General features: G+C 42.6%; 1 protein-coding gene across 4 annotated transcripts; it reads left to right on the forward strand.

Moving 5' to 3' along the window:
• Positions 1-45,507: 45,507 nt before the first annotated feature.
• Positions 45,508-97,655, forward strand: CDH17 (cadherin 17; the record flags this gene model as incomplete). Of its 4 annotated transcripts, XM_080802856.1 has the most annotated exons (17): positions 45,508-45,555; positions 50,430-50,528; positions 57,006-57,140; positions 58,289-58,427; positions 60,313-60,471; positions 60,575-60,774; positions 63,398-63,529; positions 63,835-63,985; positions 68,114-68,329; positions 72,193-72,269; positions 74,177-74,368; positions 82,835-83,079; positions 86,080-86,210; positions 90,214-90,453; positions 94,940-95,056; positions 95,160-95,273; positions 97,539-97,655. In XM_080802856.1, the coding sequence occupies 17 exons, from the start codon at positions 45,508-45,510 to the stop codon at positions 97,637-97,639; spliced, it is 2,496 nt and encodes an 831-aa protein (XP_080658982.1). In that variant the 3' UTR covers positions 97,640-97,655. The 4 variants fall into 4 exon arrangements, with proteins under 4 accessions (XP_080658982.1, XP_080658985.1, XP_080658983.1 ...); XM_080802859.1 differs by lacking the exons at positions 45,508-45,555; positions 90,214-90,453 and having other exon boundaries at positions 50,463-50,528; XM_080802857.1 differs by lacking the exons at positions 45,508-45,555; positions 63,398-63,529 and having other exon boundaries at positions 50,463-50,528.
• Positions 97,656-144,179: the final 46,524 nt, after the last annotated feature.

Raw genomic sequence — 144,179 nt, forward strand, 5'->3', positions numbered from 1 at the left:
GGTTAATTGTCTGTCTCAAAGTTTTAATGGGTAATTGCTGAGATAGCTTTCAAAGTCTTTGGTAATCTGAAAGTTTAAAGTTTTGCTTGAATGACAAATGGAATTAAATTTGTTGGACATCAAGGTCCTTTCCAAAGAGGATAAAATGCTAAGTCATTGATTACCGAACACAGGTTTGTGCTTTTGACTTCTTACAGCAAAGAAATTAAGAATATTTAAATCTGTTGGTAAACAAGTTTTGTGCTTAACTGATTCATAAATTGGCATCTAAAGAATTCTGTTATAACCATTCACAATTGGTTAATAACTGACTAGAGGTTAAGGTGTTTCTAAAAGTACAAAATTCTGCTAACTGTAAGACTGATGGAAATAAAGGAAGCAACTCTGTATGTAGGAAATTAAGAGATACGTAAAAAGATTTAAGGAATGGAAATGCATTTTGTTGAAGGTTTAAAAAAAAAAGAAAGAAAAAAAGAAAAGCAGCCCCGGGGCCACTGTCTGAGCCAGACCCATTCATAAAGAATGGAAGGGGAGACTGATCACCTCCCATTAGCCAGGGATACCCAGAGCGGGGGTGTCCAACCTGTTTGAATCTGAAGAGTGCCTGACTGTGTGAATGTGTCTGTATGGCTCCACCGCTTCGGCCACGGAGTCTGAGTGGGCTGCACCCTGAGTCTCGCAGGGCGTCATATGGCATAACGGTCATCTACTCCACAGAGTAGCCTGGTCCGTCCGGGGCTTATATGGACAGACCTTAGCTAAGATGCTCCTAAGTTCCCACGAGGGATGTGAGCAGGACGGCATCTGAAAGATCCCCCTCCCTTTGTCTGCGACATCATTCACGATGGGAGAGAAACACAGTAAACCCACTATCTAAGACTGCATGCTTAAGAATAAAAAGGAAAGACACTGGTATTAAAAAAAAAAAAAAAAAAAAGAAGCTGGTTTTCTCTCTGTTTAAAAGGGCGAAGTTTTCTTAGGTTAATTGATCTGTAAATGGTTTTCTCTTTGCCTGCCCAGAGTTGTAAATGAGGTCTCTTTGACTCATAAGGCTTTTCCTTGATATGCTAAGTAACTCAGGGAGTACTGCTAAACCAACGATAAACCTTGGGTTACATTTGGGTAAATGCTGTAACTACTCTAGAGGTTCTATACATTTCCTAAAGTTTTAATGTTTTGATAGGGTCATCACCTGGTAATTTAGCCATATCTATTCTGAGTTTTTGTCATTTGTAATTGTTTTAAAGCTGCATTCGGACTAAACCAGAATTAGTAACATGGAACTAGATGAACTGAAAGATTGTAATGTTGTGTTTCTTAATGTTTTGTCTTATTTTAAGCATTACTAGTTCTGTAATGTTTACTCCTCTGGACTAGGGAAACTTTTTCTTAAGTTATCTGTAACTTACAGATATGTAAAAGTATTCATTTGTAAACGAATCAAGGCATTCAACTTTTCTCTCTATCTGAACCCTCTGAAACCAAAGGGTCTCAGCAAGTATTCTTTCTTCCTTGGCAATCAGTCATTTGCGTAAGTTCAGTAAGAATCTGTTCTCCTCGTAACAGGACACCATTGGAAACACTGGTTATTTTACCAAGGCTTTGACTGGAATGTCATATTTGAAAAGACTCAGATATGACCAGACAGCTTAAAGGAACTAAGGTTGACTTTTTGAAACCTGGAGCTGTAAAGCCCCTTGGAACTGTTGGCCCGATACCTTGTTTACAGAGTTCCCAGCTGCCTCACCAGGTGAGTAAAGGATGTCACTCCTTGGTAGGTGCAGAGCCTCAGGATACTTTGGGTACCTCAGGGAGAGGAATTCGCCCAAATCCGACAGGTGTTGCAGGCATGTCTGATGGCAAGTATGTGGCTTGGCTTTTGGCTTGGAGAGGCTACTCAAAGTTCAACCTAGGGATTCCTTATAAGAAGTTCCAGCAAAGCAGATTCTAAAAGATCTATATGATCACACTCATTGTTCTTGCTGAGCTTATGGAAATAATTAGGCTAAGTTTGTTAAAACTGGACTTGTTTTTCAAATAAATTAGTCCTGATTTGGCTATCTCTGGAAATGAGGGTTATTTTAGAGAGGAAAATTATGTTTTAATAATACACCTTTATGGGTGTTAAATTCTAAATTTGAGTGTTTTTAAATGTTTGTTTACCTAAGCTAGACAACTTGAGGTAAACTTCAGAGAAGTTGCATGATAACTCATTTAGACAATCTTACTTTTGCCAGTCAGTCAGCCCCAGATATAATGAGCATTTCAGGAATTACAAACAGCCTTACTGAGTGCCCCAGCATTGGCCATCCCAGATGTTACCAAGCCCTTCCACTTGTATGTGGATGAAGAGGCAGGGGTGGCCAAAGGAGTTTTGACTCAGACTCTGGGGCCTTGGCAAAGGCCAGTAGCCTATCTTAGCAAGAAACTAGATCCAGTAGTGGCTGGGTTCCCCCCTTGCCTCCGCATAATTGCTGCCACAGCCTTCCTGGTCAAGGATGCAAGTAAATTGACTTTGGGTCAAAATCTCATCTTGACCACCACTCACGTTATTGAGGGCCTTCTCTGGACTCCACCAGACCGGTGGATGACAGACACCCGAGTGACGGGGTATCAGGCCCTCCTCCTTAATGATGACTGGTCAGTCTGTACTCCAGTCACTGCAGGCATTACAGTCTGTCTAGCCCACGCAGGGATCCCAACTGCCCACAATGAGAAGGAGAAGGAGCTGGAACCACATCCTTACCAACCCAGGAACTTGATTTGGATGCACTGCCACCAAGTGCAAGACTTAGAGCCTCGCTGGAAGGGACCCTACATCGTGATCCTGGTCACTCCCACCGCTCTCAAGGTCGACGGGATTACTCCCTGGGTCCATTGCACCCACGTCCGGCCAGCTGATTATCATGCTGTTCTCAAGGACTTTGTTCCAGAATGGAAGAGCCAGCTGGACAAGGACAATCCCCTAAAGCTGAGACTGTGCCGCTCTCACGTACCCCGCTAATGTTACTTATGCTATGCCCTCTTCTTACATCAGTGCGGGGAGTGAAAAGTAACCCTCATTATCCCCCTTCTCCTCCTTACCTTTGGGCCCTGCATTATCAATAGATTAGTTACTTTTGTCAAAGACAAAGTCAATACAGGTCAGCTCATGATACTCATTGCTGACAGCAATACCAACCGCTGGACCTTATTACTGAGGCCAACTAGGACCCATGATTGGGTCCTTCCTTAGGTTCCTCTGAGAGGGGGAAATGTGGAGGCCAAGAAAAACAGGCTGTACCCACCCCAAGTCTAGCTTTGACATAACTACAGCCATCTTGGCCCCAGCAGCCATCTTGGGTCTCCGGGACTGGTAAATGACCCCTCGCTCCAGGAAGAGTGACTGGAGCAAACACAATGATCAATCAGGAATAGGATGGCTTATCGTTGTAATGACTCATGTCAGGAATAACATGGATTGGCATTATAATAGATCATGTCAGAAAGAAAAAAAGAAAAAACAGGAACATAGGACTAGTAGTCGTGGCCCGATCACCTACTGACACCCCTGCTCTGCCTTTAAAAACTGACTATAATCTGGTTCGGGGTCCAAGTCCCTCCTCCGCTGTGTCGGGTATACTTGGGCCCAAGCTTAAGCTTGCTGAATAAACCCTCTTGTGTTTACAACGGTGTTGGCTCCTTGGTGGTCTCTCAGATGTGAAAACTCGGGCATAACACCCCCTTTCTCCCCGTCTGTGGGCTGCCTTCTCACCTTATAGTGTCATCTGCTGCACAAACATTTTTAATTTTGATGAAGTCCAATTTTTCTTTTCATTGCTTATGCTTTTGGTTTTGTAGCTAAGCAGTCATTGCTGAAGCCAATGCTCTGGAAGGCTTTCCTTCTAGAGTTTCTTTGATCTATTCTTCTAGAGGTCTTTGATCTATTTTGACTTAATTTTTGTATATGGTGTAAGGTAAGTTTCCAACTTCATGTTTTTGTGTGTGGAAAATAGGTCCCTGGCATCATCTAGAGTTCATTGGTGGCAAGCAACAGAAACTGAGATAGGCTAATAATGGGAGTAGTTCTAGATCATTCATAGAAATTAAGGGAAGGGGCGCCTGGGTGGCCCAGTGGGTTAAAGCCTCTGCCTTTGGCTCAGGTCATGATCTCAGGGTCCTGGGATCGAGCCCCACATCGGGCTCTCTGCTCAGTAGGGAGCCTGCTACCCTTCCTCTCTCTCTGCCTGCCTCTCCGCCTCCTTGTGATCTCTGTTAAATAAATAAATAAAATCTTAAAAAAAAAAAAGAAATTAAGGGAAAATTGGGAGCGCAAAATCTCTGGAAGTAAAGAATATGTCTCTGCTCCAACAATCTTGTGTGTGTGTATGTGTGTGAGTGTTGAAGATGAGGCAGCATGGTCACTGAATGGTTGCAATAAATAAGACCGCATGAAATGTAGGCTTGGGGTGGGGCCAGTGGGAGGGAAGGAGTGTTTCGCCAAAGGTAAACTAGAATGCTGTTATGAGATTGGGGGAGGGGTACTGGGCAGGCCAAACAGTAAATGCCCACTACTTTTCTCACTGAAAACTTTCTCAGAGCTGTTGATACTGCACTGTGAATCTCACTCAGGTCTGGGGGACCAGAGTGTGTGATGTTTCTCACACCATTTGCCCAAGACCACTCTGGTGCATTTTACAGAATTCATGTTCCACAGAGTGACTTGGGAGATGCTCTCATCAGCTAATAAAAATAACTCTCTACTTGTATTAAGAGTAAGTTCAGTCCTAGTTGAGTCTTTTCTTCAGTGTGTAAATTAGACCCACCTTATGCCAAAGGCACGAAGACACGTACATGCCAGTGCTGAGCTGCGGTGGATTTGAACTTCCCAAGTTCATGCCGGGAGGATAGGAATCAGACCTGAGTAATTCTTTCATAAACTCACAGGTTGAGGGATGACCTCACAGAAGCAAGCGGAAATACAGCTTATGAATTTTGGTGGACAGACTATCTGTGTGATGGGTACACATTTCTCTGTGATGCTGAGATATGAGGAATGACACATTTCTTTATTTTTTAAAGGAAAATTAAATCTTAGCCCAGGCCCTCCTCAGCAGGGCTGGTCTTTTTGGGGAGACCTCCACTCCTTTGGACTATTCATGACCCCACAGGATTTCAGGCCAAAAGAGCTGGCTTTAAGGGAATGGCTACTTTTATCACTATTGTTCTTTTTTTTTAATTTTTAAAAAGTTTTAAACATTTTTTTTTGGAGATTTTGTTCGTTTATTTGAGAGAAAAAGAGAGCAAGTGAGCATGAGCAGGTGGGAGGGGCAGAGGGAAAGGGAGAAACAGACTCCCCACCGAGCAGGGAGCCCACTGCAGGACTCGATCCTAGGACCCTGGAATCATGACCTGAGCCAAAGGCAGATGCTTAACCGACTGAGCCACCCAGGCCCCCACCGTGTATTGGGCACTGACACTCTGGGTGGGTTCCTGAGATGCCCTCTTCTCCATTTTTCTCCCCTGACTTCAGGCTTAGACAGGGGTCTTCATACGGCTCCCCAAATCTCTGAGCATCCTGCCTCTGCGGATACCCATGAAACCAAACCCACAGGGAAGTGTGCCAGCCTGCGGGGTCACGTGGCGGAAGGCTCGGATCGCCCTGCAGGAAGGAGCCCCATGTCCTCTACAAGCTCTGGAACTCCAATTCCATTGTACAGCGAGTCATTTCTGCTTCTTACCTCCACACATCAATGCCTCTCTGCCCTCCTGTGGAACATAGCGATCCAGCATGACCCTTGGGGTAAGGGCAGGGCAGACCTTGAGTTGGACTTCAGTCCCCCAGGGGGTTTTAGACATCCTGGGCCCTGACCTCGGAGGATCTGGCTCGGTGTCAGAATGGGGCCCAGCCCCAGCTCCCCAGGAGAGGCTGATACAGCATGTCGTCTGACCACACTTTGAGCAGTGTTGGCCTAGACCTGGGGACAAAGGCCTGACACATCTCCTGGGGGTAGAAAGAACTCAGTCTTTAAAACTCCACAGCTGGTCTCCCAGCTTCCGAAAATGGAGCACTCCTTTCTTCTAAAGGAGCAACAGCATACAAACAATACGGTTCAGTTTTCATCTTCTGATTTAGTTTGCCATGCCTCACCCCTGTGGAGCTGTGTTTTGGAAGTCCCTGTAAACTTAGAGGGGAGAGTCTGGCTACTGTGGCCTGGCAGGTGTCGGCATGACCTTGGCGAGGCTCCTGGCTTGCTAACTCTTGGTGTCTGACAGGCTTATGGCTGAAGTGATCAGGGGCAGACAGATGTGGGGGCTGGCAGGGGCTCATCTTCTCCAGGGCATAGCTGGGAATCCCGTCACCAAACTGGGACTCTTTTGTGACTTTCAGAACCAGTCCCTTTTATTTTCTGGTGCTTCTCCAAATTCCACGCAGGCATCCTTGTTTCAGTCTGTCACAGATTCTGGTGTTCCAGAAATAAGGGGCTGTTCACCAGGACCGCAGCAACCTCATCAGCTCTGGGTACGGTGGGAATGGTTGGTTTTTCAGTCCAAAACTTAGGGCCAATTGGCCTGGTGATTTGGGGCCCTCTGTAGACAGGTTTCAGGAGGGAGCAATTGGGGCTTTGGTAGGAACCTCTCAAGGCTCTCTCTCACCAGCCTCTCTTTCAAAGGGTTAGGTTTAGGGATGAAGGACCTGCATACTGAGGGCAATAAGCTAGGGCCAGTGGGAATTGGCAGTGGGAATGTTCCTGGTGCTGAGAATGGAGGTCTCTAGAATGTGAACCAGGAGGCAGGAAGGTGGAGACAAGGAACCTGCTGCCTCAGTTCTTCCACGAGTGTCGGGTCACCTCCTCTGAGCATCAGGGTTCTTTCTTTGGTCAAGTGAAGAGTGTTGGGCTTAATCTATTAATTCAAAAATATACATTTACTGAGCTTTGATTGGGCACCAGGCCCTGTGCTAGACAGATGTGACATTAAATAAAACAAGATTCATGTCCCTGTGAAGATGATTTCCAAGGTCTCTCATGTGAGTCTAATAATACCCGGCCCCCGGCTGCCGCCGCACACCGTGCTTTCACGTGTGTTACCATGATCGCACTGTGCGACTGTCCTCCTTCCCACCGCGTGGGCGTCGAGTGACCGGTCTAAGGTTGCATGGCTACGAAGCCACAGAACCAAATATGACTAGATCTTCTGGTTCTCAGTCAGGGGCTCTCTGTTCTGTGACCTGCTGTCTCTGACCTTCCTTACTGTTCGTGATGCTTTCGTCTCCCAGATTTTTCTACCCAGTGGACAAATAGCTTGCATTTGCCAAGCACTTACTTTAGGTCCTGCCACCTGCATGCTCAGGGAAATCTCACAGCAACCTCATCAGGTTCTGTTTTTGTCGTCTTACAGAAGCTGGCCAGAGAGGCTGAGGGCCTCGTGAGGGAGTCGGGCGGCATGTCCGTGGAATTTGGTTTCGGGCCTGTTCTGGGGGTGCTGGGCTGCGCTGCCTTCTGGGACGATGGAGAGAGAGCCCTGGGAGTACCGCGGGTTCAGTTCTCTCCTGCAGAGCTGAAGGCTGGATGGGTCCTTCCTGGACTCGCACTGGAGGATGGGGAGAGAGCCAGAAGGCTCCAGGGAGCGGGTTGTGATGAGGCCTTGTCCAGGGCCTGCTTTTGGTGACAGACTTCAAGGGCCTCAGGGACCTCCCAGGTCCCATAGATCCAGATGTCCTAGTGGGAATCAGCGGAAAGGCAGGAGCGCCCTGCCGTTTCCCGGAAGAGATGGTGTGCACTGGCTGGGGAAGGAGACTCCCCACCCCCACTGTGCCCGCCACCCCAGGCTCCCTGCTCCCACCCTCAGGCCAACTGCAAGGACTTTCCTCTTTTCAAGCCTGCGGGTGGTGCTCCCTGTCCCCAGCCCTTGGAAGTCTGAAGACTGGGCAGTGCCATCGGCTTGGGCTCCCGCCTTGCCTGGTGCCATTTGGGAAGGCTGAACAATAGAGGGGTGCACCCCTAATACACAGTTGGGGAGTGTAGGTTTAAAGGGGTTAGAACTTGGTCCCCTCATGAATCACTGACAGGGGGAGCTGGGCCTGAAGCCTTGACCTTATGGTTTCCAAGGGCAGGGTGCTGAGCTGGCCCAGCAATGGTGGTAAGCGTCCCTCACACCTGTGTTTGCCTTTAGGCACTTTATCTTAAATACAACCACCCTGGGAGGTAGGCGGGTCTCCATACGCCAAAGGCGGAGCGTCAAGCTCAGAATGGTTAAGTAATTTGCCCAAGGCCAGTTGGCCAGAGGGCAGGACTCAAAGTCAAGACCTTCTCACTTTCTCCCCCTTTCCCCACCTGTGATTTTCCCCACGTGTAGGGTTCAAAGGAAGGCTGAGTTTCCCCAGGGAAGTGAGTGAAGCACAGATTGTTCTTTATGGTGGGTGGCTGGTAATTGGGGTCCTATTTGCCCATCAATAGCTGACCCTCCAGGCGCCGGATTTTAATTATCTTGCAAGCTGCTCTGATAAGCTCAGACTCGTTTGTTAGCAACAGGAAGTGTGTGGGATGTGCAGAGGCTCCAAGGGACCTTTTAAGGTCGCCAGCAGCTTGGAAACAGTTCTGGGTTGACTAAGCAGAGAGCAGCCCGGAGATGAATACACAAGCGGTGGGGGGCTTGGAAAAGGGGGCTCAGAAGGCTGGTGAAGTCACCCTCCGGTGACAGATGCTAATGGACCACAGTCACAGCCTCTGCAGAGATGGGTGTGAGGCAAGCATGTATGAGTCACCGTGGAGAGGCTCCCAGGCACACTCGGCAACCGGGGGACCCTAACCTAGCTCTTGCCACAGCTGCCCTCCCATGAAATACGTGATTAACGATGACGAAACCTTCTTACAAATGTGAGGCTTGAAACTGGTTTTGCATTAGCGTGAGGAGGAGGTGCTGCTTCACATTCAATTAATTTTTATCTGACCTGTCTGCTCTCCTATGGCAAGGCTCTGCTCCTGCTTGAAGGATTACATTCTCTGCCAGAACCTGAGGGGATAGTTGCTCCGGATCCTTCCAGACTGGAGAGTGAGTGTATTTGTGAGATGGGCGAGCAGAGCTGATGGGGGTCTAATGAGCTTAACTCTCCTCTTTCCCACCCCCTGTCCTTTTGGACTTTGAAAGAGAAATCAGGTGGCACAGTTTTTTCTCAAGAAACACAATTCTTAGAGGGGGAAAATTCAAGTGTACATGGATGGTTTTGACTCTGCACTGGCAGAGAGAGAGAGAGACGAGACAAGCCATCGATGGGACTTTTTCTGGATGCCTGATATTCCCTGTGCCACCTGGCTTTAGTGTGCCCACGTTTTGGTTTTTCCACCTGGACAATGCGGAGGGTCAGTGAACACATCGGGTGGGTGCTTGAGGCTTGGTCCCAGCATCGCAACCCTGCACCAGCTCTGGGGAAGCAGTGCCACGCCTTGGGACAGGATTAGATCACTGGAGGGAGCGGGGATATCGATGTGAGCTCAGGCTGGTCCCAGCTCCCCATCTGAGCGCCTGGTTCCCCCAGGTGGTCACAGGGACCCCGAAGCACTGGCTCTGGCTCTAAATGGGGGGGACTGGAGCCATTTACTGGAGGGAAAAATCCCAGGGGACTGCTTGGGGTGGCATCTGAGTGGGACGGGAGGATTTAAATCTGGGGTTTGTTGTCACTTTACCCCATCTTCAAGTAAGGCCAGCGGGCCACGAACAGCCACGTCCCTGGCAGCCTGGAGGCTTGGAGTTTTAGGAATAAGAGCTCAGAGTTCTCACCACCTAATTACCCAGAGGGCTCTCAAGTCAGCAAGACCAGGTTCCTCCTCTTCCCTGCTGAGTCATCTTGGGGAGGTTATTTCACCTTGTAACCCTTACCCTTACAATATGAAGGTCACAACCATCTCCTGGTTAGGGTGATGGGATGGAACGATAGCGACAGACCCCTGGGTCTGCTGCAGGTGTGCCCCTGAGCCTGCCAGCCTGCTGTTTCCTCTGATAGCCCCACCAGGTCCCTCGAGGTCCTTCCACATCGTTCCATCTTTCTCCTTCATAGCCGTGAGTTCTTGGTGGGGAGGAGGGGGGTTTCTCCTAATGGCTCCCCACTCTGATTTCCTGCTTCTGCAGGATTCCCGAGCCCCTCTGTCCCTCCCCTGCTGTGACTGTCCTCCTGTTACTCACCACCCCCGCCCCTTTATTCACTAGGAAAAGTGTTATTAAGCAAGGTGCCTGTGTCACTGCAGATGTGGGCCTCGCTGGGGCTGGTGAAAGACGGTTTACAGCACAGACCAGACAACAACCTAGAACTGAGGGTTTGGTATCAATCCTCTAAAAGGCTTCCCTTGTGCTGAGGGCCAGCCCTAGCCATCTGCATTAGTTAGCTGTTGCTACGTAACAAATCATCCCGAAACGTTGTGGTCACAGTTCTGTGCCTTAACAGGCGAAGATCAAGGACGTGGTTCTTCTGGTTTCAGTTGCATTCTCACTTGGATCTTGAGTTAGCTGTGGGTTGTTTTGGTGATCTCCGGTGAGCTCTCAACACATCTGGTGGCTGAGCGGGGACACGTAGGCTCTCTTTCATGTGGTCTCTCGGCTTGCAGCAGATCACACTAGGCTCATGCACACGGTGGTGAGTGGAAGCAGGCAAGGTCTCTGCCATCTGGGCTCACAACAGGCACTGTGTCACTCCTGCTGCCTTCTTCAGGTCAACACAAGCCACAGGACTGGTCCAGATTCAAGAGCAGGGTAAAAGGACTCTCCTTTTGGAGGAAGGGAGTTGCAAAGTCGTATTGCAAAGGGTGTGCATCTGGGCAAGTGTGTTGTATCCACATGTTGTAACCCAGAACACCATCCTTCCCCTCAGGGTCTCGACCGCTATCTTGTGGGTGGGTCTCTGGTCTTTTCTTCTGGACTGTCTAGATCTCCTTCCAAATATTCCCTTCTCTCAGTTCTAGTGTTCCCAACTCTTCTTCCTACCTGAAGAGGACTCCAAAGTCTCCTGCCTTTCTTATGCAGAATGTTTTTTTTCTTTGTTGACATCTTTTCCCTCCCAGTCACGTTCACACCAAAAATGGTCCCAAATGTGCTGATTAAAGTAAACCAGTGGTTCTCAACCTGCCTGGTGTCAGACTCACTGGCAAAGCTCTTAAAAATGACTGATGCCTGGATGTGAGGGGGACATCTGTCACTCCATTGATCGTCGTGGTTGATTTGGCTGGGCAGGTGGATGTCCCCTTCTTCCCTCATGCATCCTTGTGCATCCCTCCAGAAGATGCATGCTTGGTCCAAGAGGATGACCTTCCCCAGTAGACGAGGATTGTTTTTTGGCCAAGGGTATATGAGTAACTGGTGCTCCCCAGATAGAAACTCCAAACAAGCTCTCAGGGTCCATTTGTAGGAAAATGTAGAGTAGTCAAGCTTCCAAGACTCCAGGTGCCTCCAAATAAGTTGTTTCATGTACTTCAAGTACTGTTCATCATGAAATGATCTCTCCCCCAATTGATCTCCCCCTTATTGACTTTCTGTGTCTCTCTACTTCTTGATCCTACCAAATCAATTCAACAAGGGAACCAGTAGGCATAAGCAAACCAGAATCTAGGGACAACCAGTCACAAATAGCCAACTAGATTATCCCAAAGCCTAAAAAAAAAAAAGAGTGATTTAAAAAAATTTTTTTTCTTTCTTTAAAAAAAAATAATGAGTGATGCCTGAGTCCCACTCCCAGGACTGAAGGTAGGTTTTGGATACTGAGAGTCTTTTTTCTTTTTAAATTTAAAATAGGCTCCATGACCATTGTGGAACTTGAACTCACAACCCTGAGGTCAAGAGTCATGTGCTTTACTGATGACCCAGCCAGGTGCCCCTGGATATTGGTATTTTTAAAAAGCTTCCAGGTGCCTCTAATATATAACGAGGATAGAAAACCTCTGGAATAAACAAAAATACCATGTATCTCTGAGATAAATTTTGTTCCTTCCCTAAAATGTGGACATTTTAGAAGTTGTTTCTTTTTTATTTATTTGTCAGAGAGAGAGAGAGAGAGAAAGAGCAAGTGCACAAGCAGGGGAAGGGGCAGTGGCAGAAGGAGAAGCAAGCTCCCTTCTGAGCAAGGAGCCCAGTGTGGGACTCGATCCCAGGAGCCTGGGATCATGACCTGAGCCGAAGGCAGATGCTTAACCAACTGAGCCATCCAGGCATCCCAAGAAGCTCTTTGTTTGTTTTAATGAGCAAATTCCCCCTTTGTATTACATTTGTAAAGTGCCTAGTGCATTGCACACACTCACTAAATATAAACTATCATCAGTGTGACTGTTGCCATCATGGGCACCCTAGTGTGCTGGTAAGGAGAGTGGGGTCTAAGTCAGAGCACTTCACTTCTCTGCCTCAGTTTTCCTATCTGTAAAATAAGGATAATTAAAATTCCTACTTCATAAATACTATGTATTTTACAGTATGATCATAGGTATTGCTTGATATGTCTTAATGATTGTACTTAGACACAACATAAGTGTTCAATAAATGGCAGATATTATGTAATTATCGTTGGATTTATTCAGCACCCCATAGTTTACTCACCCCCGGTTTACTTTCTCTTTGATCCAGTGTCCAAATCAAATGAGATGACAATCGGTAGTGAGAGGTGGTGGTGCAGTAACACTAGAGCATACTCATGCTGGACGAAGGCAAAGACAGACATTTCCATTGCTTGGAAGAGTGCTCAGCTCTGCCAACTCCAGATTATTAAAAGCATTAAGAAAATTCTCTGGCACGCTTGGGTATCTTTTTTCTTTTCCAAGCAGAGTTTTCTTCAGCCCAAACATTCATTTTAACAGAGGCAGCCTCAAATTTGTGCAATTACTTGAGTAGAGCATAATTGGCACATTTAGCTCAATTTGGATGTCCTGGAGATAACGGATGCGAGCAGGGATGCCAAAATCTGGCAGCAGTCTGGGTGTGGTGGGGGGTGGGTAGAGAGCACAATGAGGGGCACGGGTGGGACAGAGGACATCTTGGAATCACAGAGTCAGAGTCAGGGGACCCTTTGATATCTAGACCAACATACAAGGAAATAGAATTCTAGAAGAAGCAAGAATATCCAAAGTCATATGACTGGTGATTGGTAGAACTCAGACCGTGGAGAACCATGGGGATTTTAACTTTCATTGTGTCCCTCCTTGTACTGGACTTGTGTTGGGTCTTTATCTTTATTATTTAGGTATATCTTCTAACTCCAAGAAGTAGGGATTATGGGCTCCTTTTTGCAGTTGAGAGAATGGAGTCTTCAAGAAGTTATACTGTCACGGCAACTAAGAAGTTAGATCACAGCACAACCTATGACACCATGAGAGCAGTTTAAGGCATTGGAATGGCATTAAAAAAGACTCCTATAAAATTCTTATTCACTTTGAAACAGATTGTTCACTTGTTGCCAGATGTCAAAGGAGATTATTTCCGTGGTATGGTTTTAGGAAGACCCTAAGTAAAAAAACAAAAACAACAGCAGCAACAACAAAAAACCACCCACAAACTTTCTAAAAAATGAAATGAGAAAACCCACTTACTTCTGTTTCCTGTCATCTTACTCACAGATATGTGAAAAAGAAATTAGAGCTCAATGAAACAACGTAGTATGGTGGAAGGATCTCATATTCTACATAAACAATTTAGGTTAAAATTTGACCCACCACATATATGGAAAATGCTAGAGGAATAGCACAGACAAGAGCTTATTTGGTGGAAAAAAAGTCCAAATTATGAAATAGTTAGAAAATACACAATTTTATTATAGTTTCTATAAGAAACCAATACATGTGATATTATAATGCAAAAAAAGTGAGAATTAAAAAATGATAAATCCCAAGAGTCCGGATAACTGTCTCATAATCACAAAACAATTACAAAGCGAGAATGTGGTGTAGCAGAGTGGTGGGTTATGGTTTTCAACTTGGGAGTCAAACTTCCTGGTTTTGAATCCTGGTGGGACCAACTTTACTAGTTTTGTTACTGTGTGCAAGTTTACTTAACTACTCTGGACCTATCTCCTTACCTAGAAAAATAATCATAAAGACTATGGAAGTACCTCCTGGTGTCATTTTGAGATCTGAATGTGTTAAAGTATTATTTTCTTCTCTTTGTAGGAATCCAGGTATTACCTTATTGCTAGTAACATGTTTTTTTGAATGAAGGCAACCACTTTCCTGGTTTCTGGTCATTATCGTTGCATTGGACAGTCTGTTGTTACCTCTCATCTCCTCTAATTTACTACTTGCACGTGGCTTCCCTGGTGTGGACTAACAGATCTCGCATTGTTTTTCACATTAGCCATGATTTTCAGAGCTTTGGCAAATGTGCACGGACTGCCTCACTGTTTGCTGTAAAAGGCACCACAGAAGGAAAGGAGTTTCTCCTGTCCGGTTCTCACTCTCACTAGAAGTCGGCCATGATGGATGTGCCTTGCCCCGGATGCACCTGTTGGGTGATACTCTATGGATTGGCGTGTTATTTTTATGTCTGCATCTGGAGGGCATGACTGTGGCTCTGCCTAGCACTCAGCCTCTTGTGCAGTCCCCAGGCTCCCAGTCTTACTTGAGATCAGGCACTGAACAAAAGCAGGAGTAGGGTTGTCTGGGGGGCATAGGAAGAAGAAACAGATTTCTTTTTCTAGCCCCAATACTAACACACACTTTAAAAAGCAAACAGTGCAAAAACAATGAATACTGTTACGCTGAAAATAAATAAAAAATAAAAAAAAAAAAAAAAGCAAACAGTGCAAGGATTCTATTCCAATCTTCTTCTTACGATTCTCTGGCTTAGTGTGTCCACTCTTGGAACACCCAGCCATAAACTAGGGTGGATCTGAGCGTGAGCCCAAGATGTGTTTCCCCAAGGGGAGCCCTGGAGTGGGTCACCATGGGTGATAGCAGGGGCCAGCCAGTAATCAAAGAACGGCCTTGCCACTGGCTGCCTGCCTCTCAGCAGCTCTTTGGAATAGCTCTGCCCAAACTATGAGCCGTCATTAGTCTAAGTTTGGGGTTGGAGGGGATAAGAGACCCAGCAAATGGCTGGTGAGGGCCTTTCCAGGGCCTCAGTGAGAACCTGCAACAGGTGATGATCATCAAGTGGCTGTGACAGATTGGGAAATATGGGTGTGTCTTGCTACCAAAAGCATCTCTTTAGATGATGAGGTATAGGGGTCCACCTGGGTGGCTCAGTCATTAAGCGTCTGCCTTCAACTCAGCTCATGATCCCAGGATCCTGGGATTGAGCCCCTCATTGGGCTCCCTGCTCAGCAGGAAGCCTGCTTCTCTCTCACCCTCTCTCCCTGCATCCCTCTCTGCCAAATAAATAAATAAAAGTTTTTTTAAAAAGAAGAGGAGGTATGGTTTTCAGTCTATTGGCTTGGATGTACATGTGCTTGAGCATTCCTCCCCACAACTCCCCTAATCCCACATGAAACCATGGAACCACATATAGTGTGACAGACTCTCACAGGTTTCTTCTGTTATAGGCATTTTGTCTGCACTTCATGCTTTCCTTACTTCTGGCACAGGCATAAAGAGAAGTCACAAGTCATATGGAATTTGCAGCTCTGCATTCAGACTTAGATTCTTCTATTAGCTGATAGATGCTAAGGCAAATCACTTAACTGAAAAGAGGTTCTCCGTCTATAAATGGGAACATAATATTTAGCTCATGGGTTTGAAAAATAGCATCTTAGATAAATCATGCCTATTTTCTCAATCAATGGATTGTTTTTCTCATTAGAGAAGAAGAGATAAAATCATACCTTGGAATTGATGCAGTGATGTTCTCATTGGGCACGTGGTTTCTTTGGAGGTTTCTATAAGAACCCTGGTGCTTGACATCACAACCTAGATGCTTCCTTCCTCACTTTGGGATGAATCTTGCTCAAGATGTAAGAGAAATGTATGTGTGAGAGAGAGAGAGAGAGAGAGAGAGAGATTGTGAGGGTTAATTTTATGTGTCAACTTGGCTGGGCATGATGCTCAGATACGTGGTCAAACAATATGCTGATATTTCTGTTAGGGGGTTTTGGGTGAAATGAGCATTTAGATCAGTGAACTTGAATAAAGCAGATTGCTCTCCCTAATGTGGGTGGGCCTCGCTCAATCAGTTGAAGGCCTGCATAGAACAGAAGACTGATTCTCCGCCCCCCCCCCCGACCCCCAAGCAAGAGTGAATTCTGTCAGCAGATGATCTTTGGACTTGAACTGTAGCATTGGCTCTTTCTGGTTCTAAGCCTTTTGGCTTATCTTGCAGATTTTGGATATGCTAGCCTCCATCATCGCCTGAGTCAATTCTTTAAAAAGAGATCTCTTTCTGTATAGATATGCATCATATTCTCTGCTGCTTTACATCAGTTGAGGGACTCCACTGGACAACCCAGCTCACAGCATGTTCCCAGGAAGATTTTGCATTTTAGGAACGGTCTTTTTGTTCTTGTGCCTGCTTTATGTGTATTTGCTTATTTGGGATAAAATAAAAGCAGTAAATGAGGAATAGCATGGTGGTTATTAGATTGCACTGTGTTCAAGTGAATCTGAGCTCAAGCTAAGACCAAAAACATACACCCACTCCTCTTCTGAGGGCACAGCCCAATTTGCATCCATGTAGTTCTATTTTAAGGACCTACAGGAGGTGTAGTAAGATATTAATAATTCTAACATGACAATAATAACCATAGGTGTCACCTAGGAGCCTTACTGATTATGCACATACATAGGACTTTACGTATATTATTTCCTTACACACGATAGATTTGGGAGCCTCCCCTTACGTACTGGGCAATCATTTTCTACCATATTCTTTCCAATTCAGTTTTAAGTCTGTTTTCTCCAAAATCTTCATGTGATGGAGTAAATATTTTGGCGGAAGTCATACCTGTCTAGATCCAAAGTCAGGAAAGCCCGTGTAGCTTGGACAGAGAACATGTTCTTCTGGGGAGGCGAGGATTCTGGTTATGTAGATTTCACATTGCCGTATGCAGCTGAACATTTATCAGATACATTTAATCTAATATGAGATATATAAAGCTCTGCCTCTCTGGAATATAATTGCATTTTGATGAGTCACAAACCTCTTCAGGACATTTTGCTGCCTCTGGGTCATCTTTACGGTGATCAATACTCATTGTATCATACCCCTCCTTTCTAATCAATAGGATGCTGAATAAATGAGCTCTCACTGCGTTACTTGCCACAGGGGAAAAGGGACTGCATCTGTCTTTAAAAATATCATTCATGATCTATTTAAAAGTAATATAAGGTGATGGGGGAATGGAGATGTGAGATACAATTCCTTTTTACTCACTGCTTGCCAGCACCCACCAGGCTTTCAGAATGCTTTCGTCCTGGATTTGCCGCCTAGATAAATGACCGAGGCCGTGAGTTGTCTTCTGAACTCATTTGCCTTCTGTAACAAGATATTCATTCTGTCCCAGGCAGTGCTGTTACCTTTATTTCAAGGGTTAGGGTTTTTGCCCAGGAAATGCTCTGTGAATGACCCCCGGGTGGACACCTGCCATCAGAATCCACCAAGTGTTGCCCTGGGGCCTGCCAGACCCAGACAGTGGAGAAAGCGTTTTGCAGGCAGACTTCCCTGGGTTGGAGGACAAACTAGGTCACTTACCAGCTGTGTGACTCTAAGAAAATTATTTGACCTCTCTGAACCTCCCTATAATCAGCTCTGATTTCCCTGACCACTGGAGATAGAGAACCCTGAAGTATGCTGTGAAAGGCTAAAGACTTTCCCATGGTGGCTGCAAATTCCTGGGGCTTAGTCTCCAGTGGACAATCTAGCCCCTGCCCCCCCTTCATTCCCCTCACTCCCAGGTCATGGGCTCCTGTGTCTGTACACGCTCTGTTTCACTCTACACCCATCTGGCCACAAATCCTAGTTTCCACAAGAGGCTTTGCATTTAGATGCTAACAAAAGAGAATGGTTTTTATGTTTCAATACTAGTATTTTAGGACCTTGACCTCCAGATTTACCTTCTAATTCAGGAGCCTTCATTTAAAGTTTCCAAAAGGACAGATCCAGAATGTGAAGCAAGAGGATTCAGCTCATGGTCTTAGCGTAGAATAGTCTCTTCTCAGGCAGCTTTCCAATTAGACTGTGCTCATGACTGTCTTTAAAAAAGGAAGTGTCTTGATTATTTAAACTAACAAACAAACAAACAAAACGCTACTACTCACCCATTATTGACCCAGATCCTTTGCTCAAGAATAAGAAGTTAAGGAAGGTCAGGATGTGTGTGTGTGTGTGTGTGTGTGTGTGTGTGTGTGTGTGTGTGACTTGAATTTTCTTATCTTTTCTTTTTTAAAAAATATATTTTATTTATTTATTAGAGAGAGAGAGTACATGTGCATGTGAGAGCTGGAGCAGGGGGAGAGGGACAGGGAGAAGTAGACTCCCCACTGAGCAGGGAGGCAGATGTGGGGCTCGAACCCAGGACCCTGGGATCATGACCTGAGCTAAAGGCAGACGCTTAACTGACTCAGCCACCCAGGTGCTCCTCATCTTACCATTTCCTAGTAGAAAATTAGAAATGCAAATAAAAGTAGAGAGAACCGTGTAATGAAATCCCATGTGCCATCACCCAGCTCCAGCTGTGACTAGCTCACGTCTGACCGGGTTTCACTTCTATCCCCATCACTCCCCATCCTCGCAACCTGAATAGATTCTTTTGCTGCAAGCCCCAGACAGTAAACCACTTAACCTGTAACTCTTTCCATGTGTATCTCTACATGATAAGGACTCTTTAAGAACTGAAACCACATAACTGTTATCACACCTAAAAATGGACAACATTAGAATGTTCCTGTTTTATTCCCCCACCCCCACTCTTTAGAAAGAACCAGTTGTTTCAATCAGGTCCAAAAATTCTCTTAACTTTGTTTCAATCTATAGGCTTCTTCTCCCTCTTTCCCTTCCCCTTTTCAATTTCGACACAGAAGAACAAGAGTCATTTGTCCTATAGACTCTCACATTTCGTATTTTGCAACCTGAGATGTCATTTCATCCATAACCTGTTCTCTGACCAGCATTTCCCGCAAACAAGTTGTTAGACTTACATTCTAGAATTGGAGATCTGATCTGAGGTGTGTACAAATTTTCCTTGAGAAGTCTTCATAGGTGGTATCGTAGAACTTCTCTCAGAAGGCACATAGAGACCAGCTGTCTGTTTGTTCTCGGTCATCATTATGTGGAGATCCAGTATTTCAGTAGGGGTTGCAAAATGATAATATTCCTTCATTTCTTAGCTCAGAACATTTCTCTAAAGAGAAGCTTTTCCTTGAAAAATATTTGGTTACCCTGAGACTCAGTTGTATAGGAAGGGCAGGTTAAATCCTTGATTCTTGTCCTGTATTTACATGTTTTCAGAATAATACATTGGTTCTTTACATCTTCTGAAGGCGATGAATACATTTTTGTTGGGATCTCATGGATCTTACATAGTTCGTGTGATTCATATTGCGGTCATTATTCTTACTGGTTCTCAAAATTTTCCATCTTTTGCTTGTGAGAGACTCTCGCTGTTGGCTTCTGAATCTTTGATACAACCACAGTAGTTTTTGATAACTTCCTTGCTGTCTGCTATGACAAATGTTCTAGGCACATTTTGTAGATTTCTTGCTGCAAACCTAGAATCAGCAATTTCTCCAAGGAGGCTTAATTCCTTTTGTGAAAAATGATTTTTAAAGATCACGAACTGGTGGTAGGGCTGGCTGTTGCTTACAAGTTGGTCATTGTTTCCAGGCTGTTTCAGTGGACAGAATGATAAAAAATATTTAGCGTAAAATACATCATGAGTTCCAGCTAATGTTTTGAATTTGGATTTAGTGAGCAAGGTTTTTTATTTAGCTTGATTTTGTATTTGCATATTTTCTCTCTTCTGCCTAAAATCCTGGTTCCAAACAATATTAACATAATTACTTTCTGCTTTACTATGTTTCAGAATAACAATAATAATATCATTACTAACAGTATGATGTCTGAAACAGTTTAAGATTCTTTAAAGTTATTTTTGTCCTTAAGATCTATCCCACTAGGGATACATAGTCAAATTAGTGTTTTAAAATTACCTGGATTAATTCCTTTCAGTGTTTATGTTGTCAGCTCAATATAAAAGTGAAGTTCATTTGTTTTATTTGCTTTCAATTTTTAGGAATTGCTTTCTTTTCATTTTGATTTAAGATTTTTTTAAACTGTGTAAAGAATTGATGTGGTTCTGATGTCAAATCTATACACTGAGTCATACCGAGAGAATTTCTAGCTCTAATTCTTGTCCTCTGCACTTTGATCCCTCTCTTTCCTGATGGTAACTATTTTTGTAAGTTTTTAAAAACATTTTTATAAGTTATCTCTACACCCCATGTAGGACTCAAACTCATGACCCTGAGATCAAGAGTCCCGTCCTCTTCCGACTGAGCCAGCCAGGTGTACCGCCAGCCAGGTGTACCCCCATGCCATGGTAACCACTAAACAAATGTGGTTTATTCTTCTATTTTCTAAAGTACAGATGGTTCCAGACTTATGCTTGTTCAATTTAATGATTTCTCAACTTTACGATGCTGCAAAAGTGATACACATCAGTAGACACGGTACTTCAAGTTTTGAATTTGGACTTTTTTCCTGATATGCAGTTCGATCCTCTCATGATGCTGGGCAGGGGATGTCACAGCTCCTAGTCATCCAGGAAATCATGGGGGTAAACAACCAATGTGCTCACAACCATTCTGTAACCACTCAACCCTTCTGTTTTTCATTTTCACTACAACAGTCAATAAATTACATAAGATATTAACACTTGATTATAAAATAGTTTTTTTTAACTTTTTTTTTAAAGATTTTATTTATTTATTTGACAGACGGAGATCACAAGTAGGTAGAGAGGCAGGCAGAGAGATAGGAGGAAGCAGGCTCCCTGCTGAGCAGAGAGCCCGACGTGGGGCTTGATCCCAGGACCCCGGGACCACGACCCAAGCCGAAAGCAGAGGCCTCAACCCACTGAGCCACCCAGGTGTCCTTTTTTTAAAAAAACTTTATGAGTGATATTTATTGACATGAAAAGGAGGTTCACAACATATTGGTGAATGAAAACAGATTACAGAACAGCATTTTTGTAAAATTAAACACCCAAGAAGGTCAGCAAAATGTTCATGGTCTTCTCTGGGTGGTGACATTTCAGATGTTCAGTTGACTTTTAAATTTTCTTCATTTTTTTTTTTTGTTTCAAGTTTTTATATAAATTCCAGTTAGTTAACATATCCAGTAATACTAGTTTCAGGTGTAGGACTTAGTGATTCATCAGTGACACACAACACCCAGTGCTCATCATGGGTGTCCTCCTTAATACCCATCACCCAGTTAGCCCATTCCCTGCCTACCTCCCCTCCAGCAACCATCAGTTTGTTCTCTGTAATTAAGAGTCTGTTTTATGGTTTGCCTCTCTCTCTTCCCCCTTCCATGTTTGTCCATTTTGTTTCTTAAATACCACACATGAGTAAAATCATATGGTATTTGTTTTTCTCTCATTGACTTATTTCATGTAGCATAATACACTTTAGTTCCATCCATGTTGTTGGAAATGGCAAGATTTCATTTTGTTTTATGGCAAAGTAGTATTCCATTGTATATGTATGCTACAACTTTTTTTTTTTTTTTAAGATTTTATTTATTTACTTCAGAGAATGAGAGAGTGAGAACACCAGCTGGGAGAGGGGCACAGGGAGAGGGAAAGAAATCTTCAAGCACAATCCCCGCTGAGCAGGGAGCACGATGCTGGGCTCAATCCCAGGACCCCAAGATCATGACCCAAGTGGAAATCAAGAGTCAGACACTGAACTGACTGAACCATCCAGGCACCCCTGTATACCACAACTTCTTTATCCATTCACAGTCAATGGACATTTCGGCTCTTTCCATAATTTGGCTATTGTTGATAATGCTGCTATAAACATTGGAGTACATGTATCCCTTTGAATCGGTATTTTTGTATTCTTTGGGTAAATACCTAGTAGTGCAATTACTGGGTCAGAAGGTAGTTCTATTTTTAGCTTTTTGAGGAAACTCCATACTGTTTTCCAGAGTGGCTGCCCCAGTTTGCATTCCTGCCAACAGTGTTAAGAGGGTTCCCCTTTCTCCATATCCTTGCCAACACCTGTTGTTTCCCGTGTTGTTAATTTTAGCCATTCTGACTAGTATGAGGTGGCATCTCATTGTAGTTTTGATTTGTATTTCCCTGATGATGAGTGATGTTGGGCATCTTTTCACATGTCTGTTGACCAGCTGGGTGTCTTCTTTGGAAAAATGTCTATTTGTGTCTTCTGCCCATTTCTTAACTGGATTATTTGTTTTTTGGGTGTTGAGTTTGATTGGTTCTTTATAGATTTTGGATATTAACCCTTTAACAGATATGTTATTTGCAAATATCTTCTCCCATTCTGAAGGTTGCCTTTTATAAAATAGCTTCTGTGTGAGATGATTTTTGCCTGACTGTAAGCTAATGTCAGTGTTGTGAGTGTGTTTAAGGTTGGGTGGGCTAAGCTATAAAGTTCAGTGGGTTACATGTATTAAATATATTTTCCACTTACAAAATTTCCATTTATGTTGGGTTTATCAGGACATAACCACATCATAAAACAAGGAAGATCTGTATAAGCAAATGCCCGCATGTATGTTTTCATATATGTACATAGTTTTACACACAGATATATATATTTGTATCTTCTTAGACAGTAGATGAATAGTAGCATACTATATACACTTTTTAAAAATGTGGCTTCTTTCACTTACTATATCCTAGAGCTTGCTCCATATGGTTTCTGTAGAAATCTTCCCCATTCCTTTTAACAACTGTAACTGTCCATTCATTGAATGGATGTATCACAACCTTATTGGTTGACATTTTGGTTGCTTTCAGTTTTTAGTAATAACTAGTGCTGCAATGAATAACCTTGTATATCTATCTTTGGAAGATTTTTTCAGTGTCTCGATGGGATAATTCCTACAAATGAGATTTCTAAGACAAAGGGTAAGTGTAATTTTGCTAACATTGCCAAATTCCCATCCATGGGGTTGTATCATTTTGCATTTCCTCTAGCAATGTATGAGAGTAATGTTTCCCCATAACCTCTCCAACAGGGCTTGTATTTGGGTATTTGTTAATCAGATAAGTAATAGTTTTTAATTTACAATTTTCTCATTTTTAATGAGGTATGGTGTTTTTTTCTTCATATGTCTTAGGGCCATTTGCATTCCTTTTATTATGAACTGTTGTTCATATGGCTTGCCCATTCATCCACTTTTTTGGGGTCCTTTTTGTTTCTATTTTTAGCAGGTCCTATACATTAAATATATCAACCCTCTCTCCATTATTGTTGCATATGTTTTTTCCCTAATTTATCATTTCTTTTTAATTTGCTCTAGGTGTTCATGTCCATGCAAAATTTTTAAATAAATTAATATTAAGTTTCTCAATGTTTTCATTGTTGTTTCTTGTTTTGAGTTAGGAAAGTTTTTCCATTTCCTGGTTGTAGAGGAATTCACTTTCTAGTACTTGTATAGTTCTTAAAGTTTTTTAAAAAGAAAGTTCTGATCTATTTGAAATGTATTTTGGTGTGTGGTATGAGGAATGGGTCTTTGCCATATTCATGCAGGTTTTTGATCAGAAGTGGGTAGCAGCCACCAGGCAAAGACTCAGCTATTTGATTTGGACCTGGAAGGTTGTTATTCTGAGTTGTTAATACAGTCTTTTCTACTCAGGAAATTCTGTGGTTCAGAGGTAGAACTCACAAACTTCTGTGGTTAAGAGCTAAACTCACCAGTGTCTGCAGTTAAGAGACGAAAGTTCCTCAATATTGTCTACCACAAACTAGAGATGTTAAAAGTAATTTGTGTGGTGTTGAGCACAAACAGAGGTGGAAAAAGGCTCCAAGAATCCAACTGGTCCATAAGCAAAGGAGCTTCTATACTTCAAACACCAGTAGTCAGGCAGAGGGCAAAGCTGACAGGATTTTACGAGTTGACAAGCCTGGCCTGTATTCCAGGTAAGGGAGGACCTTCCTACCTTCAGCAGAGTTGACCAGAGGGCTGCTTCCAGACAAGATCACCATTTTCTTTTTTCTAAGAAGCTGGTTTGGATACTCTGGGGTGGAGGATCACGTGGTTCAAAGGAGGCAGAGAAGAAACAAGGTCGGACATGAGCTGATCATTGCTGAAGCCGGGTGGTGGTCCACGGGGTTCATGACATTATTCTCTCCACTACTGTCTTTGTTTGAAATTTTCTATTACAAAATGTTAAAACGAGAAAATTCAAGTCACACACAATGGCCAGGATGAAGCCTTTGGTATCTGACTATAGACTACAGATACTCCTGTGGGCCTTCTGCAACCTTATTTAAGTCAAATTAATCACTAGGTGGGATTTCATTAGTTTAAACCCCTGCAGAAAAGCCTTTATTAAATTACATTTTAATGCTGTATCTTTTGCTTTTGTCAATGGTGTTTGTAAAAGTTGTCTTCATAGAGAATGTTACTGCATCTTCTATACAATCAATGCCAAGAGATCTTACATTGTTGGGTCTACACTCTAAAGCAGGAGGTTTGGTCTGATTCAGGTACATTTTTTTTCAACATGAATCCTCCGTAGACAGTATTGTGTACTTCTCCCAGGAGACATATGGTGACCAGTTTATCTCTTTGTGATTTGCCTATACTATTCCAGTAGGGTTGGCAAAATGGTAAGATCTGAATTCTATCATTCACTTCATTTATTTATTAAAAGATGTCTATAAGAGAAACTTTTCCCTGTGACGCTGGCGTTCTTCCCTGCCCAGCACAGGAGATGTGACGTGAGTCTGGAAAATGCTAAAGGAAGTGACCACCAGTTGTTACCACCTCAGGAGGATCTTAGTGAGGCCAGGAGGCTTCTGAAATGGAGACCTCTGAATTTGGACAGAGTACTCTAGATGAATTTATATAAATATGTCCTGGACAGAATATAGGAGCATATGAATAAATAGGACCGGTTTAACATTGCTTACTTAAATATCAGAGAGTTTGCCAAAAGCAACAATTCTAGTTTTGGCATAAATTCCCCAGAGCTGCTCTTTAGACTGTTAGAAAACAGAGCTGGGTGTATACTAAGGCCTCTTCCTGTTATGGCAGAGGAGTCACTGCGAGGCCAAATGATGAGAGAAAGGAAGTGGTCATGGTGCCCAGAGTAGAAGCTGTAACTAGGATGTCCCTGTAAATCAGGAGCACTGTCCACACTGGCAAAGATCTCGAGTTACCACATCCGAATTCAAATAGTAGCTGGGTCATCTAGCAGCTATGTGTCCTGGAGCAAGATATTTGACTCCTCTGAGTTTCCATTTCCTCAGTTGTAAACGGGGCTTGGAGACTGTGATCTACTTTTCAGACTTGTGCACATTAGAGATTACATAAGCCAACCACTTTGCCCGATGCCTGGTACAGAACAGATAATTCTCTAAACAGAGATGATCAAAATAGCTGTTATTTCTCAGAGTAAATAGTGAAACAAGAATCGGGACTCATCCTAAAATCCAGGAGATGAACATGTTTAAATTCAGTAGATGAACAGATGGTAAAATAACTTGTGGACGATTCAGATGGGTGACATTTGAAAATTGTGTCAAGTTCCTCAAGGGGAGAATTGTAGGCTCCACAGAAGATGAAGCTGTTGCTACGGGGCTGTAGAATCAGGGCAACTATCCAGTCAGCTACTGAAAGAAACCAAGTTCCCGCCATACTTCCAGAAATCATTTGGTGAGAAATGCTATGTCCAAATTGTGTCCACTCCGATGTCTCATGATTCATCTCAAGCTTTCTCACCAATGTTTGTTGTATTTTAGCTATTTTTTTAAAAATAGATTAGCTTTTAAAATAGAACCTTACACGAAGATTTGAGCTTAACTTTCTGTGACTTCCTTCGTATTTTGTTTGGTGTGGTAAAGACACCAGATTTTAATTTTAGTTGTCTAGCTGTCTCTGATACTACAAGATAGGGTGACTAGCCTCCTAGTTACTTAGGTTTGTGACAGATGAGGCTAATTGTTCATGGTTTCTGGTCTGAGTGTGGTTGGCAGGAGCAGATGCTTAAGGCAGGTGGAGTAGAGTTGAAAACCTCCTTAGAAAAGTCACTAATGGGGGGCGCCTGGGTGGCTCAGTCATTAAGCGGCTGCCTTGGGCTCAGGTCATGATCTCAGGGTCCTGGGATCGAGCCCTGCATCAGGCTCCCTGCTCTGTGGGAAGCCTGCTTCCCCTCACCCACTCCTGCTGCTTCTGTTCTCTTTCTCACTATGTCTCTGTCGAATAAATAAATAAAATCTTTAAAAAAAATCCCTTCTTTAAACAAACAAACAAACAAAAAAAGAGAAAAGTCACTAATGGAAAATGTTGGGAATCTTCTCTTTCCACCTTCAACATACACTTAAATATTGTGGTACCATTTTTAGACAGAGTTTGGAGCGTTCTACAAAGACCTCTAATGCACCTTAGTGTTTCACCCCCTTGACTGGGCCACTGAAGCGATGAGCACAGAGTTGGGGGGTGTAGTATCAAGGGTCTAGTCTAAGATTTCCAAATTCATGCTGGTGATGCATATAGAAGTCAAAGAGTAACATTTGAACTGGATTCAGATCCCAACTCGCCAGTTTCTGAAGTCTGTGGTCTTGAAAACTCTGCCTTAAAGAACAGTATACTAATTTACATGGAGTTGGAGCAAGTTGGGGAGAATAGGTTCTTACTGCCTGTGTCAGGCTTGGGAAATGTGCTCCTGGCACTGGGACCCCGGGACGAGTTCCCCGGCAATTCTCACCACATTCCTTTGCTTCATGACCAAAAAAAGAAAAGGACCAAAAAGCTTTGTATTCCAAAGAGAGAAGAAAATTAATTTTCATAGCCCAAGGTCCCTGTAGACTCATGTTAAATTCCAGAACGAAGGTCCATAAGTCAGCATGGCGGTATTGGGAGCTACACGATAGTCTAATAACGGAGAGAATATTCAGTCACTGAAGGGAGGGCAGCTTTTAGAAAGCCACCAAATCAGAGGTAGTTCAGTTGTTGCTGGGAGCAAGGGGGGCCTGGCATTATGTATAACTCTGAGCAGTATTGGTCACTAGGCTTGGCTTGTCTGAGCTGAGCTACAGTAAAGCTAACCACTTCCTGATTAGTTCTGGGAGAGGGGGACCTTCCTCCAGAGCAGCTGAAAGACAGAGACTGAATGCGACTGAATCCGAGCCAGCCAGGTGATGGTAGTGTTCCACGACAAGGGGGGTCAGGAGGAACCCTGAGGCCGTCAGCGGGGAGAAGATTGGGGTGGAAAATGCTCTGTGAGACAAAGTGGTCAGTGTTACTCTTAATGGGAATGAGCCCTGGGCAGGTTGCTCAGTGGGGACAGGATTCCTGGTGACGTAATTCTCAGGAAAGGGGGTGTGGGATGGACAGCTGATGGGAGCTGTATCGGGGTGCAAAGGGCTGTTATTTCGGCTGTGGATCTATGGGCTGATCCGGCTGCTTGGTGAACTTGAACCTGTCTGAGTGCTGTACCTTGTGGGTGAGTAGAGCCCAGCAGGGACGCTGTCTGCAGGCGGGAACCATTAGCTGAGGGTAGCTGTTAATCGCTTGGATTTTCTTCTTCCATTCTTACCTGGATTTAAACCGTGGAGAGTCTATTTTTACCTTCTTTGTTCCTCAACTTTTTAATTTGCACAGTAATAATAATAGCCATCTCAGGGTTGTTGTGAAGAATAAGTGAGCTAATAGAGAGGGGGAGCAGTTAGAAAAGGGCCTGGCATGCAGACGTGAGACCTGTGGGGCTCCACTCAGCAGGGCCTGGCACCAAGGATGACTTTCAGGGTGATTGCTGGCAGCTTTCGCCCAAGACCCACCCATCAGGATGCCTGCGATCCTCTGCAGTCAGGTGTGAGAACCCCTGAGCCAAAAAATTATTTTTTTTTCTTTTTAAAACTGTTTATTTATTTGAGAGAGGAGAGAGAGAGAAAGAGAGTGGGGGGGCGTGGTGAGGAGCAGAGAGAGGGGGACAAGCAGACTCTCCAGCTGAGCTCAGAGCCTGCCACAGGCCTTCATCCCAGGACCCTGAGATCATGACCTGAGCTGAAATCAAGAGTCGGACACTTAACGGACTGAGCCACTCAGGCGCCCTAAAATTTATTATTTGTATTCAGATAACTCTTTCCAAGATTAACAAAGAATGGTGGGTTTTGGCAGACTTTTTGTCAAGCCTTGTGTTCTTCCATGTTTCTGGTTTTCTTTTGTATAAAGTGGAGACTTAGGGCAGGTACAGCTACCTCTGTCTCGTAAACCTGCTTGGCTATAGTTCTAGTTCCAGGCAATTCCCTCTGTTTCTCATGCCGAGGCAGCAGCCCCGGGAAGATTCAGGAGTAAAAAGCCCATCTGGAGCGGCCTCTATGAGATGCTGGTCAGGCCATTCAGATTTCAACCGGGGCAGCTGGGGAAGTGGGCTCCAGCCATTTAAGATGCTCTGCTGGGTCTCCTCCATGCTTTGCGAGAAGGGTGCCCCGGCGCCCTGAGCACTTGCTGATGAGGCCAGGACCTCTCCAGTAGATTCCGTCCTTATCACTTTCCCTCCACCCTCTCCTCTGCACCGTGGGGGGCTTCTATGCGCCCAGCTTTCACAGGGCCATTCAGTGGATCACAGATGTGAGATTTTGGTTCCTGTATTTTCTCATACAGCAACTGGGAAATTCTAGGCTTAGGATAATAGGGTTTTTTCCCAGCCATTCTCAGTTGTTAGTGAGACTAGGCTTAATGTTATCCTGAGCGGGAAGACCAAAGAGAGGAGAATTTTCTCCTCTTCGTCTCTCGAGTTACTAGGTTTAGTAGAAAGACAGTGGTGAGGTCAGAGGTGTATCTATTGTTGAACTGGCTGAGCTGAAACCCTAGGAGATGGAACCAAGTGCCCTGTGGGGGGAGATAAAAGGGGAGATAAAATAATAAGTAAGACAGATATACTTAAATGAAAATAAAATAATTTTAAAAATTCCAAAGTATCTGTGATAATAGAACACAAATGATCTGTTTTGAAGGGACTGGATTGAGGTGACGGAAAATGTTTAGCCTATGTCTTGAATATTCCTATTCCTATTGATTGCAGGGAATACTTCCTTTTTTTGGTAACATATTTATTGAGATAAAATTCATATGTCATAAAATTCATCCTTTAACGTATAGAATTCAGTAGTTTTTAGTACATTCACAGAGTTGTGAAGCCATCATTGCAAAGAATTTTAGAACGTTTTTATCCCCCAATAAAAGAAACCCCAGATCCTTTAGTTATAACCCTCTAGTCTCCTGCCCCACCCCCTGGCCTCAGGCAACCATTAATGTACTTTCTACCTCTATGAATTTGCCAATTCCAGACATTTCATATGAATAGATTCATACGGCGTTTGGCCTTATAGGTTTGGCTTTTTTTACCCAGCATAATGTATTCAGTGTTGCTTATGTTGTAACCCCTATCACTACTTCATTCTTTTTTTGTGTATGAATAATACTCTATTGATCTGGGTAAACCACTTTTATCGAACCAGTCATCAGTTGATGGACACCTGGGTTGTTTTCACTTTTGACTATTATGAAAAATGCTGCTATGAACATTCATGTACCAGATTTTGTGTGTACATACATTTTCATCTCTCTTGGATAGATACCTAGGAGTGAAGTCACTGGGTCGTATGGTAACTCTATGTTCAAGTTTTTGAGGAAACATTCATTTTGTTTCCCAAAGTTGCTGTATCATTTTACATTACCTCCAGAAGTGTACGAGGACTCTGACTTCGCTATTTCCTTTCCAATACTTGTTATCATCTGCCTTTGTTATTATGGTTACCCTAACGGGTGTGAATTAGTAGCTTACTGTGGTTTTAATTTCCATTTTGCTGATTAATAATGATGTTGAGCCTCAGTTCATGTGCATGTTGGCTATTTGTATACCTTCTTAAAAAATGTCTGTTCAAATCCATTGTCCAATTTGATTGGGTTTTTATTGTAAGATTTTTTTTTATCATGTTCTAGATTCAATTCCCTTCTTAAATAAGAGTTGCTATATTTTCTCCCATTCTGTGAGTTCTTTTCATTTTCTTAATACTGTTCTTTGAAGGAAAAATTCTTAATTTTCAATACGTTCAATTTGGTTTTTTTCTATTGTTATTTGTGTGTTTGACGTCATATCTAAGAAACCACCCATTGACAAACCCAAGGTCATGAAGATTTACCACTGTTTCCTTCTAAGACTTCTATAGCTTTAGCTCTTACACATAGTGCTTTGATCCATTTTGAGTTAGTCTTTCTGGCTTGTGTGAAGGAGGGGTCCAACTTCACTTTTTTTGTGTGTGGGTGTCTAGTTGTTTCATTACTGTCAAAAAGACTATTTTCCCTCCCTAGGAAATACTTCCTAAGGACGAAATTTTCAGAGGCAGTCCCAACATTCTGGTGTCTAATGAGCGACCCACCAACAGAGAATGGGGAGTGCAGATTCAATGGGATAGAGGAGGCAGAAGCCAGATCCTATGGTCTGAAGGTGAACCAAATGTGAGCAAAGGTTCACATTGGTGAAATCTGATAAGGGACATAGAGATAGGTCTCGGGAAACCAACAAGGTTATTGTAATTTCCTGGAACTTAAAGAAAATCTGAGGTCTAATACAAAGTTCCATAGACCCAGAAAAAGTGTCTGAGGGAAGATGTGCATATTTGGGTCTTCTGGATCCAATCTGTAGGTATGATATCAAACCAACTGCATCACTGTCTGAGACAGAACCTGCAGAAATGGATCCTAAATCGTGGGGGAAAATTGATCTGAAGTATGGGCTTTGCTATCTATGGACAAATAAAGCACAGGATCCCTAAGCATGTGTTTCTCACATGAGGGGGTCACGTGATCACTTGCATCAGAATTCCAGAACTCTTTAAAAATGTCCACTCCTGGGATGCCTCCCAGACTTAGTGAACTAGGATTTCATGGTGTAAGGCCCAGTTTTAACAAACTCTCCAGGTTTAGAAAGCTCTATAAGACCTTTGTCCACTATATGGCTGATGATGGGGATGTTTACTAGCCACTCCATTCATAGGATTAGTCAGCCATTTCCTGACACGGTAACTAGAGCCTGATTAAGGACATCGCCTATTGGGCCCTTGCTGGGAACAACTAGCTACAGATGGAGTTAGAGTATTCTTAGAAAAAACAACTATAAACTGGGTCCATGTTTGTCCAAGTAGTGAGGGGAAATACCCCAACCTCTGTTAGCCTCAAACTGTCTTTTTTCAATATTTTTAGGATGAGCACAGGTGACTGTCAACGAAGTTTTGCGACAGCATGATGTATGGTCTAGTGTTTCTTACTTGGAATTAGTGATGTATTTGAGCTGAGTCTTAAATCATTTAATAGTTCCTGAAAGTGTTCTGCTTTGGAAAATTGCCCCCCTCCGCCGCCACTGTAAACAGCAGTAACAACACAAAAACCCAGACTCAAGCAAACCTAGACACAAGTATCCGAACTATGTGAAGCAGACCTGTGCTGCTTGAGTTTATCAGAAAATGGACGCTGTCCTGGCCAGTGAAAGTAACCAGGGAAAATCTTGCTTCTCTGCCTAAAACATTCACTAGCAGAAAATTAATTTCACCTCGTTTCACTAAATAAATCTGAAACAAAGGATGTAAAATATTGGTTTGAGAGGGTGTGAAATCCTTTACTTGTTTGGGTTCCTGTGAGCCTGCATGTAATCCTGACTCTTTGGAATTATTGAATTAAGCAACTGAAATGAGTTTGATTCTAAAAAGTGTTTACTGAGTGCCCACGGAAGACAAAGTTTGTGCCATCATTAAGTTATCAAGAGCAAGACAGGTATAAAATAAGTAACCGAAAATATTCTTGTACACTTCTGTTCATGAGGCCTGTGTGTTGATAAAGTCATTATAAAATGCTCCCAAATACAGGCTATGCAACACACAAAGTAGATGTTAAAATGCAAGTGCATGAAAGTTGGAGAAACTTAACATTCATAGATCTCATTTACTTTGAGGTGTCAAGAGTAAAAATATTAGAAATGTACCATACTTAGAATTTTAAGAATAATTCCAAGTTTTCCCGGAGTTTTTATCTGGGATGCAATCTTAGCTTTATTCCCTGCTAACTCACATTGTCAATAAATTACAGCATTACTGATACATTTTCTAGGGCTAATGTCGTAGGAACAGTTAAAACGTTAGACCAAAGTGGTAAAATGTTTTAAACACCATGAATCAGTTAGAAGCATCTGCCCAGATCTTTTCAACTCTTCATTTGTTTCTTTCATATAAATCATTTACATCTCCTTTGCTTTGATAAAGGGAATCAGTAATTTACCAATTAAATTTTCTTTATTCCCATTATTCCCGAGTCTGTGTTAAGCTATTGAACTAGCAATGTTTCATTTTTGCATGAAAATGAATTCCTAAAATGCAGTGGTGTTCATCCTGAAACACAAGGCAGAACATATGAAATGATAAGATCCAGACAATTTTATAAATTATAAATATGTATAATTCATAATGGTGAAACACACAGCTCTCAGAACCATGCTAACCTTTATCATGAAGAGCAGAGGAAAAGCCTTTATAATTTAGAGATGTGATCACCTGTTGATTTTTCTGATGGGTGGTTTTGGCCTTTTAGAGATCTACCGACCCGCTTCTTTGACTTGGAAGCTAGAGGCTGTAAGTAGCATAAAATGTACAGGGAAGCCCAATTTAGGATCTTGGCTATCTTCCATCAGGAAAGGTGTTATATAGGGACCTTTCTTCCTATGGATTTTCTTTTCTTTTCTTTTTTTAAAATTTTATTTATTTATTTGACAGAGACACAGGGAGAGAGGGAACACAAGCAGGGGGAGTGGGAGAGGGAGAAGCAGGTTTCCGCTGAGCAGGGAACCTGATAGGACCCTGGGATCCTGACCTGAGCCGAGGGCAGCCACTTGAGGCCTGAGCCACCCACGTGCCCACCGCCCATGGATTTTCTTATTGCTCACACAGAACTAGAAGGACAATAATTGGGTGGATTCTATAGTTGTGGTGAGTATGTTGGACTTTGAATCAGACAGACCAGGACTGGAGTCCTAATTCTGTAATCACAGGCTGTGTGACTTGGGCAAAAGGTAAAGCTTTTGTTTTCTCTCTATAAGATGGAATCTACTTTGTGAACATGTAAAGATTAAGTGAGAAAGCATATTTTTAAACTGATAAACCTATTACTCAGCCATCAGAAAGGACGAATACCCATCATTTGCACTGACATGGATAGAACTGGAGGGGATTATGCTGAGTGAAATAAGTCAAGCAGAGAAAGTCAATTATCATATGGTTTCACTTATATGTGGAACATAAGGAATAGCATGGAGAACATTAGGAGAAGGAAGTGAAAATGAAGGGGGGTGGGGAAGTCAGAGGAGGAGATGAACTATGAGAGACTATGGACAAACTGAAGACTGAGACTATGGAAACAAACTGAGGGTTTCAGAGGGGAGGCAGTGGGGGGACCGGTTAGCCCAGTGATGGGTTTCATGGAGCACTGGGTGTTGTGTGCTAACGATGAATCATGGAGCACTACATCAGGAACTAATGAAGTACTGTATGGTGACTAACACAATATAATAAAAAAAAAAAAACACCTGATAAACCAATATGCCATGAGCATAGTTGTATTATTATTGCTGAGAAAGGATGACTAAAAGTGATACATATATATACTTTTAAAAAACACTTTATAAGGGGGCACTGAGTGGTTTAATTGGTTAAGCATCTGCCTTTGACTCAGGTCATGATCCCAGCCTCCTGGGATCAAGCCCCCGCCTCCCCTCCACCATTGTGCTCCCTGCTCAGTGGGAAGTCTGCTTCTCCCTGCTGCCTCCCCTACCCCTGCTCCAGCATATGCATGTTCTCTCTTTCTCTCTTTCAAGTAAACAAATAGAATCTTTAGAAACCACATTATAGATTTAAAAGTTCTTTTTTACATACATGATTAAAAAGTTTCTAAAGAAACAAACTCCTTTTAGAGCAGTGCTGGTGAGAGTCTTGTCATTGATTTCAGGAAGTGAAACATATGAGGGAAGATACTTGATTTTACAGAACAAGGTCATTTTATTTAACTAATGGGTGGGCAGAGATGTTGTGAATTTGTGAATTGCCTAGCCTTACTGATCCCATTTCCTTATACAGTTATGTTGGCTGTGAGACAAAGGAGAAGGATTTTTCCTAGACCTGTGATCCCCTGAGTATGGTAAACCATTGGCGTATGATGAGATGGTTTCACTTTCGAAGTTCTCAAGATAAATGAGGCTTAGAGCCATCCGGGCTTCTTAAGAGATTTGAGAAGGAAGTCCATCTAGACAGTGAGTTGTGCTCTTGTTCTTTCCCTGTGTTATGCACACCTAGACACAAATGGAAAGCACAACACAGCTCAGGAGAAGCCCAGAAATGAGTATCAGAAGGTCAACAGAATCAGGATCAAGTGTGACACATTTGACACAAACGTGACATTGATTCTCCAATGTGAATTTCCAGAGTGACTGAACGATGGAAATCAGGAATCAGTCTAAAGGACAACTTGACTTAAGAAATCTGGGGCTATTGGCTTTTATTGTTTAATTGGAAACCTCATTTTGAGTTGAAGAAGTAACTTGCTTTATAGGTAAATCTCTTATCAGAATTATGAAGAGAATTGTGAAGGACTTGTTTGTGTTTGGCAGCGGGGGAGACGACTACTGGTCCCTTCACGCAGACTTTGAAGAGGACCCTTGAATTTCAGAAACAGGCACTGCCAGATTGCATCTTTGGCTACACCTTCTGAGTTATTTCTTCTGTCTCTCCGGGCTGGTTATCAGTGAACTGCTTCATTGCTCAGAAGTAACGCCCTGCACTCTGTGTTTGAGATGGAATTTGCGAATATTTGCTAATTGTGTCTTCTAGGCAGACACTATGCTAAATGTCAGGTGTATAAAATATGGCGAACTGTCTTGATGTCATGGAGTACAAACTCAAAGGGCTGTTGGATCCATAGAAAGTTTCTCCACTTAAATTTCTTTTTGTCTCTAATTTATTTCTCTGCATTCAAAAATTCAGACACCTGCTTGGAGATATATTGGGTGTGAAATAGCTTCTTTTGGTACAAACCCACTTCTTTTCTGTAGTGAATATAATGATAACTTTTATGACATCTGATGGCTCCTGAGAATCAATAAAAGCCAGATGATGGTTAATGTTTGACCGAAGGTGAGGGTAGAGGCTGGGCCAACAAAGCAGTGCACAGGGAGTGTTCTCCAGGGAGATTGTCAAGCCCCAGCAAGAGTCCCAACAGCTGAATGGAAGAAAATAACTTTTAAAACCATTTTGTTATTTACTTACAGAAAGGTAAGTGTTGGCATGTCTTAACTATGTTGTTAAGGTACTTCTTCAAGAATGACAAAATAGATGGTGAAGGCAGAGTACTTAAGAAGTTGCTGGACAAATTTATTTCCTAGAAGGGTGCTATGTGGCTGCGAAGGGAAGGGAAGTTTATTCTCGATGTGATAAGTTTTACCTTTGGAGCACAGTTTCTTTTTCTGTTTCTTTTCACTACTCTCCCCAATTTATAAATTTATTTAATGAAGCGGCTTCTTTGGATCAGGTTGACAGTGGGATTAAAGGAAAGATGGAATTTGGGGATGTTGAAATGAGTGTTATATCCATTCCTTGCTATTAAAATCTAGAAGTGCCTAGGGCTAAGATGCCCTGGGGGGCTCTGGATTCTAGAAATCAGAGCTGGAATCTCATTCTTACAAAGTATCATCTCTCAGATGTGGTCTTCAACAAATGACCATTCTATCTACTTCTCAGAAAATGCGATTCAATTTCGGGTTTTTAGGACTGTCTGGGACCCAGTGAGGGAGGGGAAATGCATAGGAGAAAGGAAACCCTTTCTTTAAAGTACTGGATGTAAGAACTGAAACCATAGAGACAGACCTGCCTTCCTATTTGGGAGAGCAAAACTTGCTGTGTATGTTGGTCAGCTTTTGGTGGATGTTCCACCCATTGACAGGTGACCATTTTGAGATGTCAAGTTGTATACAGCTCATTGTGTCTTCAAAGCTCCAGGCTCTGCCTCAGTCTTGGTTGTTTCTTTATTATGGGTGACCTTTTGGGGACAGATGCCCTCTGACATGGTGGGGGGGGGTCCTCAGCTGTAGATTAGAAGGACAATGCATTCTCTGAAATGTTCTTGATTTAATTTTCTTTAGAAACTTAGATGGCAAGTGAAAAATAGTTTAGAAGAAAAAGAAAACACATTTAGGTGACAAGGAAAGTGGACAATATTCAGCTCTCACCAGGAAATGAAGTATCTTTTGCTGAGTGAGGGTTTATTGCAGACTGCAGGGTGTAGAGTTTATGAGTCTTCAGGGTTGGGCAGATGGGTTAGGCCAGTTTCATCATTTACCTGCCAGTGGGTACAGAGCAGATTGCTTAAGCTCCCTGGACCTTAATTTTCTCATCTATGAAATGGAGATACTTGCCTAACCAAGCAGTTGTGAGAATAAATTAAATATGCTTGTAAGAAGTTCAGTATATTGCTTGCATGGGGTAAATGTTCAATGAACATTAGCTCCCCTCACCTTTAGAAAGTTCAAGTGTTAGGGGTGCCTGGGTGGCTCAGTTGGCTAAGCATCAGACTCTTGATTTCAGCTCAGGACATGATCTCAGAGTCATGAGGAGACAGAGATTTTGTTTTCTCCAGCTTACATTGTTGTAAGAATACAATATATAATACATATAACATAGAAAATATGTGTTAATTTGACTGGTTATGTTATCAGTAAGGCTTCCTGCCAATCGTAGACTATTAGATGTTAAGGTTTTGGAGAGTCAGAAGTGTATGCAGACTTTTGAGTGCACAGGGGTTTAGTGCCCCTAACCCTTGAGTTGTATAAGGGTCAACTGGGTAAGTCGTCTGGTGAGGTGTGGGTGTGGCGTCCTTTGAAACTTACCTAGATGACTCCTGGGAAAAGTCATTGCTGTTCAAGATGAAGGTTACATTTCCTGTGCCTCCTCCCTTCTTCCTCTTTTTTTTTTTTAAAGATATTTTTCATTTACTTTAGAAAGTCAGGGAGAGAGCGCTTGTGAATGGGAGTTGGGGCAGAGGGAGAAGATGGGAATCCTCAAGCAGACTCCCTGCAAAATGAGGAGCTCAACAAACTCCAGGACCATGAGATCATGACCTGAGCCGAAATCAAGAGTGGGATGCTCAACCGACTGAGCCACCTGGGCACCCCTTTTTCCTCTCTTTTATAAAAAGCAAAATATATGCTGGCAGAAACTAAACTTCCTAATCTGTTGTCAAAAGAACTTTCTGGAAAAGAGAATGTGCCCCCACTTTTCTTCCATGTTAAGAGAGATGACTCTGAGATGGAAAGCTGAGCATGAATCATCATGTCCCTTTCTCCAAAGGCCTATATACAGGTGCTTTTATGGGTCTTAGTTTACATGGATAGGCATATATAGATTTAATTGTTGGCATAAGATTGGATTCATTCAGAAATCCCTTATCTCAAACTTAGACTGGGGCTCATTCTGTGGTCTACTCATTGATTCAACAAGAGAAAAGTACCTCAGTTTGTTACAGGAATATCTATCTACCTATTTGTTACTTGTGAGAACAAACAGAAATGTTTATGGAGGTACACTAAATATAAATGTAATAAAAACATATATACTTAATGGTTGAAGTACTAAAGAAGTTGATTTTTCACTTAAGCATATATAACAGCCCAAGCTCTACCTGGTTATTGTGCATATGGCACAAAGAAAACTCAATTTCTCTTAAAAGATTCTGGAAGACTCACATACTGTGAATCGTCTCACCCATGATAGTCTGAATCAATAACTTCTTACCACACTTGAATTATCTTCAAATATTAAGACTTGCGTTCTTGCAAAAGACAAAGAGCAGTCAAAATGGTAGATTTGTGCCCTTCAAGAATGTTTAAACTACGGATGAGCACCTCTTCCTCAGAGGGAGGGTTCTATGCTTGGTTTCTGCAGTCAGACTGACACCCTGTCCTCAATGTCTCTGAGCTCAGTTTCCTTTCTGTAGGATGACAACAGTACCTACCTTACAGGACTGTTGTGCTATTTAAATGAAATAAGTTGTCCAAGGTGCTTAACTTGGTACATGCTCATAAAATACTAGCTAATTAAAAAAATTTTTTTCAACTATACAAAACTAACTCATGAGTGAGGTATCATAGGGGCATGGTGTTCTTTATGGAGATAGGATTAAATTTATATTTCTTTGATTCTCTTGCCCATCCCAGTAGTCAGTTATGATCTAACTACAGGGATTGGAAACTGAACCTGTCACACTGCACGACTGCACATTTTTGTCAGGAGAATCCTTGTCTCTGGGCTACTTTATAAATGAGCTAGTATTACAGCAAGTGTCTGGGGATTTTGTTTTCTTTTGTTTTTTTTTTTTTTTTTTTGGTTTTTAATCTCTGTATCTAAACCTGATGGGATGAAATCTAATTCAGATTTACCTCATACTGATTTTCTAAGGATGGAATGTGTGATTTTATTATCTTGACAAAATGCTGATCTGTATGCTTTATAAGTCAAAATAACTGTTGTATAATACATGAGGAAACCGTTTGTCAAAAATAATTAAGCTGTCTTTTATGAGAAATAGTAATTCCCATCTTCCTCTTTAGGCCAGGGAAGGCCCTTATGATGTTCTGACATGTGGAGGAAAGCAAATTCTTCCCTCGCTTCCTCCTGGGGTTTCTGAGGTGTAAACCTGGATACCAGAGGGAATTCAGCACTGACATCCTTGCTGCCAGGCTGCTTGAGATGTCAGGGAAGCACCATGGCTATTCCTATTCCCATGAGGGCACCTCCTTCCCTTTGACCTCCCCCAACTATCATTTTGTTCAGGGTTGGGCACTCTGTGTGGCTCTGAGGGGAGCTTCTCCTTCCCTCACTCACTTCCAGGGAGTGTTGGGTGGAATGAAAGCTAGCCGGGGATAAGCTTAAACACAGGTCTCAAAATATTCCTTAGAGCTCCTTTTTTCTTTAACAAGAATAATTATGGTAGTAATTTGTATTTAAATTGATCATATAGATTTAAAATTTTATAAGTCCTGTTGGCGGGCGGGGGGGGGGGGCGTGCATGTATCTCTCATGAGCTTGTTCATCTGACCGTGAACCTACTGATACAACAAATAATCACCCTCAGTTTTGTATGTGTGTAAATCCAGATTTGCATATACCAAAAAATTGGCACATCTGTATTACAAAAGCTTAGTGAGAGACTTATATTTGTGTGTTGGGGTGGGGGACCCCCTTCCCTGCTTGTCTTTCTTCCTCCAAAATCAGTCTGAAATGCAAGACAGCAGCCTTGCTTTTATGCCTGCCTGTTTATTTCTAGCTTATTAATGGCCACTTCTATTGGGTCTCTAATTTGTCAAGAGTGCACATCGGTCAGATCTTCCTGTGATTTTTCTAAACTGTAAGAGATGTAATTGGTGCCAGAGATTTGCGAGTGAGACCCAAAAGATGGGCATGATTGATTTGAACATGACTTGATGAACAACGGTGCGAGCAGGCTTTTTAATCTGATCTTTATTCCTATCTGGCCTTGCTTTATAATTTATGCTGATTTTAGCAATATGCAGTGCAGAGGTACAATAAAGGGTGCACAGGGTATGTAGTGCTGTTTGGTCCTGGTGGTATTATGAATTCTAGTCACATCCTCTCCTGCCCACTTCACCTATGATAGTTGAAAACAAATTTTCTAGTCCTCTCCTCCTGCACCTTCTTTGTTCTTTGGAAATGCATAGTTCAACCTTCGAGCAGGGTAAATTACTTGAATTCAAAGCCCTTAATGCCTTCTATTTTTTTTTTTTTTAAAGGATGAGAGATGACTAAGTCTTTTTAAGGTTTGCCTATCATTGAGCTTTTTGCAAGGGGGAGAAAAAAATCGATGCTTACGTGTTGAGTTATTGAAGGTTTAGAGACCTGGGATGTAGGAATTCCATGTCCTTACTCAGATAAATGGGGAAATGACAAGAGTGTCTAAAAATGCCTCTTGGAGGAATTGGAACCCAGCAGGAGAATTAATCAAGCTTTGAGGGGACCCCTGAGATGCCATGAGCACTGCATGTGTGATAACTGAACACAGGCCTGTCCCAGGCCACCTCTATCCTGCAAGGATGGTGCCTTTCTCACTCAAAACCAGACTTCCTTGCGGGAAGAGTTTGCTAGGGCTGGCGTAACAAAGTACCACAGATGGGGGTGGCTTAAACTACAGGAATATGTTGTCTCACAGTTCTGGAGGCTAGACAGCCAAAGTCAAGGTGTCAGCAGGGTTGGTACCTTCTGGGGGTCACGAGGGTCTGTTTGCGGCCCTTCCATTCTGCTTGTAGATGGCCGTCTTCCCCTATGGGTCCACGTTGTCTTACCTCCTGGTGTGTCTCTGTGTCCAAATTTCTCCTCCTCAGTGGGGAGTCGGCTTGTGTCTCTCCCTCTGCCCCACTGTTCATGCTCTCTCTCTCTCTTTCAAATCAGTTAATCAAATCTATTAAAAAAAAATGGGTTGCCTGGGTAGCTCAGTTGTTAAAACACCTGGCTCTTGATTTCTGCTCAGGTCATGATCACAGAGTCATGAAACTGATTCCTGTGTTGGGCTCCACGCTGAGTGTGGAGTCTGCTTGAGAATCTCTCACTCTGCTCCTCCTCTACTCACATTCTCTCTCAAAAAAAAAAAAAAAGGAAAAAAGAAAGAAAGAAAAAAGAGAAATTTTTTGAATTTTTGGAAGGTGTGTAATGGATAAAGTGATACCAGATGTCTTGTTATTTTTATGAATAAGAGCACAGGTGTAGAACTAGCCAGGCAGTATGATCTGAGGCAAATTTCTCAACTTCTTTGACCCTCACCTTTTGATTTTTGCTAAGAGGCAGATGTTTCCATAGTCCCTGCTTCATAGGGTTCTCATGAGAAATCAGTAAGGTAACACATAGAGAAGTCGCAGCAGGTGCCTGGCAAGTCGTTTTCAGTAAGTGTTAGCTGCTTCTGCACTGTTGTTCAGGCTGGACCCAGATGCAGGGTGCGGGGAGATGTGTGTTTTGTGGGCTGTGGTAATCAGGGCATCAGCCCAAAGCAGCAAGGCCAGCAGCCCTGATTGTGTATTTCTCAGTGGTCCATGGTTAAAAGCTAGTGGTGGTGGCTTTTCAAAATTCCTTCCCCACCCCCCAAAAAACCTTTGACCTGTGTTGCTAAGGACGTGCTTGGCCTCTCAGATAGTTACCATAGAAACTGTCTGAATTCAGTCCTTGTGCCTGAGGGAAACCCCAACAACAGCACAAATTCCTAGCAGATGGTAATATCAACCATTTCAGGGAGTTCAGATAAAACGTCACTGAATTATCTAGAAACGTGCTCCAGTCCTTTTCCAAGTGGTGTTGGGGAAGAAATCTACCAAGTGCGTGTGGCTTGGTGCTTTTAGGCGGTTTCAGTTATAAGCCGTGCTTTCCCTCCAGCAATAGTATGATCCAGGATGTGACACCCATTAGTGGAATGATGTCCATGCAAAGAGGAAATAGAGGCAAGGCCTGTTTAAGAGGCTAAAATTCCCTTCAGGCATAATCCCCACATTAGCGTGGTTTGCCCATATGCCTGGAGATAAAGGCTTTGCCTCACTGCTTCACTGGGCCGTAAGGATGTTGCCGCCATGAAGGCTGCTTCTTGGGTCATCTCATTGTCAGGGCCACTGACAGCCAGGGACCATGGAGGAGACATTCTGTAGGACAATGTTCAAAGTTCTGGCGAAGCACACGGGGGTGGCAAAATGAATTTTTATTTAACAAACGCTGTTCAAAACAGGAACTCATTGAACCCCATAAATCTCTCAGGGAGGCACCCTGATCATCCCTGCTTAAGGATGAGTAGACACAGTCCCTGAGGGAGCCGGCTGGTCGAACTCCAGGGTCCGGGCTCCCAACAGTGGTACTGCACTGTAGAATGGTCTGCACATGAATCAAGGAAGCCTAGGTATGGAGGTGGAAAAAGCAATCACCACCATTTCCCCCTGGAAACCTCTCTGTGAGGGATGAGACTAACTGTAAATGACCAAATAAAGGAGAAGTGCATTGCTTTGTTCACTTTTCTGATTCCTTAAAACATCACAGATGGTGGCCTGAGCATCTGACTAAAATAAGGCATTTATTTTATTTGCATGTGTTTTTCTACCGTTCAGTATATATGTCTTTGGGAGATTAAAAGCACTGAAAAATCAGTTCCAGGAGAGATGATATGTATCAACCGGTTCTTAACCTATTTACTGCGCAGAAATCTATTAGCGTATTTAAAAGAGAAGCGACCCTTTTCATCGACAATAAAAATCTGTGACTTTGCATCAAAACAAATCTTTAAATCTCAAATTAGTTTCCTTGAACATTTTATGTTTATTCTGGAGGCTCTTAAAGATTGGGTAAATTCATAGGCTATCACTGTTAGATAATTAAAATGTTTTAGAATTTAACAAACATCTGTTGAGGGCTTAATATACGCAAGGCATCGCATGACAAGCTGTGAGAGGTTCAAAAAACTTTTTAAAATAAGGCCTCTGCCTTGAAGGATTTTGCTTTCTAGCACAGGTGATAACACAGATACATAAATAAATGATTTTTAAAAATGCCAGTACAAGGGGCTTTGAGAGGAAGACACTTGTGGCTGGGAATCAGGAAAGATTTCATGAAGGAAGTAGGATTTGGTTTCTAACTCCTTGAAGGCAGACTCTGTACCCCTTATTTGGTTATCCCACGGCTTAGCACAGAGAAGCTTTTTAAAATAATTCAATGCTTTTAAAATCAACGAGCAAGTTGGACCCAGGAGGTAAGGTATACAAGTAGTATGCATAGAAGCGAGGAGGGACAAGCTCAATCCAACTTCCTGATGCAAATATTGACGGTGCATCTCTTCCAGCTGGCCCTGTGTTGGGTGGGGTGGGCAGCACGTGTCAAAGCAGGGAGGCAGGAAGGCTGAGGGTGCAGAGTCCATCTGGGTAGACTGCGTGACTGAGCGCAGGGAGGGAGTGGGAGAGAAGGCTGGAAGAGTAAGTCGGGGGCCAGTATTTGAAAGCTCTTGAATGCCCAGGAGCTTGAGAAGAATGAGCCCCAAATGTGCCACTAGTGTCTTTATTCCTACTTCTCTTAGAAGCTAATCAGGTGCATTTTGCAAGGTCAAAACAAAACAAAACAAAAACAAGTTAGACTGAATAATTTCTTCATTTACATATTTCATATTGCAGTATGCTAGAGCCTGGCATTGTTATTTATTTCCATGTGTCTCCACACCACATCAGCAGTCGAAAGCAGTAGAAAAATATCTTGTTTGTGTTTAAGATAATGAGCCAATTCTAAAATGATGTTTGAATACAACAACCAAATTAATTCTGCTGCAAAAGCTAATTTCTAAACATTCACAGAATTTATGAATCTGACTGTCCTGAAGGGTTTTATTTATTTATTTTTTTAATATTTTATTTATTTATTTGACAGACAGAGATCACAAGTAGGCAGAGAGGCAGGCGGAGAGAGAGAGAGGAGGAAGCAGGCTCCGCGCTAAGCAGAGAGCCCGATATGGGGCTCGATCTCAGGACCCTGGGATCATGGCCTGAGCCGAAGGCAGAGGCTTTAACCCACTGAGCCACCAGGCGCCCCGACCTGAAGGGTTTTAACCCTAGCTCTTCCTTAAAATAGTTAGAGAACCTTGGGAAAGTTTTCTTCCTGGACTTAGCATGTAGAAACAATATATACATTTTACGTATCTGTTTCTCTGTGCCTACATCCATATCTCTGCAGCTCCCACACTATGTACAGTAACATAGAAAGAGTTCAAAGAGGTTTGGGTCTTTGGGATCTGACAGGTCTGGCTGGAAGCAGGGCAACAACCCTTCCTACTTATGTACTGGGCAAATCACTTAACTTTGAACCTCCATGTCCTTCTATATAAAATAAGCATAACATTTCCTAACTCATTGTTTCTGTGAGAAACTTACACATTTATTATCGAGCAATTGGTATGTATTTTCTGTTTGAGGAAACTGAGGCATGGGGAAATTAAGTGATATAACCATGGCAGTACAGCTAGTGAAAGGCAGAGCTGAGTTTCTGGTCCAGGCTTTCTGACTCAGAATCCACTGACCATATACTGTTTGCAAAGGCCCCTCCCTATATCTACCTCATAGCTGATACTTAATAAATGCTTTATTTCTATCTTTATCTCCCAGGGCATTTGTGGCATTTGTGCAGCTAAAACAGGATGAACTTTTTCATCAAATATAAGCTATCCAAATGTGAAGAATTAAAAAAATTTCAAGGGCTACATTTTTAGAGTGGTTTGAATTTCAGTAATCATTTACCACTTTTTCATTCTGATTATATCAGTAAGTTAAAGGAGGGCACATTTTGCATGGAGTACTGGGTGTTATACACAAACCATGAATCTTGGAATACTACATCAAAAGCTAATGATGTATAGTGACTAACATAACATAATAAAAAAATTCAATGTAGAAAAATGTAAGAAAAAGAAAGAAAAAGATGAAACAGGATTGTCCTTAATCCCTAGAGATAATGAAGTGATTGGAATTTTAGTGAAATGAGTACATTTCTCATTTTGTCGATTTTTGGTATTGTTTTGCCAGTCCAGTATTATGACAGGCAACAACCTTGCTTTATAGACCATGTGGAAAATTTATATCAGAGCTTAAAATCAGTTAGTCATGATGTATCTCTGGGTGAAAGTTATAATTTCTAAAAAATGTGAAGCCTCAAGAAAGAAAAAAATAATACTGAGTAGAAGAGAATAAGGACAGAGTATGGATTCTTATTTGGTTGCTTTTAGAGTAATAAGAAGTACACTTTTTCCTTAGGAGTATTGCCTAGTTAACTACAATGTTTAGAAGACCAAAGTCTGGCTGGTGAGGTTTTTGAATGAAGGACTCTGAACATTCTTGGGTTCTTTCTGCTTGAGGAATCTCATGTATTTGCAGCTTTGTATCAGAACCACTAAAATGTTAGTATCTAGTTATTCTGGCATTTGCCAAAACGTATCTTTCCCATGTGTATAATAAAAGTAAAGACTATACTTCTTTTCTATCAGTTAAGACCTGTAAATGGAGATAATTATAATAAAGTGAAGCAGTTAAAGAAATGGAATTACCATGAGCTTCCTTTGAGATGTTGACTTGTGGGTTCCTGTGCATGAGGTATCGTGAAGTTTCTGGAAGACTGAGTTATTCCCTAAAGAGAAGAAGCTGTCTTATAACTGGATATTGTCCAGTGATCCTTTCAGGCTGGAAAGATGTGATTTTAACAGACTGGTAACTAATTGCTTTTAATCTCTGGTTTATTCACAGGAGTTTCAGTACAGAAAACCACAATGATGCAAGCCCAACTGAATTGCTTGTGTCTCCTTATGCTTTATTTGGTAAGAAGATGTTCTTTATTTAGTTACTAGAATATTTTCTGACCTTTTCCTACCTCATATCAGGGAAAGAATAATTATTATGACTTAAAAAAAGTCAAAGGACCTGTAGTTTGTCCTAATGTATTTACAATGAAATGGCTATAAGTCATATGTCTATCCTTCAACCAGGGAGGTACTTTTTCTCAGCTCTTAAGAGCCAGTACCACTTAATGGGCCAGGCTTAAAACAAATCTAAATCATATTTAGACCTTCATGTATAGCTGAGAGAACTAGAAAGAAAAGTATACTGAAGCATAAATTAGTATTTGTATAAGTGTATTTGTATATATAGTCTATGTATGTATGTGTATATTAGTTTATTTCCCTTAATCTTGGCTTTTTTTTTTTTTTACTTTGACCGTGAAAAATTAACACTGAAATATTAAGAAAAGCATTTTCTCTATTTCTAACCCTGTTCTGCTCTGTGCTTTTCTTCCCATATATGGTTTGGAGTTTTCTGGTCAGAGTTGTCTTTAGCCGTTTGTTGAGCCAACCCTCTCAATGACAGGCTTCTACAGGTTGGAGCTGGATGGAACCTGGAGAGACCCAGCCCTCAATCTTGGGTAGATAGTGGGGTGCCAACTTTGTTTTATTCATGAGGCTCACAAAGATCATATACTTGCCCAACAATCCGTTGTGTTATGAAGCAAGCTTATGGGGAAGGATTTGGTTCTCTTAGAAGGAAGTTACTAGATCCTCATACCTCAAATCATGGCTCCTTTCTTCTGGGACCCCAAAATAACATTGAATTCTGAGTTCCCGAGAGCCCTCCAGAGTCCTCACTGTTTAGAATATTTATAGAATGAAATAGAGCCAAACTTGTCAACCTACCAGAGCCTTCCTCCTGGGGGTGGAGCAGGGAGCTACAGCTCACATTTTATGAACAAAGTGCCTCTGCACAGACCAGGGGCTCAAAGCTTGTCACTAGGACTGTATAAGGACTAGGTCAAACATCCCCTCTCGACTTCTCTCCTTTCTCATCCCTCAAATGTCCTTTGCTATCTGTATTATCACGGCGTAGTAGTGAAGTCAGTCCTGGGTACAAAACTGGCACTGCCACTTCCTAGTGATAGGAGCTTGGGTGAGTTATTTAAGCTCTGAACCTCAGTTTTCTGCCCTGTGAAATGAATCTAATAAGAGTACTTGCCTTATTGGTTGTTGTGGCAATTAAATGAGATAATGCATTTGTAAAGCCCTTGGACCAGTGGCAGGCACACTCTAAGCACTGGAAAAATATTGACTATTATTATTATTGGCTGTTACTATTATTACTATAGCATTTTACTTTTACTTTTTTTAAAAAGTAGGCTCCACGCCCAGCATGGAGCCCAATGGGGACTTGAACTCATGACTCTGAAATCAAGATCTGAGTGGAGATCAAGAGTCAGACACTTAACTGACTGAGTCACCCAGGTGCCCTGTACTGTAGCATTTTAAATAGTCAGTGTCTACACACATATGGACTTTGACTTCCATGAGGAGGACTATCTTTTAGTCATGTTTTGTAGCCTCAGCACAGCACCACACCAGGGGTAGGGTAGAAATTAAATACATAATTATGGACTTATATTAGGAAACAATGAGATCTAAGAGGAGATTCTGTCAAAATAATTTGATATTAGTGGGCTTATCTTGTCTGAGAATGGGACATGCGTTTTTTTTTTTTTTTCCCTGGATAAAAGATGGGATGTAATTTTTCCTTCTCTCTAATCTCAACGCATTGGGTCTCCTACCTAGAGAAAGAAAGAGTGTCCAAAGCCCCGCTGGCAGCAAGAGCCTTGCCCGGAGCCTAGCCACGTGTGCAGATGTGTCTGGTGGTGGGAAGGGGGTTTTGCTAGCTGTGGGGCGGGATTGTAGGGGCATTAGGATGGAGTCACTTCTCTCTCCCACCTCCACTCACCCCTGCTTCCAAGCCCTCTCATATGAAGACTGGAAGTCTAGTTGGAGCTTTCCTTCAGCATAAAGCTTTATTCAGCAGAGATAGTGATGTAAAATGATTGCCGGTCTTTTATCCCATACTCCCAGTGGCTCTCCTGTTCTTTTCTGAGCACTGGTTTCCACAGGGGTGAGAAACACTGTATGAATATATTGCAAGGACGCTAAAGAGAAAGAGAGTGATCCGGGTTTGGGAAAGGGTGCTGAATAGGGAGGCAGAGAAATCCAGGAGAAGCCACCTACTTTAGAGTTATGCCTGGGACTATATTTTCTCTAGAAGGAAGAAGAGTTTGGCGTAAATACTTTCTAATCCCTGCAGAGAAGTCTTGCTGGAGAGTGTGATGAGGACGGCTACCGGGCAGGCAGATCTGGCAGCCGCGTGTGTCCTTTGCTGGCCAGGAAGGCAGGGTAACAGTGTGGCTCAGAGTTGGGGCTTGGTGGCTCAGCAGAGCTGGTTTCATCCCACATTATCTGTCTCTGCTGTGGGACTTCTCTGGAGATACTCGGAATCGGAAGAAATGATATGTGTGTGTGTGCGTGTGGCGGGGGTGGGGGGTGTCTAGCCGCATAGCTGTTGCACAGGAAACATTAAAAAGTGTCAGTTCCATTCCCTTGCCTCCCTTTTATCTCTTTGTGCAAGATGGTGGGCATTATCCCTCCAACTCCTGCATGGACCCTCTTTTTCTTTCACAAGTTCCCCCCACACCGTCCTTCCCAGTTCTGGCAGTATGACTTGATGACTCATGACATGCAGGCGCATTTTGAAATCTTTATAGCTCAGATAGCCACGTTAATGACAAGAAGGGAGATTTGCTGTCCTGTTATGAGAACTCGACTTTGAACCTTGCCACTGAGAGAGACTGACTAATGCGGGTTTCGTCCAGATGCCATCGCTGACTGGTGTGAACTGCTGAATGACTGGCCCTCGCTGACGTGAGCTGAAAGCTGACGAAGGCAGTTTGCTGTTAACTAGTGGCCTCCCAGGAAGGGCCATCCTTGTCTTGTACCAACCGTGGCAGTGCCTGGACATCTGTCCCCAGCTCTTGTGTCCCGCCCTCCAGAGAAGGTGTGGAAAAGAAGTACAGGGAGAAAGAGACCCCAGAGCACGATAGTCCTTAAAAGGAGTTATGCGCTAGAAGTCTATAAAATGATTTGGTCAGTTAAGAATGCTTTTGGTATAGGCAACAGGAAGTTCAACTTTGGAGCAGCTCTAGTAAGGAGAGTTCATTTTCCTCAGATAACAAGAAGCCTCAAGTGGGCAGCCCAAAGTGGTTTTGCATTTCTGTGATATTACCAGGGACTTGAGCTTCTTTCTCTTTGCTCCCCCATTATTTGAGCTGGTTTGTCCCCTCATGGTTTCATGAGGACCACCACAGCCATAGACATGAGGTCCATTGTCTGAGCAAGAGCAACAGGGAAGGGGGTGGCAAATTCAGCCACATCTGTCCTTCTTCATTGGGAAAATAAAAGCTTGACCAACCCTCCCCACGCCCCCGCCCCACAGCAGATGTCACCTTTTGTTTCATGAACCAAAACTGGGTCCCTTGGCTGCCCTGATAGCTGCAGGGGAATCTGGAAAAGAGACCTCTTGGCTTTTCAAGGGAGGGGAAACAAGCATCAGGTATGGGTGCTGAGTCCCTCATTCTAGAGGGTGTTCTCTGTGGGGGGGTTGATGGCTGGCTGAGCCCCCCGTGTACTGCCTGTTATGTTCAGCTTCACTTTAGAGCGACAGTTGTGGTGGGAGATGGAGGGTGGCAGGAGCTGCTGTGGTAAGTTCCGCATCCTCCTGGGCTGGGAATGGTGGGAGTGATAACCCTGTATTCCTGCCAGGTTGTCCTGGCCACTTTTTGCTCTCTTGGGTGGGTAGTGGGGCATGGTGGCTGAGAGCACCCATAGCAGAGTCATAGGTTCGAATCCTGCTTTCCGTCCCTACCTGGGCAAATTGCTTCACCTCGCAGCATCTTGGTCTCATCGCCTGTAAAACAGAGCTAACAGGAAGCATGTGTCCCCAGGCTGTTGTCAGGATTAACTGCTTAGGACTGAGCAGAGCACATACCAATTTCTCTTCTCCCTGTCCCAGCCACCACAAACCGCTACTCCAGCCTAGATCTGGGGGTCTGCAGAGTCTGCTTGCCTGCCAAGTTCAGGGGCTTTGGGCTTTAGAAACACCGTAGGGCTACTGCTTGAAGTAAACGTTTTGTTCTCTTTTTTTTTTCTTCCTATATGAGTATAAATTGCTAATCAAATGTTAAAACTGTGTTTCTTGAAGTCGCAGTTCAAATTCAGATTCAGATTTGATTAAAATCTACCATGTAACAGTGTGCTGAGTAAGCACTGGGCTCAACACATCTACATATTTCTCTCCCTTATAAATTCAGTTGTTCTTGAAATGACTGTGAACTGTAGGGTGCTGGCAATCTGCCAGAAATGTTCTTATAAACTAACAGGAGTAGAGGAGAGGGGATTGAAGGAGCTGGTATAAAGCTGCTGGGTATGTAGAAGGCAGAGTGGCATTGTGGGAAGATAGAAACTTCTTTTCCGTCAGATCCCTGTGTGTGTGTGCCCCATCAGCCACTTACAGAATTTATTTTGGGCAAGTAGCTTCACTTCCATGAGCCTCACTTGTAACATGGGAGCATTAATATTCTCCCCACAGGGTGACTGCTGGAACGGTAGAATGAGAAAAACGGCAAAAGGCTCATGGCAAGCCATCTTGACATAGTAGAAGCTCAGTAATATCCCAAATCTCTTTCTACCTGTTTTGACTACATTTTGCACTGTTTTGAGCTAGGTTAGAATCGTGTGTTTCCTGCATCAGTCCTAGAAGCAAGAGGCACGTGTCTATTCATAAGGATGGGTATGCCAATTTTCTCTTTGTCTTTCCTTTTTTTTTTTAACAGACAACTGGATATAGCCAAGAGAGGAAGTTTAGTGGACCCCTGGAACCCATGACCTTTTCTATTTTTGAAGGCCAAGAAGCGAGTCAAGTCATATTCCAGGTAATGGCTCCTCTTGATCACTGTTATCTTGATTTTACAGGCTCTCACAGTGGACTTTACTCCTTTATCTACTGTATAGCAGGAAATAAAAGAGAGGCATGGCAGATCTCATTATAAAGAATGATTTCAGAAGCTCAATTAAACAGAGAGATGGGTGGCCTCGGTCCTGTGAGAGGTTGTGCATGACATTCTCATTCAGACTTCTTCAATTGTGTCTGGGGGGAGTGCTCCCATCCCTGGGGTGGGGAGCTTGGTGCCTCTAGGTTCTGCCTGTCCCCTAGGGTGGGAGTGGAATGGCCATCTGATTATCTGTCCGTCCATTGAGGATGCTCCTTAAAGAACTGGAAGAAGCGGGTTCTTTGGAGTAGCCCTGGAATGGTGAGCTTTTCCTTACTCGCTCCTCTGAACCCATCCCCGGGTCCTTGCCTATGGGTTGACCACACTGGGAGTGTGGTTATCTCCTGTAGTTAGAAAACTGAGAAAAGCAGCAGATTGAGGGGTGGTCTGTAGATGGGAGTAAGAGACCCCAGCTTTCAAGGACACTGAAAAATCCTGGAAATATAATGGGGAGGGAGAAAAACATACTCCTGAATTCACCAGAAGTTTGCTGGGAAGTCCACTTGGAGTGGTTGAGGATGGTTTGATGAGGTTTTGGGGGTGTGCCCATGACCTCCACCCCAGGTACTGTGGGAGCAATGGAGGGTTGCTGGACTACCTCTTAAGGGGGATGCCTTCAGTTAATGGCCAAGCATTTGTTTTGTTGGGCAGTTCTGTGTACAGAGGAGAGACTGAAGCCTGCCTCATTCCCTTCTTTCATTTGGTACCAGATTAGTGCCAGGGGCCCCAGAGTATGAGCTGGAGTGGTACACATGTGCCTCTGTCCACCTGGCCCTGTAGTGTATTACAGAGGCCTTGACCTCTCCACTCAGGGAAGTCATGCACTGAGGGAATAGCCAATGCTTCGAGAGCTCTGGAGTCTGAGAGAAATTCACTTGGTGAGGAAGGGAGAGAAGAGGAGCTCAGCAGAGGCTCCGCATGGACACCTGCTCTGTGCTGCCAGAGGGAAAAGCACGCACTGAGGATGGGGAGTATCGAGTAGGCATTCTGTGAGCACAGGTTCACATTCTAGGGAACGGAATTGGGACCACAATGCCCCAGTCGCAAACCTCACAGACCTAGTAACTGGCTGGATAGCATGATTTCAGTCTCTGAGGATCCCATCCCTTGGGCTGCTTTACTTCTTTTTTGGTTCTTTTTCCATTAACCACCTTACAAAGCCTATCTCTTTTTGGCCAGAAATGATAGCCCAGTTGCCATGGCTGAATGTTTCTTATTTATGGGTGAGTGTGTTGGAGTAGAGGAGTAGGAGATGAAGGGGATTTCCTTCCGAAGATTTCAGAATCTCTGTGTTAGAAAAGACCTAGGAGACTTTTGGTACCAACTGCTTGTTTTACAGATAGGGAAACTGAGGCTTAAATAAGTTAACAGCAGAGCTGAGGTTAGAACACACCATGCCCTGTCCATCTTTGTATGTGGAGAGGATGCAGCAAACCCAGCTGCGGTAAGATGTGTTTTGAACTTTTCTTTACAGTGGTGGGGGCAGTTGTACAGATCCCCTCATTTAGCACCAGTATTCTTGCCTGGAGTTTGGGAGACACAAAGCCAGCTCATTGCCCTGTGAGACTGGTCTTTGGGTTAGTAAGAGATCTTAAAAAACAAAACAAAACAAAAGAACTAAACAGCCACAGACTTCCTTCATTGAGGATTTACAACTAACTCCAGCTCAGTATTCTAGGGGTTTCCAGATCATAAGATAGCATAATATAAATCTGAGCTAGGTCATTTTTTTCCTCTTTCTAATGAGATTTAGCTTATACATCATAATGTTTACCTTTTCAAATGCACAAATCATTGATTTTTAATGTATCACAAAGATGTGCAACCATCAACACTATCTGGTTCTAGAACATTTTCATCAGCCTCAGAGTCACAGTCCCCATTCTCCTCTCTTCCTCGCCCCTGGCAAACACAAATCTACTTTCAGTCTCTGTGGATTTGCTTATCTGGACATTTAATGTAAATAGAATCATACATGTGGCCTTTTGTGTGTGGTTTCTTTTCCTTAGCACGTTTTCAAAGTTCATCCATATCATAGCAGGTATTAATACTTCATTCCCTTTTTGTAGCTGAATAATATTCCATTGTATGGAAATATACCACATTTTGAAGAGCCATTTATCAATTGATGGACATTTCTGGCTATTCTGAATAATGCTATTATGGACAATCATGTACAACTTTTTGTGAGGACATGTTTTCAACTCTCTTGGATATATACCTAGGAGTGCAATTGCTGGATCACAGTTAACTCAATGTTTAACTTTTTGAAGAACCGTGAAACTGTTCTTCAAAGCAACTGAACTATTTTACATTCTTGCCAGCATTGTTTACAAGTTCCAGTTTCTCTACATCCTTGCCAATGCTTGTTTTTATCTGTGGTGTTTTTTTTTTTAAAGATTTTATTTATTTAATAGAGATTGCAAGTAGATGAAGAGGCAGGCAGAGAGAGAGAGGGGGAAGCAGGCTCCCTGCCGAGCAGAGAGCCCGATATGGGGCTCGATCTCAGGACCCTGGGGTGATGACCCGAGCTGAAGGCAGAGGCTTTAACCTACTGAGCCACCAGGTGCCCCTTTTATCTCTGTTTTTTAATTACAGCTATCCTCGTGGGGGTAAAATAGTATTATTTTTGTCTTTGTGGTTTGGGTTTGCATTTCCCTAATGACTAATGATGTTGAGTATCTTCTCATGTGCTTATTAGCTATTTGTTTATCTTCTTTGGAGAAGCCTTTTGCCTATTTTTTAATTGCATTATTTGTCTTTTTATTGTTGCAAGAGCTCTTTATATATTCTGCATACAAACTCCTTATCAGATACAGGATTTGCAAATATTTTCTCACATTCTATGAATTATTGTCTCACTCTCTTGATAGAGCCATTTGAAGCACAAAAGCTTTTAATTTGGATGGGATGTTTTTCCATTTATTTAGATCTTTAAATTCTTTCAACAATGTTTTATAGTTTTTACTTTACAAATATTGTATATCTTGGGTTACATTTATCCTGAAGTATGTTATTCTTTTCATTTGTATTAAAAGTGGAATTATTTTCTTGATATCATTTTCAGATTGTTCTTTGCTTGCATATAGAAATACAACTGACTTTTTATATTGCTATTATATTCTGCAAACTTATTGGACTTGTTTATTAACTGTAATAAATTTTTTAGATTCTTTGGGATTTTCCATATATAAGATCATGTCATCTGTGAACAGGAGTGTTTTACTTCTTTCTTTCTAATCTGGTTGCTTTTTATTTCTTTTTCCTGCCTAGGACCTTGAGTATGGTGCTCCATAGAAGTGGCGAGATTGGGAATTCTTTTCTTGTTTCTGATCTTTTGGGGGAAAGCTTTTATTCTTTCACCATTAATTATAAGATTTGCTGTGGGTTTTTGTAGATGCCTTTTATCAGGTTGAGGAAATGAGCTTTTGTTCCTAGTTTGTTGAGTATTCCTTTTTCAATCAAGAAAGAATGTTGCATTTTGTTAAATGATTTCCTGCCTTTATTGAAATATTCATTTGGTTTTAATCTTTATTCTATTAACATAGGGTATTAAATTAATTGATTTTTGTATATTGAACCAGCCTTAATTCTGGTACAAATTCTACTTAGTAATGCTATATAATTGTTTTTATATGTGGCTAGATTCAGTTTGCTAGTTGAAGATTTTTGCATTTATATTCATAAGAAATATTGGCCTGCAGTTTTATTGGGTTGTCTCCTGATTTGCATATCAGGATGATACTGTCCTCCTAGAGTGAATTGGGACATATCCTTTACTTTTTGGTAACATTTGTGAAGATTGGTATTGATTTTTCTTTATGTGTAAGTAGAATTTGCCAGTAAAGCCAACTGGTACTGGGCTTTCCTTTGTGTAAAGTTTTTTGGATTACTAATTCAATCTCTTGTTACAGTTTTATTTGGATTTCCTATTTATTTTTTAGTCAGTTTTGATAGTTTCTGCCTGCCTAAGAATTCATCCATTTCACTGAGGTTGTCCCATTTGTGGGGAAATAATTACTTATATTCTCATTAATCCTTTTCATCTCCATAAGGTAGGTAGTGATGTCCCCTTTTACATTCCCAATTTCATTTATCTCGATCTTGTTTTTTTTCTCATTTTTAATTATTGTTAAAGTTTTATTTTTTTTTATAGAGAGAGAATGTAAGCAGGGGGATAGGCAGAGGGAGAGGGAGATTCAAGCAGACTCCTCTCTGAGTTCAGAGCCTGATGTGAGGTCTAATCTCAGGACACTGAGATCATGACCTGAGCTGAGTTGGATGCTTAACCAACTAAGCTGCTCAGGCACCCCTATATTGGAGATTTTCAATGCCCCCTAGGGTCATCTTACATCCCAGATGAACTCTTTAAGTATTTTGGTCACCTTCTTGTTTGTGTCAACTGTTATCACTGCCTCAGACAACTGCAATTTTAAAAAATTGCTGATGATTATTTTTGACAAATTTCCCAAGAGAAAAACTGTTTGCAGTGAGTGATCTATGAGGTCAGATAAAGACAAGACCTTTGAGTAGGTGTTTCCAGGGAACTCTGGATAGGTCAGATAATAACAGTTGTCTGGGAATGGGGATTTGGGGAAATTCCAAACCCTTTCTGCCCCTCCATAGTACTGTGGCTGTGAAGCTGTTGGCTACTGCATATCTTGAGAAAGGACAATGGAATTAGGGCAAGTCAAAGTAATCACAATGTTTGGTTCTTACTGATCGTAATTTTCTTAAATAAATACTCCTTGGGTCTTGCAGGCATTTGGTTAATTTCCAAGGTTCTGAAAATGTTGATGTTTATTTACAATTTATTTTCCAGTTTCTCATTAGTTTTATGGAGGAAAAGTTTTTTTTCAGATCCTCATTCCATCTTTCCCATGATATTCTTAAAACACAAAATAGTAACACTTTTATTTATTATATAAACAATATAATATCAACAAGCAAACACAAAAAAGTATTCACCCAGTTCTACCCACTTAACACATTAACTATTATCTTACCCATCTAACCATCTAACCATATCTTACCCACTGACATGAATGCTTTTGTTACTATTACAATCATAGTTGAGATTTACTCTTACAGTCTCCTTTTGTTACTTTCTATAATATCATTTTTTCTTATGCTACTTCATAATTTATAGAATAAACATTTAATGATTAATGTTCTATCAACTTTATGTGCTGGAATAATTTTTTCACCTTTAGTTTTTGATCATTCAGGAGTTTTCAACTTTCCAGTATTATAAATAAGGCTACTTATATTACAAGCATGTAGTTTACAGTTTGAAAAAATATTTCTTTAGGATAAATTCTGCTTAGTGATGTTTGCTATCAAAGGTTACATTCTATACCTCAAGTGATTCCCAAAGGGAACTTTGTGTTAATTTACATTTCCTTTAATAATATGTTCTTTACATCTTTTACAACATTGGTTGTTATTGATTTTTATTAATAACAATTAAAAATGTATTAAAATTATTAATGAGGTTGAACTAACTTTTATGTCTGCTCTATTTTGTGTGAATTTTCTATTCTTGTGGTCTCAAAAGCACCATATTATTATTCCATGAGTAATTATTAACATTTTCCTCCCTTCTGAAGAAGTAACTAAGAGATTGTCATATAGAATTTTATCAAGTTAAAGACACTTTTAAATTGTTTTCCTTATTATTAAAATGTCTTAATCTTTGTCAAAATATTTAGAAGTATCAGATGACATTTTTAAAATTTTTTTTTAAAGATTTTTATTTATTTATTTGACAGAGATCTCAAGTAGGCAGAGAGGCAGGCAGAGAGAGAGGAGGAAGCAGACTCCCTGCTGAGCAGAGAGCCCAACGCGGGGCTCGATCCCAGGACCCTGAGATCTTAATCTGAGCAGAAGGCAGAGGTTTAACCCACTGAGCCTCCCAGGTGCCCTTCAGATGACATTTTTTATCCTAACAATAAAGTTATTTCTTTTCATGTTTCTTAGAAACCAGCAATGTTAAAGCTCTCAGATATTCTCAGAAAAATCTCATCTAACTCCAGCTACAACTTAAAGCATCAATTGGCTTTCGTCAATGAATTAAATTATACCATACATTGTTTCTTGAGGGAAATGTATTTTAGAGTTTAAATACCTGAGCAGGGAGCCCAATGTGGGGCTCGATCCCAGCTCAAGAGCATGACCTGAGCAGAAGGAGATGCGTAAATGACTAAGCCACCCAGGCACCCCTAGAATGTATCACTTTAAAAGCTCAGATCCTACTTAGTGATTATACAAATGAAAACATTACCTGAAATTTGTGACATTCTACAAATTCTACAACATGGCTTTTCCTTATAACCTAATCTGATTTTTGCTTTTTCCCAGTTTAAGGCCAAACCTCCTGCTGTGAATTTCAAACTAACTGGAGAGACAGATGGCATATTTCAGATACAATCAGATGGACTTCTGTATCACAACAAAGCCTTGGATAGAGAAAAAAGAGCTGTCCACAGACTCCAGGTGAATTGAGAACAGACAAGGGAACCTAACTCCAACCTCTCTGGGCACCCTTTAGCGTTGTCCTGGAAGTATCACTAGCACCTTCATCTCTTTCATAGAATCCTTGAGAATCTTTCATAAAATCCAGCTCTCTTGACATTGATGGCATGCATTGCAAATCTCATTTGTCCATTTTTTACCAATGATAAAGAGATACCCTTTGGGTATGGCAAAGATACCTTCTTCTTCAGGCTTTTTAATCAGAGTAACCCCATTTGAATTGCCAAAGCCCTCAGATGGCATTGCTTGTTCAAGTATGGCCATGATCAAGCACTTGGATCAAACCAAGCCAACGTTTCTCTGATATGTCAGTGATATCTCCCTGTGGCTATTGTGTGGGCTTTAGACCCACAGAGAAGGCAGCATCAGTATGGGGATGGAGGTCCTGGGGGTCTTGCAAGAAGCAGAAATATCCAATGTTCAGAGGCTCTAACTAAAGAGAACTTCTCTCTCTTTGTCCTCCTTAGATTTTCTTTTTTTTTTTTTTTTTTTTTAAAGATTTTATTTATTTATTTGACAGACAGATCACAAGTAGGCATAGAGGCAGGCAGAGAGAGAAGGGAGGAAGCAGGCTCCCTGCTGAGCAGAGAGCCCGATGCGGGGCTCGATCCCAGGACCCTGAGATCATGATCTGAGCCGAAGGCAGTGGCTTAACCCACTGAGCCACCCAGGCGCCCCAGTCCTCCTTAGATTTTCATGGTAGGCATCTGAATACACAGGAATGGTAGGGAGCTAATGGTAGAAAATAAGGAGCAAGCAAAACTTTCCATCTGGTAACTTCTATTGGCTTTGCAGGTTGACCACTAAAATGGACATGGCACTTCCATAGCCTGCCATAGTCAAAATGTTCTTATTTCACTATTTAGAAAAGAAGCATGTCCAGTGTCTAGCATACCATACTGCTGGAAAAACACAGCGATGATTAGCAGAGTTTAACTGATTGGGTCCCTGTTTTAGTAACTCCAAATATGGGGCTTTTATGGGTGTCTTTCTCCCCTACGGTCACCAGGTTATTGGATCTTTGGCTCTAATTCCCTTCAACTGGCTTTTTGGTGTGTGATAGGAAGTTCAGACTTATATAGGTGGTTTCCTTTTCCTTTCTACACCAGGTCTCAACCCTGGATGCTCAAGGAGCTACAGTGGAGGGCCCAGTTCCCATCACCATAGAAGTGAAGGACATCAATGACAATCGACCCATGTTTCTCCAGCAAAAGTATGAAGGCTCAGTCAGACAGAATTCTCGTCCAGGTAAAAGACAGGAGTCTGGAGCGGTGTATGGAAAGGTGGAAGGATTTCAGGCAGAAGAGCAGATTTGTGTGGCTAAAAGCTGCAGCATCGCTCATTTAGCACTTCCTGTCATACTTAAATTTCACGGCAGTCCCCTAGGAGTTATTATCCTCATTGCTCTAAGACATGGTTTCTCAGCTTTGGCCCTATTGACATCTTGGGACCGGTAAGTCTCTTTTTGTCAGGGGCTATTCTGTGCATTGTAGGGTGTTTAACAACTTCCCTGACATCTACTCAGCAGATGCAACAACAAAAATGCCTTCAGACATTGCCAAATGTCACCCCGGGGGGGAGAAATCACCCCAGTTGAGAACTATGATTTTAGAACGAGCTTTAGAACACCTTAGAGCTTTAGGACACTCAAGAATACTCTGGAAAGGTAAGCTCACTCTCCAAAATTCTCTCAGAAATATTCATGCTCCTGGTCACTTTGGGCTCCCAGTTCCTTTTCTTCTCTTAGTTACAGCTCATCCCTTCACTTTGCTTCTACCCTTCATTTCCATAAAAGCCATAGGTGTGTGACTCTATTGAAGATTTAGGGAGATGAAGGAGCATTATGTTATAATATGAATATGAAGAAAATAAATGTGAATATCAGACTTCGGAGTTCTCAGAAATAGTCTTGGCCATTTCTATCAACTCACTGTCAAATTTCCTTCTATGTTACTTAATCTTCTCTCTCTCTCTCTTCAATGCCCACTTCCAGTAACTCAGGAAGAAAATTCCTTCTACTTTATTAGGTAGAGCATCTCTGTTCCTGAACTTACAACCAAAGACTCACTTATGAATTCTGCTGAATAAGAATCTTTCAAGTCTTACCCTTTCTCTCTTTACTATAGGCCCTTCTAGATCAGTGGTTCCCAAACTTTTTGGCCTCAGGGCTCCTGTGTTCTTTTAAAAATTATTAATAACTCCAAAGAACTTTAAAAAAATATATGGGTTCTATCCAGTGATATGCTGGTAAATGTTAAATCTCCTCTCTGAGGAGAAAAGCCCTGATCTGTAGGATTGTCCAATTTCTGTGGTATAAATATTGCCACCATGGCTTATTTAAGCTACCAATGGCGTTAAAAATTGGCTCACAAAACTTTCTGGAAATTCAGCCATTGGCTGTCATGAGCTGACTCCAGCACATCACTGATTATGTCTACCAATATTTACCTCATTAGAATTAAAAAAATTTAATTTGTGTAAGTAATAATAAACACATTTTAGTGAAAAATAAATATTTTCAAAGACAAAAGGAATGATTAAGAATGGCTTTGTTTTAAGCTTTGCACATCTCTTTAATGACTAGAGTAATTAACTAAGAGCAATTGGATTCTTGTGTCTTTTTCTTCATCCATTCTGTTGCCATATTGCTTTTTGGGTTGAAGCATATGAGGCAAAACCAGCCTCACATAGATATGTGGTTGGAAAAGGGAGGAGTATTGTAATAGCATTTTCAGATAACTGTGGATATTCTTTTTTACTATACCAGAACTTAAGAAGTGGTGCATTCTTAAAAGCTGGTGACAATGTGAAATCTGAAACTATGTCAATGCCTTTTTTTGATACTCCTTTGTGTTAAAATTCATTGAATTGTATTGTGCTGCAGTGGATCTTTTACACATGCATGAATTTTGACTTCATCAAGCCTAAAAATAATCTCAAAGACTCCTACAAGTTCCTGGACCATACTTCGAGAAACCCCATCTTAGTGGAAGGACGTAGAATAAAGATTTATCTCCCCACTAGTATAAATTCCCCCATTCCATCTCTGCCTCTTAGAAGATAAAAGTGTCTATGGTTGGTCTGGATTTCAATTAACATCTTTTTCCCCCTCTGGGGATATTTTGTTAAACAGGAAAACCCTTCATGTATGTCAATGCTACAGACCTTGATGATCCAGCCACTCCCAATGGTCAGCTTATTTATGAAATTGTCATCCAGCTTCCCAAGATCAACAACGTCATGTACTTTCAGATCAACAACAAAACAGGGGGAATTTCACTTACCGTAGACGGTAAGTTGAGTGACGCCCTCATGGGACTGAGTCAGAAAAAGGAACCTAGATCTGTGTTACCTTTGGAGATGTTTCCTTTTTTCTTCTTTCCTACTTTCCATAGGATCCCGGGAATTGGATCCATTGAAGAATCCTTCCTACAATTTGGTGGTCTCAGTGAAGGACATGGGAGGCCAGAATGAGAATTCTTTCAGTGACAGCACATCCGTGGATATAATAGTGAAGGAGAATATTTGGAAAGCACCAGAACCTGTGGAGATTGTAGAAAACTCAATTGATCCTCACCCCATCAAAATCACTCAGGTAGTGCCCAAGGAGTGCTTTGAGGTCACTAGATAAATGGCCTTACTTTGTGGAGGTCCACTCTCATGGTCTTCAGTGATATATTTATTTGGTACATTTACATAGCATAATTATAAAACAAACTAAGTAGACAAAGTCTCTGGCCCCAAGACTCTGGAGTTTATTAGTTTATTATCATGGGTAAACTCTGGGTTTTTTTTTTACCAGCCTGGGTTCAGATACACACACACACACACACACACACGCGCGCGCGCGCGCGCACGCGCGCACGTGCACGCGTGTCCATGTGCACAAACTTTAAAAGAGAACTTCACTCCCCTTCCCCTTCCAAGTAAATACCACTAATATTTGTTTACTGTCAGTAATATAGTATAGTCAATAGTATAGATATGGCTGCACTGGGGTGGGTTATATATGGTGTACAATGTATGTACACACATATACATATATGTAATACATATATGTAATATATATAAAATATATGTATATATGTATATATTATATAATATATGTAACATACATGCAATACATATATGTATATGTAATACATATATTGTACATATATGTATACATATGTACATATATATGATTTGAATAGGAATTTGTAAATATTTTTGAAAGGTTGTTTTTTATTCTTGTGAGAAGACTTTATCCAGTAGACCCATCCGATCATAGACTGAGGGACAGACATATGACTGGCTAAGAGCAGGAGTCAAGTAGGCAACCTGTACCCTTGGTATCATCCTCCCACAACTCCACCTCTTATGTGTCCCTCCTTTTCTTTTTTTTTTTTTTTTTTTTTTTTTTTTGTGTCCCTCCTTTTCATTCACATATCTCCCTCTTCCCACCCGCATGGTGGGAGCTCTTACCGTGGGTCCCCTCCTACCTTCGATCCTGGAAATCCATTCTTGGCTTCACCCAGATCTTATCTCTTCTGGAAGATCAGGAAGTTCCTTGACATGAAAGCTGTGGGTTAGTGAAAGAGCACTGATTTAGAAGCAGATGACCAAAACCATGTGCCTGCTCTATTATTTTAATGATTGATCATAAATAAGCTATTTAACTCTTCTGAGACCCAACTTCTCATCAATAAAATAGGGATAACAGCACCTCTCTGGTTGTTGTGGAGATTAACTCAGAGGTAATATCTGTGAAAGTAGATAAAATGTATCAATGTTATGAGTCTCAGTCTATAGTTCCCCTAAGGTTTTTCTGAATGGGTGTTGTTGTTAAGGGGGCACTGGAATGGCCCATCCCATCAGATCTATTGTCTATCTTAAAAGGGTTTTTAATTGTTGAAATGTTGAATTAATCAACTTCACTTTAAGGGCATTGGTTGGGGGGCGGGGGGAATGAAAGCAAGCGGTGTTCTGCTTTACCAGCTAAGAAAATGTGTCAGGACTCACAGCCATGAGAATTTCAGACTTAAGCCTTTACTAAAGTCTTATTTATTATTTAGGTTATCTCCAGAAGGACTAATAAATGCTAAAAAGAACAAACATACTTATTTGCTCTCAAGGCTCTTGAAGTAGAGAAATACTAAGGTGCTACACTTGATACTTAAGCCTGGGGGGGAAGTGCTTTGGGTGTCTTGAATCCCAAGAAGGAGAATGGAGGGAGATAGCTCAAGAGAAAAGAAGTCAGACTGAATTTTTAGGACACAGGGGAACTCCCTTAGAAGCAAGAACACAGTCTTTGGCTTAGACAGAAGGTGGTGCTTAAATAACTAACAATGGACCAGGGTGGCTCCTCGATGCCCTTCCTGAGCTGGTCTAAGAGAATAGTCCATTCAGATAGTTGCAGTGCTTGGGCAAGTCACTTAAACATTGTGGCCTAGGTTCCTCATTCATAAAATGGGTATAACAACAGTCTCCATTACTCCACTTCACCAGGCTCTTTGAGATTTAATGAGATAGTACTTAAAGGTGTTTAGAATTGCATCTGGCTTGTGGCAACCCCCCAATAGGTGTTATTATTAGTATTAGAGTATCAGAGAGGCTGGGCTTCTGTCTCTAGCAAGTGGACTGATCCTACTACTGAGTTTAGTTATTTTTTGCCAAGTTGTTTACAAACGACACTAGGGGTTGGCAATTATTCTTATCTCTGAAGTCTTTAAGACTAAATATTCAGGGGAGGGATGCACTTTCCTTAGGTACGATTTGTCTTGCTTAAATCATGGCATGGAGACAAGGTTAGAGTGTCTTCTGTTGCTCTGATCATCTTCACTGGGGAGTTTCAGGAGCTTGTCATGAATCTCGGCTTTGTTCTCAGATAGTAGCAGCTGCAAACTACATTTTGTTTCTTAAATGTATGTTTCATGGATAGGAAGGCTCCAGTCAGACTTCCAAAAGAACAACCCACAGCCTCATTAGAGGGTTCACAAGGAATTTCTTTAGAGAAGAAAAATACTCCTGTATGATTTTTTTGAGCACTGTAACTTGGTAAAAGAAGAAGAAGAAGAAGAGGCTTATTTTTAGTTGAATATGAAGTAGTTATAGAAAACCACAGACATACAAACAAGATTTTTGGAAATTTCAAATTGAGAACCAGAGAAGTATTTCTTCCTTTCCAGTTCTCTTGGTCCTGATATGTCTCTCCTGACCACTCACTGTGGGCCTTATAGGTGCAGTGGAATGAGCCAGGTGCACAATACTCCTTAGTTGACAAGGAAAAGCTGCCAAAATTCCCATTTTCAATTGACCAGGAAGGAGGTATTTATGTGACTCAGCCCTTGGACCGAGAAGAAAAGGATTCGGTGAGTAAATCTGGGAAGAGTTTCATGGCCAACAAAGGCAAGACTCCTGTGCCCACAGACAGCTCAGGGTAGAATTGATTTTACTTAAAAAAGACAACAAAAACCCCAAACTGTGTTCTGAACCCCAGCACATGATTGCTTTCAAAGATAAGAGAACACTCCGCAGAGCTGACCCATTTCATTTTATCTTGTTTCCCAGTTTGAAGTAAATTGAAAATAAAGGGGTAGATTAAATAGCTGTTTTCTCTGCCTTTTAACGAGGATGATGGAGGAGTCCTGTCTTAACACTGATCTTCCTGTTGTAGTATGTTTTTTATGCTACGGCAACGGATGAGGGTGGAAAATGGCTTTCAGTACCACTGGAAATTCGTGTGAAAGTTAAGGACATTAATGATAACCCACCTACATGTCCATCTACAGTGACCGTATTTGAGGTCCAGGAGAATGAAAATATAGGTAAGAAATGGCTGCTGCTCAAAGCCATGGACAAAGCATATGGACTATCCTCTATTTGTTACCTCTTCAATCCCCTTCTTGTCTCTACCAGGTAAAAGATAGGGAGGTAAGTGTGATTGGGGATCATCTGTGCATATCTGGCACAGCAGAGAGATTTGAATGCAGTCTTGGAATCACACAGGTACAGTATTTCGGCTAAAAAATGTATCTGGGAAGTGTTCTTAAATTAGAGCTTTTGAAACTACTACCACCACTGTGCCCATCATTACTCCCACTACTATTACTGTTACTAGTACTACTACTACTACTATTACTTCTACACCCTTACCACTACCACTGGCACCATAACCACTTATGCCAGTATCTTGTATACATATATAAGGTTATCTCACTTGCAACGTTTCCCCGTATATTCTTTTTTTTTTTTTTATTTGATAGAGATCACAAGTAAGGAGAGAGGCAGGCAGAGAGAGAGGAAGGGATGCAGGCTCCCTGCTGAGCAGAGAGCCCCATGTGGGGCTTGATCCCAGGACCCTGGGATCATGACCTGAGCCGAAGGCAGAGGCTTTAACTCACTGAGCCACCCAGGCGCCCCTCCCCGTGTATTCTTATTTGCCTTCTAACAATCTCAGGAACAGATAAAATCTCATCAAGTTTGCTAAATAATTCAGATAAATATTTATATCCAATGTCAGATACCCTGCAGTAAGCAAGCACCAAAAATGCAAGTTGACTTTTGACCCTTGATCTTCCCTCTCTAGGAATCATAGGAATCTAGGAATCTAGGAATCTAGGAATAATAGCTCAGGAAGCTAGTTGATGAAGTTCAAGTCCTACCTCTTTTTGTCCTTGCAAGTCTTTTTGACCTGCTTTTTTGGGTGTCGCATGGTAGCTACTATGAGAGCCACTCCTAGGGCTCTGCTGTCCTTCTGAGTAGATCCTTCCTCCCATGCCTTGTGGACATTCTCATCATTTTTTTTTTGGTTGTTCTACTCTTCTTACTACACATTTTTGACACAGTGGGTGCTGCTCTGACTGCACCTGCTGCTGTGGCTTGTTTGTTCAAGGTGCATGTTTTATTTTTGTTTTATTTTGTTTTGCGTTCTTGCTGTCAGGAGTCCTATAGAGGTGGCCTGTTAGTGTGTTCTGCTTAGGGACTGTCTTTTTCATTTATTTTAATGCTCACAGCAGCAGGAAAGGTTACATGAGAGCTTGAAGGATTTTAGTTAATTACAAGGAAGACTCTTCTAACAGTGATGTTGTGTAACAATGGAGTAAGTGACAATAGCCAAGAAATACTTGTGGCATCACCCTTTTTGAAAGCCTCCCAAATTTCTGGTCTATGAGGCTGAATGAAGGCAGAGGACCTTTGAAGAACTTTCCAGATGATTCCTCAAGTCTCTGTGTATAGGGCCTAACATTTGGTGTATTCGTTATCTACTGTTGCATAGCAAACAGCCCGCAAATGTTGCAGCTTCAAACAAACATTTATTATATCACAGCATCTGGGAGTCAGGAATCAGAGGGCAGCTCAGTTGCATACCTTTGATTCAGAGGGAGAGCTTGGCGAGAGTAGGGGGCTGGCAGAGAGATCTTGAAAAATGGTGAGCAAGATGAAAGGCAATATTTTTATAACCTAATCTCTGAAGAGGCATCCATCACTTTCACCATATTCCATTGGTTAGAAGTGAGTCACTAAGCCCAGCCCGCACTCAGACAGAGGGGGTTACACCAAGGAATCAATTTGCGGGGGATCACTAGGAACCATTTTAGAAGCTGCCTGCCTTTGGGAAGAGGATAGTACTAGTTTTCTGAGACTGGTAAGGAAGTCATTGTGGTAGAATAAATTGTTTAGGGTCCCAGAGAGCTATTCGCCTCTCTAAAGGTAACAATTTATTTTGTGACAATATCTCACCAAGTGTCGAATTGTAGACCTAATGGACCAGGAATTTTCACAAATCAACAGAGATCGAGTCTATTCTTTATATTTAGCCTAAAAGAAGCACAAAACCATGTCCCTGTCCTTTGGGGGCTTACTGTCTAGCTCAATAAAATACTAAGTTATTCCCTAGCGTGTTGATGTTCTCCTCTTTGGTGTCTTTTATTAGCCAAAACCTGTGGGACTCGGGTTCCCAAGTTTTAGCAGTGCCAATATTAATTCTGAAATCCCACTCGTTACCAAATCCTATGTGTTCATACAGAAAATTTAGCTTCTCATAAAAACCCCACCTCCTGAAAGTATTTCTGAGTGCCCCAAGGGATGCTGTAAATACCTCTGAGTCAGTTTGGGTTGCCACTCATTCCCGGCCTTTGTCCCTCAGAGACCTGGCCCTCCTTTTACTTCTGGCCCATCCAAAAAAGTTCTCTGCTCCCATGGGAGGCAGCCTCCCCTGGATTTTCCCTGGTCACTGATGTCAACAGTCCTCATGGTGCCTCTGACAATGGAAATTTTCCTGCGGGGTGGGAGAGGAACGCTTTCCTCTGTATCACACTCACTTGCTGAGAGGAAGGGTCCAAAGCAGGGCTGCTTCGACTCCAAAGGATCACAGAATTTACTAAGATACTCTTTGATCCCAACACAGACACTTAAGGGCAGGTGCATGCCACAAAGGTGACGTGGTTGTAGTGGATTCAGCAAGAGCAGCTGCTACTCTGTTAGATAAATATTCACCTGTGCCCTGTTGACCATTATGCTCCCTCCCCAGCCCACGGGACACGTCTACATGGCTCCAGCTCCATTACAGACATAACACAGACACTTCCTTATCTCTACCCTCAAAAAAAAAAAAAAAAAAAAAGACAATGGCTCCAAATTTCCATGTAAGGTAGTGAATGCAAATTGACTGGGGAAGGGATGAAACCTAAATCCACAACTGGGATATATTCACGTTTTAGCCCCACGATGGGATTCTTGCTGCCTGTTGGAAAACCACAATTGTCATTTCACAGAGCAAGATGATCCAGAACCTATTACAACTCACCCAGGACTGGAGGGAGCCGTGAGTCATAGCCTCTGCCTTCTGGAACTCCCTGGACCGAAACACTCACAAGGATAAAACACATAGGGTCTTAGACCACAGCAGGCGGGGGATGTATGCTTGTTCTTTGCCCTATGTCATCTTCGGGGTAGGGTCAGTCCCTGCAGTTGTTGCATACAGCTGCTTAGAAGCAAGCCACAGTTGGCTTTTCCTCATCTAACACCAATTGTCTTGTCTGTCGGTGTCCAAGGATGGCTGTAACAAATCACCACAAACTTGGCTTCAAACAACAGAAATGTATTCTCGCACAGTTCTGGAGGCCGGAAGTCTAAAATCAAGATACCAGCTAGTAGAGAATTCTTCCCAGCCTCTTCCAGATCCTGGTGGCTCCTGGCACTCCTCGGCTGCTTATGGCATAACTCTGGTTTCTGCCTCCTCCTTCATGTGGCCACTTCCTCTATGTGTGTCTTGTGTCATCTCTTCTTCTAATAAGAACATCACTCTCTAGATTTAGGCCTACCCTAAATCTAGGATGCTTTCATCTCAAGATCCTTAACGAATTACATCTGTAGAGACTTTATTTCCAAATAAGGTCACATTTGAGGTTCCAGGTGGACATGAATTTTTGTAGAATGCTATTTGTTATGGGCTGAATTATGTCCCCCTCTAAAATGCATATGGTGAAATCCTCCCCCTCAGTACCTCAAAGGGGGACTATTATTGAAAGTTAGGTGGTAATTTAAAATACTGTCACTAGTGAAGGTTTTAATCCAATATGACTAGTGTCCTTCTAAGAAGAGAAAATCTGGACTGGACACATATAGAGGAATGACCATGTGAAGACACAGGAAGACAGTCATCTATAAGCCGACCTCTTGATCTCAGACCTTTAGCCTTCAAAAACTGTGAGAAAATATATTTATGTTGTGAAATCTACCCAATCTATGGTACTTTGTTATGCTGGTCCTATCAGACTAATAATATACTGCTCAACACACTACATTATGGAAAGAGAAGAACCAAATAAATGTAAGAACTTGAGTGATTCACAGTGCTTTCTAGGGACATGCTTATCCAGTGAAACCCTTTTGAATACAGTGGATTAAATAGAATCTGTAATGGATGGATTCCTTCTATTCTTTCTCCACAGGGAGCAATATTGGGACTTTTATTGCCCACGACGAGGATGAAGAAAACACTGTCAACAGTATTTTAGGATACAGAATTGTGGATCAAAACCCCAAATTTCCCAAGGAAGGACTCTTCCTGGTCCAAACCTACTCAGGAGTGTTCCAGTTAGCTGCGCAGTCCTTGAAGAAGCAAGACACTCCACAGTACAACCTGACAGTAGAAGTGGCTGACAAAGGTTAGTGTCACATTCGCTGTCAAAAGTGGAGATCCCTGTTGTCCTTCTAGTTGTGCTTTGTTAGGCTGCCCTGGTGCTGGGCTGTATTACAGGATGCCATCCGAGAGCTCTTGCTTCCTTTGTAAGACACACATGGAGCGCAGAGGCACTTAGTCCAACATAGTAGAGGCCAGACTTACAGCTCAGGCAACATTATTGTGTTGGTTCCAGTCCTCTGAGAAGCAGATGCCAAGAGGGGATTAAATGTATAAGGATTTTATTAGGGGAAAGACCCATGAGAAAAAAATGAGGGGGGGTGTCCGGAGAGGGCTGGGGGAACCATCAGACCATGGTACAAGCCTAACCCTGAGTGAAGGAAGGCTGGTGGGAGTACAACAGACCACTAAGAGTTAAAAAAAAATTGACCAAGGTCATTGGGAAGTCCAAAGTTGTCCATCGAAGGAATCTCTGATCTCCTAGAGCATGCCTGTCTTGGCCTGCCTGGCTTGCTCAGACACTGGCTGGGGGCAAGCCATGGGAAGAAGGCCTCCTTGCAAACATGCTGCTGGATTTCAGAGAACAGTACCAGGGCGGGAGGGGGGCCATTGTCAATTAAGTTCCCTGTTGTTGGAGGTTGGCAAGGCCCATTCTCATGGCTGCTGTGATCATGAAACAGAATATTAATTGTGTTTTCCAATTCTCCCTTTTGGACTCTAAGGACCCTATTATATGAAAGTGGAAGAGAAATGCATCTTTGGGGAAGTTCTCTCTTCTATCAGCTCTCAGTTGGCCATGACTTCTATACAATTTCAAAGCAAGTGTTTCTTAATCTTTGTTGGGTCATAAGACCCTTTGAAGATCTGATGAACACTGTGCATTCTCTAACAAATGCACACACTTCAGGACAGTTGTGCACAGACATGCAAAAACACATGTATTCAGAGCCAGATTGATTTTAGGGACACACACACTCCTAGGTTAAGAATATTTCTTTGAGTTAACAAGCACCCAATCTTAGATGACCAAATAGTTAGTAATCGTTGTGCTAGGAGTCACAGATTATATAGGTATGAAGAAAAAAAGAGCATCATTTCACACCACCCCTTACATTTCCTCCTTCACACAGATGTTGACATACTGAAGAGAACTGGGTTTTAACAGGCTCCCAGTACAGACTTTGGAAGTTAGTAATTTGGCAAATAGTGAGGGCCCAATATATGTCTAGAATTTTGTTAAGAGGTACAACAGAAGTGAATATAAGTCATCCCCTCTTATGATGAATGAAAATTTCACACCATTAGCCAACCATTCTTTCAGCAAACAGTTACTGAGCACTTACCTTGCATGAGACACCATTCAAGCTATTGAAGATACACAGGTGAATAAGACCCAGGGTTTTCCCTCAGGGAGCATTCATTGTAAAAGGGAGATGGACATGTGAATAAATAAATTACAAGAGACATGTACAAGGTAGCCTATGAAGGAAATGAGGGACTCAGTGGAGGGAGAGAGCAGGTCAGGCTTTCTGGAAGAGGTGTCATTGAACTGAGTTTTGGGGGATGAATATGATGTGTTACAAAATAGTGTAGGTCTTATGGAGGAGAAAAAATTCTATCTGCAAATGCCTGGAGACCTGAAGTAAGGTGAGGCTCTAAGAGCATAAGGTGGAAATCAGATTACAAATTGTCTATGTGTGTGAGTATATCTATAGAAAATAGGGAGCAAATAGATTTATACATAAATATATATGTGTGCAGAAGGAATTCAACATTCAGTTGTGCACTACTATAGCCTAGAGACTGGGCTTAATTAATACAGTTTTACATAAAATCAGGGAGGGCTCGCTACCCAGGAGGCCACACGACTGACCCAAGTGAGTTTTTGTTTTGTTTTGTTTTTCCCCAAGTGAGGTTTTTTTGGTTTTTGTTTGTTTTTTTTTAAGATTTTATTTATTTATTTGTCAGAGAGACAGAGAGCACAGGTAGGCAGTGGCAGGCAGACGCAGAAGGAAAAGCAGGCTCCCCACGGAGCAAGGAGCCCGATGTGGGACTCAATCCCAAGACTCTGGGATCATGACCCAAGCTGAAGGCAGCCACTCAACCGACTGAGCTACCCAGGCGTCCCTCCCCAAGTGAGTTTTGTGCAGAGCAAGGAGCCAGTGAGTTCAGGTCCTGGAAGCCTCCCCCAACCCCCAACCCCGCCCTGACACTTGTTAGTCATTCTTGCTCTAAGGACTGACCCCTGCTTTAATCAGCATCCACTATTATAATTCAATTAGATCACAAGTCTGGCCTCCTGTCTGGTGCATTGGACACCATCTCTGGAGTTAGACTGCCTGAGTGCATCCGTCAAGATCCCAGCAGGAAGCAGTTCCTCGAAAGGAATAACCAAGAAGAGTTTAAAGAAGGGATTTGTAAAGGTTGTGGGCAGGGTTAAGGGAAACCAAATGGAGGTGTGAAGTGCAAAGGACAGCCTCCCTCCACTGAGGTGTGAAGGGCAATCGAAGGAGCATTCCCCAAAGGAACACGCCCTCTACTTTTGCCTGCAGAAGAGGCTGCTGGGGGAAACTACACCTGACCTCTCTCTTCCTGCCCCTCCTCCCATCTCCTGGTCAGGGCTGCCATTGGCAGCAGCCAGGATGTCCAGATGCAGTTACTTGGGTCAGCCTTCAGGGATACGGAGTGGGGTGGAAGGGTGGAGAGTGGAGACAGAGAGGGCAAAGGGAGCAGGTGGATTTGAATTCTGGCTTGACCACTAGTTAGTTGTGTGACCTTGGTCAGGTTACCTAACTTCTCTATCCTGTGCTTTCTCTTTCATGAACGAAATGGGGATGATCATAGTGCCTAAGTCATGAAACTCATATGACTATGAAATGTGTAATGCTGGTAAAGCACTTAATACAGTGCCGGGTACACAGAGAGTGCTGACAATTTGTATTATAACAAGAACCCCAGTTCTGTTGTTATCTACATTTTATAGAAAGACTAACTAAGGCACAGAGAACTCAAATGACACACAATCTGATAAGCTCTCAGATATCTGATAAATGGCAGAGTCAGAATTCAACAGTGGGACTCCTGAGCCCTGAGTCTTAGCTATTATACAACACAGTATATCATGGCTTAGAGCCACGGTGACCCCAACAAAGAACCTGTCACGTTGTTTCTCATTCTGGATATTTCCCTGGGCACCCCATCCCCACCTGTATTCTATGCTCATCTTGGACCTAGCTTGAACCTGCTCTTTCAGACTAGATCTTTGAATTGTCAAACTCACCCCTCAAAGCCTGTGTCATTTTCTCTGAGCTCCTTCTGACCCTCTCTTGCCTCCCACCATCTGGGTAGCCAGGCCTCTTGAAGGGGGCTAACTGTATCGCTTCCTCCCTCATTTGGAGGAATAGGAACCCGACCTTCCCAGTGTAGAGGACAGAGGAGATACAGCATGGTAAGGGCTGGAAGTGTTCAGAGAAAGACAGCTGGCTGGGCGACTCAGGGAAGGTTTCCTGGAAAGGCAGTTTTGCATTCGGTTTTGAAGGCTACATAAGTTTCACTAGTTAGAAAAGAGAGGTTGCTTCATGGAAAAAACAAAAACAAAAACAAAAAACAAACAAAAAAACCTAACCAGTCTTGATGAGGAACAAGCCTTACCTGGGAAGGGGCGGATGCCCAAGGAAGCTTCTCTTAGAGCTTTTCCAGCCTCCTTTTGCTGACCTGCTTGTGGGGAGCAGGTGGGGAGCAGAGAATCCTGTCCCCACAAACACTGCATGTCCATGGCAGAATTGTGGCTGTGACTGTCACTTCCCTTGCCAATGTGTTTCTTACAGATTTATCATTTTAACACATGATATTTGATAAATATTTTTGTGATATGACTTTGATTTTCAGATTTCAAAACCCTCTGTGATGTGCAGATCCATGTTATTGATATCAATGACCAGATTCCCATCTTTGAAAAATCAGATGTAAGTAGTTTTCATCTGTTGTTTTTTCTTTGTTCATATTACTTGACCCTGACTTCTGGGATAAAGTCACAGTGAGTAGTTAGGAAAAATTCCAGACTTTAAAGGTAGCTTCAGTCAGTACACTGGTGACAAACCCAGACACCATCTTCAGTGGAAATCTTCAGGGAACAACAGAATTCACTGTTAGAGTATCTGGGAACATCTGCTTATAAACTTCTACCAATGGCTCATTTCTTTCAAGGGCTTGCTTAAAAGCTGCAATGGCCATCTTTGTCAGATTTAAAGGAATTGAATGGCTACTTGCATTTTGTCCTTATATAATATGTGACAGTGAATGGATTACCGCTAGGTCTCAAACAAGCATTTTCAGTCAAAAACTTAATATTTGGAATACTGGTGATTTAAACTCTTTTTTGCAATAACTGGGTAAGAGAAACAGAGAGGAAAAACTGACCTCTTGGTTAAGCCAAAGAAGAATGTGCTTAAGACATTTGCAAGAATTAGGAAAATTGGGCAGAAAGAGCAGGAGAAAAAAGATCAGTTGAGAGAACATCAAGAAAAACATTCACTTATTTTGATGTGGGCTTAAAACTTGGGGTGGTTTTACCATAGCTTCCCTTAAAAGGGAGGTCTCTATTTCTTCTGGAGCAGAGAGAAACCCATTTGACTAGATTGTTATGTCATGTTTGAAGTCACTTAAGGAACAGCCCAGAGCCTTGTGATGATGATTATAAATCAAAATAGGGACAAAGCTGTGACAAAGAAAGGGAATTGATTTATGAGAGGGTTTGGGCAGCAAGAGGTGTGACTGAACTTAAGGGGTTGCAGGCGCTGGGGCCCCTCTGGCATGAGATAAAGAGCCCATTCCTTCTCAGTCACCATGAGCCCTTCCTTGGCTTGTGGTTTTCTCGAGTTCCATCAAGATAGTGGTTCTACACTGAGGATAAGAATATCCTGCTTTGGGAGTTCGAAAGCAAATTGGGCCCTAGAGAGAGCAGGTAGGCATCTGTCATTGCTTCAGGCCTCCCTCTGGGCCCTGCCTGGTAGCATCTTTAAAGATCATGATGCCGACAGAGATAATCTGGGGGATTTTCAGTGTAGTGGTGGGGGTTGGTGTGGGCCAATAAGCCAAGAACACAGGCTTTGGAGTTGGACCACCATGGACCTGAGTTCCAATTCTCAGACTCACTAGTTGTGAACTCCTGGCTGGGGTTTACTTCTCTAATCCTTTGCTTTCCTGCCAAATGGAGATGACTTAATAGGGTGCTTTGTTGCTTATCTTTCCTGAGTCCTTATCATGTGCCAGGCATTCAGGGGGGTTACATGCTTTATCTCTCTCAATCACCACAGCAAACAGGATGTTGGTTGTATTGCTATTATTTCCATTGACAGATGATGAAACTGAGACTTGAGGAAACGAGGTGACTTACTTCAGGTCACCGGGCTACTAAGTGGCAAGCTGAGGGTTCATCCCCAGGCTATTTGATTCCAAAGTTCAGGCTCTTAACCTCTCTTCCTTGGTGGGTTACAGATTAACTAAAAGAATATATATGTGAAGTGTCTGCTGCAATTTAGGTACTCAGTACATAGTAGCTATTGATTTATATCATCACTAGTATAATAATTGTAGTTAATAAACATATTGGATATGAGAAGGGGAATCTGTATTAAAATCCTACCAATAGCTCCCTGAGACATGTTTCTTGGTGCAATGGATATCAGTCTATGAGGATGACTGATGTCAAAATCAATGGCCACATATTTATCGGTAAGAAAATATGCTTGGTAAGTGTTAATGCAAACTATGATTTGTGTTCATTGTGAATCCAAAGAGACAGATTTGCCCCTTGGCAATTATGTTTGATGACAATGGGCATTCTCATTTCCTTCCCCTATTTTTTCCTTAGTATGGAATCTTAACCCTTGCTGAAGACACAGCTGTTGGGTCCACCATCTTGACCATCCAGGCCACAGATGCTGATGAGCCATTCACTGGGAGTTCTAAAATCCTATACAGTATTACACAAGGAGACAGTGATGGACGACTGGGGGTTGACACAGATCCCCAAACCAATGCTGGATATGTCATAATTAAAAAGGTAAAGAGCCCCTTTAATTAATTTTCTTCTTTTTTATAAATCAAGTTTCTTATGACGGTGCAAGGATTGATAAGCAGGGGTAGTGGATTAGCCTTAACCTCTCAGGCGTGGTGAGGGACTCCTAGCAAACGCATTCATTCTTGTCCTCCTGAAAGACAGAAGGCCAAAATTCTAGTTCTGGGTCTGTTGCTAACTGAACAAGTAACCTTTGTGGAGAGAGGTAGGGTTGCCATATAAAATAGATAAAATATAGGATAGACAATTTAAAAAAACTGTTTGTTGTTTACCTAAAGCTCAAATTTAACTAGGTGATCTATACTTTTATTTGTTAAATTCTGGGAGTGGGGAGGTTTTGTTGAGGGTTTTACCTCTCCTTTTACAAATGTGAGTGTATTAAACTGGATGAGCCCTATGAGCCCTTAAGGTTGTAGACCCTCTGTTCTAATGTGCCTTTAATAATGACTGGAAATTGGTAGATCTCCTTTCAAGGTTTAATAGACTTATCCTTTCATCCTGTCCTTCCTGCCAACCCTGTACTTTCATCTTTTAGGAAATTGCTAAGCTCACTGGCTCTCACATTATCTTACCTTCTGTAAGGACTAGGAAGTCTAGAGCCAAAGTCTTGATTACTATAGTACATGCTTCTTTGTGCAGGATCTTTCTAGCCCTCCCTCAATCTACTCCAAATCCCCACCATACACCTCTAAATATTGACCTTTTTCCCCATGGCTGCCTCATCTATGCTTTAGAACATGTAAATGGTTTACCAGATGACTCAACAGGAAGCAATACTCAATGTCATCTGATATATTCAGAACTATAAGGGGTCAGAGTTATAGCAATAGTGGATCTGTAGGCATGGTTGGGTGTTGAAGGTTTATAGGGCAGTGTGCTAGAGGCTGCAAAAAAGGCTCAGGAGGAAAGTTTTGGTTCAGAATCAAGGAAAGCTAATAAAAAATTTAATAAAAAAAAAAGGAAAGCTGAAGAGGAAGACAAAGTAGAATAATTTCACAGAAGATGGATAGAAAGACAGGGAGAAAAGTGTTAGTGCCAAAGCAACCCCAGGGGCAGAGTGTTGGGTTCTGATCCTATTATTACCATAGACTTCACTTCCGACAAAGGGCTCCAGTGGTGAGGTCTGTGTGAGGACCGACTGAAACTATTAGCATCCTGGGTCAGTCTGACATTTGGAAAAGGACCGGGGATGACTCCCCCTACCCTGTTCACGGCTGTCTCCGTGGAGAAGAATTGCAGAAGGATCAGATAAAGGAAAGGACAGTTTTCAGAGTTGGCAGTGGGTGGTCCAGGCAGCATGCTGGATCCTTTCCCAGAAGGAGGGGCAGATAGCTCCCAGTTTCTCCCTGGACCAGAGCTCTCTAGTCAGCTAAGAGAAGACAGAGACCTGCCCATCTCAGTATGAAAGATTCCCATATGTCAACATTTTCTTGTGGTGGCTTGTTGTGAGCCAGCTTAAGTTAATTTGACCACTTGTGGCTAATGGGCACCTTTAGTGAGATGTTGGTGACCCCGAATGATTAGTGGTGGGTGCGAGTTGTGAGTTGCCTTCCAAAAAACCTTGACATGAGGGGATATGTTACAACTGAGCAGGCCTCTGACCAAAATCCTTGTCACATCCTTACTGTTTTGTGGTTGTATTCCTAGTATCTGGCATGCTGCTGGGCATGTAGTAGAGTTTGATAAATATTTGTTGGCTGAATAAATAATTGAATTCTATCCTATACACAGTTCTTAACAGACAGGCACAAAAACAGTTATTTAACTTGTGCTTTAGGCCTGTAAAGTCCTAGCTCTCTGTCCTTCGGGCACTGTGATAACGGTAATCTAGTGAGAGGATTTGTCTGGAGCAAATAATCCTAAAATTTGTATGGAATCAGAAGAGACCCTGAATTGCTAAGGAAATGTTGAAAAACAAAAATAAAACTGGCGGCATCACGTTACCTGATTTCAAGCTTTACTACAAAGCTGTGATCACCAAGACAGCGTGGTACTGAGATTATAGTATATTTTAAACTAAACCCATGTCTTGGATAGCACTAGTATCACCATGTCCTCTCTTTGTAAGATCACTCTGCCCATGAACAAACCTTACAGTGCTGCTTGAGCCAGTTGTAGCTCAAGGCCAGCGGTGGCTGCCTCTGGAGTGTGTGCATCACTGATTAGGATCTCTTCAACACTAAGCAGCAACTGGACCTAAGGTGTGGATTCTTGATTAGGATAACCCCCGTGTTAACCACCTGCCCTTAGGATGTCTGTATTCACTATGACAGATGCATGTGTTTATACTCTTTGTAGTGTTTTTCAATAAGTTAGACTCTATAACATGGTTACTGTGTATGACTTAGCTTCGAATTCCCTATCCATTTGGCTGCTAGGGGACCACCATTGCTTTGAACCATTGTGTTAATGACTTTTTAATGTTTAAAACTAGTTTAAAAACACCACATAACACAAAATCTATCCTCTTACCTTTTATTGCATACCTTCCCTTTAAGCACACCGTTGCAGAACATCTCTGGAGCTCTTTCTACTTGCATGAATGAAACTCCACGTTCCTTGAATGGCAGCTCCCCCGTCCTACCCTCCAGCTCGGGGTGATCGATCACCTTTCTACTTTTTATTCCTTGTAAGCTGGACTCTTCCAGGTAGCTCAAAGAAATGAAATCAAACCTCATTTGCCCTTCTGTGACTGGCTTATTTCACCTAGCTTGATGTCCTCAAGTTTCTTCTGTGCTATAGCATATGGCCGGATTTTCTTCTCTTTTAAAAAAGGCTGTAAAATTTTCTACTGTGTGTACATACCACATCTCCTTACCCATTCATTTGTCAGTTGACCTTTTGGTCGTGTCCGCCTCTTGGCTATTGGGAATAATGCTGCATGATCATGGGAGTGCAAATATTCTGTTTTCAGTTCTTTGGGGTAAATATCCAGGAGTGGATTATGGGACGATGTAGTTGTTCTAGTTTTCAGTTTTTGAGGAACTCCCAGGCTGTTTTCCACAGCAGCTGCACTACTTTACACTCCTGCCACTGGTGCAGGAGGGTTCCAATTTCTCCACATCTTCGCCAGCACTTGTTTCTTTTCTTAAATTTGATAATGGCCCTCCTAGTAGGTATGGTTTTGATTTGCATTTCCTTGATGAGTCGTGCTGTTGAGCATCTTTTAATATGCCTGTTGGCTAGTTGTATGTCTTCTTTGGAGAAATGTCTATTTAGGTCCTTTGCCTAGTTATTTCTAGGCAAAAATCAGGTTATTTTGATTTTTTTTTAATGCCAGTGAATTGCAGGAGTTTCTTCTTATATGATGCATATCACCTCTCATCAGATATATGGTCTGTAAAATAATTTCTCCCATTCTGCAGGTTGCCTTTTCACGCTGCTGCTGATTTCCCTTGCTTTTCCCTTGCTCTGCAGAACATAGTGCCGCTGGTGTGCTTTTCCTTTTACAGCCTGTGCCTTTGGTGTCATATCCAGAAACTAAGCTTCTTAGTCACCTTTCTATCAGCAACTGTTCCCCTGAATTACAAATGTGCTAATTGCAGGTAAAATTTGCCAAGGAAGCCATATTGCCCAACTATAGTCAGCTCCACTTTATGGAGCATGTCTGCAGACCTTCTCCTTAGTGTCCCACCCTGACTCCAGCCAAGGCAGAATTAAGCTCCACTGTATGGATGAGGTTCAGGTCCCCCAGCCATGGCAGAGCTGGGAACTTGACCCCAGGCCCCTGACTCCTCTAGGAAAGTGATTTCTGTTAAGGCCTATTGTTGCCACCTACTAGCCCTGTGACCTTGATCATATGCAGTCTGCTCTCAAAACCTCAGTTCTCCCATCTGTAAAAATAGGTAAAATGGTAGCACCATCTTTTTTCTTTTTTTTTATTTTAAAGATTTTATTTATTTATTTGAGAGAGATCACAAGTAGGCAGAAAGGCAGGCAGAGAGAGACGGGGAAGCAGACTCCCTGCTGAGCAGAGAGCCCAAAGCAGGGCTCCATCCCAGGACCCCGGGATCATGACCCAAGCCAAAGGCAGAGAGAGGCTTTAACCCACTGAGCCACCGAGGTGCCCCAATGGTAGCACCATCTTTATAAGGATGTTGGTGGATTAAATGTGAAAACACATATAGAGCTCTTAGCACAACACCCAGAAAACAGTAAACTTAATAAATGTCCAGCACTATTTCAATTCTGATTAATTCAAGCTAGGGTGAAAGCCAGGTTTCTGCCTGTGGGCAGATGTGCTCTCCCCTCTTGCTGAGGGGGCCAAACCTGCCCGACCCAAGGGTCCAAGGGTGTGGACCAGGGACTGCTGACTCAGCCTCTTCAGGGGAGGGCCTGCGAATCAGTCATTTTAATATGTGCCCAGCAAAGAGGAGAAGCCCTCCTGTTTTTCTCCTTTACTCTCCTACAGCCACCGCACCTCACTTCTGACACTACATGTGTGCGTTTTCCACACCAAGCAGATCTTTGACACCAGCCTGGAGTCCTGTGATTTAACTCTGTTCTTGCATTACCCACCTGGAGACAACACAGACTCCTCAGGTTGAAGGCTCAGTCCCACGAGACTGCCTCTTCTTTAGAAGCTAATTGCAAATCACAGGTTGTCCCCTGTACTTTGGAGCCACTGGCTAAAAGTCGACTCTATGACTCCCTCCTTGGGTCCCACCACTTGCTGAAGCAGCTCACAGAACTCAGAGAAACATGGACATTGGCCAATTTATTGTATTGTGGATATGATAAAGGACATAGGGGGACAGCTAGATTAAAAGATCTATAGGGCAAGGTCTGGAAGTGTCCTCCGGGCAGGAGCTTCTGCCTACTCTTGAGTTATGGTGCCCTACTCTCACACAAGATGGGCTATGTTCACCCATGGAAGCTCTCTGAACTTGTGGGATTTTTATGGAGGCTTCATCATATTGACAGGGTTGATCATTAACTCAATCTCTAGCTTTCTCTCCCCTTCCTAGGAGGTGGGGGTGGGGCCGGAAGTGCTTGGTCTTTCTGGGCCTCCAGCCTGAAGTAACCCAGGAGCCCATCAAGAATGGTTTCATTAGAACAAAAGGTTCTCCTCCCACCCTGGAAATTCTAAGGGATTTAGGAGCTCAGTGTCAGGAACCAGGGACAGAGAACAATATATGTATTTTCTATTATTTCACATGCCAACGTGATGCTGAGGATGAACCAAGTTTTGGAAATGCTGTCTTTCTCAGTATTTACTGCCACCCAGTGTTCTGGCTGCTTGTGTGGTAGAACATGCTGGTCTTGGGTATCAGGAGCGGGTATCAGGAGCAGGAAGTCTATGCCTTTGAGTCCTGCTTGGCTTATCAATAATTCCCTTGGGATCCCCTTTTTGAAATTTAGCTTTAATTTCTTTAAATGAAAATGTCACTTCTCTACCATGGCTGGTCTTTTTGAATCCTCAGACCTTGACCTATTTTTAACTAGCTTAAGAGTCATTTGGAAAAGTAATGCACACCCTTTTTTCTCATCACTGATCATTGGTGACAATGTTACATATCCCCAGTCTCTACTCCTCTCCCTCTGCACTTCTATCTTTGCCTCCAGGTTGAATCTAAATCACTGAGTCTGACCTTTCAATCAGTTGTGTGAAGAAGAATTATTGCCTGTGCACGTTTTTCAGCATGTTTTTGATGAATATATCTCACCAGATGGGACCCACAACCATCCCAGGAGGCCATAAGTCTCTTGCCTTGGCTTTGCAGGCAAATCCCTGTGTTATGAACAATACACAGGGTTTGACAAGGCTTTTCCTTGATTAAGTTCTGCTGATGATCATTTGCTAATTTAGCATCTTTCATTTCTGATTTTTTTCCCTAGAAGATCTGGCTCAGTGTTTTTCCTGGTGTGAAGGTTAGGCACTGTGATCAATGGCAGGCTGCTCCTTTCTCATTTGTTCTTCCATTCAGTACATGGAGGAACACTGACACCCCCTCCTAACTGGTCTCCTTGTCGGTGGTAGGGATCCTCACATGACTGCTCCCAGACTTACTTTCCTAAAATGCACATCTGACCTTGTCAGTCTTGTGCCCCATGCCTTTCTCTGCTCCTCAAGGATGAAGTTCCAGCTCCTTAGCTGGATACACAGTCTTCTCTGTCATCTATTTTTACTCTCAGCCTCATGCATTCTCTCTTGATGACATAGGTTGCTTCCTCTTTGCAGACATAGTGTCTCACTTCTTTATCCCCCACCTCTGGGGGCTGCAGTGATGGGATGGGAAAGCCGGGTATGCTATTGAGGATCTGTTTGGTGTGAGGATGGGATGCATATCCTCTGCCTGAGCACACAGAGAGTGGAGCTGTCTGCCTGAGCCTGGGCTTGGCTGGACCAGCAAGGAGGAGAGAGGGCATCCTTTGTCCACAACACAGGCTTCCTCCAGGGGCTGCTGCCTTTCTGTTCCAAATACCAGGCTTTCTTGGTTTGGTACCCCTGCCTTCATCCCCTGAGATGAAGAGAAGGGAGACCTATAAGACCAGTTGGTGGTGATCCTAAGAGCCTCACGGAACCATGGCCTGCAGACAGTGGGTGCTTATTTCTGGGAGCAACCTCTTTTTTACATCTCATCTGGTTTAGAAAATTTTATATCCTTAATATTTTATCCTGTCAGTTGCTTCTTATTTTCTATCTCAAATGGCCTTGAGTCTTCATACATAATTCTTTCTCTTCCATATGATTGATATTTCTATCGTACTTTCTATTGAACTAGATATTGGGTTATGATGTTGTGTGTGTTTGTGTGTGCATGGAGGAGAGGGGTTTTTGGAGAATAGGAATTTTCTCCAGAATGTCTTTTCCACTGGAGCCTTTAAGGGCCCAAGAAGACTGAGTTCTTCTGATCTTTCTATCTCTTGACTGTTACACAATGTATACTGTGTGCCAAGAAAGAGAGGAGAAGCAAAAGTGAGTGTAACATAATTCCTCGTCTCAGAGAACTTGTGCTCAATAAGGATCTAAAATAGAAAACCAAGCAATTAAAGATTACAGAGGACGTAGAGCTTGTCCATTTGGGTAGGAGGTCAGATGTAGAAAGGACTGCATTGAGCCAACTGCTGCCTGAGGGGGAGAACTTCAGATGTTAGGGAAGGGCAGGCCAAGCTAATGCAATCAGGTGTCAAACTCTCTGTGAGTTTTTCTCTTCGTGAGTGGATATTACCATTTCCATTCAACAAATGAGAAACCGATATAAACTAAAGTTAAAAGACTGACAGCTCACCAAGAGGTCCTAGGTCTTACAGGCCTGGGAGAGTGAATCAAATAGTGTAGTTTCCATAATCCATAATGTACTTTTTTGGGCTTCACTTTGGTTTCTTTGTTTTTGAGGTCCTGGGTGCCATTGAGACAGTGACTATATCCTCTCCCTAGGAAAAAACTCACATGTGCGCCTAATATAAATATTTAGATTTTGGTTTCTAGGGCTCTGAAGATTCCCAGCAGACTTTTAATACCAGATGAGAGGCCCAACTTTAGGGCTTATTCTTCTTCAGCAGGCCTTTGGACTAGGATTTTTTCGTCCTCATAGAATCATGGACTCAATGCCTTGAGAGAGAACTTAAAAGTCACATAAAACCAGTTGCTGAAACGCTTCAGAAGTTCTTTCAATGCTAGCCTGTCACATGTTGTTTAAGCCTGTTCTTGGAAGCTACCAGAGTTGGGAATTTACTGTTTTTTGAAGCCACTCCTTCTGTCTTGGGTAGCCCTGTCAAATTCTTCTTCAGAGTACACTCACTTGGTTTCTTGATTCTTGATTCCTGGCTCTGTCCAGCATGGTTTGTCACAAGAGCAGATCCTCTATCTTTCAATTTTCTCTGCTAACCTCTCCTACCCTTTAGGCAGATAAGTTCTTTATTTTGGGGTTTGGATCCTGAGGTCCCTTGGAAATCATTCTCTATACATTGTGGATGTCTCTATATAAGCCTTTCCCCAGTTGTCTTCTGAGAATTTTCTTGAGAGAATTAGTAAGTTTCTGCTGAATGAATGAAGTATCCTAGGGTTACGTAATTTAAGGGATGCTGCATTGATTTCCTCTCCTAGGAGAGTCGTAATGCATATAGCATTTTAAAGCCTCTGATAAGTCCTGCAGTTCCAATACTATGGCTCTGTTATCATTTTGAGAAGTAGGTTTTTACTGACACCAAACTGAGAACTGCTGTGCTATTAAAAAAAAAAAGTATTTTATTTATTTATTTATAGAGAGGAAGTGGGAGGGCAGAGGGAGAGGGAGAGACAGAATCTTAAGCAGGCTCCATGCCCAACGTGGGACTCAATCTCACAACCCTGGGATCATGACCTGAGCTGAAATCAACAGTTGGACGCTTAACTGAATCAGACGCCCCTGTCAGGAAGCTTTTAAAGGACTGTTGGGAATGAATCTTTTAAGGGTGCTAATCGTCCCCCAAATTAATTTTTCCTCTTTTTTTCTCCTTCCTATACAGCCTCTTGATTTTGAAACCGCAGCCATTCATGATATTGTGTTTCAAGCAGAAAATCCTGAGCCTCTGGTGTATGGTGTAAATTACAACACCAGCTCCACTGCCACGTTCAAGCTTATTGTGACAGATGTGAATGAAGCACCCGTATTTTCCCAGCGCATATACCAAGCAAAAGTCCGTGAAGATGTGGCTATAGGCACTGAAGTGGGCAATGTGACTGCGAGGGATCCGGAAAACCTGGATATAAGGTAGAAGAGAGCAATGGTGGGCAGGACTAGCTGTGCTGGGACTATGGCCAGTGGGGAGGAGTGGGGCTGAGAGGGACAGAGAAGCTGGTCTGAATCCAGGGCTCTCCCCTGAGAAAGCAATGATCTGAAGCTGTATCCCAGGGTATGTGGTGAACTTGATCTTGGTTCCAACAGTCGTCAGTACCCAGGGGGCATCAGTGAGAAATCAGGCTCAGGCAAATGGGAAGCATGTCAGCTTCCATCCTAGCCCACTCACCACAAATCCCAGCTGAGAGCTGATGAGTTCAGGAGATGGGTCCAAAGACTGGGCTACCCAAAGCCAGGCTCTGTGTCTGTACCAGCCATGGGGACCAGGGTGTGGCGGAGAGTTGCAACCCAACCCCTAAGGTGGACTGAAGTTCTTTCTAGACAGGGAGAATGAAGCAAAAGCCCAACTGGACAGACTTGCCCACCTGATAGGGTTAAAGGAATCTTTTGGATGTAGACTGTCTACATTACTTAGTTCTCCAGACAACAGGTCTGGGGTGACAAGACTCATTCCAGAGCCCATCCCTGGAGAGGCTAGTGCTCAGACTGAGGTTGTTGAACAAAATGTGCATATATTTCCATCTTAGCAATTCTCAATCATTTTTTTCCAGTGCAATAAGACCTACACGGATTTGTCTTAAACATGCACAATGATAATTTGTCCATATCTGAATCAATATCTATAACCTCTTTAATATTATATAGTTAATAAGCACCTAGATAGAGTTTGAGCCTGGATCTTCTGCTTCTGTTTTACCACCTTAGCACTACTGTCTGTGGCATAACAAATACTTCAGCTTAAACCATTGAATGTGCTTATGAATGATAATTCCTTAAATTTCTCAAACATTTGAGGGAAGTATTGCCTCCTGGTGAGCTGTCATTTAGGTACTCGGAATCACCTCTAAGACCTTTTTCTTTGTCCGAGAGTAAATTTCCCACCTGTTTCACTCTCTATGTCCCATAAAGACAAAGGTAATAGAGAAAGAATAATAGGGGCTACGCTGTGTGGTTTAGTGTAGATACTACTGTATACATCAGAGTCACAAAGTATGATGGGGCACAAAATGTTTATAATTTACAACCATTTATTTTTTAATAAATGCTTCTGCCTTCTTCATGAGAATGCTATAAAAATCACTAGTCAAAGACAAGTGAATAAAAATTTGAGTTAATGAGTGGGGACAACAAAATCATTTAAGAAAAGTTCTTGGATCAAGGAAAATGTATACCGTAAATACTATTAGATTGAGATCAGGAAGATAAGGAAGAAGACACAGAAGGAGAGTGTCCTGTAAGAAGACAAATGAGAAGAGTGTTTCAAGAATGATGAATAATCGATCAATAGTTCTGATTCTAATAATAAGTCAGTTGAGAATTCAGGCTGACTCCAAAGTTTTTGGCCTGAGTTCATTCTTTTTCTCTCGGCTATGCAAATTCATAAACCATCAGCACCCAGTGGTGCTTTAAAATAGAAGATCAGATCACAGGACTGCTCTGAAAGCCCTCCAGAGAGAAATCCCAGATATGTAGGATTTCTTCTTCATCACCCATACATATAGCCTAATAGTACAGAGCATACTAATATGAAAAAATTAATCTGATGAATGAATACATACTGACTTTTTAACCATTCTCTTACTTCTGGACATGTAGGTTGTTTCCAGTATTTTTTTTTTTATTATATAAAATATTTTGAACCTATGTATGAATGTTCTTTTCTAACTTGAGTTAAATTGGTTTTTATTTGGGGACAGTTTCCAGAAGTGGTATTCTGTGGTCTGAAGACATGACAGCCTTATGGCTATGTTGTTTTGCTTCCCAAAAGGCTGCCCTGATTGATTTTCTGGTGGTTCTAGGCTTATCTCAGATCTATCTCTCACACGCCTGCCAATGAGTTCCATTGAAAACACAAATATGACTAAATCACCTTCCTGCTTAACAGCATTCTATCACTGCCCACAGCTTCCCATGATCTGGCTCCTTCTACCTCCCTGGCTTCATCTTTTGCCATCCAGAGCTTCCCATTTTTATCCCAACACAGCTGGAATGCCTGACTACCCCACACCACCAGGCTAGTCCTTGGCCTCTCTGCACTAGTTCACACAATTGCTCTTGCTTGAAGCATCCGTTTTCTTGCCTTAGTTAACATCTTCTGTTTCAGAAAGCGTTCTCTGGGAGATCTCAAGCCCCTTCTCATTGTGTTTGCTACATTTTACTGGCACTCTCTATTTCTGTGTCTGTCTCCTCTACTGGCTTAAGAGCAACCCCACCCCACCCTTTTTCTGGTAATTTCCACACTTGTTCTTTTTTTTTTTTTTTTTTAAGATTTTATTTATTTATTTGACAGAGAAAGAAATCACTAGTAGGCAGAGGCAGAGGGGGAAGCAGGCTTCCCGCTGAGCAGAAAGCCCGATGTGGGGCTCTATCCCAGGATCCTGAGATCATGGCCAAGCTGAAAGCAGTGGTTTAACCCACTGAGCCACCCAGGTGCCCCTCCACTCTTGTTCTAATACCTGATATTTGCAAAGCACTCAGTAGATGTTTGTAGAATGAGCAATTGAATGGGCCACCAGCAGCCTCTGAGTACCCACCCATTTACCTAATATCTCCACCCCTGGGGGTTCGAGTTTTCTTAGAGGGAGTGGTTGGCTAATCAGTTTTAAAAGATGCTTCCAGGTTGTTTTCATTGGAATCCTTTGATTTCCAGGAAAGTTTAACTCTTTTCCTCTGGAGTTTGTGACTATATCTTTTTGATAAAACAAAATTATGACTCTGTAAGGATATACTAAGCCTCCTTTTGAAGAGGGACAGTATGCCAGGAAAGCATTAATCATACAAAATAACCCTTAAATATGCTCTAAGTGATATGCAAGGGACAGGGCTGATAGAACAGCGTAATGATCTTAAACTAGCTTCACATCTTCACACAGAGTAATGTGGGTTTTCTTTCACTCTTTTCACCTTATGAAGTTATTCCCTGAGAGACGACAGGAGAGGCTGGCTTAAAATTGACCCCGTCACTGGCCAGATCTCAACTAGGGCTCCGCTGGACCGGGAAGCTGAGAGTATGTATGTGGTGCACGTGGTGGCTACCGAAATAGGTGAGGAAAAAAAGTAACAAATGATGAGGGGCTACATCGACAGACATGGGAGGGAAGGTGAGGTGGGTGGGAAACTACCGAGTCCAATTGTCAGAATATCTTCCAATGGAAGGATGATAAAGGTACCAAAGTGGAGGGAAGTGCTCAGACCTTACTGGTTTGGTGCAAGGTGGGATCCACTGGCGCCTCTCTGGCAGGGGCTCACCCGCAGGCTGGCTGGGCAGCAGGGGTGTTGCTGCTCACTGTTGTTTCCGGTGGGGGCTACAGCTTCAGGGAAGGTTCCTGCACCCCTGCTGAACTACCTCCCCTTCCTCCAAAGTGGTTGTGGGTTTTCCCTGAGAGCAGGGCACTGCCCTGCTGACCTAGACCGTGACTTGCTCCTTCAGCCTTAAATTGCAGGGGCTTGGGTCTGACCCGTTCTGAAACAGAAATGTTTTATGCCATGTTCTCAACTTCCATATGTGCTGGAATCACCTGGGGGCTTGTTCAATCAGATACGAGGAGATCATCTCTGGAGAGTCTGATTCACTAGGCTTGGGTAGCCCTGGGTATCTCTGTTTTGCTGAAATTGGGTGAGCTTTTGAAAGGAAAGACATATTCCATAGACAAGCCAAGGATGTTTGAATCATCCTGTATAATCTTTGCACCCCATTTAGTCCAGTTGTGGTGATATATATTCCCCTCTGACTTTGAATGTGGCATTTCAGGGAACTTGAAAAATTAAAATAAACATACACCCATAGGAATAGTATGCCTCCCAGTGATAAGTCTGGCGATTAAAACATAAGGTTTCTTTGCACTTAAATGGAATTTTCCAACTTAGCGTAGAAATTCTGTTGATTTTATGCTGGTTGAAGCCTCTAATTAAATAGCAAATATATTTGCCTGGTTTACCAAAAAATGAGAATGGAACAAATTAGGACTAAATGAATACAATTTTAGACCAAAAAAACAAACTTCCAAATGTGAGGCCCAGGATTGGGGGGTGAAATGGGGAACATTCCAGTGGATGGGAATCATAAAAATGGTCCTGCCTGTGAAAGGATTAAGAAAAACAAAAGTGCCACAGTCAAGTTAAGCCAATGAGGGTAGAAATGCTGAAGTCTGTGCCAAATTTGGAACAGTTGTGTGCAAGCAGACATGCCTTGGTGAGGCGGGGGGAGGGGGTGACTTGCTCTCTCCCTTGCTTGTTTCCAGAAAAGCACATTCCACTATCACATTGTATACATTGAACTCTTGATTTAAAAGCTCCCGATTAATCAGTAGGAAGTTTCTGGCTGAGCCTTTATGCCACGCATTCCACCACAACATACTGGGGATCAACACTTCACTTTGGATGTGTCCTAGAGACCGCTCACATTTTTGAAGTTCCATGAATCAACACCAGGATCCGAAGCCCTATTTCCCTTTGTCGGCTCTGAAATGATGCTGATAGATGAAATGACTTCAAGAGCACAGTGGCTTTTCCTCCTTTGGTTACGTGTGGTCAGGGCTAGGGAAGACAGTTGAAAAGCAAAGCAAGAGGATGAGGGTCATTGGAATTAAAGCAAGATGGGGTCAGAAACTGTGGAACTGGTCTCTGTGACTGATGTCAGGGAGAATGAGAAGAGTCTGTGTTTATACTGCACTGGCAGCCCTGGTTTTAAGCACTTAGTGTAATAGCTTAATCCTCATACAACACTATGGGTAGGTGCTATTCTTGACCATATTTTATGGATGAGGAAATCAAGGCACTGAGGAGTTCAGTAACTTGCTCACGATCACACAGCTACCAACTGTTAAGGCTACAAAGTTTTAATCTTTCACCGCTATACCATAGTAAATAACATTTGTGCAGCCCTTTACTATTTTCAACAAACAATATGTGTGGGGTCCTCGCAAAGACACATATTATATAGCTGAAAAAATGATGTGTAGAAAACTTAACAAACATGCCTAGGTCAGTGTTGAGGAGAAATTGTGGGCTCTAGAGTCAGACTTCCTGGGGTGGAAACCTCTCTACTGCTGTATGATCTTGGGCAAGTCACACAACTTCTTTGAACCTCAGTCTTGTCATCAGTAAATGCACATTGGAGTTGTTTTAAAGTAATGTATACCCAAAGCAAGCTATACATTCAATGCAATCCTGATCAAAATACCACCAGCATTTTTCACAGAGCTAGAACAAACAATCTTAAAATTTGTATGGAACCACAAAAGACCCCCAATAGCCAGAGCAATCCTGAAAAAGAACAAAACTGGAGACATCATGATGCTGTATTTCAAGCTCTATTACAAAACTGTAGTCATCAAGACAGTATGGTATTGGCACAAAAACAGACACACAGATCAATGGAACAGAATAGGGAACCCAGAAATGGACCCTCAACTCTATTATCAACTAATCTTGACAAAGTAGGAAAGAATATCCAATGGAAAAAAGACAGTCTTTTCAAGAAATGGTCCTGGGAAAACTGGACAGCCACATGCAGAAGAATGAAACTGGACCACTTTCTTACACCATACACAAAGATAAACTCAAGATGGATGAAAGATTTAAATATGTGACAGGAAACCATCACAATCCTAAAGGGGAACATAGGCAACAACCTCTCTGACTTTCACTGCAGCAACTTCTTATTAGACACGTCTCTGGAGGCAAGGGAAAGAAAAGCAAAAATGAACTATCAAGATAAAAAGCTTCTGCACAGCGAAGGAAACAATCAACAAAACTAAAAGGCAACCTACAGAATGGGTGAAGGTACTTGCAAATGACATATTGGATAAAGGGCTAGTATCCAGAATCTGTAATGAACTCATCAAAATCAATTGCAACTGTACTACTAGGTATTTAACCAAAGGATTCACAAGTGCTGATTCTAAGGGACACACACCCCAAAAATAAATAATCCAGTTAAGGAGTGGGCAGAAGACATGAATAGACATTCTCCCAAAGAAGACACACAAATGGCTAACAGACACATGAAAAGACATTTAATATCGCTCATCATCAGGGAAATACAAATCAAAACTACAATGAGATATCACCTCACACCTGTCAGAATGGCTAAAATGAACAACTCAGAAAAGAACAGGTATTGGTGAAGGTGCTGGGAAAGGGGAAATTTTTGTACTGTTGGTGGGAATGCAAACTGGTGCAGCCACTCTGGAAAACAATATGGAGGTTCCTCAAAAAGTTAAAAATAGACCCAGCAATTACACTACTAAGTATTTATCCAAAAGATATAGAAATGCTGATTCAAAGGGACACATGATCCCTAATGCTTATAGCAGCATTATCAACAATAGTGAAATTACGGAAAGAGTCCAGATGTCCATCAACAGATGAATGGATAAAGAAGACGTGGTATATATATACAATGGGATATCACTCAGCCATCAAAAAGAATGAAATCTTGCCATTTGTAACAACATGGTTGGAACTAGAGGGTATTATGCTAAGCAAAATAAGTTAGTCAAAGACGTATGTCATGATTTTCCTCATATGTAGAATTTAAGAAACAAAACAGATGAACATAGGGGAAGGGAAGGAAAAACAAAGTAAGTTTAAAACAGAGAGGGAGGCAAACCATAAGACACTCTTAACTATAGGAAACAAACTGAGGGTTGTTGGAGGGAAGGTGGGGGTCGGGTGGGCTAAATGGGTGTTGGGCGTTAAAGAGGGCACTCACTGGGATGAGCACTGGGTGTCATATGTAACTGATATATCACTAAATTCTACTCCTGAAACTAATACTACACTATCTGTTAACAAACTTGAATTTAAATAAAAAAATAAAAAAAATATTAGCACATAAATCTTAGTTATTATTATTATCATTGAGACTTTTTAAGCAGGAAATGAAACCAGGTCTGATTCTGAAAGCTTGTTATCTTTCTACTACCTCAGTAAACCCAACTGTTTGAACTGTGTGTGTATGTTTTTAAGAAAAGGAAGTATTTTTTTCCCCTTTATAGGAAAATGAGAGACCTGATACCATGTTTCAATCTCTCACTTCCTTAGGTGGCTCCTACCTGAGCTCCATAGCCAGTTTCCACCTGACCCTCTCCGATGTGAATGACAACCCCCCTCGGCTAGCCAAGGACGATCCAGGCTTGTTTCTGTGCCATCCCCTCCAAACAACTGGAAGTGTCATTTTCGAGGCCACCGATGACGACCAGCAGTCATTTCTGGGTCCACAGTTTACGTTTTCCCTTGACAGTGAATTTTTACAAAACAACTGGGAAGTTTCCAAAATCAATGGTGAGTTGTCAAAAGTACATCGAACAAAACACTGATCTATGATTAAAATTAGATTTTCCTTTGCCTTGGTGTGCTTGCAGCCACTCAACACAGAGCTTTCTCCCAGGCTGCAGGCAGGAAGTTCATGCTCTGAAAACTTGTAGAGAAGAGCTCATCAGAGGGGAGAAAACCCTGGGCTTTGGAGGGAGAAAGATTAGCACACCCCATCCCCCATAGTGTACATTGGACAATTGGATAATTGGATAATTTGAAAAGCACTTGCAAAATTTTCCATGGCAGCTGGGAAAACAGCTTCATTGAAATACAACTGTCATCAATAAACAGCCCATATTTACAGCATACAATTTTATAAAAATTGATAAATGTTGCTATCATTGAAGCCATCAGCACAATAAGGATAAGAACACTTTCACCACCCTCCAAGACTTTTCATGCTCCAGTTGTAAATCCCATTTTCTACCCCACCCTGCCCATCCTTCATCCCCCTCCCCAGGTAACCACTAATCTACTATCTGTCACTATTAGATTAGTTTGCATTTTCAAGAATTTTATTTAAATACTGCAATACAGAATGTACTCTTTTTTTGTCTGGCTATTTTCACCCAGTATCAAGTAAAGCTGCTATAAGCATTTGTGAACAAGAATACTGTAAGAGCACACACCTTCATTTTTCTTGGTTGAATCCCTAGCAGTGGAATGGTTGGGCCATATGGTAGCTGCTTGGTTAAATTTTTAAGAAAATGGCAAATTGTTTTCTAGTTTGTAACATTCTCCATTCCCATGGGTGCATGAGACGTCTAGTTGCTCAACGTGCTCCCCAACACTTGTGATGTGCAGTCTTTTTTATTTTAGGCATTCTAGTGGGAGTGCAGTTGCGTTTCTTATGGTTTTATGTTTCCCTAAAGACTAACGGTGTGGAGCATCTTTCCATGGGCTTATTTGCCATCCATGTATTTTCCCTGGTGAAGTGTCTGGTCAATTTTGGCTGCTCAGTTTCCATTGTTGACTCCAAGAATTCTTTCTATAGTCGAGGTACAAATTCTTTGTCTGATAATATGTTAATAGATACTTCCTTATAGGACATGGCTTGCGTTTTCATTTTGTAAGAATATCTTTTGAAGGACAAATTAAAAATTTTTTATGGTATCTGAGTTTTTTATTTTTAAATTTTATGTAAGTTGTCACTTTTTTGGTGTAATATTTAAGAAATATTTGCCTAACCCAAGGTTACTAAAATTTTCTAATTTTTTCCTCTAAAGGTTTTACAATGTCAGCTTTTACATTTAGCTCCATGGTTCATTTCAAGTTAATTAAAAAAAATAGCTTCATTTATTATTTTTAGAGAGAGAGAGAAAAAAACCTGCGGGGTGAGGGGAGGCAGAGGGAGAGAGAAAGAGAGAATCTCAAGCGGACTCCCCACTGAGCTTAGAGCCCACCATGGGGCTGGATCTCAGGACCCTGAGATCATGATCCGAGCTGAAATCAAGAGTTGGATGCTTAACTGATGAGCCAGCCAGGTGTCACTCAAGTTAATTCTTGTATGTGGTATGCAGTTAAGGTCAACTTTCATTGTATTTAATAGGACTATTTAATTGTTCTGACACTATTAATTGAAAATATCCTTTTCACATTGAATTGTCTTGGCAGCTTTGTCAAAGATCAAATGACTGCACATATATGGATCCATTTCTGGACTGTTCTGTTTCACTGATCTCTTTGCCTATCTTTATACCAATACTACACTGTTTTGATTACTAGAATAAAACTTGAAATCAGGTAGTGTAATTTTTTCCCACTGTGTTCTTTTTCAGTATTTTTTTCTTCTATTCTAGGTCTTTTGCATTCCATATAAATTTTAGAATTTAGCTTGTCAATTTCTACCAAAAAAGCTTATGGAGATTGTGACTTGGGATCATGTGAATCTGTAGCTGAATTTGGGGGAGAACTGGCATCTTAACAAAACTGAATCTTCTAACCCATGAACATGATATCTATAACTCCATTTATTTAGGTCTTCCTTAATTTCTCTGAGCAAAGTATTTTAATTTTCAGTGTATACTTCTTGCATAATTTCTGCTAAGCATCTCATATTTTTGATGCTACCCTAAATGGTATCTAAGATTTTAATTTTTAAGCAATTCCAAGATATGGGAATATAATTGATGATTTTTGTGTATTGATCTTATATCCTATGACACTGATGACCTCACTTTGCAGTGCTCTCTCTCCCTTTTTTTAGGACTCCATAGATTTTCTAGGTGGGCAATCCTGTAGTCTGTGAATAGTAACATTTTAATTTCCTTTCCAAACTGGATGCATTTTATTTCTTTACCTTGTTTTATTACTGGCTAAAACTATCAGCAGATTGTTGAATGAAAGTAGTGAAAGTAGAAATAACCTGGCTTGTACCTGATATGGGAAGAAAGCATTCAGTCTTTGACCATTTAGAATGACGTTTATTGTAGCTTTTTTGTTCATGCCCTTTATTAGATTGAAGAATTTATCTTCTATTGCTAACTTGCAGAGAGGTTTTTCTTTTTCTTTTTTAAACTGGGATGCTAAATTTTTCACATACCTCTTGTGCATCGATTGAGATGATTATGTGGTTGATTTTTGGAGGGGGTCTTTTGATTGGTGAATTATATCAATCAACTTTTGGTCCTTAAACCAATCCCTTCCTGGTATAATGCTTAGATGGTGGTGAAATATTAGCATTTTTATATATTGTTAGATTTGATTTGCTAAAATTTTAAGGACTTCTCTATCTGTATTCTTGAGGAATATTGGTCTATATTTTTCTTTCCTTGTAATGTCTTTGTCTGGTCTTGGTATCAGAGTAATGCTGCCCTCATAGAATGACTTAGGAAGTATTCTACTTCTTTAATTATCTGAAAGAATTTGTATAAAATTGTTTTTTATTTCTCTCTTACGGTTCAGTAAAAAATTACCCGTAAATGCATCTGGACCTAGAGCCGTCTTTATAGGAAGTTTTAATTAAAAATTCAACTTCTTTAATAAATACAGGGCTATTTAAGTTATAGATCTCTTGTTGGTTGAACTTGTTAGTTTTTATCTTTTAAATTGTCTATTTCATTTGATTTGTCTAATTTATTGGCATAAAGTTATTTGCCATATTATTTTATTATCCTTTTAGTATCTACAGAATATGTAGTGATATCATCACATCATTCTGATATTGAAAAATTGTCTTTTTCCAGATCAATCTGGCTAGAGGTTATTAATTTTACTGATATTCACAAAGAACAAGCTTTTGATTTCATATATTTTTCTCTATTTTTTGTTTTGTATTTCAGTGCTCAGATCTTTATTATGTCCTTCATTCTTATTTTGTATTTGATTTGTTGTTCTTGTTCCATTTTTATTAAGTGGAAGCTATGGCAATTAATTTGGAAATTTTTGCTTTGTTAACATGGAGATTTGGTGTAATAAATTTATCTCTTAGTGTCACGTTAGCTGTGTTCCAAAAGGTTTGATGTATTGTGTTTTCAGTTTCTTTCAGTTCAAAATTCTTTCTATCTTCCCTTTATATTTTTTCTGTGACCCCTGGGTCATTTAGAAGTGTATTATAGGGGCGCCTGGGTGGATCAGTGGGTTAAAGCCTCTGCCTTTGGCTCAGGTCATGATCCCAGGGTCCTGGGATTGAACCCCACATCGGGCTCTCTGCTCAGCAGGGAGCCTGCTTCCCTCTCTCTCTCTCTGCCTGCCTCTCTGCCTACTTGTGATCTCTGTCAAATAAATAAATAAAATCTTACAAAAAAGAAAAAAAAAAGAAACGTATTATACAGTTTCCAAATATATGGGGATTTCCCACATCTTTCTGATTATTGATTTCTAACTTAATTTCATAGTGACCAGAGAACATTTGACTGAAACACTTTTAAAGTTATTGGGACTTTTGTCTCTCATACTTTAAAGATATTTTTTCTACTGTGTTTTGGATTGCATTGTTCTTCTTTTTCCCTTAAATGTGATGTATCTTTTTTCCTTTTAAGATTTTCTTTTCCACTAGTTTTAAGCAATTTGATTATTATGTGCTTTAGTGTAGTTTTGTTTGTTTTTCTTTTTCCTGGGATTTACTAATCTTTGATCTGAGGATTTAGAGTTTTCATCAAAATTGGAAAAACAATTAGCAATTATTTCTTCAAATATTTTTTCTCTAATTCAGTGTTTAACTCAGTTTAACTTTACAGAACATCACTATATGGAATAATGATAACCAGCTATATTCAGTAGTATTCATTCTATAGAGAAATCATGATCAAATCACAGGATGCTTTGGCATCCTGTTTGACATTAGGGAAGGTACACGTAGAGTGGTCATTCTTTGGGTAGTTTAACTCAAACTTACATTGAATCATTTCCTAGTCAGCCTTAGTATATATGCAAAGATGAGCTTTATTCCTGTTAATACATGGTTCCGAGGTTGTGTTTTCATGTCATTCATTTTTTTCCCCTATTCTGACAGGAACACATGCCAGACTTTCCACCAAGCACACAAACTTTGAGGAGAGAGTTTACAACGTCCCAATTCGCATCAAGGATGGTGGTCGGCCACCCTTGGAAAGAGTAGTCTCTTTACCAGGTAGGTATTTTCCCAAGAATTGAGAGAATTCTTGTCTTTGATAAGGAATTCTGTAACTGTTTACTTGAAAATGTGTTTCACCGAATACTATTCTGCTTTCCAGTTATTTTCTGCAAGTGTGTGGATGGAAGCTGTTTCCTGCCAGCAGGTCACCACTCTGGGATGCCCACTGTGGGCATGGCAGTTGGTATACTCCTGACTACATTTTTGGTTATTGGTGAGTATAATTTCTCAGATTCAAGGATTCCTGCTCTGGGCCTTTGAAACCCTTGCCTCAGGATCTCTCCTCAGGGCCTGTCGGGTGGCTGCTGACTGGCAATCTGTGCAAAGCCAGGAATAGAGATCACGAGCAAACTATCAGACTTTCCCAGTTGAGAGCTGCTGCCTTTGTACAACACTTTACTTATCACTGACCTGTTGGTTAGTTTGGGAGATATAACACAAGAGGCTTTAAAGCATAAATTGTTATGTTTTGGGTCTAGTTATCAAGGTTTTGTGATAAAGGAGAAAGAAATGCAGTAGCTGTGACCCTGACATGTGCCAGGTCCTATGCTCAATATGGGGGATACAGCGATGGGCAAGACATACCAGATCCTACATTCACAGAACTCACAGTCTAGTCTGCCATTGTTGGACTAGGTGGAATCAGCCTTCCAGTGGAGATGCTCACATACCTGAAATGTTACATAATTTCCCTTTGCATATTTTAATGACTGTAGACTCTGATTCTGTTACCCCAGAACAATTCTAGCTTATCACAGGCCTTACTCGGCCTTGGCCCCCTGGCCAGGCTAGGCATCAGATTCCCCATCTCTAGCCATCTTCTCTTTTTGTGAGGAGTTCAGGGCTCACTGTGGTAATCGTCCTCTTTCAGCTGTTGTCCTCACCATAAGTTAAATATTAGGGATAGATCCTTCATCAGGTCGGATCCTCTTGACTGAAGGGGTTTACACCAGTTCACATCCTTTCTCTTTTGAAAGGAGGGATGGGATTCTTCTAAGAATTCTTCATTTTTTCCCTGGCATCTGGTCTTTTCAGCCATGACCCAATCTGTCACATTGGACTCTGATTCACCGGTCTAAAAGAGATCTCATTTCCTTATACCATTCCATCCAAATTCCTCATTATTGTGACAGGGAAAGACCTATGTGACATAGCCACAACCCATCCTCACATGTGCATGGAGATCATCTTTCCTCCCTGACCACAGGCTGGTATACACCTTTCATACTAATTGAGCTGGACTTTTGAGTTACGACTCATTTACCAAGCTCCCTTCTGGCTTCTATGTCTTTTCTTCCTCTGTCCACCCTCCCATCTTAAAAGGAATTTTGAGTTTATGCACCAAATAATTTTCCCCCATGATAGTTTAGTCCCATAATTTTGCCATACATTAAAAATTGAATGAGTCTGGGGATATTTAAAAATAGAAGTAATAGGATCTTACAGTTTCATACCTTACTTTTTCCAAATAGGGTGGGGATAAGTGGAAGATTCTTTTTTAAAAAATATTTTTTAAAGATTTTATTTATTCATTTGAGAGAGAGAGACAGAAGAAGAGCACAAATGGGGAGAGGGGCAGAAACAGACTCCCTGCTGGGTGGGAAGCACAACATGGGGCTTGATCCCAAGACCTGGGGGTCATGACCTCAGCCAAAGACATATGCTTAACTGACTGAGCCATCCAGGCACCCCTTAGTGCAAGATTCTTCGTTAGTCTCTGAGCATCCAGTCTCTTCTGCCATGATTCCTCCTGTAAATTCACTGCCAGGTTGATTTCCTTAAAACAACTCTCCTTTTCCATATTGGTTTCCATATTGGTTCCATAAAACATCTCCCTTTCCATATTTTCTATTGAAAAAACCAATATTTTCCATACTGGTTCCATAAACTCGGGTTTACAGTATAGAGTTAGTGCTAAAATGCACAACGTAATTTTGTAGGAGTTCAGAGATAAGAAAAATCAGAAAGGTTAGGGAGTTTACTAGAACTGGAGCCATGAGGAAGGTACCAAAGATAACGTGGTATCTGGTGTGGACACACCTAAGCTTTAGGTAGGTGAACAGGTCAGAGAACAGCTTTCTGATTGTTCTGATGGACTCTTTCCTCTAGAGAAGAGGAAGGACTGGAATAGACTTTATTGAATATGTCAAAAGGTCAGGAACTCTATCAGATGCTTACACACTTCGTCTTCAGTATGCATTAGGTCCTATATTCCTTGGTAAAGACCCAGTGAGAGCTAACAGCTTAGATATGATTTGGGAGTTGATACATACTTACAATAAGATAAATGATAAACTTATGAATCCAAGAAAGCCAATGCCTAGAATGCCTTTTTCACCAGGACGACAAAACTTTGTTGAACCACAAAAAGAAATGAAGTCATATGAGTCATTTTTTCCTACAAGAGTACTACTTTATAAATGAATGCGATAGGACATTTTAAGATTCCATCTCTTTGACCCTGTGTTTTCTCTTTTAGGTATAATTTTAGCAGTTGTGTTTATCCGAATAAAGAAGAATGGAGGCAAAGATAATGTCGAAACTGCTCAGGCATCTGAAGCCCAACCTCTGAAAAACTGAATTTGAAAAGGAATGCTTGAGTTTATATATTGAGTGCTATTTCAGTAATACAACCATTTAATCCCATAATTTTACTTTTTTTATGCAACATGTGCATTACGATTTTTTACAGATATACCCTCTTGCCCTTTAATATTTTATTACTCTTTGATATTCTGAGTGCTATAGACATTAGAGACATTTCCCATTTTCCCACGACACTTTCCCCTCTGCAAAAGCTTCAGCTATTTATCCAAAACAAAAAAATGTATGTGTTTTTTCCCTTTAGGGAGAGATGGACTGATGAAATATTCTGTTCATTTTCTCCTTATCAAGATTTATCAGTCATCCACCACAGAACTTCCTGGATTCCATTTATACTTTCCTAATTTCGTCCTGTGTCTCCTTCCTCATGCCTCACTTGGTATTGCACTAATTTTAAAACATTTGTTGGAGAAAAGAACAAAGTGAAGTTGTAGGAAAAAAATAAAATGGGAAACTTGTCCTTTGATGTGAACAGAAACTCTTTGTGTTATTAGCCTTCTTTAGCTCACTGTGGCTCGTATCACTCTTCATTTGAGTTTCTCTCACTTGGAAATGGCAAAAACCTACCACAGGCCACACAGGCCCACTTTCATAAATTTTGGTGCAGAAACCAACCCCTGACCAGATTTGCTTATTACCTACCATGCTTATGTTCTGCACATGTTTTCCTTATGTGTATGTTAATAAAGGTTGGTTGTTGTATATTTAACAGAAGAAGTAGTGACAAAAATCAAGAATAAATGTTGACTGTGGTTTTGTTTCTTGGGCTCTTTGGCTCTGCTTCCTGCTTCTTTGCATTTGTTGAGAGAAGATCTGGTTAATAACAATGGTTACTTAACCTTGATCAGAATTGCCTCCCATGTAGAGCTGGTCTGTAAAGAGGCATCTACAACGAAATAAAAATTCACTGCTTTCAGGACCATTCAGGTTGAATAAGAGAAACTTAGGCATTTGAAAGGATATTTAGGTCTGGAACCATGGTCTGGCTTATGCTTTGATCCTTGAAAACATTCAACATTACAAAACCATTCAGAATTTTCAAGAATTTTCTGGAAAAGAACTTGTATCTGAAAAGGTGCTCTTACAATGGCAGCTGAAACAGGCCATAAGTTCTTTTTTTTTTCATAAATAATCCTTTTTGTGGATTTCTATTATATTTTTATAGGCAGGAAAGTAAAACAAAATATCTAAACTCTAAGATCACAGTATTGCTTTCTTGTGTAATATCTTGTGCTTCAGACTCTTTTACCAGCTTTTTCACATGAGGCTCATTGAAAGTCTCATAATGGGTAAGGTTCTCCATTGTCACACTGTACATTAAAAGACAAATAAAACAAAAATCCAAGACCACCGAAAGCAAAATTTACTTCACAAATTATACCCTAACCCAAAGAACAGTCTTTCTTAGTAACTTTTATTGGTATTTTGCTTGTGTGGTTTTCTTTTTTAAAGATTTATTTATTATTTTTTTAAAAAGATTTTATTTATTTATTTGAGAGAGAAAGAGAGAGAGAGAATACAAGTGGAGGGAGGAGCAGAAGGAGAGGGAGAAGCAGACTCCCTGCTGAGCAGGGAGCCTGATGTGGGGCTCGATCTTAGGACCCCAAGATCATGGCCTGAGCCAAAGACAGATACCCAACTGACTGAGCCACTCAGGTGCCCCAAGATTTGTTTAAGAGCGAGAAAGAGAATACACGGGCAAGCAGAGGAAGGGCCAGGGAAGGGAGAGAAAGAGAGAATCCCAAGTAGACTTCCTGCTGAGCATGGAACCTGACATGGGATTCAATCTTGGGACCCTGAGATCATGACCTGAACTGAAACCAAGAGTTGGACACCCAACTGACTCAGCCACTCCGGCGTCACTACTTGTGTGTTTTTGACAAAGAGTGGCTATGATGTGACATTTATGGCACATAAAAATGCATCATTGCTTGCCCTGCTTATTTTCAAGAAATCCTATTATTATTATTGAAAGACCAAAGTAGTCCCAAGGCAAGTCTGCTGGGTTAGATGCAGGGGTCTATCCTGCCTCAATTCAGTGTTGTTCTCTCTAGACCAACTTGTACCACCTAATAATGGGCTGATCACACAGAACCTTCTCATCTAAAATCATTGATTAGTATTCATATTTTTCTTACTTTTTTTTTTCCCCTGGGATGGGCCCTTTCTCTCAACATTCTTTCTCTTCCACAACCAGATCTTCCCCATTCTTAAGGTCTTAAAGACCAGATTAAATACTGGTCCCTTTGGGAAAACTTCTCTGATTTCCTGCAGGAGACCAGGCCATTACCTCATCTAAACTTCCATGCTGTGGTGAGAAAATTTCAGTAACATAATTTCAGTAATACAACTGAATACAATTATTTCAGTAATACAACAACCCTGTTTGGCCAGGATCCATTTTCTCGTCTGGTTCAAGTAGTTCTCTTTCTACTGGGAAACACTTCCTCCACCCCTCACCTACCTGTATCGTCTGGGTAGAGCCAACCCCGTTTCCTCATTCTTCCAGCATTAGAGATAGGCATTTTATCTCACTAAAACTTCTAGAATTCTAGTTGAAACTCTTAAAAATAGCTCTCTTTAAGTGGAATTTGCTAAACTAGTAGGAAGTAAACTTAGAACATTCTGATCACCACAAAAGGTGAGCCTGCCCTTGAATGAGGACCACAGAGGGTCAACACCTAAGAGGAGAAAATTCTAAAGAGGTTGAGTAACAAAATCAAGATGTGTTTGAAGGCAAACTTATCCTGGAGTTTTCTATCTTGTGAGCCAGTACATTCCTGTTTTACTTAAAGCTCAATGGATTGCTGGCCCTTGCAACAAAAAAGAATGGTATTTGAACCTTGGATATGGTGCCTGTCATGTTCTACAATTAGAGTCCATTTGATCTCTGCAACTAGTCTGGGACCTCTCAGAATCCTTTCAATGCCACTGTGGCAAGTCTTGGCCCATAGTGCCTCCTCCATAGTTTTCTGAAGAACACGAGTGAAATAGTTGGTTCATCTTGACCACTTATACTATCCTCACTTAAGTGTCACCCATTTAACAAAACTGGAACAAATTCATTCTTCGTGTTCACCTACCATATCCTCAAAGACACCTTAAACTCTCACTTCACCACCATTCTTCCCCCTACATACAAACCCTGATGCTCCATGCAAATGTCCTCAGAGCTGGCTGGTCTGTGAATTAAAAATCCCCTGAGGATTTCTGCATGGTTAAGAAATAGCTGTGAGGGGCACCTGGGTGGCTCAGTGGGTTAGAGCTTCTGCCTTCGGCTCGGGTCATGATCCCGGTGCCCTGGGATCGAGCCCCGCATCAGGCTCTCTGCTCTGCGGGGAGCCTGCTTCTCTGCTCTGCGGGGAGCCTGCTTCCTCCTCTCTCTCTGCCTGCCTCTCTGCCTAGTTGTGATTTCTGTCTGTCAAATAAATAAAATATTTAAAAAAAAAATGGCTGTGAGACTGAGAGTCTCAGTGGTGGAGTGGGGAGGAATAGGCGGCAGCTTTTATGAGCAGCTCTGTGGAAGGTATGAGAGGTTTCTGGGGAGCAGTAAATGAAGAGTGGAGATCTCTAGGTATTGCTGCAGGGTCTAAACAACCCACAGGCAGGAAGCTGAGATGACCTCTGATGTGTCTAATGCGAGAAGGAACCGATTCACTCCCAGGATTCTGTGCAATGCTATATGCATCATGGGAGCTTGTTAAACTTGGAACATTAAAAGTCATCTGAAAAGATAAAATATTTTACAAATCAACTTCTTAAAAATCATTTGAACTGTTTTTAAGTGTACAGTTCATTTGCATTAAGTAAATCCACATGGTTGTGCAACCATCACCAACGTCCATCTCCAGAACATTTCCATCTTCCCAAATGAAACTCTACCCATGAAACAATAACTCCCCACTCCCTTCCTTCCCTGAGCCTCTGGTAACCACTATTCTAACTTTTGGTCTCTGAATATGATTATTCTAGAGACCTTATATAAATGGAATCCTACTATGTTTGTCCATGATGTCAATGTTTTAAAATAGTAACGGGGGGAAAAAAAGAAAATAGAATTCAAATCTCAGAGTTATCTCAGGAGGAGACTATCTCAAGACTAATGTTATTTTTTTAATTTGCCTATATCCATATGAGTCACACACATTGTATACACTTAAATATACATTTTACACACATGTGAAGATATCCATACAGTGGATCTGTTTGTTCCCTAAATACCACATGCACTGGCACTGCTCCTAAATTTCTCCTCACAAAAGCCTGTCTCTTTCTGGCTGAGTTCCAAGAAGTGTGGTCAGCTGTTGGATGACCAGCTGTCTACTACAGGGCTTCTCAGTGGATGCATGTTAAAATCACCTGGGGCAGTTTTTCAAAAATACTCATTCTGTGGTTAAAATTAACAAGTCAGGAAATGACAGATGTTGGTGAGGATGTGGAGGAAGGGGAACCCCTCCTACACTGTTGGTAGGAATGCAAGCTGGTGTATCCACTCTGGAAAACAGGATGGAGGTTCCTCAAAAAGTTGAAGATAGAACTGACCTATGATCCAACAGTTGTAGTACTGGTGTTTATCCAAAGGATACAAACATAGAGAGTTGAAGAGGTACCTGCACCCCAATGTTTATAGCAGCAATGTCCACAATCACCAAACTATGCAAAGAGCCCATATGTCCATTGACAGATGAATGGATAAAGAAGGTGTGATACACACACACACACACACACACACACACACACGATGGGATATTACACAGTCATCAAAAATGAAATATTGCCATTTTGTAATAATGTGGATGGAACTAGAGTGTATTATGCTAAGTGAAATAACACAGTCAGAGAAAGACAATCATCATGTGATCTCATGGATTTGTGGAATTTGAGAAACAAAACAGAGGATCATAGGGGAAGGGAGGGAAAAATAAAATAAGATGAAATCAGAGAGGGACACAAATGTAAGAGGCCCTTAACTATAGGACACAAACTGAGAGTTGCTGGAGGGGAGGTATGTGGCGGGGTGGGGTAACTGGGTGATGGGCATTAAGAAGGGCACTTAATGTAATGAGCACTGGGTGTTACATGCGACTGATGACTCACTGAACTACCTCTAAAACTACTAATATAGTATATGTTGATTAATTGAATTTCAATAAAATGATACTCATTCTGGGGCCCCATCCCCAAATTAACTAGGATCTCTGGGCAGAGGGCCATAACTTTAGCATTTAAACACACTCTCTCTGAGTGAATCTTAATGTGTGACCTCAGCGGAGAACACTTATTCCGGACAGTCCCCAGAGGGCATAGTCAGTACCGGGGTGGTGAGGAATGTGGTCATTTTTAGAGTCTGATTCAGTGTTCTTCTTCAGAACCTTGGCTCCCCAGTCCTTCCAACTTTCTGAGCACCTTTAATCCTAACCAGCCCTGCAGAGACCCCTTCCCAGGTACAAACACGGACCCTGACCCAGACATCAGGGAAGGGGTTGGGGGCGTTGGCACTGGCAGGAGAGCCGTTCCCTGGCCCACAGAGACCCTTCAAATAAGAGCAGCCTGGAGGGGCCAGACCCAGGTGACTCTGCCATCACATGGGAGTCCGAGAACCCAACAGAGAAGCTGAGAAGAGAGAAGCAGGTTCAGCTGTAAGAGAGCAGCCCAGTCCATAGGCCAGAACTGGGCAGGGAGCACCAATGCCTCTCTTTTCACGTAGATTAATCTCTCAAATATTACTCTAAAAAGACATGTCTGCCTAAAGTGACCCTCTTGGGTGTTGGCTTGGAGTGTTGGCTATGTAAAGAAACATTACCAACCGTGTAAATAACAAAGAACTTCTTTAAATAAAACAAACAATTACTTTCCATTTTACCCGTTTTCCATTTTTACATACTCTCAGGGTACAGGCTCCATTTGACATTTCAGAATGATTTCTTGAGCACCTGCTATGTGTTAGTTGTTTGTAAGCCATCTGGGCTCTTCAGGCACGGAGGCCTCATGAGATGGTAGATACTTCTAGTCCAGGCCTAGTAAGTCACCCGTGTAGGCAGAAGCCATCCTTGAGGCCTCGTGCGTTATCTGTCGACAAACAGTCAGTCATTGGTTTCTTTGGATGGAAAACAAAGCCTCCTTTTTTCCTGTGGTCCTCATCCTGAGAGAGGCAGCCGAGTGGGCAGTGAGACAAGAAGGACAAGCAAAGAAGGGAAAGGCCAAAGAAGCAAGTGTTCATCTGGTGCACAGAAAGCATTTTCAGTGTTTCCATCACAACAACGGGCTGATGTGTTAGTCCAGGATTTGAAAAGCTGCATTTGGAAGTGGAGGAGGGTGTACTCACGTGAGCTGCAGATAAAAATAGCGTGTGTGTTTACCTAGCATTTTTAGTTACTCTTGAATTAAGCACAGGAGAGGGAGGAAACAGAATCTATTTTTGGTAACAGAATATAAAACTGGGCCTCTTGGGCTCCTGGCCAAGAAAAGATCCCTGTGACAGAATTTCTGGTGGCTCTGCTCAGACACAACGCAAGGGAGGCATGGCCTGGTTGGTGGAGGACAAGAAGAAGAAGGGGATTATTCTCGAGGTTTCCAGGTCCACAGCAGGGCAGGAGGACAGAGGCTGTGGCTGAGGTTCCCTACTTAGTTTTGCCTTTCACAGGGAGATTTTGGACAGCCTTCCTGGGGCCTCCATGGGGGGAAGGGATTTTCCTCAAGAAGCAAACGTGGCGTTGTAGATGCTCACTAAAATCCTGGCCTAGCCTGTGCAGAATGGCATGGAGATAAGCCTTCCAGTGGGTTGGCATTCTCCCTGGGCTATTCCACACCCTCTCAGCTCAGCTTCTTGTCCTCTGGCGGCCCAAACCATGCTTGTCTAGGCAGAAAAGGCACAAGTGTCGCTTGGGTCCAGGGAGACACGAGTGTGCTTTCCTGGAGAACCCTCCACGAAGCAGAGGCCAAGGTGGAATTAGACAAGGAAGAGACTGGTGGGAGGACAGACCTGTGAGGGATAAGAAGAGAAGGCAGGGGAGCCCCAGAGTAGAACAGAAGTTTGATAGCTGTTGAAAAAGAGAAGGAAAGAAGAAAGATGGATATAAAGGATGTCAGGCCCCTGCACGGTGAGGCTCTGAGATTCAGGGGGCGGGGTGGGGGCAGGTGTCGAGCCCCGAAGAAAAGACTCTCTGTCTGTCGGAGCCCTTTTGGATCAGAACCACCCATCTTCAGAGCCCCTGTTGTCTAGGTCGCTGACTGGAGGTGTGATCCCAAATGTGGGGGCAGAGGCAGCCAGTTGGGGTACAGAGTTGAGTCTGTGCTCCCATGGCTGTCGAGGTTAGCTTGCCCTTTTACTTATTCACCCCATCTTTATGGAGCCCCTGTCTGGCCAACAAGGAACACAAGTGACCGTAGCTAATGATTCTACAACAAAAACACTAAAATGTGCCAGACACTATTCTAAACACCTTACAATGTATTAAGTCATCGAATCCTTCCAACTACTGGATGAGGGAGATACAGTTGTTATTCTAGTGTATGGATCAAAAGGTTCTGTAATTCATACAAGGTCACATACCAAGTATGAGACCCCACCAGTCTTTCTCTAAAGCCCGAAGCTAGCATATTTATCTAACGTGAGATGCCATTTATTGTAAGACACACCGTTATTTTATGTGCTAAGAAAGAAAAGAGCCCTGTCCATTAAGATGCATCCCCATGTTCAGAGACATTAAAATGTGAGAAAAGGTGAACCTTGAATTGACAGTTATTACACAAAGGCACTGCCTCCATTCTCATGGACCCCACAGCCCGCAGGGGAGACAGACGACTGCCATATACCATGGTAAGCGTTGAGTGTCCCCAACGCGGAGCATACACATCCCCGCAGAGAGTGAGGTGATTCATCGCTTCCACTCAAGGTGTCTGAGAAGCCATCCTGGGGCCACGGCACCCAACTGGGGCCCAAGATTTCTCCAAATAGAAAAGGAAAGGATGGAATTGGGAAACGTGGTGTATTTGAAGGACCATGGTTGATAACACTAAGGCTAATAATAAAATAACAAGAGCTAATCATTTATTAAGGGCTCATCATGTGCCAGGCTCTGTGCAAAGGGCTTGTCATGCATTGTACTACTTAATCCTTACAGAAGCTCTAGGAGAAAGTACCCTTATTAGGCCCTTCTTACAGGAAGGGGATCCAAGGCTCAGGGGGTGAGTGGATTTACCCCACAGTGCACAGCTTGTGGATAACGAGCTGGGATAAGAACCTCCAGACTTGCACCACATTGCTGGAACACCTCTGAGAAGCAAATTAGTTTGATAATTCTGTATTGTATAATTGAAATTTGCTACAAGAATAGAACTTAAATGTTCCTGGAGAATATGCTAACACCTACCTGTACTCACAGTTCAACTGTTGGGTATTTGCTGAAAGTTCACCCTAAGCAAAGGTCCGTGCTTTGAGTTAAGGGGATCACTGAAGGAAGCCCTGGACTGAGCACCCACTGTTGAAGGAATGAAGTATAAGGTCGGGTCCATCTATAGGCCAGCCGGGTCTGCCCCCCCGCCCCAAACCTCCAGCTTCATCTCCTGCCTCCTCCCCCTTGCTCACCATGCTTTAGTCACACTGACCATCTGCACTTCCTTGAGGAGGTCACACTCCTTCTACTTCGGTTCCTTTACATGTGCCTCTGCCTGGAATGTTCTCCCACCTCTACCCCTTTTGTGTGGCTGGCCTTTGCTCTTGCTTTGGGTCTCAGTGTAAAGGTTGCCTCCTCTGAGATGTCCTGCCCATTACTTTCTATCATAACACCTGTTAATTTCCTTCGTAGCGCTCTTCGTGGTGTAATAATTGTGTCCTTTATTAGCCTGCTTCTTTAGGGGCAGAGACCTTGTTCACTGCTGTGTCCCAGCACTGAGCACAATGCCTGGTCTGTAATAGATGCTCCATTTTTGAATGCATGAATGGCTTAGCTTAGTACCTGCTTGCAGAGCCAAGGTCTATGTCTAGGACACAGAAGAGAGTTAGCTGCTCAGTTGCTCAAAGAATGGAGAGATTGATATGTGCGTTGAACAGGATGGGCAGAATTCAGAGACAGGGATGGTTATGGAGGAAAAACTAGTCAGGGGAGAAAATCCAGTCTGTGGGAGGACAAAAAATAGTTTTCTCTTCTCTGCGGGTTTGAAGCACCTTCATTTTCAGTATCTGGAATCGTCCCAGCTTTCCTTACACCCTGGGCTCTCCTTCTACTTGTTGGAACACGGGCTGAGGTCCTGATGGCCGGTTGTCCAGGATTCTGTCCCTGGAGTGTTTTGTGGGACTCCTTGGGAGACTGAACACAATATTGGGACTGAACTTTCACATGGCTTCTCAGCCTAGGAATGGGGATGTTTTGGGGGAAACATCATGGTTGTTGTCCTCATTTTTACTGGGCGTTATGGTCTAAGGATTCCCAGTGTCCAGAAAGGACCTCAATGCCCATATTTTAGAATTCCTTTGAGGATTTTAGAAGTAGGGGTAGATCTCACCAATTATAGTGTCTTCAGTCAACTATTCCTGTTTTTTTTTCCCCCACACAGAGATATAATAGAGCGCATAATTTGATTCACTCACTGAATTATGTACTTGCAGAACTTTGAATTTCATTGATTTCCATACCATACACTTTGAAGGTATTTTAGGTCTTTATGGATTAACAACTTAAATGTGAGACGTGAAACCATAAAAATCCTAGAGGAGAGCAAATGCAGTAACCTCTGCGACATCTGCTGTGGCAACTTCTTTGTAGGTATGTGTCCTGAGGCAAGGGAAGCAAAGCAAAAATGAACTATTGGGACTACATCAGAACAAAAAGCTTCTGCACAGTGAAGGGAACAATCAACAAAACTAAAAGGCAACCTACAGAATGGAAGAAGGTATTTGTAAATGACATATCTGGTAAAGGGTTAGTTCTAAAATATATAAAGAACTGATAAAACTCAACATCCCCCCAAAAACAAATAATCCAAATAAAAATGGGCAGAAGACATAAACAGACATTTTTGCAAAGAAGACATCCAGATGGCCAACAGACACATGAAAAGATGTTCAACCATGCATCATCAGGGAAATGCAAATCAAAACTACAATGAGATATCACCTTATACCTGTCAGAATGGCTAAAATCAATGACACAGGAAACCACATGTGTTATTGAGGCTATAGAGAGGAAGGAACCCTCTTGTGCTGTTGGTGGGAATGCAAACTGATACAGCCACTCTGGAGAACAGTTTCAAAAGCTTAAAAACAGAGCTACCCTATGACCCAACAATTGCACTACCAGCATTTACCTGAAGAATACAAAAATACTAATTCAAAGAGATACATGCACCCTGATGTTTATAGCAGCATTATCAATAATAGCCAAATTATGGAAACAGCCCCAGTGTCTATCAGCTGATGCATGGATAAAGAAAATGTGGTATATATATATAAACACAAAGGAATATTATTTAGACATAAAAAAGAATGAAATCTTGCTAGTTGCAATGATGTAGATGGAGCTAGAGAATATTATGCTAAGCAAAATAAGTCAGTTACAGAAAGGTAAATGCCATATGATTTCACTCATCTGTGGAATTTAAGAAACAAATGAGCAAAGGGGAAAAAAGAGAAAGGGAAACCAAGAAACAGATTCTTATCTATGGAGAACACACTGATGGTTCTCAGAGTGGAGGTAGGTGGAGGAATGGGTGATAGGTGATGGGGACTAAGGAGGGCTCTTGTGATGGGCCCTGGGTGATGTATGGAAGTGTTGAATCACTACATTGTACACCTGAAACTAATATTACACTGTATGTTAACTAACTGGAATTAAAATAAACACCTTTTAAAAAGAATGTATAGATAGAATTAATAGATGTTACAAGGAACAATAGAAAAAAGAAGGTGGGAATAAGATTATGATATGACATGTGAAAATAAAGGGAAAAATAAAAACAAAGTATAATTTAAAACATTTTATACATGTCCTGCCTCAGGTTCAGCAGACATGTATTTATCTTACTTGTCTAGAAGGATGTCTCTCTATAGAGTATCAAGTCTTGTTTTTATGATTTATTCATGTGTTTTCCTCCCCCACTCCACACAGCACACACTCTCAGATCCTTTAGGACAAGAGACCACAGTCTTATTATTATTGTGATTCTACTGACAGCAAAGACTCTTCAAGCAAACAAGTTCTTGGTAAATGTTGAATTAAACTGAAGAATTCCAAGACCTTCTGGAAGTTTGGTTCTCTATTTTTTTTAGCAGAGCAAGTTGCCTCAATTCACCTAAGCCCAAGGTTGTTGCCTGTTAACCATATAAACCAAAATCCATGTCCCCATTGTCAAAGACTATTAGAGACTAGACTATTAAAGACTAGAATTCTCATTTTAGCCTTAACTGATCTGTGACTTAATTTGACGATCCTCTCCTTGCTCAAGATTAGACATTATTGAACAAGAATACAAAAGAATGAGCTAAAAATAACTTTCTGCCAAAATGGAACAATTTAAAAATCTAAGCAAAACTCTTTGCCATAAACCTCAACCCTTTAAGAAGCTTCTAGCTATTTCAGAATTTCAAGGGAATATTAATCGCCACATTTCAGCCAAGGACAACACCATGTGATGGAGCTAGGAATGAAATCATTTGGGTATGTATTTTCTGTGACCCTGCCCTGAATAGTTTTCTTCTTGACATATGTCCAGCTCTTCATAACAGCTTCACGTTGGTAAGGCTCATAGCTTTTTGGATAAAATCCTGTCTAGTTATGAAAGAAGCATGGCGAATGCTCAGAATGAGGGAGAGAACAGGAAGGAAGGAAGCATTTGTTGAGGGTGAGGGAGCATTAACTCTGATTGTGCCCAATGAAGCTGATCTGTCAGTGAGAGCCTTATCGGAAGAGTCCTCTTGGGAGCTGACATGATATGGACTCCCAGAATTCAGATGCTCTGAATTTATCTAAGAATTGTCTTCTTCAGATTCATGCGTTATTCGCAAATGACTATTTATTATTTCTTCATCCCTAAGAAGCCAGTGGAAAGTCGTGGTAATATCCACTACAGCCTTTGTTCCTGTGGCTTCTTCTCCGCTAATCATCTTGCTCAACAGAATCCTGTCAGGTCTTCTGAAGGTGTTTTGGACATTCCCAGACTCTGGGCTTCAGGACTCTTCCATCCAATGATGACTAAGCAAATGTTTACTGTAATTTTTACCCACCTAGGGTCATTTCTGTCTCTGTTATTTTACCATGATCAGGACCTGATCCTAAGATCAAATGGAAAACATTTTAAGAAAATAAAGGGTATGAAAACCCCTTCTTGAGGCCAGATCTGTGGTGTTATGGAGAGACAGCTGGGAACAGTCAGCCAGAGAGTGCTGCAGAATTCATAAACCATGTTAAGAGTTTTGGTGCCCTGGAAAAAGCTCTGAAATGTTCCAATCATTAAATTACTCGACTGAAATCATTTTCAGATGAGCAAATTCAGGACAAACATTACCGATTCTTTCAAGTACATCATATGTTCCAAAAGCAAGACAGAAAACAATGAAATGGAATGGCCTGTTTTTACTCCACCTGCTTATACAGGTGATTTCAGATTTTTTTTAAAGATTTTATTTATTTATTTGACAGATAGAGATCGCAAGTAGGCAGAGAGGCAGGCAGAGAGAGAGGAGGAAGCAGGCTCCCCGCTGAGCAGAGAGCCCAATGTGGGGCTCGATCCCAGGACCCTGGGATCATGACCTGAGCCGGAGGCAGAGGCTTTAACCCACTGAGCCACCCAGGTGCCCCAGCGATTTCAGATTTAATACAGAAGTGGAGTCAAAAGAAATCTCCGGTAGGTTTGTCCTCAGAGCCAATAATGTGAATCTAGAAGCCCTGGGCCGCTGATTCAGAGGAGTTTCATCTGTCAACGATTCTGGCAGTTAGAGTGGTTAATGTCAGGACCTCTCATACATGGTAGAAGCTCAGGAAATGGTCATTTCAGTGATGCTTCCATCCTTGGGTAAATGACATCTGATGAAGAGAATAGCTGAAAGCTTGAAGTTTGGCAGAGTAACACAGAGCTGGGAAAGAAAATAAAAACAGCAGCCAAATAAATAAAGGTAAGACAAAATCCTGCAGACTGAGGTGTTGACAAAAATTCGAGAAGAAAATTGTAAGAAGGAGTGAGCCTGGACAAGGTCAAATGGAATCAGGTGCTTTGGAAACCAGACAAGTAAGTGTCAAGGGTGTTAAAAAAAACAAAGGGGAACCTGGATGGTAAGAGTTACAGCTTGCATCCGAGACTCATTCAATAGGCAGTCTCTGACATTGCCCGCACCTCCTGGCATTCACACGCTTGCGTGTCCCCTTGACCATGAGTGTGGGTTGGAGTGTGACCCAATCCTAGATGATCGAATCTGGCAGAGAGGATGGACATTAATTCTGATACTGGGTAACAGAAATTCGGCGGCTCTCAGGCCGTCCCCTCACTTTCTTTCTCTCCTCTGCTTGTTCTGGAGGAAGCTGTGTTGTGAGCTACCCTGGAAGCGAGTGTCACATGACAGGAAAACCTGATGTTTCTGGCCGACAGCCAGCGTGGACCTGAAGCCCAGCAGCAGCCATGTGTTTCCAAGCACATTCCTACGATCATTTACTATGTTAGGAGTATGCATTAATGGACATGGGTTGCTTTCATTTATCTCGAGAAGTACCACTACATCATTGCTGAAGATCACTTTGCAGCCAGCATCTCACCTAACAGACTTAAGGATGAACACAGAAGACACTCACTCTTAATGACTGGCCGACTTTGCTTTCCTTCTTCGAGCATGGAGCTCTGTTAGCTCACTATTCTAACTGGCTTCTTATATAAAAAGAAGGACTCTGGCATCGTTAGGCTCCACCTCTTACCAGGTGGCTCTGTGGACATTGGGGAAATAAGTTAAACAAACTCTGTCTCAGTTTCCTCACAAGTAAAATAAAGACAATAATGGCCCCTCCTCAAAAACAATAGTAATGAACATCTGTTGAGAGTTTACTGCAGACCAAACACTATTTTTTAAAAAAGATTTATCTATCCGTTTTAGAGAGAGAGGAAAAGAGTGAGAAGGGGGAGGAGCAACGGGGAGGGAGAGAGAAACTTCAGCAGACTTCATGCTCAGTGCGGATCCCAATGCAGGGTTCGATTCCACGACCCTGAGATCACAGCCTGAGCCGAAACCAAGAGTCAAATGCTCAACCAACTTCACCACCCAGGTGCCCTGCATATCAAACACTATTTTAAGCACACTAAATATGTCAAACTCATTTAATCTTCACAACTCAATGGCATAGACTTTATTATTATTATTTCATTTCATGAGAAAGAAATGGAAGGGGTAAGAACCCTTCCTTTGGTCACACAGTGCTTAAGGGTCAGAGACTGGGCAGAGGGTTACTGTCAGGACCGAAGGCCATAATGGGTGAAGGTGAAACCCTGCTGGGCACATAGTAGGTGTGTGCCCTAACACATGCTAGGTGTTATTTCTAGGTAAGCTTCTGCCCATGTTAGCACCTTAGAAATAATTACAGAAATCTGTTGGATGTCATGAGCGAGGAAAGTAGCACAAATGAGCGCATGGAATCTTTCTATTGCAACCAAGTTAGTGGGATAATGACATTGCCAGAGCAGGCAGTTACGGGTTTTCGAGGAAGCCGTTGAGGAGAAGCAGCCAATGCAAGTCAGGCTTGGAGCCAGTGCGGAAGGACAGCTAAAGGCAAGCTCGGGAGAGGAATGGACGCCGAGTTCTCACAATGGCTGGAAAGGTCTAAGAGAATGTGAAGGGGATGACTGTGCAACAGACTTCCCCACTTCTTTCTAAAATTAATCTACAGTGGTCTAATCTTTTTGTTTTTCTGTTTCATAATTGGAGAGTCTTTGGCTTTCTTTCTGCCTCCCAGATAACCCCACTCTATTAATATGGACTCTTGGAACATTTTTTCCATTCCCCAAGATATACATGTTAACCCTGCTCTTGATTTCATCTGTAGCCAAACTGAATTTTTCGCATCTTTACTTGTGTTGCTTCCAACCCTGTTTAAAACTTGTCACTGGTTCCTATTTTCTCAGAGATGTTTCCTGAAACCAAAAAGATTTGTCCTTTAATTGAACTTCCATGGAGATAATTTTAAGGGTCTTCCCCCCCCTTTTCTTCTTCAACATGGATTTCTGTTCGGATGTTTTTCAGAAATGGGACCTTTGGGGACTGTCTTGTGATTTGTGATGTCCTCAGAGCAATGACTCTTTCTTTTCACAGAGGCTTTCCTTCTCTGACCAAGGTTAACCCCCTACCCAGACCCTTGGTTCCATCCTCTCCTTCTTCCTCCTTGAGTCTACTCTTGGTTTTCTGTCTCACCATCACCCATTCTCCCTCTCCTATGTTCCCCTCCCACAATATCATTGACTCCCTGTCTCTTCTAGTCTTGCTAGGCCCTGAACTCTCTTCCTCTTTCCTTCCTGTGGTGGTCAAGTCTCTCCAACAAATGGTATCAATTATAGTTTCACCACCTCAGTCCTATTACCCTCTAAAAATACCTAGTCCTTGCTGACCTATGGCCTCCTGATCATCAAAGTCAATACATTTCCCTGATTTTGTCCTCCTTAATCTCTGGGTAGCATTTGGTATTGTTGACCCACCCCACTCTTCCCGAATTTCTTCTCCTTCTTCTGGCTTTCCTTCCTGGAAGTAGTGCTTCTTCCAGGCAGCTATCTCTGATTTCCCCGAATAAGATGGGACTTCTTCCTCCCCACAATTTCACGTGTCTGTGTCACATCTTCATATCTGTTCTTATAGATTATAAATACCCTGAGAAGAGCGACCTTACTTTTACGCCTCTTGCCAGACACATATATACACATACATCCTGGAGCTAATACAGTGCCCTGCTCAAGCCAAGTATTTAGAAAACATTAAGTACAGATATAAACATGGTCTCAAAATTCAGAATGCAAGCTGAATGTAGGCCAAAGATGAATTTAATTTGGCTCACTTAATGATTTAAAAAGATTTGAGTTAAGGATCAGCATTTAAAAATTGGAATATTTAAAAAAAATTTTTTTTAAATTGGGATATTTCACATAAATAACTAGGATGTCTTGGTCATTTTCTTTGGCAAGTCTGATTTAACCTGGTCTGGGTCCCCATTCCTACATGGTAACAGTTAGTGGGATCTGAGCATCCACAGTCCCCTTGGGTGGGACATATGTGTCCCAGCTTTTCACTGTATTCATTGACATTTTCTTTATGGTCCCTCTAAGCACTTTTGTTTTATGAACTCTTGACAAATGAACCAAAACAACTGGATTAAGGAAAAACAGACTCTTTGGTTTATCCATCAACTTACCTATTGGTTCTGTTATCTGTCTACCTGTTAAGAATTTAAAGGGGACGGAAAACTGAAAATCTCTCAGAAGTCTTTATAATAGGCCTGAATCTGGAGATACTGCTTCTTCCATGGTTGCATCTGCTGATACAGAATCTCCAACCTCAACACACACACACACACACACACACACACACCCCTTTGATATATGGTTTAACTTCAGTTGCCTATTGTCAGTGTTTCCCCTACACACACCCTCAATGCATCTTGGGGTCTAGCTGACTTTATTCATATGGTTGTGAACTTTTGGTTAGTGAACAATGGAGGAGGAAGAGCCTTGGTGGGGGCAGGGAGAAGAGGAGGAGGAGTTTGGAAGGGATAATGTGGTATCTGTTCTTCTAGGGCTGGCCCTTTGGACTGAGGGTACTCCATGGTGAAGATGGAGAATCCAAAGCTAATGTGAGTGTCTGGAAGGGTTCTAGGTACAGCTGCCCAGATGCCCCAGCTGACTCAGAGTGGCCAGAATTGTGAAAGAGTCCTTTCTGGCATTTGCAAAGAACTTCTGGATCTCTCTTCACCCAGAAGCCTGAAGGGTTTGGAAGTGGATGAGATACTGCTCTTGGCCTGGGTGGTGGCCTACTTGTGGTGGGCTGTGACTGTGGCAAGGCTTGCCACACTGAAGGCAGTGTTGATGACAGGGAGCAGAAAGGGAAGAACAGAGCAAGTGTGCATATCCACAAACTGGTTGTAGGTCACTTGTGAAGCACCTTTTTTTTTTTTTTTAAGATTTTATTTATTTATTTGTCAGAGAGACAGGCACAACGAGAGAGGGAACACAAGCAGGGGGAGTGAGAGAGGGAGAAGCAGGCTTCCCGCGGAGCAAGTAACCCAATGTGGGGCTCGATCCCAGGATGCTGGGTCCATGACCTGAGCTGAAGGCAGACGCTTAATGATTGAGCCACCCAGGTGCCCTGTGAAGCAACTTCTGAGTGCTGGAGTAAGTGGAGAACATCTTGTTGAGGTCCTATCATTGCATGGATGGGGCTACTGAGTTATTAGACATTGATTTACAGGTATTTATGTTCACAACTATATTCATTGGGATATAAAGTTGGCCTCTTCAACAAAGAGACCTAAGTAACAGTAGTTTAAATGAAAAGTTGATTCTCTTATGAGTAAAAAGTTCAGGGAGATGGTCCAGGGCTAGAATGGCAGCTGCATCATCAGGGCCTTAGCTCCTCCTATGTTGCTGCTCTGCCATACTTTTATTTTTTCCCCAAAGATTTCATTTTTAAGTGACCTCTATACCCAACTTGGGGCCTGAACCCACAACCCTGAGATTCAGAGTCCAGCTCTACCAACTGAGTCAGCCAGGTGCCCCTGCTCTGCCATCCTTAATATGTGGCTTCACTTCATGGTTCTAGATACACACACACACACACACACACACACACACACACACACACACACACACACACACACACTCCTGCCATCATGTCTGCATTCTAAGCAGTGGGAGGGAAGAGAAGGGGAAAGGGTAAGGACATTACTTCTTTTTAAAGTCACAACAGGGAAGTTGCACAGATCATTTCTTATATCCCATTGGCCAGAACTTTGTTACAAGGCCATCTTTAGCTTCAGGGGAGGCTGAGAAATACAGTGTTCAGCTTGGTAATCACGTACCAACTTAAAAAGTCAATCTCTCTAGAAAAAGGGAAAAATGAATATTGGATTTCAACCAGAACTCTCTGCCATAACCTGTCTCTACTAGACTGGAAGCTCATTGATGACCAGGTCTTTGGCAACCCTGATTCTACCAAGTGCTGGCATAATATGGATGCTTAGTTGATGGTTCACAAACAAGATTGACATGAAATCTGCCCTTGCTACCCTTGCCATATAGGCAAGTCATGGAGTTAGTGCCTTCCTGGGGCAATGTCAAGGGAGGGTCTCTACACAGAATCTCCCAATGCGCATAGCTGCTAGTGAAGACAACAGAGTAGTTCTGGGTGGGTGAGTGCTTGCTTGAGGAAACCCAATTTATAATCATCTTCATAAACAACCAAAGAGAACCTTCAACCAGTAATATTAGGAGACCAACAGCTTGAATTTCTTCACTGGTTTATAACACAGGTTTCCTCCAACATGGCTCCTTTGCCAGTTACCCAGAGAGGTGGATACTAGGAATGTCTTCTTCCAAGGCCTCAGGGTACTAGAGGAGAGCAAAGAGCTTTGCTTTTTTTTTTTTTTTTTAAAAGTAGGCTCCACACTCAGCATGGAGCCCAAATGTGGGGCTTGAACTCATGACCCTGAGATCAAGAGCTGAGGTGAGATCAAGAGTTGGACGCTCAATGGACTGAGCCACCCAGGTGCCCCCAAAGAGCTTTTCTTTTTTTTTTTTTTTTTGAGCTTTTCAATTAAAGATAAATGCACTGCAGAATTCTAATCCTGCAGGAGGTTTGGCTAAAAGGCTCATTGCTTGAGGTTTCCCAACCTTCATTAAAGGGCTTCTTTCTAGACAATAAAGATTCCTGGCTCCAGGCTGAAGTGTGCTTGGGAACTCTTGAAGGGTGGGTGTGCAGACCTCCCTCTCACTCTGTTCTTACTTGAACCATGCAACCACTATTCCCCAAGGTGTCACCAAGAATTTTAAGTACATGGTTTCAAGCATGTCATCTGAAAGAACACAAGTCATATTGACAAACACAGTGACATGGGAAGAGCATGGATTTAGAATCAGACTTTGTATTAAGCTGCCACTCTACCCTGTAGGTGAGAGACTTTGGGCAAATCCTGTAACTTCAGAGCCTCGGAGCCTCGGTTCCCTCATCTTTAAAGTGGGATACATGCCTCAACGGGATCCTTAAAAGAATGAGATCAGCTAAACTTGTGTATCAGAAAAGCACCTTGTACATAGAAAAGCATTGTGATAATGCTATTTGTGTGTGTGAGAGAGAGAGAGGGAGAGAGAGATAATGTTGTTTTTAATCTAGTGTATTATGCTGTTCTGGCTGATTAGGAGGCTCTGCCTCAGAGCCCTACCTCTGTGTGGTGAGGAACATGGGAAGAAGAATCATATTTGCTCCCTTCTGCTGTTGCAGCACTGTCCCCCACCAAATCTAGCTCATTGTTCCTGTGTCTCTCCTCCACAGCCATGAATGGTTCATTCTCAGGTTAGTCAGCAGATTAGAGCTTGCTATTAGAGTCAGAAAGACCTCATTTTGAAGTCTGCTCTCCAGTTCTTGAGTTACGTAGCTCTCTGAGTCAAGATTTCCAAGTGGAAATATAGAGCAGTGTATCAGTTAGGACCCTCTGGCCACAAGTAGCAAAATAATCCAATTCATACTGGCTTAAACAGTAAGGCCATTGATAATGGTACATAACAGGACGTCCAGAAGAATTCAGGTTATGGGGCTTTTTGATTCAGCAATTGTACTTTCAGTGAAGTTGGTCTTTACTTCTCCCAGCACTGTCATCCCCATGTCAGCTCTGCCCAAGCTGTGAGCTGTATGGTGGCAGCTGATCTAAGCATCAAAGATGAAGGAAACCATTCTAAGAAGTTTCCCAGGAGCATTCTCCTCTCAACTCACTTTTTAGATGAGGGGTCTCTGATTGGATGGGGGCCCCCAAATGTGGGGAATCCAGTGGCATGGATGGTGAAAGGTCACATGAGGCCAAAAAAGGAGCTGGAAGTTTACTGAACCACTCACAAGGGAGCAGTGGGCAGGACAACAGAGGAAAAGCTATCTGCCATGAGGTCAGTGGAGGGACTGTTTTTAGAGGAGGAATGTGAGTGGGTATGGGGACCTGTAGAATTTTCCCCTTTTTGGTAACTGTGCCTGGTTGTAAGTGACCCATTGTTCAGTTAGGGCTAATGGCTATTTTGAGGTGTGTCGCCTGCTGGGTCTGTCTTCAGCCAGGGGCCTGGGGTCACTGTGGGCCCTTTTACCTTTCTCAGGTTTCCATTGTTCAAGCTTGTTGCCTACAAGTGACTTCTCCAGGAGACGTTCCTGAATCAACCTCCGGGAAGGGGATGGGTTTACTCTGAGGCAAATCAAACCCCTCACTGGAGCAGGAATGCATTTGGTTTTCCTGAGGCTGCTCTTGGGAAAAACATAACTATGACACTGATAAAAGAAAGGGGAAAATGGTTGCTGACTGGTCAACCAAGAGTTACCTCTGCCAGGATTCCATCAGCCCATCAGGGTTTGTGAAGGTTAAAAGAAATATGGAAATGAAAAGGAAAACACCTGTTTGCTTTATTCACTACTCACTGAATCCTTCTGTTCTCTAATTCTTAGCGGACACCAACTGGGTGTCCTACAAATTTAACTCCATTCCAATCTATTGGCCCTATTTACCAGAAGACAGTGTCAGATCTCACAGGTCAAGGGCCCAGTTCCACAAGACTGTCCCCAGCCCCCACTTTGAAGGCCAGTCAGCAGTGCAGGTTATCAGTACCTCTGGACTACAAATCTGAGGGTCTCATGCTGGCCTTCTCAGGTTTGATAATTTGCTAGAGTGGCTCAATGAACTCAGAAAAAATGGTTTACTTATTAGATTATTGGTTTATTATACAAGGATATAATCCAGGAACAGCCAGATGGAAGGGAGGCAGAGGATAATGTATGAGGGAAGGAGTGTGGAGCTTCCACGCCCTCTCAGGGCTCACCGCTGTCGCAGCACCTCCATGTTCAGCAAGCTGGAAGCTCTCTGAACCCTGTACTTTAGGGATTTGAACAGAGGCTTCATCGCGTAGGCATGATTGATGAAATCATTGGCCATTGGTGATTAAACTCAAGCTCCAGCTCCTCTCCCCTTTTGGGAAGTGGGGGTTGTGTAGGGCTCAAAGTTCCAACCCTCTAATCACAAGGTTGGTTTCCACGGCAACCAGCCCCCCATCCTCTTGGGCTTTCTAAAAACCACTTCATTAACATAAACTCAGATGTGGTTGAAAGGGGCTTGTTATGTATAACAAAAGATTCCCCTCTAACCTTTATAGCACTTATCACTTAGGAAATTACAAGGGTTTTTAAGCAGCTCTTTGTCAGAAAAGGAACAAAAACCAAATACATATTTCTTATTGTATCACAATAGCACAGGTAGTGAGCGCTAAATTAATGGTACCCATTAGCATTACTGCTCTTTTTTTTCCTTCTCCCATCAAACTTTCTTTATTCTGGATTTAGCTGGTTCAAGATCCAGATGTGTGATCCTATGGACATTCCAAAAAGGTGGCAATTTCTGGTATCAAGCAGCACTGGGGGACAGGACTTCAACAGAGGGGACAAAAACCCTGCATCATAACCATCCCAAAATCTCCTCAGGAACTTACTTGGGCACAAGTGTCCTTGAAGCAGCCCTGGGGGGCCTCTTGCTGTGTTCGCTGTGTTTGGGGAGCAGAGGGCCTGGCAGCAGCCCTCAGAAGTCATTCTGTAGCTGCAAGAGCTTGGCCCAACAGCTGGCGAGCTCTCTGCTTTCATCACCACCCCCAAGGTCCTCACTCCTCTTTCTTTGCTAAATCCAGCAAATGAAACTGTGTGCTCATGATTCACAAAATCCTTTTTGGTGAAGTTATCCTGGGCAGAACAGCGAATACAACAGGAACAGTATTTGGAAATATTAATCCGATACAGTTTTCATTTGCCTATAGTTCTTGAGTCATAAGTCTGATCATTAGACTTATTACTCAGAGAAAGAGGGCGGTTGCTTCTAAAAATAGCAAAATACTGTTTTTCATAATCCATTCTTGGGTATGGGCTTCCACTTTAGAACATTCCAAAGCATAGAATGGGTTATTTTTTAGAAGGCCATCTGGCTCAAATGCCTGCTCTTAAGACACGTTCCTCGTGTTTCCCAGTTGGGAGTAATGGAAAACAGCATCCCATAATATCTCCTTAATGAGGGGCCTCTTATTCCCCCACAGTAGATTCCTTCACTCTTCTCTCTGGTCTCGTTGTCTTCTCATCCTATTCTCTCCATCTGTCTTTGCTTTCTCTTTACCAACCATTTTGTCCACCCTTCCTTCAAGACACAGCTCAAAATTCATCTTAAGGAAATCTTTCTTGAACGGCCTCAATTATACAGAGTCATTTTGTCACCAGGTGAACCAGGAACAACCTTGGCCCTGAAACCTCCACCAGCCCATCACAGTGATGTCTCTGGAGGCTCCTGATCTCGTTGCAAGAGAGAATTCAAGGACAGACCAGACACCGTGGATGAACAGTGCAAGCAGGAAAGTTTATTAAAATGAGGGCGCCTGGGTGGCTCAGTGGGTTAAAGCCTCTGCCTTCGGCTCGGATCGTGATCCCAGGGTCCTGGGATGGAGCCTCGCAGTGGGCTCCCTGCTCAGCGGGGACCCTGCTTCTTCCTCTCTCTCTCTGCCTGCCTCTCTGCCTACTTGTGATCTCTGTCAAATAAATAAATAAAATCTTTAGGAAAAAAAAAAATGAAAGTACACTCAGGGTGCCTGGGTGGCTCAGTTGGTTAAGTGTCTGCCTTCTGCTTGGGTCATGATCTTGGGGTCCTGGGATCAAGCCCTATGTCAGGCTTCCTGCTCAGTGGGGAGTCTGCTTCTCCCTGTCCCTCTTCTGCTCCCTCTGCTTGTATTTGCTATCTCTCTCAAATAACTAAATAAAATCTTTTTAAAAAATGAAAGTACACTCTCGAGATGTGAGAGCCAGTGAGCTCAGGCGAACTCTGAAAGAAGATGTCAGTTGTGCAGTTGTTTAGTTCTGCCATATTTATCGATTCCCAAGACAACAATATAGTAATTGTACAGGCAATAAATAGTAAGAAACGTAGGTGTAACCAACCTTATTGATTGGACATTTCATTCTAATTACATAGATGGTATTTTAGTGAGTACAGAAGTATCAGGTGACAGAGAGGAGGTATTCAGAAATCTGTTGCTTCCTTCTCAAATGGAACAAAACCTACCAACGAACCTACAGAAATTCCAGTGGGATATGTTGCTTCCAGGGGTTCCCTTGTGGGCAGGTCTCTGTGGCCTATTTGTTGATCACTATGGTGACACACATCCTCATTGTGTTCTGACCTTGTATATCACTAGCCAGGAGTATTGGTTGTAGAGACAAGGATCCTCTTGCTTACCTAACACCATGCTTAAGAACAAGCCCTCACACCTGTAGGGGGTACTTAGAGGCATGGCAACACCCAGAATGCATCCTTCTTGATCCCAAAAGTCCTTATGACAGGCTCATTAGCTTCCCCTTGGGGTGTTCATTTAGATGTAGCTAAGTAACCTTTTTAACTCAATCAATATAATTAAGCATATATGTACATTTGTATGTGCATTCCAGTTATCCAATCTTTTCAATATCTCAGAAATTCCACAAAATGACAGTGAGTCCACAAAATTGAAACAAGATACCACCCATTTCTAAAGCAAGCACTGAAGATATATTATACTGAATTGATTAATTCACAGGATTTGCTCACCAAATCCAAGAGGTAGAAGGGCACCTTAGAACAGCTGAGATTATGAGATGCTGAATTAGCCAATAATAGACCTCTAATTGAAGTTCAGCACTGCTTCCACCCCAGACATTAGTAATCAGACTAGCATTTTTGGATTTGGTCCTTTTTTTAGACAGACTTCATCTGTACTTCCTACAAGATTTTCCAAACCGCCCATCTGCTGGGACTTTTTATCTGATTTTTAAGTTTCCTTTTCTCTTAAACAAACCCTTTAGAAGGATATGACCTTCTCAAGTTTTAGCCTTTTAGTTTCTTTTTTCATATACTTTTTATGAGGAGGTATTTTTTAAAAGATATATTTATTTATTTGAGAGAGAGAGAGCAAACACGGGGAGGGGCAGAGGGAGAGAGAAAGGGAGAGAAGTAGACACCCTGCTGAGTGGGAGCCGAACATGGGCTGATCTCACAACCCCAAGATCATGATCTGAGCTGAAATCAAAAGTCAGAGGCTCAACCCACTGAGCCAGCCAGGTGCCCTTAGGAGGTATTTCTTAAATTTTTTAAAATTTTAAATTAGTTTTTAAGAGTTTATTTATTGGTCAGAGAGAGAGATAGAGAGAGAGAGCCCTAGCAGGGGGACCAGAAGGCAGAAGGAGAAGCAGGCTTCCCACTGACCAAGAAGCCTGATGTAGGACTCAATCCAGAACCCTGGGATCATGACCTGAGCCCGAGGCAGCTTAACCAACTGAGCCGCCAAGGAATCCCAAGGAGGTTTTTTGTTCTGTTTTTTTTTTAATGTCAATTCTGTAATGCTTTCATTTCTTTAAGTATTTAATGTAATTAATAATTTAATTAATAATTTAATGTAATTAATAGTTAATAACTTCCTATTAGGTAAATCAGTGACCACTTCATCCCCTCCACTATAAACACTCTTGTAAGTGGTTATGTCTTCAGAGATTGCTCCGTAAATAATTCAGTGAAAATTAATACTTTTTTGAGTATTGATGAGCATGTTTAATAAGAGAATAAAGTATATCACTTCATCCAGTTCTCTCCAAAGATCTACACAGTAGCCCTTAGTCAAGTGACCCTTCCTTCTTATCTCACCTTGGCTCAGGGAAAGAAGATGTGCCAGTGGCAACTGGTATAAGATTCTTATTTGCAAGTTTCTTAAACTTTTGGGAAAGAAATACTGGCTCACTGTTGGAAATGATCATGAATTTGGATCCAGGGTTTCTGGGGTCCAATGAACAGTCTAGGGTCAGTTGGATTTCAACCACCACTTCATATGCCTGCAAAAACCGGTCAGTGTCTGAGATCACAAGAGAGATATAAGGCAGAAATAGTGGAATATGGAGTTATTTGGAAAATAATTGTCCAATCCAAATTGTATTTTCTTACTCTTTCTCAAAGTACACTGTCTTTTTCAACATAGCATTTATAATAATTTTAATGATGTGTTTGAGTCTTTAGTTTGTTAATGTTCATCTCTCCTGCCCATCATGAAGCTCCAAGAGGGCAAGGAACCATATCCTTCACTATTATTATTATTTTTGAGGTATTACTTACTTATACAAACATACACAAATCTTAAGTACATAGGTCAATGGAAATTTCTATGTGCATATACACCCATGTATCTACTACCCAGGTTAAGATATAGACCATTTCCACAACTCCAGGAAGTTCTTTTTTGTCCCTTCCCAGTCAATATTTCCATTTTATATCACTATAGATTAATTTTGCCTGTTCTTGAACTTCGTGTAGATGGAAACATATAGTATGCATACTCTCTTATGTCTGACTTTTTTCTTTTTTACTCAATGTAAGTGGTTTTTTTTAAGATTTTATTTATTTATTTGACAGAGAGATAGAGATCACAAGTAGGCAGAGAGGCAGGCAGAGAGAGGGGGAAGCAGACTCCCTGCTGAGCAGAGAGCCTGATGCAGGGCTTGATCCCATGACCCTGAGTTCATGACCTGAGCTGAAGGCAGAGGCTTAACCCACTTAGGCACCCTAGTGTCCCTATAAGTGTTTTTGAGGTTCATTCATACTCTCCTATATCTTTAGCCTTTTTCCCTACTAGTGTGTAATATTCGATTCACTAATAAATCACAATTTGTGTACCATTCTCCTGTCAATAAAGTTTGGAGTCATTTCTAGTTTTAGATACAATGAATAAAGCTGCTACAAAAAATCTTGGAGAAATCCTTTAGTGATGTACACATTCATTCCTCAGAAGTATATGTCTAGAATAGACATGCTGGGACATAGGGTAAGCATATGTTTAACTTAGCATACACTGCTAAGCAGTTTTCCCTAATAACTGTACATTATTAAGGGTGTAACATTACGCAGTTCCCCCAGTAACAACTGAGAGTTCTAGTTGCTGTATATCTTTGTCAGCACTTGGTGTTGTCATTCTTTTTGGTTTTAGCCATTCTGTTTGGTGTACAGTGGTATCTCACTGGAGTTCCAATTTGTATTTCCATGATGAGTAAGTATGTTGAATGAAAATCTCTCTCAGGATAATCCTTTCTCTCCCACAATCTGAAAACGGAACTATTTCTTGATTAAGCAGAAACTAGTTTGACTAACTATAAATGCAGCTATAATAGAGTTTATATTTCTTAAGCTCAGCTGGCCCAGTTGGAAAGAGATCTCTGTTCACTTTAAAAGCATAGAAGCTTTACCTTTAATTTCTGTGACATGTAGAGAAATAATCTCACCAGAAGGCATTTTCCATGTACCATTATATGTGAATTGCCTCAGAATGCTGGCCAAACTTGCCCTCTTAAAGGCCCCTGGGGAGACTACCTCAGCACTGGCAGATCAGGCCTGCAATGCCCCTAGACCCTAAACTGAAACCTAGGTTGGGCTTCCAGGCTTCCGTCCCCAGAGGCCTGGCCCCCAAGCCCTCCAGACTGGGGACCCCTGAACCACAACCCAGGACTCCACCTGCCACCCAGGAGGAAACCGAGTGGTTTGGAGCTGTGCACAACCCTCAGAGCGGGAGAAAGCAGCATGCACCCTCTGAGGACACCCCCACCTTTGGCACCTGATGCTCAGCCTGGCACCCTCCCTGAACTCTGCCCCCAGGGAGTTCCCCTCAGTGGGGGCCCTCAGGGAAGCTATGTGGGCCTGGCCTGTGGTCCTGGACAGTCGGACAGTTGCAACATGCATCTGGCAAGAAATCGCTCCCAGCACCCGGCAGGTGTGCAGCCCGAATCACCGCCCAAGGCCGCCCAATTCTCAAGAGCTTTCTGCCCAAATCGGTATCGATTCTTATGAGAAAGCTCATAAGAATTGACCAGAACCCCCCGGCGAACTCGCTTCCGGTGGCAGGGGCTTTCAGGGGACCCGCCTGGGCCTGGCCCGGGGTCCTGAGGGGTTACAGACTGAAGCCTGCAAGGAAGCACTCTCAACGCCAGGTGCACGCGTGGCCCAGTCCCCTCAGAGCATAGGGCCAAACCCACCCTGTACTCAGCGCCCCCCCCCACCCGGGAGTCTGCCTCAGCCCTGGCAGGTGGGGCCCCCCGTGCCCCTGAGCCCTAAACTGAACCCTAGGTTGGGCTTCCAGGCTTCCATCCCCAGAGGCCTGGCCCCCAGGCCCTCCAGACTGGGGAACCTTGAACCACACCCCAGGAGCCGCCCGCCACCCAGGAGGAACCTGGGCTGTTTGGAGCTGCACAGAACCCTCAGAGAGGGAGAAAACTGCATGCCGCCCCACCGGCCTGAACACAGAGGGTTACGCTCATCTGGACCTCCTCCCTCAACTCTGCCACTGGAAAGCTCCCATGCGCTGGAGCCTCCTTGGCCTGGTGCCTGTTCCCAGATGTCCACGACAGCACCTAGCGAAAAAGTGCACTAGACTGCCGATGCCCATGTGGCCTGAATCGTCACCCAACGCCACCAATTCTTATGAGCTTTCTGCCCAAATGGATATCAATTTGGGCAGAAAGCTCGTGTGAATTGGCCAGAAAACCCCTGACGAACTCACTTCCGGTGGCGAGGGCCCGCAGAGCCACCGCCTAGGCATTGCGCGGTGGGGAGTAGTTGGGCCCGACCGCTGTGAGAAAGCCCTCTCTGAGCCAGGTGCTCGGGTCAGCGACCCTCTCGCGACTCACCCCCTGGGGTGCCTGCCTTGCCACTGGTGGATCAGGCCTCCTATGCCCCTAGGCCCTAGCTCTCACCCTAGGTTGGGTTTTCAGGCTTCTGTCTCCCAAGCCCACCAGATTGGGGATCCCAGAGCCATACACCAGGAGTCTGCCTGCCACCCCCAGGGATACGGTGCCCTTTGGAGCTGCGCAGAACTCTCAGACCAGGAGAAACCTGCTTGCCTCCCTGAGGCCACCCTTTGGTGGCCTTCTGGCCACAAACTCAGAGAATGACGCACTTCCTGACCCTCCTCCTTGACTCAGCCCCAAGGGGAGCCCGCCTCAGCACCAGAAGATCGCGTCTACCATGCCACTAGGCCCTAACCCTAACCCTAGAGGGGATGTACAGGCTTCTGTTCCCAGAGAACTGGCCCCCAAGCCTGCCAGATTGGGGAACCTGAGACTCACCCCGGGACTCCAACTGACGCCCAGAGTGAAATGATGCCTTTTGGAATTGGGCAGAACCCTCAGAGCGGGAGAAACCTGCGTGTGGTCTGAGGCACCCCCAGCTTCTCTGGAACCCCTGGACAAAAACTAGGAGTCTGTCGTGCCACCTGATGCCCACCTTCAACTCAGCCCACCATGGAGCCTGCCTCAGCACTGGCAGATCGGATCTGCCATGCCCCTAGGCCCTAACCCTAACCCTAATTTGGGTTTTCAGGCTTCCATCCCAAAAGTCCTGGTCCCTAAGCCCCACAGATTAAGGAAGCCTCAGTGACACCCCAGGACTGCGCCGCCACATGGGAGGAAACCATGCCATTTGAAGTTGTGCAGAACCCTCTGAGAGAGAGACACCTGCATGCCACCCTGAGGCCACCCCCAGCTTCTGCAGCCCCCCCGGACACAAACTTGGAGTCTGACAGGCTGCCTGACGCCCACCCTCAAGTCAGCCCACCAGGGACCTGCCTCAGCACCGGCAGATCCAGCCTGCCATGTCCCTAGGCCCTAACCCTAACTCTAGTTTCTGTTTTCAGGCTTCCATCCTAAGAGGTCTGGCCCCCAAACTCCCCATATTAAGGACCCCCGAGCGACACCCCAGGAATCCGACCACCACGGGGAAGGAAACAGTGTTGTTTGGAACTCTGCAGATCCCTCAGAGAGGGAGAAACCTGCATGCCCCCCTAAAGCCACCCCCACCATCAGTGGCCCCCCGGCCACAAACCCCGATTCTGCTGCATCTCTGATGATGCATTCCCTCAACTCAACCCCAAGGGGAGCCCGCTTCAGTGCCAGCAGATCGGGCCTGTCATCCCCCTAGACCATAACCCTAACCCTAAGTTGCGTTTTCAGGCTTCCTTCCCCATGGGCCTGTCCCCCAAGCCCTCTAGATTGGGAACCCTGGAGCCACACCGTAGGAGTCCGCCTGCCACCCAGCAGAAAACCAGTCCATTTAGAGCTGCGCAGAACCCTCAGAGCTGGACAAACCTGCATGCCCCCCTGAGGACTTTCCCACGTTCTGCAGCCCCCCTGGCTACAAACCCGGAGCCTGATGAGCCGCCTGACCTCCGTCCTCATCTCAGCCCCTGGGGCAACCCATCTCAGCACCAGCAGTTCGGGCCTGCCATGGCCCTAGCTCAGCTCGCCTCAGGGACCCCTGTTAGCTCTAGGCAGCCATGGAATTCCCCTGTCTGCTGCAAAGCTCTGGGATCCCCCCTCCATCTTCTAAATTGACACTGGCCCAGGGCTTTCATGAGAAAGGGAGAAGGCTACCTCCTGAATGCGTAACACCTCCTTTCCTCTTCTGCCATATTGCTCTCCACTTACCTTTGTACCTGGGAAAACTGGAAGTAAGATATCAATGGGACATGCACATGCTCTGAGATCTGAATCTTTCATGGCAGCTTTCTGAGGACTCCTTACGCAATCAGAAACTCATGTATCCCACCATAGTGTGTTTGAAAATGATCATCGACAGAACAGGAGAGTGAAAATCACTCCATTTTTACCTCACTCTTCATGAAGTAGGACATGGTCTTCTTCTTTCCTTCATTGACTTCAATTCCAATTCTTTTCCATGCAGTGTTAATTCCTTTGCTTTAGGGGTAGCATTTAGTGATTCCTCACCTGCATAGAACAGCCAGAGCTCATCACAACAAGTGTCCTCCCTAACAGCCATCGCCCATTTAACCCTTCCCTTCACACCCCTGCCCTCTAGCAGCCCTCGGTTTGTGCTCTAAGGTTGAGCCTGTTTTCTCATTGGCCTGTCTTTCTCCCCTGACTATATTCATCTGTTTTCTTTCTGAGATTCCATAGGAGTCAAGACATAGGCTATTGGTCTTTTCTTACTGATTTTGCTTAGCTAAATCCACTCTAGGTCCATCCATATCCTTGCAGATGGTAAGATTTCATTCTTTTTGAAGCTGGCTCCTATTCCATTCAGAAGATGTGGGAGAAAAAAAAATATATATAATCATTCATCAGTGAATGGACATTGAGACTCCCTCCATAGTTTCGCTATGGTTGATAATGCTGCTGTAAATATCACACTGTTTGTACCCCATTGAATGTGCATTTTTGTGCCCTTTGGGGAAATACCTAGGAGGGCAATTGTTGGATCCTTGGGTTGTTCAGTTTTTAGCTTTTGGAGAAACCACCAGACTCTTTTCCAGAGTGGCTGCAACAGCCCCCATGCCCACTGACAGTGCAGGAGGGTCCTGCTTTAAGCAGAACATTACCTGCCAGCAGTTTCCTAAGGAGGAAATGGAAAACCTGTGGGATAACCTGACTCACCCAATGTCAGGCAAGCAGCCACAGAAATTCACCCCAGGGTTCCTGACGCCAAGCCCCTTGAAGGCACCAGAATGTCTCTACCCAGGGGAATTCCCAAGGACTCTCCTTCTGACTTCACCACCCATGAAATTGCGGAGAAAATACAGCATGTCCAACTATCTAGATGGTCCACTGAGTGAAACTAGGAAGTCAAGCTTCCCTTTTCAATCATCCAAGTCTCCTTGGAATCCTTGTGAATTTTCCCTCTGCCCTCATTGGAATTCTTTGGATGAAAAGACAAATCCATTAGGATACATCACCTTTGACAAAGAACAAGACATCCATCCAAGTCTCTATCTGACCACAAACAGCTACTTAACTCTAGATACTGGCCATTCCACCACAGTGTAGACCCAGTGGAATAAACACTGTTAGATGAAAGAACACATTCTAGGTTCAAAATACACACCGAGGAATGCCTGGGTGACTCAGTGGGTTAAAGCCTCTGCCTTTGGCTCAGGTCATGATCCCAAGGTCCTGGGATTAAGCCCCACATCGGGCTCTCTGCCCAGCAGGGAGCCTGGTTCCCTTCCTCTCTCTCTGCCTGCCTCTCTGCCTACTTATGATCTCCGTCTGTCAAATAAATAAATAAAATCTTAAACACACACACACACACACACACACACACACACACACACACACCCCGAATCAATCTCATCTTCCCTTTCCAATCCAAGGGATTGCCTAGGAAAGAGATGTTCCAAATACCTTCGTAAGCCAGAAATAAACAGAGAAAATGAGATCCCCTGCCATCAGCTCCCTGCAGGGAAACTCAGGAACTCTGGCACCCACTCTAGGTTGCTGACAGCTTCTTCAATTTGACTTTGTGGCTCCGCTGGAGACAAGAGAATAGCCCAGGAGGTTTGCGGTGAAAGAGAAGTTTTACCTCCTATCCTGGCATGGATGTGACATTGCACCCAATGGGTCTGCTGTTTTCTCTGAACGCTGACGTCCTGGGACAAGCTACATGACTAACTCAGATGCTGTTTTCCAAACTTCAGGTCTCATGGAGCCAGAGTGAAGAAGGTTTGTCAGGTGGGGACAAGCAGGCACCTCCCACCTAAAGCCTGCACACCTGCTCCAATTCCTGGGATGAGAGACACATGCTTGTTTCTTAAGTGGTAATTAACTTCCTTCTAAAGCCGACCAATGCCCTTGTCCTTTTTGGAGAAGCAAATATACTCTTCAGAACAAACACTCAACTCCTTGGTTCCAAATGCACCATCTGGTTTGGATTACACCCCCTACCCCCCCCAACCCCAGCTCCAGACACCACCGGGAGGACCTTCCTGAACCATCCTGACAGCACATTACCAGCAAAGCTGGGGAAACGGGGCCCAAGGCTGAGTGGGGGCCTGGCTCCAGGGGTTGTTACCACCACTCTTGAGCATGGAGAAACAGAGACTATACAGCTCACCACTCCCTCCTGTAAAAACAAGCTGCAATGCCTCACCTTTCAGGGTCTCTCACCCAACACCCCACCACTGCCCTCAGAGCCAACAGGCTGCACGGACTCCTCTTCCCGCGTTTCCCACTGCAGCTCGCCACTGCCTCCAGTGGTGGCAAGCAGCATTACCACGCCTTCCAGGGACTTGGCACCACAGCTCACCGCTCCCTCCAGTGGCGTGAACCGGCACTGCCAGGCCTTCCAAAGACTAACGCAGCTCACAACCCCTCCACAAGTCTAAAGCCGCACTGGTAATGTCCATCCAGATTGGGGACCTCTGAGCCACACTCCAGGACTCCGCGTGCCACCCAGGAGGAAACCGTGCCATTCAGAGCTTCACAGAACCCTCAGAACGGGAGAAACCCGCATGCCTCCCTGACACCAACCGCACCTTCCACAACAGCCCCTGGCCACAAACTCACAGCCTGACACGCTTCCTGACCACCAACCTGGACTCAGCTGACCTGGAGATCCCGTCTCAGCACCGGAAGATCGGGTCCTATGCCCTAATCCTAACCCTAGGTTGGGCTTTCAGGCTTCCGTCCCCAGAGACCTGGCTCCCAAGCCCTCCAGAATGGGGACCTCTGAGCCACACCCTAGGACTCCGCGTGCCACCCTGGATGAAACTGTGCCTTTCAGAACTGCGCAAAAACTGGGAGCGGGAGAAGACTGCATGCCCCCCGAGGCCACCCCCACCTTCGGTGCCCCACTGGGCTGCAAACACGGAGGCTAAGGCTCAGCCAGGTGGTCCTCCCTCATCTCTGCCCCTGGAAAGCTGTTCTGTATGGGTCCCTTGCAGGAGCCGCAGGAGCCCAGCCCGTGTTCCTGAATGGCCCCGACACGCACCTCTGAGAATGCGCTCTAGACCGAGGGTGCCAGAGCGGCCCTCATCGCGCCCAACGCCGGCCAATTCTCAGGACCTTTCTGCCCAAATCAATATAGATTTGGGCAGAAAGGTCCTGAGAATTGGCTGGAAAACCCCCGGGGGTGAAATTGCTACCAGCGGCACAGGCCAGCAGGGCGTTGCCTGGGCCTGCACCTGGCCCAGGGTCCCGAGTGTTCGCGCCCGAACCCTGCGAGAAAGCCCCCTAAGAGGCATGCACCTGCGAGGCCAAGGCCACCCCCTATTCAGCCCCCTGGGGAGCCCGCCAGAGATCTGGCAGATGGGGCCCGCCACACCCCTAGGCCCTAAACCGAACCCTAGGTTGGGCTTCCAGGCTTCTGTTCCCAAAGGCCTGACCCCCAGGCCCTCCAAACTGGGGAACCCTGAGCCACACCCCAGGATGCCGCCAGCCACCCAGGAGGAACTCGTGCATATGGAGCTGCGCAGAACCCTCAGAGCTGGAGAATCCTGCATGCCCCCCTGAGGCCAGCACCTGCTTCCGCTTCACCCCCGGATACAAACCCGAGCCTGATGCGCTGTTGGGCCTCTGCCCTCAACTCAGCCTCCCAGGGAGCCCATCTCATCGCTGCCAGATCTGGCCTGCCATGCCCCTATTTCAGCTCTCCTGCGGGACTCCTGTCAGCTCCAGGCCGTCCTGGAACTCCCCTGTCTGCCCCTGTTCCCCTCACTTCTTCCAAAATTACATCGGCCCAAGTCTTTCATGAGAAAGGGAGAAGGCTGTCTCCTGAACGGTTAACACCTAGTGTCCCCTTCTGTCCTATTTCTCTTCACTTACCTTTCTAGCTCGGCAAACTCTACGTAACATGTCAACGGAACATGAACAGGCTCCGAGTTCTGGATCTTTCACTGCAGCTTCCTGAGGACTCCTCATGCAGTAAGAAACTAGCATATCTGCCGCAATGTGCTTGAAAACTACCATCTACAGAATAGGAGAGCAAAAATCATCCCATTTTTACCTCACTCTTCATGAAGTAGAACATGGTCTTCTTTACGTTACTGACTTCAATTCCAATTTGTTTCCATGCAGTGTTAATTCCTTTATGTCAGGGGTAGGATTTTGTGATTCTTCACCTGCATAGAACAGCCAGAGCTCACCACAAGTGCCCTCCCTAAGAGCCATCACCCATTTAACCCTTCCCCCCACACATCTGCCCTCCAGCAACCCTCGATTTGTGCTCTAAGGTTGAGTCTGTTTCCTCATTGGCCTTTCTCCCCTCACTATGTTCATCTGTTTTCTTTCTGAAATTCCATAGGAGTCAAGTCATAGACTATCGGCCTTTTCTTACTGATTTTGCTTAGCTAAATCCACTCTAGATTCATCCACATCCTTGCAGATTCTTTTGAATCTGGGTCCTATTCCATATATATATGTGTGTGTGTGTGTGTGTGTGTGTGTGTGTGTGTGTGTATATATATGCCCCATATATATATATATATATATATATCCCCCATCTACAGAATAGGAGAGCATATATATATACACACACACACATACATATATATACATATATATATAATTTGTGTGTGTGTATATATATGTACATATATACATATACATTTCATGTATGTGTGCGTATATATATATATATGGATACATATATACATATATACACATATATATGTATACACATATATATGTGTATATATATATACACACACACACACATATACATGAAATCTCCATCCCATATCTTCTTTCTCCATTCATCAGTGAGTGAACATTAAGACTCCCTCCATAGTTTCACTATGGTTGATAATGCTGCTATAAACATCATGGTGCTTTTACCCCATTGAATCTGCATTTCTGTGTCCTTTGGGTAAATATCTAGGAGGCTATTGCTGGATCCTAGGGTTGTTCAGTTTTTAGCTTTTGGAGGAACCACCAGACTCTTTTCCAGAGTGGCTGCAACAGCCCCCATGCCCACCGACAGTGCAGGAGGGTCCTGCTTTAAATAGAACATTCCCTTCCAGCAATTTCCTAAGGAGGAAATGGAAAACCTGTGGGATAACCTGACTCACCCAGTATCAAGCAAGCAGCCACAGAAATTCACCCTAGGGTTCCTGACACCAAGCCCCTTGAAGCCACCAGCATGACTCTATCCAGTAGAATTCCCAAAGACTCTCCTTCTGACTTCACCCCCAATGAAACTACAGAGAAATTACAGCATGTCCAACTATTTAGATGATCCATTTAGTGAAATTAGAAAGTCAAGCCATTATATCTGAAAGTTTGTTTCCACAGAGAGTGTTTGTAGGATGGTATCTTGGGTTGAATAGTTTCCCCTCAAAGTTCATGTCCACCTGGAACATTAGAACATGACTTTATTTGGAAATAGGGCCTTTGAAGATATAATTAGTTAAGGTGAGGTCATACCAATTTAAGGTGGGCCCTAAAGCCAATGATGGGTAGGTCTATAAGAAGGCCATGTGAAGAGGCTCTATCCTTAGTTCCTTTTCCCTTCATTTTCTGTTTTTCTCCTCTTGTTCTTTATTCTTTATCCTATATAAAAGCTTCCTGCTTTCCACCCCATTTTGCAGTTCTCTGAATGCTTGAGAACTGAGACTGATGACCTCATGAGGTGTTATATAAAGTTTGTTTGTAACATCTAAGTTGTCTTTTAAGATAACATTTAACAGCAGCTGCACTTATCACTCATGATAATATCACTTATATGTTAGGCACTATGCTATTTGCTTTATTTTAAATAGTTAATATTCCCAACATTCCTGTAAGGCAGCTGCTTATACCATCTGAGATGTTTCTAGGATTGGCCATTCAGTAGGTCACAAGGAATTTTTAAAAATACATTACAATCCTAAAATTCCATTTCTAGAGGAAGCAAGATGGCAGAGGAGTAGCAGACTGAAAGAGCATTAGGTCCCAGGAGTTCAGCTAAATAGTTATCAAATCATTCCAAACACCTACAAACTCAACAGGAGATAGAAGAGAAGAAGAGCAGCAATTCTAGGAAGAGAAAATTGACCACTTTCTGGAAGGTAGGATGGGCAGAGAAGTGAATCTGAAGCAATGGGAAGATAGACTGCGGGGGGAGGGGCCGACTCCCAGCAAGTGGTGGAGCAGCAGAGCACAAAATCAGAACTTTTTGAAGTCTGCTCCACTGAGGTACATCGCTCCAGAGGCTAAGCGGGGTATGGAGCCCTTGCAGGGACAGTGTGTCTCAGGACCCGCAGGGTCACAGAAAGACCAGGTGGTGTCTGAGTGTGGCAGAGCTCCCAGGTATTGGAGCAGGGAAGACAGCGGCAGAGACAGAGCCAAGGAGTGCACTCTCAGCTCGGGGTTACCTTAAACTATGATCCATGGCACAGCCAGACCTCTGCTCTTTTTTTTTTTTTTTTAATTTTAAAGATTTTATTTATTTATTTGACAGAGATCACAAGTAGACAGAGAGGCAGGCACAGAGAGAGAGAGAGAGAGAGAGAGAAGCAGGCTCCCCACTGAGCAGAGAGCCCGATGCGGGACTCGATCCCAGGACTCTGAGGTCATGACCTGAGCCGAAGGCAGAGGCTTAACCTACTGAGCCACCCAGGTGCCCCAAGACCTCTGCTCTTTGAGCAGGGGTCACACAAGTGGCAGATCCGGAGAGACCCCCTCCTTCCTCTTCCGGGAGGAGCAGCACGGGAGCATGCAGCAAGAATCTGCTGGGTTTGGAGACTCCAAATGGGCCATGTGCCAGAGATAGAAACACTTGGTCACAGGCCAGGTGAACTCTGAGTGCGCCCGGAGACTAGAGAGACAGGGGGGAGTGACTCCTTTTCTCTGAGGGTGCACTGAGGAGTGGGGCCCTGAGCTCTCAGGTCCCATGAACCAGAGATTGGGAGGTGGCCATTTTCATTCCCATCCTCCAAAGCTATATGGAAAACATTCAGGGAACAAAAACTCCTGAGAGCAAAAGTGAACAGATTACTTCGCCTGGCCCCTGGCAAGGGCAGTGCAATTCTGCCTCAGGCAAAGACATTTGAGAATCACTGCAACAGACCCCTCCCCCAGAAGATCAGCAAGAACATCTGGTGAAGACCAAGTTCACTGATCAATGAGAACTGTGGAACTCCAGAGCTAGGGGAAAGCAACACATAAAATTCATGGCATTTTTCCCATTTTTCTTGCAAAGTTAAATTTTTTCATTTTATTTTTTTCTTATTCTATTTTTTAACTTGTCTTCTTTCCTCTTTTAATGTTTTCTATTTTATCTTAACACTACCTTTTTAAAAAACCTTTTAAAATTTTCATTGTTATAGTCATATTTTTATCCCTTCATTGTATCTAACCTTATTTTTTGCATACATATAGGTTTTTTTTCCTTTAAAATTTTGGGATACAATTTCTTCTAATAGATCAAATTATACCCTAAAGCTAGCACATGGCTTTGTTCTAGTCTCCAGTCTGGTGACTGGAGACTCTCCTTTTTTTTTTTTTCTTTTTTCCAACCAACTTATCAATTCCTTTTTTAGAATCATTTTTAAATTTTCATCTTTAGAGTCATATTCCATCCCATCATCATGTTTACCCTTATTTTTGTATATATATGTTTTTCTTTCTTTAAAATTCTGAGAGGTGGTTTCTTCTGAAAGTACAGAATACAACCAAAATCAAGTGGGTGGCTCTTTGCTATTTACCAGTCTAGTATGTATATATATATATATATATATATATATATATATATATACACACACACACACACACACACACACACACACATATGTGTACATATATATCTAAAAAAATATACACACACACATATATGTACATATATATGTGTATATATATATGTGTGTATATATATGTACATATATGTGTGTGTACATATATATGTACATATATACACACACACACACATATGTACGTATGTGTGTGTGTGTGTGTGTATATATATATATATTTTTTTTTCCCCTTCTGCTCCCCCCAGTTTTGGGTCTCTTCTGATTTGGTTAGTGTACATTTTTCTGGGGACTTTGCCATCCTTTTAATATTTTATTCTCTCATTCATATATTCATATCTGGACAAAATGACAAGACAGAAAAACTCGCCACAAAAAAAAGAACAAGAGGCAGTACTGACGCCTAGGGACCTAATTAATACAGACATTGGTAATATGTCAGAACTAGTGTTCAGAACGATGGTGCTAGCTGGGCTCGAAAAAGGCATGGAAGATATTAGAGAATCCCTTTCTGGAGAAATGAAATCCCTTTCTGGAGAAATAAAAGAACTAAAATCTAACCAAGTTGAAATAAAAAAAGCTATTAATGAGGTGCAATAAAAAATGGAGGCTCTTACTGGTAGGATAAATGAGGCAGGAGAGAGAATTAGTTATATAGAAGACCAAATGATGGAGAATAAAGAAGCTGAGCAAAAGAGAAACAAACAACAACTGGACCATGAAGGGAGAATTTGAGAGATAAATGATACCATAAGACAAAATAATATTAGAATAATTGGGATTCCAGAAGAAGAAGAAAGAGAGAGGGGGGCAGAAGGTATATTGGAGTGCATTATAGTAGAGAATTTCCCTAATATGGCAAAGGGAACAAGCATCAAAATCCAGGAGGCACATAGAACCACCCTGAAAATCAATAAAAATAGGTCTACACCCCGTCATCTAATAGCGAAACTTACAAGTCTTAGTGACAAAGAGAAAACCCTGAAAGCAGCTCGGGACAAGAAGTCTGTAACATACAATGGTAGAAATATTAGGTTGGCAGCAGGCTTATCCACAGAGACCTGGAGGCCAGAAAGAACTGGCATGATATATTCAGAGCACTAAATGAGAAAAATATGCAGCCAAGAATACTATATCCAGCTAGGCTATTATTGAAAATAGAAGGAGAGATAAAAATCTTCCAGGACAAACAAAAATTAAAGGAATTTGCAAACACCAAACCAGCCCTACAGGAAATATCGAAAGGGATCCTATAAGCAAAGAGAGACCCTAAAAGTAGTAGACCAGAAAGGAACAGAGACAATATAAAGTAACAGTCACCTTACAGGCAATACAATGACACTGAATTCATATCTTTCAATAGTTACTCTGAATGTAAATGGGCTAAATGCCCCAATCAAAAGACACAGTGTATCAGAATGGATTAAAAAAACAAGACCCATTGATATGCTGTCTACAAGAAACTCATTTTAGACCCAAAGACACCTCCAGATTTAAAGTGATGAGGTGGAAAACAATTCACCATGCTAATGGACATCAGAAGAAAGCTGGGGTGGCAATCCTTATATCAGATAAAATAGATTTTAAGTCAAAGACTATAATAAGAGATGAAGAAGGACACTATACCATACTCAAAGGGTCTGTCCAACAAGAAGATCTAACAATTGTAAATATATATGCCCCTAACATGGGAGCAGCCAATTATATAAACCAATTAATAACAAAAATCAAAGAAACACATCAACAATAATACAGTAATAGTAGGGGACTTTAAGATCCCCCTCACTGAAATGGACAGATCATCCAAGCAAAAGATCAAGAAGGAAATAAAGGTTTTAAACGACACAATGGACCAGATGAACATCACAGATATATTCAGAACATTCGATCCCAAAGCAACAAAATACACATTCTTCTCTAGTGCACATGGAACATTCTCCAGAATAGACCACATCCTGGGTCACAAATCAGGTCTCAATCGGTACCAAAAGATTGGGATCATTCTCTGCATATTTTCAGACCACAATGCTCTGAAGCTAGAATTCAATCACAAAAGGAAAGCTAGAAAGAACTCAAATCCATGGAGGCTTAAGACCATCCTACTAAAGAATGAATGGGTCAACCCGGAAATTAAAGAAGAATTGAAAAAATTCATGGAAGCAAATGAAAATGAGAACACAACTGTTCAAAATCTGTGGGACACAGCAAAGGTGGTCCAGAGAGTAAAGTATATAGCAATACAAGCCTTTCTCAAGAAACAAGAAAGTTCTCAAGTACACAACCTAACCCTACACCTAAAGGAGCTGGAGAAAGAACAGCAAAGAAAACCTAAACCCAATAGGAGAAGAGAAATCATAAAGATCAGAGCAGAAATTGATGAAATAGAAACCAAAAGAACAATAGAACAAATCAACAAAACCAGGAGCTGGTTCTTTAAAGAATTAATAAGATTGATAAACCCTTGGCTAGACTTATGAAAAAGAAAAGAGAAAGGACATAAATTAATAAAATCATGAATGAAAGAGGATAGAACACAACCAACACCAAAGAAAAACAATTATAAGAACATATTATGAGCAATTATAAGCCAGCAAATTTGACAATCTGGAAGAAATGGATGCATTCCTAGAGACGTATAACCTACCAAAACTGAACCAAGAAGACATAGAAAACCTGAACAGACCCATAACCAGTAAGAAGATTGAAGCAGTCATCAAAAATCTCCCAACAAGGGGCACCTGGGTGGCTCAGTGGGTTAAAGCCTCTGCCTTCAGCTCAGGTCATGATACCAGGGTCCTGGAATCGAGCCCCGCATCGGGCTCTCTGCTCCATGGGTAACCTGCTTCCTCCTTTCTCTGCCTGCCTCTCTGCCTACTTGTGATCTTTGTCTGTCAAATAAATAAATAAAATCTTAAAAAAAAAAAAAATCTCCCAATGAACAAGAGCCCAGGGCCAGACGACTTCCCAGGGGAATTCTACCAAACATTTAAAGAAGAATTAATACCGATTCTCCTGAAACTGTTCCAAAAAATAGAAATGGAAGGAAAATTTCCAAACTCATTTTATGAGGCCAACATGACCTTGATCCCAAGACCAGACAAAGACCCCACCAAAAAGGAGAATTACAGACCAATATCCTTGATGAACACAGATGTGAATATTCTCACCAAAATACTAGCCAATAGGATCCAACAGTACATTAAAAGGATTATTCACCGTGACCAAGTGGGATTTATTACAGGGCTGCAAGATTGGTTCGACATCTACAAATCAATCAATGTGATACAATGCATTAATAAAAGAAAGAACAAGAATTGTATGATACTCTACTAGATGCTGAAAAAGCATTTGACAAAGTACAACATCCTTTCTTGATCAAAACTCTTCACAGTGTAGGCATAGAGGGTACATACCTCAATATCATCGAAGCCATCAATGAAAAACCCACAGCGAATATCATTCTCAATGGGGAAAACTGAGACCTTTTCCCTAAGATCAGGAATACGGCAGGGATGTCCACCATCACCACTGCTATTCAACACAGTACTAGAAGTCCTAGCCTTGGCAATCAGACAACAAAAAGAAATAAAGGCATCCAAATCAGCAAAGAAGAAGTCAAACTCTTACTCTTTGCAGATGATATGATACTTTATGTGGAAAACCCAAAGACTCCACTCCAAAACTGTTAGAACTCATATAGGAATTCAGTAAAGTGTCAGGATATAAAAATCAATGCACAGAAATCAGTTGCATTTCTATACACCAACAGCAAGACAGAAGAACGAGAAATTAAAGAGTCTATCCCATTTACAACTGCACCTAAAACTGTAAGATACCTAGGAATAAAGCTAACCAAAGAGGCAAAGAATCTGTACTCAGAAAACTATAAAGTACTCATGAAAGAAACTGAGGAAGACACAAAGAAATGGAAAAACATTCCATGCTCATGGATTGGAAGAACAAATATTGTGAAAATGTCTATGCCATCTAAAGCGATCTACACATTTAATGCAATCCCTATCAAAATACCATCAATTTTTTTCCAAAGAAATGGAACAAATAATCCTGAAACTTATACGGAACCAGAAAAGACCCTAAGTAGCCAGAGGAATGTTGAAAAAGAAAACCAAAGTTGGTGGCATCACAATTCCAGACTTCAAGCTCTATTATAAAGCTGTCATCATCAAGACAGTATGGTACTGGCACAAAAACAGACACATAGATCAATGGAACAGAATAGAGAGCCCAGAAATAGACCCTCAACTCTATAGTCAACTAATCTTCGACAAAGCAGGAAAGAATGTCCAATGGAAAAAAGACAGTCTCTTCAACAAATGGTGTTGGGAAAATTGGACAGCCACATGCAGAAGAATGAAACTGGACTATTTCCCTACACCACACACAAAAATAGACTCAAAATGGATGAAAGACCTCAATGTGAGACAGGAATTCATCAAAATTCTTGAGGAGAATACAGGCAGCAATTTCTTCAACCTCAGCTGCAACAACTTCTTCCTAGAAACATTGCCAAAGGCAAGGGAAGCAAGGGCAAAAATGAACTATTGGGACTTCATCAAGATCAAAGCTTTTGCACAGCAAAGGCAACAGTCAAAAACCAAGAGACAACTGACAGAATGGGAGAAGATATTCACAAATGACATATCAGATAAAGGGTTAGTATCCCAAATCTATAAAGAACTTATCAAACTCAACACCCAAAGAACAAATAATCCAATCAAGAAATGGGCAGAAGACATAAACAGACATTTCTACAAAGAAGACATCCAGATGGCCAACAGACACATGAGAAGTGCTCAATATCACTCAGCATCAGGGAAATACAAATCAAAACCACAGTGAGATACCACCTCACACTAGTGAGAATGGCTAAAACTAACAAGTCAGGAAACGATAGATGTTGGCGAGGATGCGGAGAAAGGGGAACCCTCTTACACTGCTGGTGGGAATGCAAGCTGGTGCAACCACTCTGGAAAACAGCATGGAGGTTCCTCAAAAAGTTGAATATAGAGCTACCCTATGACCCAGCAATCGCACTACTGGGTATTTACCCCAACGATACAAATGTAGGGATCCAAATATTCATAGCAGCAAATTCCACAATAACCAAACTATGGAATGAACCTAGATGTCCATCAACAGATGAATGGATAAAGATGTGGTAAATATACACAATGGAATACTATGCAGCCATCAAAGGAAATGAAATCGTGCCATTTGCAACAACATGGATGGAACTAGAGGGTATTATGCTGAGCGAAATAAGTCAATGAGAGAGAGACAATTATCATGTGATCTCCCTGATAGGAAGAATTTGAGAGGCAGAGTTGAGGGGGTTGGAGGGTAGGGAAGGAAAAAATGAAACAAGATGGGATCGAGAGGGAGACAAACCATAAGAGACTCTTAATCTTACAAAACAAACTGAGGGTTGCTGGGGTGAGAGGGAGTGTGGAGAAGATGGTTGGGTTATGGACATTGGGGAGGGTGATGTGGTGATATGTGATATGATGAGTGCTATGAAGTGTATAAGCCTGACAATTCACAGACCTGTGCCCTTAGGGCAAATAATACATTATATGTCAATAAAAATAATTAATTTAAAAAATTCCATTTCTAGGGTTGAGTATAGAATGGGGAAGCAAAAGCCAGTTGACTCCACATGGATCACAAAGGGATGAAACCCATTAATGTACAGAAGAGGAGCCTAGTCTAGGGCCTGACTGAGCACCACAAGATGCTCAGTCCATCTTGGGCCATTTTACCACCAGCCCCACCCCTTCTGTTACCACTTGGATCTCCACTTCTGGTGTCCTGGTCTTGTAAAAGGCTCATAAAAACAGTAAGAGTGAACTTCCACAGTGAATCAGGAACAGACCAAAAATGAAGCCACTCTCTGAGGGCACATCCTGGGAATCCAGTCACTGTTGGCTCCAGAGAGTGACAGGAAACAGGCAAGGCTGATGGATTCCAGGTGTTCCCCTGTGCTAACTTGTTGACATTTCTTAGAGTACATGCTTCCTGTCTGATTTTCAAAATATGTGCTCTCTCTCAAATGTTTCTCAGGGATCCTTGAGCTTCTGGCTTACTATAAGAAGTATTCCTGCTATTCCAGAAATACTTTTTTTCTAAGTGCCCACTAATAGTTGAAACTTGGTCTGTGCAGCAATGTTGGACTACGATTCTGGAAAATTCTATTAACAGTGGCCCTTTCCCTGACGCTATGGCTATTTAAAAAACGATTATTTTTATTAACTTTACAAAAGGATATGGAGGCATTTTATAAAAATTAGAAGTCAACAAGTAAAAGAAAGATGAAAAGCAGTCCTACCCGCCTAATTAAGAGACTAGTTCATAATCTTCTATTTTTGTCTTTTCCTACAAATAACTCATACAATGCAAACTATTTTGTGATTTGCTTTTTTGCATTTAATAATATTCAACTAAGTGTTTTCCTGTGTCTGCCAATACAGCACTATATCTCATAGTTATGTAATAGCATAGTATTCCATTTGTGGGGGCAGCTACTTCCTAGTTAAGTAAAACAGGGTGAATGTGGTAGGTGCCATATGTTCTGATAACTTCATACCAAAACAGACATTCGAACACTTGGTTGAAAAAACTAAAAAAATAAAATAAAAATTAGTGGTTGTTTTCCTAATAGAATATGAAAGAATTGGTTTGATTACTTTGTCCTCTGAGACCAATGCCCTTCTTCTTACTTCATTAACTTAATTGGCTGGGAGCTCTGAGGTTCTGTGTACAGATGCTAAATGTCCCTGAAAAACTAAACAAAAACATCTGATAAACATTTGATGTAAGTTTTCCTGCAGACAGAGCGGTGTGCTTTGCTCTCAGCAGGCCTGGCTGGTCCTGACAGGGACCCTCCGGCCTTGTTTACTGTTCCATCCTGTGTGTGTGACAGCACTGGATGTGGGAGGGAGGCGTGCCCGAGTGGAGACGCACTTACATCCGCTGATCTTCAGAGGGCTCACCTCTGGAAAAGACTATCTTATCACTGAAATCATTTGCTGTCATTTGTAAGGAGACTTCCTGACAGTACTATTGAGAGGTGATGCCTTCCTTGGTTTCCTTTCTTGTTCTGTTACACAGTGTGTAAGATCCTGTTCCCTTGCTTGCCACAATATTCTTAGGCTGTTGAGGGGGTAGGGAGAGAAAACAGGAAAGGGTGTTTGCTAGAGCTTTTGGCACAGGAACAATCATCTTCCCATTAAGGAGATGCAGGAGGTCGTTGCCTCCCAAGTTCACACCCCTGTACAAGTCAGCTTTAACCCAGTAACCCACTATGCCGCAATGCAGGAGATGGACCTTGGGAGCTCTTTCCCCGGCCTTCCAAGTGTGTGCTGTGAACCCCTGCACCCCCTTTCTGAAGAGTGCCTCTCAAACAACAGAGGTACAGCTTCCCTAGAGGTCTCTGCTATCCTCTTGACCCCAAAGACCGTTCTCATGTTGGTATCTCCGCCTGGTGCTGGCCAGTGCGCAACAGCCCCCATCCGATGTAGGAACCTCCCCTTCAGATCCACTTGAGAGCTTTGCCTCCCTTGTCTTTAGCCTTCTTGTGGTGAATGAGATGACTCGGCAGTGGGGATGGAGCTGACTGTTGGGGACAAAACCGATGGACCAATTCAGAGACTGAGGCCAAGTGAGGAACCAGACGTGCTCTTACGGTGAGCTTGCCCCGACACTCTCCCCTCAAGGACACTGCCCATCATCAGGAACTAGCGGGTTATTTCTGGCCTGAGTCTCCCTCTGGCTGATGGGTCTCAGCCTCTCTCTACATGTTGAACTTCCATCCTGGCTTCTCTTAGCTCGGAGGCTTTTGCTCTGCACTCTAAAATTTCCTCCGAGTGATATTTCAACAACTGCCCTGGACTCTCTCCTGTGTTTCCATTGTGTCATATTTGGCCTGTTTGTCATTGCCACCTTTTTTGACCTGGTCACTTTGGTCTGCAACTCCCAGCTCCTTAGGTAGAGTCCTTCACGTCCCAGCCATATCTGCTAGACATCCGACTCTCTGCTGGTCTCCAGTCGTCCCAAATAGAACTGCAGCATCTGGATGCAGAATTAACTCCTGGGGGGCTGGACCCCCTTTTAAAGACCTACCAGGATCCAGGTTGCTGTGCAGGCTCAAAGCCCACTAGGTGTGATTAAAAGCACCATCCAGGTTTGGGACAGCAGGGCCTCCAGGCCTGGGGCTTTCCTGCACGCGTGCTCCGGAAGCACTAGGTAAGGCCTGACAACCTGCAACACTTGTCCTTCTTGCACATGGGATTCTTTAGGACAGAAATAGAAGGGGGGGGGGGAAGGAAATAGAAGGGTAGGAGGGCAAATGAATAATCATGGGAGCATAATCTTCCCTCTGAGTGACTGAAATCCACTGGATTATGTCTCACCTCCTTTTCTTTTATCAGCTCTTATCCTGAGAGAGACCACTACACAGAAAGGAGAGAAAGACCCTTTGTTTATTGCACTTGCCATGTGGAATCAATTATCGAGAAGTGGTACATTTCTTGAATGGACTGTCACTAACAAGCAGCACTGTAGTGAGCCTCATCGCAAATGATCCAGAATTTTCTGAGAAGGGCAGGAGAATCTTTAAAGCGCCAAACTGAAATGGGGCTCCATCTATAATTTCAATGAGAATGAACCAATCCCCAGTTCCACTGATAATAAGGAAATTATCCACTTAATTATGTCAGCCAGAGAGAAGTGGCCCTTCCTTGACAAATTTGCA

Source organism: Martes martes (genome assembly GCF_963455335.1).
Source record: "Martes martes genome assembly, chromosome: 4".
Classification (NCBI taxonomy): Eukaryota; Metazoa; Chordata; class Mammalia; order Carnivora; family Mustelidae; genus Martes; species Martes martes.